This window comes from Bombina bombina, chromosome 12 (genome assembly GCF_027579735.1).
Source record: "Bombina bombina isolate aBomBom1 chromosome 12, aBomBom1.pri, whole genome shotgun sequence".
In the NCBI taxonomy this organism is placed as follows: Eukaryota; Metazoa; Chordata; class Amphibia; order Anura; family Bombinatoridae; genus Bombina; species Bombina bombina.
Window position 1 is genome coordinate 103,777,014 of NC_069510.1, and position 144,179 is coordinate 103,921,192.

The following is a 144,179-nucleotide window of genomic DNA, read 5'->3' on the forward strand; positions in this document are numbered from 1 at the left end:
GTGATGCAGTGTGACTGTGTGTGTCTCTATGCGAGGTTGTGTATATGTGTTGTGAGGCAGTGTGACTGTGTGTCTCTCTATGGGAGGCTATGTGTAGGTTTTGTGATGCAGTGTGACTGTGTGTGTTTCTATGGGAGGATGTGTATAGGTGTTGTGAGGCAGTGTGACTGTGTCACTATGGGAGGATGTGTGTAGGTGTTGTGATGCCGTGTAACTGTGTCTCTCTATGGGAGGCTATGTGTAGGTTTTGTGATGCAGTGTGACTGTGTGTGTTTCTATGGGAGGATGTGTATAGGTGTTGTGAGGCAGTGTGACTGTGTGTCTCTCTATGGGAGGCTATGTGTAGGTTTTGTGATGCAGTGTGACTGTGTGTTTCTATGGGAGGATGTGTATAGGTGTTGTGAGGCAGTGTGACTGTGTCACTATGGGAGGATGTGTATAGGTGTTGTGAGGCAGTGTCACTATGGGAGGATGTGTGTAGGTGTTGTGAGGCAGTGTGACTGTGTCTCTATGGGAGGCTGTGTGTGGGTGTTGTGAGGCAGTGTGACTGTGTCTCTATGGGAGGCTGTGTGTGGGTGTTTTGAGGCAGTGTGACTGTGTCACTATGGGAGGATGTGTGTAGGTGTTGTGATGCCGTGTAACTGTGTGTCACTATGTGTCAGGGTGCCAGGAATCAGACTGAGACGAGAAGTGCAAAAATAATCACACCTTTATTAATAACAAAAAATAATAAAAAGTCCACAAGTCAAATAACAAGCCAAGAGTCAAAACTAGAGCTGGTAGTCAGACGAGCCGAGCCAGGAGCCAAAGCAAATAGTCAGACGAGCCGGAATCAGGAACAAGGAGAACAGCAGAGTCAGGAACAAGCCAGGGATCAGGAACCAGGAGGGACGTCAGACAGCCAGGTAATACACAGGAGCTCTCACAAACAGGTCTGAGACAACGCAAGGGCAAAGCATACTGAACAAAGGCCCTTTAAATAATAAGTGATGACATCACAATTCTGAGACTGCATCCTGTCTCACATGGATGATGTAAAACAGTCTGGCCATAAAATGAAGTGCAGGAAGTGAGCAGCATCTCCCAGAATGCACCAAAGTCAGCAAGAGAGGTGAGTAAAATGGCTGCCAGCAGCACATGGCAAACAAGTCAGGAAAAAACCCTGACAGTACCCACCCCTCAACGACCCCTCCCCGCGGGAGGACAAAAAGCTTATTGGGGAAACGGGCATGGAAGGCACGGAGGAGGGCGGGAGCATGAACATCAGAGGAGGGAACCCATGAATGCTCCTCTGGACTGTAGCCCCTCCAATGAACCAAATACTGTACGCGGCCCCTGGACATACTTGAGTCAATAATGCTGCTGACCTCATACTCCTCATGGTTGTCAACAAAGATAGGACGGGGGGGGCCTTGCGTAATGTCAGGGTGCCAGGAATCAGACTGAGACGAGAAGTGCAAAAATAATCACACCTTTATTAATAGCAAAAAATAATAAAAAGTCCACAAGTCAAATAACAAGCCAGGAGTCAAAACTAGAGCTGGTAGTCAGACGAGCCGAGTCAGGAGCCAAAGCGAGTAGTCAGACGAGCCAGAATCAGGAACAAGGAGAACAGCAGAGTCAGGAACAAGCCAGGGATCAGGAACCAGGAGGGACGTCAGACAGCCAGGTAATACACAGGAGCTCTCACAAACAGGCCTGAGACAACGCAAGGGCAAAGCATACTGAACAAAGGCCCTTTAAATAATAAGTGATATCACAATTCTGAGACTGCATCCTGTCTCACATGGATGATGTAAACCAGTCTGGCCATAAAAGGAAGTGCAGGAAGTGAGCAGCATCTCCCAGAATGCACCAAAGTCAGCAAGAGAGGTGAGTAAAATGGCTGCCAGCAGCACATGGCAAACAAGTCAGGAAAAAAAAACCTGACACTATGGGACGATGTGTTCAGGTGTTGTGAGACAGTGTGACTGCGTGTCTTTATGGGAGGCTGTGTGTAAGTGTTGTGATGTAGTGTGACAGTGTGTTTCTATGGGAGGATGTGTGTAGGTGTTGTGATGCATTGTTACTGCATGTTTATGGGAGGCTGTGTGTAAGTGTTGTGATGCAGTGTAACTGTGTGTCACTATGGGAGGATGTGTGTAGATGTTGTTCCTACCTTGAAATCCTCTACTGACTCACCCCATCCTACCCAGCTGTCCTCTGTTGTCTCACCCCATCCTACCCAGCTGTCCTCTATTGTCTCACCCCATCCTACCCAGCTGTCCTCTATTGTTTCACCCCATCCTACCCAGCTGTCCTCTATTGTCTCACCCCATCCTACCCAGCTGTCCTCTATTGTCTCACCCCATCCTACCCTGAAACCCTCTATTGTCTAACCCCATCGTACCCCACTATCCTCTATTATCTTACTTCATCCTACCCTTCCATCTATACACTCCCAACCCTCACCCTCTCTTGTCTAACCCCACCCTATCCTCTGAACCCTCCCTCTCTTTTGCCTTACCTCATCTCCCCTCTCTTTGCTCCTCCAATTCTCACTCAGGTCAATAATACTTTATTAGCATGGCATTATTACACAAATTGTCACAGTAATCTGCTACAACAAAATCTAGATCATTAGCAATTAATCAAATAGGGATATAGAGGCTTGATGATAAGTTATTCTTATTGTGGTTTCTGGTATTGTGACAGACTGTTACATATTTATCACTATCCTGGCGGGTTTGTTTTTTACTAACTCAGGTCTTACCCCATCCTACCCTGCCATCCTCTGTTGTCTCACCCCATCCTACCCTGCCATCCTCTATTGTCTCACCCTATCCTACCCTGCCATCCTCTATTGTCTCACCCCATTCTACCCCGCCATCCTCTATTGTCTCACCCTATCCTACCCCACCATCCTCTATTGTCTCACCCTATCCTACCCCGTCATCCTCTATTGTCTCACCCCATCCTACCCCGTCATCCTCTATTGTCTCACCCTATCCTACCCCGCCATCCTCTATTGTCTCACCCTATCCTACCCTGCCATCCTCTATTGTCTTACCCCATCCTACCCTGCCATCCTCTATTGTCTTACCCCATCCTACCCTGCCATCCTCTATTGTCTCACCCTATTCTACCCCGCCATCCTCTATTGTCTCACCCTATCCTACCCCGCCATCCTCTATTGTCTCACCCTATCCTACCCCGTCATCCTCTATTGTCTCACCCCATCCTACCCCGTCATCCTCTATTGTCTCACCCTATCCTACCCCGCCATCCTCTATTGTCTCACCCTATCCTACCCCGCCATCCTCTATTGTCTCACCCTATCCTACCCCGCCATCCTCTGTCTCACCCCATCCTTCCCCGTCATCCTCTATTGTCTCACCCCATCCTACCCCGTCATCCTCTATTGTCTCACCCCATCCTACCCCGTCATCCTCTATTGTCTCACCCCATCCTCCCCCGCCATCCTCTATTGTCTCAGCCTATCCTACCCCGCCATCCTCTATTGTCTCAGCCCATCCTACCCCACCATCCTCTATTGTCTCACCCTATCCTACCCCGCAATCCTCTATTGTCTCACCCCATCATCCTCTATTGTCTCACCCCATCCTACCCCGCCGTCCTCTATTGTGTCACACTATCCTACCCCGTCATCCTCTATTGTCTCACCCCATCCTACCCCGCCATCCTCTATTGTCTCACCCTATCCTACCCTGCCATCCTCTATTGTCTTACCCCATCCTACCCTGCCATCCTCTATTGTCTTACCCCATCCTACCCCGCCATCCTCTATTGACTCACCCCATCCTACCCCTCCATCCTTTATTGTCTCCCCCTATCCTACCCCGCCATCCTCTATTGTCTCACCCTATCCTACCCCGTCATCCTCTATTGTCTCACCCTATCCTACCCCGTCATCCTCTATTGTCTCACCCTATCCTACCCCACCATCCTCTATTGTCTCACCCTATCCTACCCTGCCATCCTCTATTGTCTCACCCCATCCTACCCCACCATCCTCTATTGTCTCACCCTATCCTACCCCGCCATCCTCTATTGTCTCACCCCATCCTACCCCGCCATCCTCTATTGTCTCACCCTATCCTACCCCGTCATCCTCTATTGTCTCACCCCATCCTACCCCGCCATCCTTTGTTGTCTCCCCCCATTCTACCCCACCATCCTCTGTTGTTTCACCCCATCCTACCCCACCATAGTCTATTGTCTCACCCCATCCTGCCCCGCCATCCTCTTTAGCCTTACCCCATCCTACCCTGCCATCCTTTATTGTCTCACCCCATTCTACCCCACCATCCTCTATTGTCTCACCCCATTGTACCCCACCATCTTCTACTGTCTAATCCTATCCTACGCCGGCATCAACTACTGTCTCACCTCATCCAACCCCATTGTCCTTTATTGTCACCCCATCCTTTATTTCCCAACCCAGAAAAGTTCTCTTTTTGTCACTGCCCAAAGTCAAAGCATCACCTAGACTACCCAACTACTCTGTGCCTAAGCATCTCTTTATCCAGCCTGATTGCCACTATGACCATGTCTTTACATGTATCAGTAGTTAGATTTTTAGGTTTGCATGAGTTGCCTGCTTCATGTTGTTCTTCTTGGGATAATTTTGATTTGGCCTTGATCTCCCATGTAAGAGGGCCTTTCAAAACCAGATGGCTCTTGGGAAAGCAAGTGATATCTATCACATCTTCCTTGGCCAGTTGAATTTATTCTTTGATCCTTATGGCCTACAAACTGAGAAAGTTAGCTTCAACTAGTAAGGTTAGCGCTCAGTCTATTAAGGTTATATCTTTATCTTGGCAAATGTATAATGAAGCTAAAATTAAACTGTTTAAAAGGCAGCCACTTTGTATTCCACACAAATATTCACTGAGCTATACAAGATGAATGTGTCTGTTACCATGTTCCAAATATTACATTGTGATAGTATAAGGGAATTTAGATTTGTCACATACAGACACACACAGTCACACTGCCTCACAGCACCAACACACCCTGACACATACAGACACATACAGTCACACTGCCTCACAGCACCAACACACCTTGACACATACAGACAGACTGCCTCACAGCACCAACACACCCTGACACATACAGACACATACAGTCCCACTGCCTCACAGCACCAACACACCCTGACACATACAGACACATACAGTCCCACTGCCTCACAGCACCAACACACCCTGACACATACAGACACATACAGTCACACTGCCTCACAGCACCAACCCACCCTGACACATACAGACACATACAGTCACACTGCCTCACAGCACCAACACACCCTGCCACACAGTCACACTGCCTCACAGCACCAACACTCCCTGACACATACAGTCACACTGCCTCACAGCACCAACACACCCTTACACATACAGACACATACAGCCACACTGCCTCATAGCACCAACACACCCTAACACATACAGACACACACAGTCACACTGCTTCACAGTACAAAAACACTACCTCCAGTAGCCACACACACAGTCTCCTGTAACCAGTGGGATTCACAGTATGAGTTGTTTATGTATATTTGGCCGGTCTTTGTCAGCGCCCTGATTTGTGTACACTGACCATATAAGTGTTTGCGTGTATTTACTTAAATTAAAGGTACAGCGTCCCTCAGTGATTTCTAATTTGAGCATACCCCTTTAAATTAAGGGACTCGTTTTTTATGTCTGTCCTTATTTCACTACATTAGTTTGCTTTATTAGAAGAATCACTGGGCAGGGCCATCTGTCACTAACTGCTTTCACTTTGTTCTCTAGGACTATTTGGCATGAAGGAGAAGACTAGGGATGGCTGTCTGTCTGAAGGGGAATATATGGGGTAACTTCTTTGTTCCTCTTTCCTATGGCCAGTAATTGGCCAATTCTAAGTGTGGTTAAATGTCAAATACATTTGCTCATACCCAGTGGGGTCAAGTGTATGGGGTGTTTAAATTGCACTTAGAATTAACCAGTTACTGACTTGCGCTTAAGGGCTGTTTGCTAAAAACTTCAACTTTCCTGCAAGACAGTTTTCCTAAAAAAAAAAAAAAAAACCTGGAAAATAAAACAGTATGACCCATTGTGTTTTTCCTTCAGGGAGTGTGAGGTTGGGCTTAGATCAGATTTAAACTCTGCACCTCACATAAATCCACCCAGGACCCTTAACTGCAGAACCGCCAGCAGCTCATAGATTCTACAAAGTTTTGTTTGCTGCTTATAAGATATAGGTTATATCAGTATGCAAATTGCCATGTGGATATAATTTGCATATTTAATTAGTAACAAACATGCAAATGTAAGTAAATTATTTGTGGTCACTGAGCAATGTTACACTACACACAGACATGCTGACGGTTCTGTGTCTTCAGGCTGTTGACAATCCCATACATTCTCCATACATTCTACTTCAGACAGATGACCACACTATGGCCTCTATTTATCAAAGCGTCAACTATGGTGGATTCGCGGGCGTCAATACGATCGCCAAACTTCGTCATACATCGCAACCTTAATACGCTCGCCATAATTATCAAAAAAAAAACTTCAAAAACATGCACGTCAAGTACGGTACAAAGAGGATTGGACTGTTGTTAACTAACAGTCATCGATGTTGCAGCTATTCGGGTTTTTCACAACTTTATTTATATCATCGCAGTACAGTCCACGAACATAGCACATACCTTGTCAGCACATGATTGTATATAGATATTGTAATTTGGTTTGTTTAAATCAAATTTTAAAGATAGCAAGTAGCGACATATTCTTAGCAAAATGGAGAGGGAATTATTTTTTTTAAAATTTGTATATACTGTACATATTTTACTACGATTACGTTATATTTGCAACTTCTATGTGTGTGTATATACAGAGTATATGTATTTGAGATCTATCACTATTTGAAAGGGATAGGAAATAAAATATTTAATTTACAATAGTGGGAGCTAGCTGCTAATTAAGCCTATTATGTAGTTCTTTTGTCTTTGTATATTTATTATTGCGACAAGTTAGGTGCAAAACTGTGCACAAAATATGTAATCCCTGATTTTTAAAGAGAGACAAAGTTGGAGCATAATCCATTCAAAGCAATTTTTTTATCTCTATATCTAATAATGCATTAAATGTAGATCAATAATATATATATATATTTTTCAGGGTATACATATTTAATAATGCTTTCCATTGAGTTTTATTAGGTGATATGCTTCACTCTAGCAGCATCGAACATAAGATTTCTGTTTTCCGATTCCCATTGACTACTATAGCATCCGCAACCTCTAAGGCGGCGGATTGAAAACTAGGTACGCTGAGTCGGATAAGACGCGAGCGTAAGTGGTAATTTTTTGATAACTCTGAAAAAGCTTCAAATTGTGTCGAATAGCACAGCGAATGCACAGAATTCCGCAACATTTCCAGAGATTTTCTATTCGCAGCGATCGGCGTTGAATTGAGAGCGCCGGATCGTATATTACGTCGCAAAATTCAAATTCTTACAATCTTGAGACTTTGAGAACTATGGCGATGCAATTTCGCGACAACTACGACGCGGAATTCAGACGTATTTTTAGTTGACGGTTTGATAAATAGAGGCCTATGCCTTTTACTTCAGGCTGATGTCCACCCCATACCACTTTCTTCATGTCACCCCATGTTTCATCTTCATGTCATTAGGCTGATGGCCACCCCATACCACCTACTTCATGTCATCAGGCTAATGATTAGCCCAATGCTTGCTCTTTCATGTCTTTAGACTGATGGTCAACATAGAATCTAGATTCTGAGTGAAGAAGCCTCGCCACCGTAGATGTGTGAGAAATCTTTCTTTTATGCCGACTTTTGAAATCGGCTATGTAGGACGGCGGAATGGGCACTGCACTTCAGCATGCACGACCCTTCTGTAGCTGAACTCGGTGCCCCAGCTTTGGTTACAGGACCTGCCCCCTAATCAACCTGACATGGCGTCCAGCCAATAAAGCTACTTTGTAGAATGAGTCTCGAGCCGTCTTGATTGCGAGACTACTTATCATACGCAGGCGCGGTACACAGATAAGGTTGCTTGACGGTCCCAGTGTGACGTACAGAGAGCTCTCACAGTAAGTAAAGACAGAGCGCTGCTGTATTGGTTATTAAAGAGCGCGGACAATTTTTAAAGCTGTATTATTTGTGGCAAAATTCCAATTTTCAGCCAGCAGGTCCAATTTGTGACAAAAATAAAAAAAATTGCACCCGGTTACATAGTGTGTTCTGGACTATTCTTTGTGTTTGTTTTAATAAATTACATTATTGTAATTATTATTATCAAGACTGGTGTTTTTTTTTTAGTTAGGTGACCACGTCACGTGGAATAAAATTAGAGGTAACCCTTGCCTTACAAAAGTCTGCCCACACCTGCTGTAAATGATCATTACATATAATTGCTCTTGTACAGAATCCCACCTGTGCACAGGCCCTCTGACTCTCCCATGTGCACTTACTGATGTCTGGGTTTCTCAGTAACTCAGGCCTCGCTTCCATTGAGTCGTAATTCAGTTTGCGTGCACTCGCAAACCATTAAATATGCTGTCAAAAGCAATATCGTTTATCGACTGTTTCCAATGGCGCGTTAACCTCAATAGAAAAAATCTTTGCGTCCCATAGAAAGTAATAGAAGCCGTTAATCGATAAATTATACCAGGTTTCCAATGAAAGCGTAAACCGTTAATATACTGTCGGAGGCTGCCGATACATTGAGAAATATTACACCCAGCTCAACTAGGTGTAAAAGAGGAAAATTGTGCTTTTTGAGACCTATTTTCTATTGAAATTATAAAACTAATGATGCAGGTGTTTTAATGTAGAAATAAATTGTTATAAGTAATTTTTATTGTTGTCATGTCATGTATAGGAATAGTTAAACTTATATTCTAATAGAAATATCAGTATATATTTAAATATAATAATATATGTAAGAACATATCTACAGAATGCAAACTAGACCTATGCCTAGGGCAGCAATACATATTACTTATATTTATGAAGTGGAAAATATAATTATATTAAAAAATATTTGATTATTAAAAATATGGATAAGTGTATCTTTATTTTTCTTGAGAGGCGATCACAGGTAAGAAGCACGGACATTAAACGTAAATTCTATAGCGTAAGGTCGGGTTACCTTAGCAACTAATTGATTTTCAAGAAATCCGACGTCAGATGGAAGTGTTAACACAACGTTAACTTACAGCTAAACGAAAAGAGCGACTGCGCGCAACACGCTAATCTTTTCAATGGAAACCTGGTACTAAAATGGAGCCGTAAATTACTTTTAGCTGTCGGACGCTTCGGTAGCTTACGGCTCCATTTTTAACGACTCAATGGAAGCGAGGCCTCAGTGTGGGGCAGGTATAGTTTTTATATAAAAGCAAAGTACTATTATTTTTAAGTAAATGGTTGTATATTAAGTTATGTGGGTTCATAAGAAGACAGGATACAGAACCTTGCTCTTTGGGTTAGTTTCTGGTTGGCCTTCACTTGACCTCAAAGCTATGTCCTTTATTGTCCACACATTAGTCTCTGTAATTAAAATGTTGGAAATGTGCAACACCTATGAAAATATATATGGTTGATATGTCTGTTATATGGAATTGCAATTGTTTTTCATTCATCATTAGTGTTCTGTGCCTTTAATTAATGTAAAAATGAGACAACCAAACATACAAGGGTCAAATATAGTTATGCTTATATATTGTATTGTACCTCATGGATATGATTTGTTATGGATATCTGCGTATCATATTCTTTCATTCACCTTTATAAATCACTTGTTGATTGTGCATTGTTCCTATTAAAAAAATAGCAAAGTATTTTATAGCAACATCAAACAATGAATGTATATATTAATGTTTTTACTAATACAATGAAACATTTTATATTATCTTAAAGCAATTCATAATCCTTTAATAGATATAATTCCACTTTATAAACATTGTGTGCATTCCAGTGGTAACTGTAAGGTATTACAGAAAAGTCCACACTACTGCTTGTGCATGGGAAACTAGTCCCTCCTGTGGTGAAAGTCAAGCATTACATACAGCTTTAATAACTTGTTTTTTTGAGTGTAATGTCTGGGTGACAAGGTCTTTGAGATTGTAAATTAATAATCTTACATGTCAGCTTGTAGAGTGTGACTGTGTGTCTCTCTATGGGATGCTGTGTATAGGTGTTGTGAGGCAGTGTGACTGTGTGTCTCTCTATGGGAGGCTGTGCATAGGTGTTGTGATACAGTGTTAATGTGCGTGTCTTTATATCAGGCTGTGTGTCAGTGTTGTTGTGAGGCAGTGTGACTGTGTGTCTCTATGGGAGGCTGTGTGTATGTGTTGTGATACAGTGTGACTGTGTGTCTTTATATCAGGCTGTGTGTGTTGTGATACAGTGTGACTGTGTGTGTCTCTATGGGAGGCTGTGCATAGGTGTTGTGATACAGTGTGACTGTGTGTCTCTCTATGGGAGGCTGTGTATAGGTGTTGTGAGGCAGTGTGACTGTGTGTGTCTCTATGGGAGGCTGTGTATATGTGTTGTGATACAGTGTGACTGTGTGTGTCTCTATGGGAGGCTGTGCATAGGTGTTGTGAGACAGTGTGACTGTGTGTGTCTCTATGGGAGGCTGTGTATATGTGTTGCGATACTGTGTGTGTCTCTATGGGAGGCTGTGCATAGGTGTTGTGAGGCAGTGTGACTGTGTGTGTCTCTATGGGAGGCTGTGTATATGTGTTGTGATACAGTGTGACTGTGTGTGTCTCTATGGGAGGCTGTGTATATGTGTTGTGATACAGTGTGACTGTGTGTCTCTCTATGGGAGGCTGTGCATAGGTGTTGTGAGGCAGTGTGACTGTGTGTGTCTCTATGGGAGGCTGTGTATATGTGTTGTGATACAGTGTGACTGTGTGTGTCTCTATGGGAGGCTGTGTATATGTGTTGTGATACAGTGTGACTGTGTGTCTCTCTATGGGAGGCTGTGCATAGGTGTTGTGAGGCAGTGTGACTGTGTGTGTCTCTATGGGAGGTTGTGTATATGTGTTGTGATACAGTGTGACTGTGTGTCTCTCTATGGGAGGCTATGTGTAGGTTTTGTGATGCAGTGTGACTGTGTGTGTTTCTATGGGAGGATGTGTATAGGTGTTGTGAGGCAGTGTGACTGTGTCACTATGGGAGGATGTGTGTAGGTGTTGTGAGGCAGTGTGACTGTGTGTCACTATGGGAGGATGTGTATAGGTGTTGTGATGCCGTGTAACTGTGTCTCTCTATGGGAGGCTATGTGTAGGTTTTGTGATGCAGTGTGACTGTGTGTGTCTCTATGCGAGGTTGTGTATATGTGTTGTGAGGCAGTGTGACTGTGTGTCTCTCTATGGGAGGCTATGTGTAGGTTTTGTGATGCAGTGTGACTGTGTGTGTTTCTATGGGAGGATGTGTATAGGTGTTGTGAGGCAGTGTGACTGTGTCACTATGGGAGGATGTGTGTAGGTGTTGTGATGCCGTGTAACTGTGTCTCTCTATGGGAGGCTATGTGTAGGTTTTGTGATGCAGTGTGACTGTGTGTGTTTCTATGGGAGGATGTGTATAGGTGTTGTGAGGCAGTGTGACTGTGTGTCTCTCTATGGGAGGCTATGTGTAGGTTTTGTGATGCAGTGTGACTGTGTGTTTCTATGGGAGGATGTGTATAGGTGTTGTGAGGCAGTGTGACTGTGTCACTATGGGAGGATGTGTATAGGTGTTGTGAGGCAGTGTCACTATGGGAGGATGTGTGTAGGTGTTGTGAGGCAGTGTGACTGTGTCTCTATGGGAGGCTGTGTGTGGGTGTTGTGAGGCAGTGTGACTGTGTCTCTATGGGAGGCTGTGTGTGGGTGTTTTGAGGCAGTGTGACTGTGTCACTATGGGAGGATGTGTGTAGGTGTTGTGATGCCGTGTAACTGTGTGTCACTATGTGTCAGGGTGCCAGGAATCAGACTGAGACGAGAAGTGCAAAAATAATCACACCTTTATTAATAACAAAAAATAATAAAAAGTCCACAAGTCAAATAACAAGCCAAGAGTCAAAACTAGAGCTGGTAGTCAGACGAGCCGAGCCAGGAGCCAAAGCAAATAGTCAGACGAGCCGGAATCAGGAACAAGGAGAACAGCAGAGTCAGGAACAAGCCAGGGATCAGGAACCAGGAGGGACGTCAGACAGCCAGGTAATACACAGGAGCTCTCACAAACAGGTCTGAGACAACGCAAGGGCAAAGCATACTGAACAAAGGCCCTTTAAATAATAAGTGATGACATCACAATTCTGAGACTGCATCCTGTCTCACATGGATGATGTAAAACAGTCTGGCCATAAAATGAAGTGCAGGAAGTGAGCAGCATCTCCCAGAATGCACCAAAGTCAGCAAGAGAGGTGAGTAAAATGGCTGCCAGCAGCACATGGCAAACAAGTCAGGAAAAAACCCTGACAGTACCCACCCCTCAACGACCCCTCCCCGCGGGAGGACAAAAAGCTTATTGGGGAAACGGGCATGGAAGGCACGGAGGAGGGCGGGAGCATGAACATCAGAGGAGGGAACCCATGAATGCTCCTCTGGACCGTAGCCCCTCCAATGAACCAAATACTGTACGCGGCCCCTGGACATACTTGAGTCAATAATGCTGCTGACCTCATACTCCTCATGGTTGTCAACAAAGATAGGACGGGGGGGCCTTGCGTAATGTCAGGGTGCCAGGAATCAGACTGAGACGAGAAGTGCAAAAATAATCACACCTTTATTAATAGCAAAAAATAATAAAAAGTCCACAAGTCAAATAACAAGCCAGGAGTCAAAACTAGAGCTGGTAGTCAGACGAGCCGAGTCAGGAGCCAAAGCGAGTAGTCAGACGAGCCAGAATCAGGAACAAGGAGAACAGCAGAGTCAGGAACAAGCCAGGGATCAGGAACCAGGAGGGACGTCAGACAGCCAGGTAATACACAGGAGCTCTCACAAACAGGCCTGAGACAACGCAAGGGCAAAGCATACTGAACAAAGGCCCTTTAAATAATAAGTGATATCACAATTCTGAGACTGCATCCTGTCTCACATGGATGATGTAAACCAGTCTGGCCATAAAAGGAAGTGCAGGAAGTGAGCAGCATCTCCCAGAATGCACCAAAGTCAGCAAGAGAGGTGAGTAAAATGGCTGCCAGCAGCACATGGCAAACAAGTCAGGAAAAAAAAACCTGACACTATGGGACGATGTGTTCAGGTGTTGTGAGACAGTGTGACTGCGTGTCTTTATGGGAGGCTGTGTGTAAGTGTTGTGATGTAGTGTGACAGTGTGTTTCTATGGGAGGATGTGTGTAGGTGCTGTGATGCATTGTTACTGCATGTTTATGGGAGGCTGTGTGTAAGTGTTGTGATGCAGTGTAACTGTGTGTCACTATGGGAGGATGTGTGTAGATGTTGTTCCTACCTTGAAATCCTCTACTGACTCACCCCATCCTACCCAGCTGTCCTCTGTTGTCTCACCCCATCCTACCCAGCTGTCCTCTATTGTCTCACCCCATCCTACCCAGCTGTCCTCTATTGTTTCACCCCATCCTACCCAGCTGTCCTCTATTGTCTCACCCCATCCTACCCAGCTGTCCTCTATTGTCTCACCCCATCCTACCCTGAAACCCTCTATTGTCTAACCCCATCGTACCCCACTATCCTCTATTATCTTACTTCATCCTACCCTTCCATCTATACACTCCCAACCCTCACCCTCTCTTGTCTAACCCCACCCTATCCTCTGAACCCTCCCTCTCTTTTGCCTTACCTCATCTCCCCTCTCTTTGCTCCTCCAATTCTCACTCAGGTCAATAATACTTTATTAGCATCGCATTATTACACAAATTGTCACAGTAATCTGCTACAACAAAATCTAGATCATTAGCAATTAATCAAATAGGGATATAGAGGCTTGATGATAAGTTATTCTTATTGTGGTTTCTGGTATTGTGACAGACTGTTACATATTTATCACTATCCTGGCGGGTTTGTTTTTTACTAACTCAGGTCTTACCCCATCCTACCCTGCCATCCTCTGTTGTCTCACCCCATCCTACCCTGCCATCCTCTATTGTCTCACCCTATCCTACCCTGCCATCCTCTATTGTCTCACCCCATTCTACCCCGCCATCCTCTATTGTCTCACCCTATCCTACCCCGCCATCCTCTATTGTCTCACCCTATCCTACCCCGTCATCCTCTATTGTCTCACCCCATCCTACCCCGTCATCCTCTATTGTCTCACCCTATCCTACCCCGCCATCCTCTATTGTCTCACCCTATCCTACCCTGCCATCCTCTATTGTCTTACCCCATCCTACCCTGCCATCCTCTATTGTCTTACCCCATCCTACCCTGCCATCCTCTATTGTCTCACCCCATTCTACCCCGCCATCCTCTATTGTCTCACCCTATCCTACCCCGCCATCCTCTATTGTCTCACCCTATCCTACCCCGTCATCCTCTATTGTCTCACCCCATCCTACCCCGTCATCCTCTATTGTCTCACCCTATCCTACCCCGCCATCCTCTATTGTCTCACCCTATCCTACCCCGCCATCCTCTATTGTCTCACCCTATCCTACCCCGCCATCCTCTGTCTCACCCCATCCTTCCCCGTCATCCTCTATTGTCTCACCCCATCCTACCCCGTCATCCTCTATTGTCTCACCCCATCCTCCCCCGCCATCCTCTATTGTCTCAGCCTATCCTACCCCGCCATCCTCTATTGTCTCAGCCCATCCTACCCCACCATCCTCTATTGTCTCACCCTATCCTACCCCGCAATCCTCTATTGTCTCACCCCATCATCCTCTATTGTCTCACCCCATCCTACCCCGCCGTCCTCTATTGTCTCACACCATCCTACCCCGTCATCCTCTATTGTCTCACCCCATCCTACCCCGCCATCCTCTATTGTCTCACCCTATCCTACCCTGCCATCCTCTATTGTCTTACCCCATCCTACCCTGCCATCCTCTATTGTCTTACCCCATCCTACCCCGCCATCCTCTATTGACTCACCCCATCCTACCCCGCCATCCTTTATTGTCTCCCCCTATCCTACCCCGCCATCCTTTATTGTCTCCCCCTATCCTACCCCGCCATCCTCTATTGTCTCACCCTATCCTACCCCGTCATCCTCTATTGTCTCACCCTATCCTACCCCACCATCCTCTATTGTCTCACCCTATCCTACCCTGCCATCCTCTATTGTCTCACCCCATCCTACCCCACCATCCTCTATTGTCTCACCCTATCCTACCCCGCCATCCTCTATTGTCTCACCCCATCCTACCCCGCCATCCTCTATTGTCTCACCCTATCCTACCCCGTCATCCTCTATTGTCTCACCCCATCCTACCCCGCCATCCTTTGTTGTCTCCCCCCATTCTACCCCACCATCCTCTGTTGTTTCACCCCATCCTACCCCACTATAGTCTATTGTCTCACCACATCCTGCCCCGCCATCCTCTATTGTCTCACCCCATTCTACCCCACCATTCTCTGTTGTTTCACCCCATCCTACCCCACCATAGTCTATTGTCTCACCCCATCCTGCCCCGCCATCCTCTTTAGCCTTACCCCATCCTACCCTGCCATCCTTTATTGTCTCACCCCATTCTACCCCACCATCCTCTATTGTCTCACCCCATTGTACCCCACCATCTTCTACTGTCTAATCCTATCCTACGCCGGCATCAACTACTGTCTCACCTCATCCAACCCCATTGTCCTTTATTGTCACCCCATCCTTTATTTCCTAACCCAGAAAAGTTCTCTTTTTGTCACTGCCCAAAGTCAAAGCATCACCTAGACTACCCAACTACTCTGTGCCTAAGCATCTCTTTATCCAGCCTGATTGCCACTATGACCATGTCTTTACATGTATCAGTAGTTAGACTTTTAGGTTTGCATGAGTTGCCTGCTTCATGTTGTTCTTCTTGGGATAATTTTGATTTGGCCTTGATCTCCCATGTAAGAGGACCTTTCAAAACCAGATGGCTCTTGGGAAAGCAAGTGATATCTATCACATCTTCCTTGGCCAGTTGAATTTATTCTTTGATCCTTATGGCCTACAAACTGAGAAAGTTAGCTTCAACTAGTAAGGTTAGCGCTCAGTCTATTAAGGTTATATCTTTATCTTGGCAAATGTATAATGAAGCTAAAATTAAACTGTTTAAAAGGCAGCCACTTTGTATTCCACACAAATATTCACTGAGCTATACAAGATGAATGTGTCTGTTACCATGTTCCAAATATTACATTGTGATAGTATAAGGGAATTTAGATTTGTATTATTTCTTTATAGTAAAAGTAATATCATTTGAAAGCTGAACAGACACACTTTTGTTCTGTGTTTTATGCATTGTCTAATTCCAAGTGTTTTGTTTGGGTACAATCCTTGTTTACTTCTCTATCTCAATAAGTATAAGCTTGTCTATACACATGCTAAACCCAACAGAAATATACAGCGGAGACACAAAACAATATGATCCCCAGCCTCCTTTGAACATTATTGATTGTCTTATGAGTAATTTATTTAGAAGTTTGTAGTGTATTCAATGTACTTTGTGTGTTCTGGCCCAGTAGCACATAAAACCCCCCTGCTTTTTTGCCATGTGTAGAGACATATCGATTAAGAGAGGCTGTAATGAACATACTGTTCACAATATTTATGTCATCTTTACTAGTTTGTGCTTCGCCCACAAGAATGATTAGCGGCTGAAAGGGTGTTCCCTCCACTTCAAAATTTAGAAAAAAATTTGACAGCACACTACTTAATGCACTTACTCAGGATTTTGTTGTTCTCTTGCAATACTACTCATACTTTATAAGGAAACACTATTCTCTTTGACTCATGGTTTACTTACTTGTCAACGAGTTCCAAAAACTCTCATTGCAACAAAACAATCATGATACTGTTGGAGACCAAATCACAACTTGTGTGAAGGAACCTGACCCATCTTCAAGCTCAGATTGATCATCTTCAGGCATCTATGTCCAGTCCTGGAGATTTCTTTTAACTCAGCTAAGGCTAAACTCTTCTTTTTAATGACACCACATACTTACAATGTATATCTTAAAGTTATCGCTGTGATCACTATGTTATGGAGAACAGTGATACTCCCAAGTCATTGTAGTCTTTCTCTACTGCCATGGGCACTGTATATAATGGTTGCTTATTAATCTTTTTGAAATAATTTATTCCAAGAAGTCAATGTCAGGTGTGACAACCAGTAGAGGACTATACTCCAGAATTCCAGCTATGGATGGACATCATCACTCTCAAAAGTCAAATTAGATTTGAACTATCTGATGATAAAAATAGCGGGAAAGGAAGGGAACCAAGGGAGAAAGAGGGAATGATGGGAGTGAAAGAAAATGAGGGAACAAGAGGAAAGAAGGCAACAAGGGAAAAGAGATGGAATGAGGGAAGAAAGAAGGAATGAGGGAGAGAAAATTAATGAGTGGAAAGTGAGGGAACAAGTTGAGAAAAAGGTGGAAAGAGAGGGAATGAGGGGAAAGAAAGGGAACTAGTGGAGGAACAGGGAATGGTGGGAGAGAAAGATAGATAATTAGGGGAGAGGGGGGAACAAGGGGAAGAGGGGGAAAGAGAGGGAATGAGCGTTAAGAAGGGAAAAGTGAGGGATTGAGGGGAGGTACAATGGGAAAGATAGGGAACAAGTGTGGGGGGGGAAAGAATGAGGGAAGCAATGAGGGGATAACAAAGAGATTGGTTCCCTGTTGCCCCGGACTAACCCTGTGTGAGTCATCCAATGCTACCCCAACATCCTCTATTGTCTCACTCCATCCTACCACATCTTCCTCTATTGTCTCACTTCATCCTACCCCGCCACCCTCTATTGTCTCACACCATCCTACCCCGCTACCCTCTATTGTCTCAACCCATTCTACCCCGCCACCCTCTATTATTTCACCCCATCCCACTCTGACATCCTCTATTATTTTACCCCATCCTATTCTTAAATCCTCTATTATTTTACCCCATCCTATTCTTAAATCCTCTATTGTCTCACCCCATCCTACCCCGCCACCCTCTATTGTCTCATCCCATCCTACCCTGCTACCCTCTATTGTCTTACCCCATCCTACCCTGCCACCCTCTATTATTTCACACCATCCTACCCTGTAATCCTCTATTGTCTCACCCTATTCTACTATGAAATCCTCTGTCTCCCTTCTACCCCGCCATACTTTAATGTCTAACCCCATCCTACGCCAGCATTAACTACTGTCTCACCTCATCCAACCCCACTGTCCTTTATTGTCACCCCATCCTACCCTACCACCCTCTATTGTCTCACCCCATCCTACCCTACCATCCTTTGTTGTTTCACCCCATCCTACCCCGCCATAGTCTATTGTTTCACCCCGTCCTACCCCGCCATCCTCTGTTGTGTCACTTCATCCTACCATGAAATCCTCTATTGTCTCACCCCATCCTGCCCTGCCATCCTCTACTTTATCACTCCATATAACCCATTGATCCTCTATTGTCTCACCCCATCATCCGCTATTGTCTCATCCCATCCTACCCAGCCATCCTCTATTGTCTCACCTTATCCTACTCTGCCGTCCTCTATTGTTTCACCCCATCATCCTCTATTGTCTCACCCCATGCAACCCTGAAATCACCATCCTATCCTTCCTCTGTCCCCCCTCTCTGTACCTCCAATTCTCACTCTCTAGTGTCTGACCCCTTCCCATCCTTCTTATATAATCCTTTTCCAATGTCTGAACACGTCCCATTTATTTTGCACCCCAGAACATTTCTCTTCTCGTTACTGCACAAAGTCAAAGCATCGCCTAGACCAAGGGTCGACCAACCTTTCGGACCTCAGGGACCACTAAACTCACAATTTTGAATCCCGTGGACCATTAACATGATTTTTTTTTTTAACCCTTTAAGGACACAGCTTTCAGTTTGCTCAATTGTTTTATGACGGAAAAATTCCGTCATATGTCCTTAAGAGGTTAAAAGGTACAAACCTGTATAATGTATAAGTACCGTACTTCTATCCCTCTGAGGAAGAAGGAGACTTTGAAACGCGTCAGGGACGCTGTGCGGATACATTCTGGGTTACTGAGGCCAGTTTATATGATCCTTTGCCACTGTTGTTGTTTAAGTGCTTTTACTTACCTCATATCGATTGAGGTTTTTATGTGTGAGTGGGCTGTCTTTGGGGGTCCTGTTATATGGGGATAATAATAAATTGACATACTTCACTATCCTGGGACCCTTGTTTTTGTCTCCCTTCACATATTATGAGTCAACCACTGTTCCAGTGAGGATCGTTTATGCTGCCTCATTATACAGCACTTGGTGAATACAGTTTCAGGTTACCAGTCTAACGAATCAGGACAACGGAGCTGCAGATGCCTATAAGGATTCTTTTTTAAGGGTGATTACTTACCTCATATCGATTGAGGTATTTGAAAGTAAGTGTTTAGATATAGGGGAGTTCCAACCCCTGCAATTTTATTATTATTGTCCATAAGAAAATTGGCGCAGAACATAAGACCTTTTTCCTATATTCATCCAGTGAAGACACTGTGGGAGTCTTCACGCAACCATTCAGTTCAGCTGCCTTTCTTCTGAACTTAATTGTTCCATGGACTTGAAAACAATTGTTTTATTATAATATTCTTATTTGCAGCCTTTTTGTTTTTCTGTTATTTATTATTATAATTATAATAATAGTAATAGTATCCATACTATTTTTATTCATTCCTAATATAACACATCAGGGTAGCGCAGTAATCGTATCTTCCTGTTTATATATATATATACACACATACATACTGTACATAACTAGTATAACCATAGCTAAGTTTACATTATGTATATATTTACACATTTTTTAGAATTATTTTTTAGAATTAACTAACTAAATGACAGATGAAGGGTGAGTGCCAACTTGTGAGCTGGAAACATATTTTTAATTATTTCTTTTTTTATATACTTTAATTCCACTATTTCAAGCCAAGACTATACCAACCTCTGCTGGCTTTAGAATGGAATCATCTCCCTCTGAACAGCGAGCCGGGTGGAGATAAAAATACGAGATTGTAATTTAACTCCCTCTGTCGGTTTTCACTGATGTCCAGCCAGGCACTGTAGGGAGTTGCGGCACGACAGGGGTGACACAATCAGAGGAGATTAATTCCTGCTTGATGGTGTCAAGGACCACCAACATCTTCTCATGGACCACCAGTGGCCCGTGGACCACTGGTTGGCGACCGCTGGCTTAGACTACTCTGCCCCTAAGCATCTCTTAATCCACCCCGATCGCCACCATGACCATGTCTTTACATGTATTAGGATACATGTAATGTATGATTTGGCCTTGTTTTCCTTGTTAAAGAGGACCTTCCAACACAACTGATATCTTACTTTGTGTGTACTGGCCCAGTAGCACATAAAAAACCCTGCTTTTTTGCCATGTGTAGAGACATATCGATTAAGAGAGGCTGTAATGAACAATTGGTTCACAATATGTATGTCATGCTTACAAGTGTGTGCTTCGCCCACAAGAATGATTAGCGGCTGAAAGGGTGTTTCCTCCACTTGAAACTTAAGAATTTTTTTTTTTACAGCACACTACTCAATGCACTTGCTCAGGACTGTGTTGTTCTCTTGCAATACTACTCATACTTTATAAGGAAACACAAGTGTCACCTCAACTGTTGACTCATGTTTCGTTTACTTGTCAACGAGTTCCAGAAACTTTCATTGTGACAAAACAATCAAGACACTGTTGGAGACCAAAACACAACTTGTGTGAAGAAACCTGACCCATCTTCAAGCTCAGATTGATCATCTTCAGGCATCTATGTCCAGTCCTGGAGATTTATTTTAACACAGCTAAGGCTACTGGATCTTTAAACTCTTGTTTTTAATGAAACCACATACTTACAATGTATATTATCCTAAAGTCATCGCTGTACTCACTGTTACGCCGCTGCTCGCTATGGCCGTTGCCATAGACGCAGGCGGTGCTTTAGAGAGTGCAGCGATGACGTCATCGCCACACGCTGCCTCTCCATCCTGGATGCCTCTCCTCTGTACACCTGTGTGTCCTCCTTGGCGCGAATCGGCGCCTATGTAAGTACCTGCAATGCTTACATGCACTGCCCAAGTATAGCTGTTACTTAGTGTGCTCCCGGGTGTTATTGTTGCTGTATGCTGGACTGTTATATTGTTGCCTGTTAACCCCTAAACTGCTGAATTGATTTACTGCTGCTGACCCCTGTTTGACCACTCTCTCTTTACCCTAAACTGCTGGATTGATATTTTGCTGCTGAACTCTGCTTGTCTGACCATTCTGCCTGTTAACCCCTACACTGCTGGATTGATATACTGTTGCTGAACTCTGCTTGTCTGACCACTCTGCCTGCCTAACCCCTAAACTGCTGGATTGATATACTGTTGCTAAACTCTGCTTATCTGACCATTCTATTGGTTTACCCCTGAACTGTTATATTGTTGGATTTCCCTTTGTTGCTGACTCCTGCCTGTTCCTGGTCCTTCTATTGGTTTACCCCTGCCGGGATAGGAAGACTACTGGCCAAGTTTGGTTTGATAGAGGAATATTCCACAAGCATTACATTATACTTGGGCCATGAATCCAAATGAGGTTGCAAGAGCAGTCCATCTTCAGGGACAGATGCTGGGAACCCATACCATACACTTGCAGAATGTGGACTCTAAACTAGAGGCTATATCCACTATGCTCTCCTCATTGGTTGCAGAAAAGAACTCTACTCCTGTTGTTGTGCAGCCAGTTTCAGCTGCCAGTGCTGCATCCTCTTCCCCTGCTTCTGGAAACATACCCCTGATACCTTTGCCTGACAAGTACGATGGTACTACTGACTGTAGGGGTTTTCTTAACCAGTGCAAGCTGCACTTTCACAATGATCCTCACACCTTCCAGTCTCATCAGTCAAAGGTCACCTTTATCATTTCTTTATTGAAAGACAAGGCCCTGGCCTGGGTCTCTCCCCTTTTGGAACAGAGCGCTCAACTCCTGAACGATGCTGATGCTTTCATTACTGCATTATATTCTGTGTTTGGGACTTCTGGCCGTGCTTCTGCTGCAGAATACTCTCTCTTGGATCTCCGCCAGAGCAATAGGACTGTGGCACAATATGCTATCGAGTTTCGCACCTTGGCACTTAAGACCAGTTGGGACGGCAGTGCCCTCAAGGCGGCCGGCCTTTAGGAGAGGTTTGCATGAACGCATCAAGGACGAACTGTGATATTCTGCCGGGAAAAGCCAATGCTTAGAGGATAACATTGGGGTACCTCTAAGCGTGGTCTCTACTAAATCCCCTCACTTCTCTTGGATCCTGGTAGCTGTTACCCTGACCTTCCTTCAGAATTCTGTCCACGCTCAAGCCTTTATTGATTCAGGGGCAGCTGGAAATTTTCTTGATCACCGTTTTATGATTCAGGCAGGCTTACCTCTTCTGCAGAAAAAACAATGTCTCAAGATAACTACTCTGGATGGCACTCCCCTTGGATCAGGTTTAATCCATTTTGAATCAGCACCCCTAACCCTGACTGTGGGAGTCCTTCATACCGAACAGTTGCAGTTCAATGTCATTCATTCTCCAGCACAACCTGTCATCCTAGGTCTTCCTTGGCTTCGTATACACAAGCCACAGTTCGACTGCGCTGAGGGACAGTTGGCCTCCTGGGGTACATCCTGCTTCCACTCCTGCCTTGCTAAGGTTATTCCTCTGCTCCGCATTCCCATAGCCAGTCTACAGACCCCTTCAAGCCTTTCCTCAGTATATGCAGATTTCACAGACATCTTTGAAAAGAAAGCAGCTGATATGCTGCCACCCCACCGTCCTTACGGCTGCAAAATCGACCTCTTTCCTGGAGCCCCACTTCCTAAAGGGAGGACTTATCCACTCTCCAAAGCTGAAACCAAGTCCATGGAGGACTATATTCAAGAAAACCTAACTAAAGGCTTTATTCACCCCTTCCTCTTCTCCTGCCGGGGCTGGCTTCTTTTTTGTCAGTAAGGACGGTGGGCTCAGACCCTGTATTACGGAGCCCTAAACAACATCACTATCAAGAATCGCTATCCCATTCCTTTGATCACTTAACTGTACGATTCACTTCAGAATGCTCGCTATTCCACCAAGCTTGACCTACGTGGGGCGTACAATCTTATTCGCATCTTCCCAGGGCAAGAATGGAAGACTGCCTTCAACACGAGATCAGGGGATTACGATCAAGTCCAGATCCAGTTCCTTGGCTATGTCATCTCGAAGGAGGGTTTTGCCATGGATCCTTCTGAGCTCACAGCAGTTCTGAAATGGCCTCAACCAACTTCTTTAAAGGAACTACAGAGATTCTTGGGGTTCTCCAATTATTACCGCAAGTTTATAAAGAACTTTTCCCAGATAGTTGCCTCCACTTACTGAGTTGACTAAACGGAACAAAGACTGCAAAAATTGGCCTCCTGAAGCCATCAATGCCTTCTCTCTTCTGAAAAAAGCCTTTTGTTCTGCTCCTATGCTCTGCGATCCTGATCCTGACCTGCAGTTCACTTTAGAGGTTGACGCCTCCGAGATTGGAGCTGGGGCAGTCTTAACCCAAAGGGATCCTTTAACTTCCAAGTTGCACCCTGTAGCCTTTTTCTCTAAACGCTTTACTCCTGCAGAGAGGAATTACAATGTGGGTAATCGTGAACTCTTAGCCATTAAGATGGCCCTGACTGAATAGCGTCATTGGCTAGACTCTAGTGAACACAGGGGGAACAATATAATACAGAGATAAAAAAAATAGTCACTGTGGGTTTGTTTGTGAGAGCTTTATATTCCTCTCAAAGCTCAGACCTACATAAAGAGGAACATTTATAGGGAGCAGTGGGGTTTTGGTATCCACAAAACCATGGCTTCAATATTAGGTTATGGGTGGAGGAGGTCTTAAAGGGACATGAAATCCCAATTTTTTTCTTTCATGATTCGGATGGAGCATGCAATTTTAATCATCTTTCCAATTTACTTCTATTATCAAATTTGCTTTATTCCCTTGGCATCATTTGCGGAAGGAGCAGTAATGTACTACTGGCAGATAGCTGAACACATCTATTGAGCCAATCACAAGAGACAAATATGTGTAGGCACCAATCACCAGCTAGCACCCACTAGTGTAGGATATATACATATTTTTTTTATAACAAACGATACCAAGAAAACTAAGTACATTTGAAAATAGAAGTTAATTTAAAAGTGTGTTAAAATGACTAGCTTGATCAGATTTCTTCAAGTTTATTATTGACTTTTCTATCCCTTAAAGTATCTCAGACCAATTAATGTAGTTATGGTAGGGATTAGGGTTAACCCCTTTATGGGATGCAAGGTAATAAATGGATCCCACATTCATGGCTGCTACGTTTCTGCACAGGAGACATTCCTGCTACCATGTTTAGGGGTGATGGTGACACCATGGCTGGGATACATTACATTTGCAATATTGCTGTCACTTGAGGCACTATCCTGGCAAAAAAAAAACAGAGCAGTTGTGCTACACATGGTATTCGCTAATCCTTGCTCATTACTGTTCCAGTGCTAATTTAATACACAACAAATAAACAATACATGAGGACTGGACCAGAGTGTTGGCCCTTAAAGAAGTCACATTGCATTAGTACAAGGTGTAGTCTCAGGTAACTATTTAGACACACACCAAGATGACAGCAAATGGGCACCCTTGACATCACTGGACTCCATTTTGACACGTTCTAGATATGTTTCTTCAGTTTTGGGAGTACTCGGGCCAATCTATATAACTCTCACCGCAGACCTGCGGATCACCACTAATAGTTTATCTCTCGTTTTACTTGGGACCAGAGTGGACCTACCGCCCCAATGTAAGATGGCGATTTAACTCTAAGCCGGATGTGAGGCCTAATACGTCTTGTGGTTCTGCTACTAAGTATGAAATACAAATAATAAAAATGAATAAAACCTGTAAGTCAGTAGCCGCCTTAAAATGGCGACCACTGGTCGGATCACGTGACTGACAATTACTATGGTAATATGCGATAGAGGCCACGCCATCTTTACCGAGGGTATATGTCAGTCGCCGCGGCCATCTTTAGTGTGGGTATATGGAAGTCACGGTTTTATCAGGAACATTGAGACACAAAAGCTGCATTACTCCGATTATGAATTTTTTTTTTTGTGGAGTGGCCTTTGCTCCTTTAGGTTTTGCTTTAGCAGCTTGGCCACAGGTTTTAACACATATTAGACAGTCAACTCAACATGTTTTATTGCTATATAGAGAGATAATCCCTGTATTACCCATTCCCTTTTTGCATAGAAAACATGGTTATATTAAACTTTTTACGTTAGTAATTACCTTGCATCTAATCCTCTACTGACAGCCCCCTGATCACATGACTTTTTATTTATTTATTTATTTATTATCTGACTTGCATTTTTTCCAATTAGTGCCATGTCATCCAAAACCCACCGACGTGAGCACAATGTTATCTATATGGCTCACATGAAATAGCACTCTTCTGTTGTAGCTAATAAAAAAGCATGTAATAACAGGCTGTCTTTAGTGGCTTAGAAACAGGCAGAAATTTAGAGGTTTAAAGGTTATAAAGTATATTACTATAACAATGATGGTTGCGCAAAGATGGGGATTGGGTAGTAAAGGCGTTATCTATCTTTTTTAACCAATAACAATTTTTCTGTTGACTGTCCCTTTAATATTATCTAAGTCTTATCATATATCACTTTCAAGGGAGTTAATGTGTATTAAACCTCACTGTTACCTAAGCTAGAGGGTACCGCCAACCCCATTCAAATTCTCACTGACCTCAAGAATCTGACTTACCTAGAGAATGCTCATCATCTCAATCCTCGACAGGCCAGGTGGGCCTTGTTATTTTCCCGTTTTAACTTTGTGGTCTTATCTTCCTGGGACTAACAATAAAAAGGCTGACGCCCTTTCCCGTCAGTTCCCTCAGTCTAGTGGTTCTTCTGAAGCTCCTATTGAACACATCATCTGTGGTTGGTCAACTTAACACCTCTCTTCTTCAAAGACTGCAACGTGCCCACTCTAGAAAGCCTTCTGAAGCCCCCACGGCTCCAGATATCTTCTTTGTACCTCTAAACCTACGCACCCCTGTGCTATCCTGGGCCCATGATAGTAAACTGTCAGGACATCCTGGTTTGACAAGAACTTTCAAGCTTCTTTACCGACATGTATGGTGGCCTACCATGAAGTCTGACGCTCAGGATTATGTGAAAGCCTGCACGACTTGTGCTGACAATAAGACTCCCCGATCCTTGCCTCCTGGCTTACTCCAACCGTTGTCCATTCCAAAACAACCTTGGACACACATAACAATGGATTTCATTGTGGATCTCCCTCCTTCTGACCATCATACAGTTATCTGGGTTGTGGTGGATCGATTTTCCAGATTGGCTCATTTTGTACCCTTAAAGAAACTGCCATCTGCCCAAGAATTATCCTCTCTTTTTCTGTTACATGTGGTACGATTACATGGCATTCCTTTGAATATTGTTTCCGACAGAGGTCCATAATTCATCTCTACTTTTTGGAAAGCCTTTTGAAAGTTGATTGGAACCACTTTTCCTTGTCTTCTGGCTACCATCCTCAGACTAATGGGCTGACTGAGAGAGTGAATCAAGATCTCGAAGCCTATCTCAGAACATTCGTTAATTCTCTCCATACCAACTGGTCTGAATTGTTACCCCTAGCTGAACTGGCAAAGAATACTTATTGGCACTCTTCTCTACGATGTTCTCCATTCCAAGCCGTAGCAGGTTACCAACCTTGTGTCTTTCCTCTTTTTGCTCAGTTCACAGTGGTCCCCGCTGCAGACCGACACGTCACTAACCTCACTACTCATTGGCAACGTATTCGCTCTCAGTTACGTTCAGCTGTCTCCAAATACAAGAGGTTTGCTGACCATCACAGAGCTTCTGTTCGTGCCTTTTCGGTAGGTGAAAGTATTTGGGTCTCTGCTCGACATATTTGTCTACGTCAACCCAGTTACAAATTAGGGCCTAGGTTTATCGGCCCTTACAAGGTCCTTAAAAGACTGTCTCCTGTTGCCTACAAAGTGGCCTTGCCCAGAACCTTGTGTATACACCCAATCTTCCACATCTCACTACTCAAGCCCCATATCAAGAACAGATATACTCGACTCAGACCTCCTCCTCCTCCACTCTTAATTCGTGGAGTACGAGGTTTCTAAGATCCTGGATTTCAGATACAGACGCAGGCAACTGCAGTACCTCGTGCATTGGAAGGGTTACTCTGTGGTAGATCGTTCATGTATTCCTGCCCGTGATGTGCATGCTCCTTCTTTGGTCTCCAGGTTTTATGTTGCTCATCCCTCCAAGCCAAATTTGGTTCTCGGAGGTAACTACCTAGGAAGGGGTCTTTGCCATAGACGCGGCGGTGGTGACTCGTTGCTATGGCCGTTGCCATCGCCGCAGGCGGTGCTTTAGAGTAAGCGGTGATGACGTCATCGACACACGCTGCCTCTCCATCCTGGATGCTGCTCCTCTATACACCTGTGTGTCCTCCTTGCCGCGAATCAGCGCCTATGTAAGTACCTGCAATGCTTACATGCACTGCCCAAGTATAGGTGTTACTTAGTGTGCTCCTGGGTGTTATTGTTGCTGTATGCTGGACTGTTATATTGTTGCTGACCTCTGCTTGTTTGACCACTCTGCCTCTTTACCCCTAAAGTGCTGGATTGATTTAGTGTTGCTGATCTCTGCTTGTCTGACCATTCTATTAGTTTACCCCTGAACTGTTATACTGTTGGATTTCCCTTTGTTGCCGACTCCTGCCTGTTCCTTCTATTGATTTACCCCTGAACTGCTATTCTGCCAGATTTCCTTCCTATTGCCGCTAAGGACTGCTCTGCCTACTGTGAGTACTGCTTACCTCATTTTACAAACTTTCTCTATTCCCTATCACTCCACTTGACGCCTGGATAAGAAGACTACTGGCCAAGTTTGGTTTGATAGAGGAATATCCCACAAGCATGGAGAACAGCAATACTTCCAAGTCATTGTAGTCTTTCTCTACTGCCATGGGCATTGTATATGATGGTTGCTTCTTAATCTTTTTGAAATAATTTATTCCAAGAAATCGTTGTCAGGGGAGAAAACCAGTAGAGGACTATACCCCAGCTACAGCAACACTCTCAAAAGTCAAATTAGATTTGAACTATCTGATGATAGAGATAGCGGGAAAGGAAGGGAACCAAGGGAGAAAGAGGGAATAAGGGGAGAGAAAATTAATGAGTGGAAAGTGAGGGAACAAGTTGAGAAAATGGTGGCGAGGCAATGACGGGAAAGAAAGGGAACTAGTGGAGGAACAGGGAATGGTTGAGAGAAAGATAGATAATGAGAGGAGAGAGGGGGAACAAGGGGAAGAGGGGGAAAGAGAGGGAATGAGCAGTAAGAAGGGGAAAGTGAGGGATTGAGGGGAGGTACAATGGAAAAGATAGGGAAAAAGTGTGTGGGGGGGGGAAGAATGAGGGGAAGGAAAGATGAGATAACAACGAGATTAGTTCCCTGTAGCCCCTGACTGATCCTGTGGGATTTAGTAATGACACACACACCACCTGTTCCAGTCTGTCTTTATTTCCGGTTAGGGTTACAGCACATCAGTGTCACAAACACGATACACAGCACAAGGGGTACCAGGCATGGGTGATTTGGGGGTTGAAGCAGTTGTCAGTAATGGGACAAGTGGGGTATTTAATGCACAGGGAGGGGCATCTTTAGTGTTCCCATCCTTGTATTCTGTTGCTTTCCTAATCGGCACAATGTATCATAACTACACAGAGCACACTGGCATTCAGCTACATATATAATCTGCATTGTTTCCTTTGTTGCGTGAGGGGCCTAAAATGCGTTGCAAGGTGCAGACACCACTGATTGCTACAGAAGAAATAGAACTAACCAGGAAAGCTTAAAAACAGTGTATAAACAATCATTTCCCCAAAAACCCCTTCAATGTCAGAGACACTAGTAGCTAGTCCTATAAAATACTCTCTTAATTTACCATACTGTGCTTACTAATGACAGGGACGCATTTTAATGCACTTTCTGGCAAAGAAGGGGTTACACACGGCTACACCCTGGCAGGTAAGGGGTTACACAGAAATACTCTGCAGAGCTCTGGCAGGGAAGGGGTTACACAATAATTGTTCTGCAGGGCTTTGGAAGGGGTTACAGCGATGCTCTGTAAAGCTCTGGCAGGTAAGGGGTAACACAGCAATGCTCTGCAGAGCTTTGGCAGGGAAGGGGTTACACAGCTATGTTCTTCAGGGCTCTGGCATGGAAGGGATTACAGCAATTCTCTGCAGGAAGACAGTCTCTGGTAGAATGAGATGGGGTTTCCTGTGTTTTGGTACATATATATATCATTAAATATATATTATATTATATATTATATAAACATCACGGACACAACATTCTCCCATTTATATTCACTCGGGCAGCTGGGCTGCAGCACTGCACATCAGAACGGAACAACCTGAAGCAGGAGCTCACGGAACGGCTGTGTCACATCAGCCTAAGGGGAGAGATACGGAAGAGAGAAAGGCGTGAGAGAAAAAAAAGGAACAGCAATGAGACAAAGAGAAAAAGAGAGAGGAAAAAAGAGACAGAGAGTGAGAGAGAGGGAGAGAGCAACAATATGAGAGGGAGAAAGAAAAAGAAAGACAGAGGATGAGAGAGAGACTGAGTGGATGAGCGACATAGTAAAAGAAAGAAAGTGAGAGAGAGAAACCAGGTAGAGACAGAGGGGCCTATTTATTAATGTGCGAGTGGACATGATACGATGTAGCGTATCATGTCCGCCGCACACCGATAAATAGCCGTATCATGTCCGCCGCACACCGATAAATGCCTACAGCATACGCTGTCGGCATTTATCATTACACAGGAAGTTTTTGTGAACTGCTTGTGCAATACCGCCCCCTGCAGATTCGGGTGTCAATCAGCCCGATCGTATAGGATTGGGCGGATCGATATCCGCTGCCGCAGAGCAGGCGGACAAGTTATGAAGCAGCGGTCTTTAGAAGGCTTGCGCGGAAATAGGGGCATCAAGCTCCATTCGGCGCTTGATAATTCGGCCCCAGAGAGTTAGCGAGAGGAAGAGAGAAACATTGAGAAAGTCAGAGGGTGAGCGAGATCAAGAGACAGAGAAAGTGAGAGAGATGAAAAGAGAGGGAAAGGAAGAAAGAGACAGCGTGAGAGAGGAAGACAGAGTGAAAAAAAAGACAGACAGAGAGAGAAAGAAAGAAAGAAAGAAAGGAACAAAAAAGGTAACAATAGACAGAAAGGAACAAAGTGTGAGGGAGAAGGCTGAAAAAAAAAGAGATTGAATGAGAGGGAAGAAAAACAGGGAGTAGACAGAGGGGAAAGGAAGAGTAATGTGAGTGAGGGGCGACAGAAATAGGTAAAAAAGAAAAGAAAGGATAGGATAAAGGTATGAACAAGAGAAATTATGTATTGAGAAGTATAACACATTATATACATTGTCAGTCCCCCAAGTAATTTGCCTACTTAATCCCTTGTCCACTAAACATGACTGCAACAAGCTAGGGTACCTGCACACATGTCCAGATCCCTAAACACATCCGTAACCACACATAACTTGCACCCAGAGGTTGTAACAATACATGAACATGTCCAGGAGTAAAAAAAAGCCCACACATCCAGAGGTCAGACCAAACCATACACATGTCCAGAAGTTTAACAACATTCACACATCTAGATGTCAGACCAAACCATACACATGTCTAGAAGCCAAACACCACACTCACACATCCAGAGGCCAGCCCAAACCATACACATGTCCAGAAGTCAACACAACATTCACACATTCAGAGATCACCACAAACATGTCCAGAAGTGAAACACAACACTCACACATTCCGAGGTCAGCACAAACCACAAACATGTCCAGAGGTCAACACAACATTCACACATTCAGAGATCAGCACAAACCACAAACATGTCCAGAAGTGAAACACAACACTCACACATCCAGAGGTCAGCACAAATCCCACACACATGTTCAGAAGTGAACCTAACACTCAGAAATCCAGAGGTTAGCACACACCACACACATCCAGATGTCAAACCCAACACTTACACATCTAGAGGTCAGCCCAATCCACACACATGTCCAGAAGTCAAAAAAACACTTACACATCCAGAGGCTAGCACAAACCACACACACATATGTCCAGATGTCAACACAACACTCATACATCCCGAGGCCAGGCCACACCCCTCACATGTCCAGAAGTCAACACAACACTGACACATCCAGAGGTCAGCTCAAACACACACATGTCCAGAAGACAAAACAACACTTACACATCCAAGGATCAGCACAAACCGACACATGTCCACAGGTGGGACAAAACACACATATCCAGAGGACACCACAACTCACACACACTTCCACACACACATCTAAAGGTGAGACAAAGAACAAGAGGTTGGCATGGCACACATGCCAAGACGATGGCACAACACATACATGTCCAGAGGTCAACACACACATACACATGGGCATAAGTGAACACAACACTCACACATCCAGGCACAACCACTGACATGTCCAGAAGTCAACACAATACTCACACATCCAGAGATCAGCCCAAACCACACACATGTCCAGAAGTCAACACAATACTCACACATCCAGAGGCCAGGGCGAACCCTACACATACCAAGAAGAGAACACAACACTCACACATCTAGTGTAGGGTTGCTACCTCAGCCATGTTTTCCCGGAAATACTTATGAGTTACACATGCTACAAAATGTGCAGGGAGGAACATGAATAGTGCTGTCTAGGATCACTAATTTGTGTGCTGTCCATGGGTACAATTCATGTCCCCCCTCTGCACACCCTGTAGCATGTGTAACTCATAAGTGTCCAGGAAAACATGGCCGAAGTGGCAACCCTAATCCAGTGGTCAGTGCTAACCATACACATGTCCAGAAGACAACACAATACTTACACATCCAGAGGTCAGCTCAAACCATACACATGTCTAGAAGACAATACTCAGACATACAGAGGTCAGCTCAAACCATGCACAATACTAGAAAACAATACAATACTTACACATCCAGAGGTTAGCCCAAACCATACACATGTCTAGAAGACAATACTAAGACATCCAGAGGTCAACCCAAACCATACACATGTCCAAAAGACAATACTCAGACAAACAGAGGTCAGCCCAAACCATACACAATACTAGAAAACAACACAATACTTACACATCCAGAGGTCAGCCCAAACCATAAACATGTCCAGAAGACAACACAATGCTTACACATCCAGAGGTCAACCAAAACCACACACATGTCTAGAAGACAACACAATACTTACACATCCAGAGGTCAGCCCAAACCATACACAAATCAAGAAGACAACAGCACTCACACATCCAGAGATCAACACAAACCGACACATGTCCAGAGGTGGGACAAAGCACACATGTTCAGAGCGCAGCACAACTCAAACACACATCCAGGGTTGGCACAACATACCAACACATATAAAAGGTGAGACAAAGAACAAGAGGTTGGCACGGCACGCATGCCAAGATGATGGCACAACACACACATACAGATGTTACCACAGTGGACACATGTCAAGAGCTAGGCACAAAATATGTCAAAGTTGAGAGAAGACATACACATGTCCAGAAATCAACATAAAACACACATGCACCGAACACACATACAGATAAGTCCAGAGGTTGGCACAACACACACACACACACATTCAAAAGTGGGACAAAAAACACATTACACAGGGTGAAAAAGCACACGTATGTCCAGAGGTTGGCACAGCACACAAACATTCAGAGGTTGGCATATCATACACATCCATATGATGGCACAACACATGCACATCCAGAGGATGGTACAAAACATCAATCAGAAGTTGGCAAAACACACATGTCCAGGGGACAACACTATTTACATACAGTTGGAGGTCAACACGATAAACACGCACTTCCAGAGGTCAGCACAATTCACATAATCAGAGGTCAGCATAATGCGCAAATCGAGAATTCAGCACAATGCACACATCCAGAAGACAGCACAAAGCGCACATCCAGAAATCAGCACAATGCGCACATCCAGAGGTCAGCACAATGCACACATCCAGAGGTCAGCACAATGAGCACATCTACAGGTCAGTAAAATGTGCACATCAGAAGGTCAGCACAACCACAATACGCACATTCACAGGTCAGCACAATATGCACATCCACAGGTCAGCACAATGCGCACATCCAGAGGTCAGCACAATATGCACATATTAAGAGCTTGGCAAAAGGCACACACATGTCCTGAGACACAGACACAACCAGTAGTTGATAAACTGCACAATGCAATAACGTCCGGAAGGTGATACAAAGCACTTACATATACAAAGGTCAACTCATTTCCAAAAGTGGCTGTGTAATGAGGAAACTCACCATCTCACATCTGGTTGGAGAAGGAGGTGGGCACACCTGGCTGATTGTAGGTGCCCTGGCTGTACGGCTGCTGAGTGTAGTCTGGCTGCTGCCCATAATAGTCAGGCTGGTAGCCTCCTTGCTGTGCATAGCTATCCTGCTGAACATATCCTTGGGGCTGGTTGTAGGTTTCAGGAGCTGGCTGTTTCTCCTGGGCTGGTGGTGGGTACTTCACGAAGGGAGTGCTCCACCCAGTCTCTTTAAACACAAACCAGACGTTTCCCAACCAGATGATGAGATTCAGGAAACCAAAGGCCTAAAACAAAGAAGTATTTTATCAAGAGCTGCCATTTTTTTGTATTACAGATTACACTGAATCTGCAGACACTTAGAAGTGACTACTTTTATTAAACTCACCTTAACCTAATGGTAACAAAAATGACATGCTCTTTTTCTGGTAGAGAATGTAATTTTAAGACTATTGACCCTATTAAACCCCAGCAAAGGTGTTAAACGACTAAGAAGTGGAACTTGCGCTACTGATTCAATCAGCACTATTTTTCATTTGGGACCAGCAGTGCATAACGTTCACGGAGAGGGGAACCTACAAACTACAGAAAAACATTTAGGGCGAGATTACAAGTGGCGTGGCAAATCTAAATTTTTCGCTAGCGAAATGCTTTTTGCGCTTCTTGGGATCCGCTCGTATTACAAGTTGAGCTAGCGGAGTTTTCGCATGCTCGTTGATGTGTTCTCCATTGAAATCAATGGAGAAAAAAAAGTGGAAAAAATTCTTCAAATTCAAATGAGCCAATAGGATGAAAGGAAAAAAACTTTAATCCTATTGGGCTGATTTGAATTTGAAAGTTCAAATCAACCAACAGGAATGCAAGGGTACCCCTAGATAAAAGGGGGTACCTTGCATTCAATGTTCAGTGTGCGGCTGGAGACCGCATGAAGAGGACCTCCGTGTCTATGGTCTGAAGAGGAGGACCGACGTTGCCGCAAACGTCCCCACCGGGATGAAGATAGAAGATGCACCGCTGATTGAAGAAGATGAAGATGGAGCGCCGCCCATCATCATTGGTGAGTACCAATTTTGGGGATAGACATAGTTTTTTTTTTTTATTTGTTGTTTGTTTTTTTAAGATTAGGGATTTTTTTAATTTTATTTGCGCAGAAAAATAGCTGTTAGTTAGGATTTTTTTTTATTTTGAGGGGTTTGGGGAGTAGGGGGTTTTAATGTTAGGGGGTAATTTTTTTTTTATGCAAAAGAGCTGTTTGCTTTAGGGCAATGTCCTTATAAAAGGCCCTTTTAAGGGCTATTGGTAGTTTATTTGTAGAATCGGGTTTTTCATTTAATTTTTTATTTTTTTAGGGGTAGGTATTTTGTTTATTTTTTGTAAATGTTAGTTGTGGTTTTTTGTAATGTAGGTTTTTTATTTTTGGTACTGTAAGTTGGGTTTTTTTTTTTAAGTAATGTTAGGTTTTTTTTTAGGTTAAGCTTAGGTTTTAATTTAAAGGACCAGTAAACACAGTAGATTTGCATAATCAACAAATGCAAGATAACAAGACAATGCAATAGCATTTACTCTGAATTTCAAATAAGCAGTAGATTTTTTTTAACACATTTCAAAGTTATGTATATTTCCACTCCCCCTGTACCATGTGATAGTAATCAGCCAATCACAAATGCATATATGTATAGTCAGTGAGTTCTTGCACATGCTCAGTAGGAGCTGGTGACTCAAAAAGTGTAAATATAAAAGACTGCACATTTTTGTTTAATGGAAGTAAATTGGAAAGTTGTTTAAAATTACATTCTGTATCTGAATCATGAAAATTTAATATAACCTGAGTGTCCCTTTAATTTTACAGGTAAGTTTTTATTTAATTTAAGGTAGTTAGTATAGTTTTTCATTTAATGTATGGGTATTTTAATTGGAGTTACGCTAGGGGTGTTAGGTTAGGGGGTTTAGTTGTTAGTTTATAACTGTGCATTGTGGGGGATGGCGGTTTAGGGGTTAACAGTTTATTTAGGTAGTTCGCGTTGTGGGGGATGGTGGTTTAGGGGTTAGTTTTATTTGTGGTTGCCGATGTGGGAGATGGCGGTTTAGGGGTTAACCCCTTAACGACCAAGGAAGTGCCAGGCACGTCCCACAAAAAACGGTTATTAACGACCAAGGACGTGCCTGGCACGTCGACTGGGGTTTCAAGCGCTGGAAGCCATCGTGATCGCTTCCAGCCGCTTTCAAGGTATTGCAGTGATGCCTCGATATTGAGACATCACTGCAATACCCTTTTTTACACACCGATGCAGAGAGTCAAATTTATGAGTAGGGAGAGGGGAATAAATGTTGGGAAAGGGATCTGGGAGGCGGAGGGGGAATTGAGAGGGGGCAGCTACACTACAGAAAAAATTATTTTTTATTTATAAAAATAATAAAAAAACGTTTTTTTCATCAAACTGGGTACTGGCAGCTGTAGATATTTTGAATTGTGGGGGATGGCAGTTTATGGGTTAATAGTTTATTTAGGTAGTTTACGTTGTGGGGGATGGCGGTTTAGGGGTTAATACTTTTATATAGTGTTTGCGGTGGGGGATAGCGGTTTAGTGGTTAATAGTTTTATGTAGGGTTGGCAATGTAGGAGGATGGTGGATTAGGGGTTAATAGTTTTATTTATGGTTGGAGATGTGGGAGATGGCGGTTTGAGGGGTAAAGGGCGGTTTATTGAGGCATCACTTTAATACCCTTTTTTACATAACGATGCAGAGAGAGCCACTCTGTGGCCCTCTCTGCATCAGTCAGCGATGGTGCTCAGGGAGGTTAGGAGCTAAGGGGGATCCAACACTGCATAATAAATATAACTTAAAAATTAAAAAAAAAAAAAAGCCTTTTATTTTAGGACTGGCAGACTTTCTGCCAGTACTTAAGATGGCAGTGACAATTGTGAGGTGGGGGAGGGAAGCTGTTTGAGAGGGGTCAGGGAGGAATCAGGGGGTTGGAGGTGTCAAGTGGGAGGCTGATCTCTACACTAAAGCTAAAATGAATCCTGCAAGATACCTAATTAACCTCTTCACTGCTGGGCATAATACAAGTGTGGTGCGCAGCACCATTTAGCGGCCTTCTAATTACCAAAAAGTAATGCCAAAGCTATATATGTCTGCTATTTCTGAACAAAGGGGATCCCAGAGAAGCATTTACAACCATTTGTATTATAATTGCACAAGCCGTTTGTAAATAATTTCAGTGAGAAACCTAAAATTTGTTAAAAAGTTAGATCAATACTTTGGGTTGTCTACTAAAAAAAATAAATCTGCTCTGATGAAATGCCTGTTGGCATGAAACGCGTCAGCTGTTTGTGCCTGTGAGCTGTGCCTGAATGTTTTTACATTGAAATCCTAATAAAATAGACATTTTAACTTTTATGCTTTCCCTCTTGCATCTATTTATCTCAGTGGACTGAGCTGTCCCTTGTAAAAAAAATATATACATGTGAAGGGTTATTCAGAGATTCCTGATAGATATCAGTGTTACAATATAACTATTGCTAATTTTGAAGAAAAAAAATGGTTTGGAAATAGCAAAGTGCTACTTGTACTTATTGCCCTATAACTTGCAAAGAACAAGTAAACATTGGGTATTTCTAAACTCAGGACAACATTTAGAAACTATTTAGCATGGGAGCTTTTTGGTGCTTGTAGATGCGCAAGAGATTTTGGTGGTCAAAGTTAGAAAAAGTGTGTTTTTTTTAATCTTTGTATCATATTTTATAATTTGTTTTATATTAAATTATATGATATGATGAAAATAATTGTATCTTTAGAAAGTCCATTTAATGGTGAGAAAAACGGTATAATATGTATGGGTACAGTAAATGAGTAAGAGGAAAATTACAGCTAAACACAAACACCACAGAAATGTAAAAATAGCCTTGGTCCCTAACGGTAAGAAAATTGAAAAATTGTCTGGTCACTAAGGGGTTAATAGTGTAGTTTATGGGTGTAACTGTACATTGTAAGGTATTTTTGTTGCGTTTTGTGCATCTTTTTAGTTTAGGAAAACAGTTTACCTGAGCTCTTAGATCGCGGTAAGGATTGAGGTGGAAAAGGCTATTGCGCTAGCGCAATCACTATTTCTCCTGACTTGTAATATCAGCGGAAGAAAAATGGATCACGAAAATCGTGATTGTGCTAACGTCATATCCATTGCGCATCACTTGTAACCTCACACTTAATTAATAAATAAAAACAAGATTTATGCTTACCTGATAAATCTATTTCTTTCAGGATATGGAGAGTCCACAACATCATCAATTACTAGTGGGAATATCACTCCTGGCCAGCAGGAGGAGGCAAAGCGCACCACAGCAAAGCTGTTAGGTGTCACTCCCCTAACCATAAACCCCAGTCATTCGACCGAAGGGAAATGGAAAAAAGGAATAACACAAAGGTGTAGAGGTGCCTGATGTTTAGTAAAAAAATAACTGTCTTAAAATTTTAGGGTGGGGTCGTGGACTCTCCATATCCGGAAAGAAACAGATTTATCAGGTAAGCATTAATCTTGTTTTCTTTCCTAAGATATGGAGAGTCCACGACATCATCAATTACTAGTAGGAACCAATACCAAAGCTAGAGGACACAGATCACTAGGGAGGAATAGCAAGACAGGCAGACCTAAACAGAAGGCACCACAGCTTGAAGAACCTTTCTCCCAAAAAAAGCCTCGGCTGAGGCAAAAGTATCAAATTTGTAGAATTTGGAAAAAGTATGAAATGAGGACCAAGTGGCTGCTTTGCAAATCTGTTCCACAGAAGCTTCAATTTTGAAAGCCCAAGAAGAGAAGACAGCCCTCGTGGAATGAGCCGTAATTCTCTCAGGAGGCTGCTGGCCAGCAGTCTCATAAGCAAAACCAATAATACTTCTCAACCAGAGAGAAAGAGAAGTAGCAGTAGCTTTCTGACCCTTACGCTTTCCAGAGAAACAAACAAACAGGGCAGAAGACTGTTGAAAATCCTTAGTCGGCTGTAGATAAAATTTTAAAGCACGCACGACATCCAAGTTGTGTAACAAACGTTCCTTACTAGAAGAAGGATTAGGACATAGAGAAGGAACAACAATTTCCTGATTAATATTTCTATCCGAAACCACTTTTGAAAGAAAACCTAACTTAGTACGAAGAACTGCCTTATCAGTATCAAAGATAAGGCGAATTACACTGCAAAGCCGAGAGTTCCGAGACTCTCCGAGCAGAAGAGATAGCAATAAGAAACAAAACCTTCCACGATAACAACTTATCTTGGACTTTGCCTGCTGCAAAACTTTAGGAGCAAGGTTAAGGCTCCAAGGAGGAGCAACAGACTTATACACAGGTTCTGACCAGGGCCTGACAAAAAGATTGAACATCTGGCACACCTGCCAGACGCAGATAATAAAGATAATGCAGAAATCTGACCCTTCAGAGAACTGACTGACAATCCCTTCTCCAGAACTTCCTAGAGAAAAGACAAAATCTTAGGAATCCTGAGCCCCACTCCAAGAATAGCCCTTTGATTCACACCAATAAAGGTATTTACGCCATACCTAATGGTAAATCTTTCTACTAACAGGCTTGCAAGCCTGAATCATGGTCTCAATGACCGACTCAAAAAAAATCCTGCTTAGACAGAACTAAGCGTTCAATCTCCAAGCAGTCAGTTTCAGAGAAACGCTATTTGGATGAAGGAATGGACCATGAGTTAGAAAGTTCATCCTCAGAGGAAACCTCCAAGGTGGAAGAGATGACATCTTCACTAGGTCTGCATACTAGATCCTTCGAGGCCACGCAGGGGCTATTGGAATTACCGATGCTCTCTCCTGAGAGATACAAGCAAAGACTTGTGAAAGGAGAGCAAACGAAGGAAAAAGATATGCCAGACTGAAATCTAAAGAAACCGCCAGAGCATCTATCAGGGCAGTCTGTCGATCTCTCGACCTTGAACCGTACCTTGGAAGCTTGGCGTTCTGTCGAGACGCCATCATATCCAACTCCGGCATCCCCCATTTGAGGGTTAACCTGGAGAACACCTCCGGATGGAATGCCCACTCCCTGGGATGAAATGTCTGTCAGGAAGTCCGCTTCCCAGTAGTCCACCCTGGAATGGGGATGGCAGATAGACAGCAATTGTAAGCTTCTGCCCACTGAACAATCCGAGCCATCATGGCTAGGAAACTCTGAGTTCCTCCCTGGTGGTAGATGTAAGCCACTGAGGAGATATTGTCCGACTAGAACCTGATAAACCGGGCTAAGGACAACTGAGGTCAAGACATCAGAGCATTGAGAATCGTTCCCACCTCAAAGATGTTTATGGGGAGAACAGACTCCTAATGAGTCCATAGTCCCTGTGTCTTAACAAGTCCCAAACTGCTCCCCATACCCGCAGGTTGGCGTCATTGGTCACAATCATCCAGGAAGGTCTCCGGAAGAATGTGCCTGAGACAGATGCTCCTGAGAAATCCACCACGGAAGAGAGTCTCTTGAAGACTGATCTAGATCTATCTTCAAAGACAGATCCGCATGTCCGCTTCTCCTTGGAAGAAATCCTTGATTTTCTGACCTCTGTCAGAAATATTCTCAAGATAGGGAAACTATCATGGTCCCTAAGAAAAATTACCCTTGTAGATGGAACAAGAGAACTCTATTCCAGGTTTGTTTCCATCCATGAGAACATAGAAAAGACAACAAGATCTCTGAATGTAAGTTTGCTAGAAAAAAGGATGGCACCTGAACCAAATTTCGTCCAGGAAGAGTGCCCCTGCAATACCCAAAGACCTGAAAGAGTCTTTCTAGAAAGGCAAATCTCAGGAACTTGAGAAAATTCCTAGGATGGAAACATGAAGATACACATCCTTCAGGTCTATGTTCGTCATGAACAGACCCTCTAACCAAAAGGAAGAATGGAACAAATGGATTCAATTTTGAAGGACGGTACTCAGAAAACTAGTCTAATAGAATTCTAGGCCCTATTCCCTTACTGGAACTGGGACTATCACTCCCAGGGAGGAAGGTCCTGAACACAGTTCAAGAATGCCTCTCTTTTTACCTGGACTGCAGATAATCTGGAAAGGAGAAATTTGCCACTGGTGGGGGGGGGGGGAATCTATAATTCTATTTAAAACCTTAAAATACTACCCCAAGGATCTGGGACATCTCGTATCCATATCCAACCCCTGATCGGGGTAAACCCAACATGCTAATTTAGACTCAGCTGCAGGTTTCTTAAATGTTTTCCCTCTGTTCCAAGACTGATTGGGTTACCAAGAAGACTTGGACTGTTCCTGTTTGAAAGAGAAAGACTTTCCTTTGAAAAGGAACAAAAATTACTTTGACAACCTTTAAGCCTATTCTACTTATTGTGTGGTAGAAAAGACCCTTTTCCACCAGAAATATCAGAAATCGCTTCTGCAAGACCAGGTCCAAACAAGATGATAAAACAAAATACCCTTTGGAAGTAGTTATGGCAACTCTTAAATGAGAATTATCCCTAAATCTCACAATAAATAAAAATCTATACAAAGAAAGAGTGCGCTACAAAGCCAACTACAAATTATAAAATTATATAAAGCCACTATGGTGTGTACTATGAATATTTTTTTTACTTTTTTACTGCCACATAATTAATATTCCTCTTAGGTATAGAAATGGCAATATTCTTGCTAAATATTTGTCATAATTTTTTTTTTTTTTTTTTTTTAAACAATGTAAAAACAATCGTTCATAAATTAAAAACTATATATTGAGGTGCACCTCTTAATCGTACTATCAAGCAGATATATCATAAGTTCATAATGGTATCAAAATTCATTGGATATTTGTAAGCTTATCAACTTCATAAATATTGCAAATTCATATGTATTATAAATTTATAGCATCATATATCAAATACACAATCAAAATATATTAATAAGATTTGCAAGTAAAATAGAACATCAACTTGATTGTACTCTAACGATATGATGGTTACTCTTTGGTGTATGTATTGAACGGTCCGTTCTATTTATACAGGCATCCATTGGTTTTTATAGAAACCATATATGTCAGTATAGTATAGTAAAGACGGCCCCTTTATTTTAATAGTAGTGTCTCCGTTATTTTACACGGCTTTACTATGGTGTTGAAAAAGAGTTCTGTTCATATAGTTCTATTTAGTTGTGTAAGTTATTATGTCCTCCGTTTTCCACTTTATGTTCTGTACTGGTCTCCAAAGAAGGGAATCTACTCACCGGAATTCAAAAGCTTGTTGGTAATCCTTAGCTTTCTCTGACATTACCCTCTCCGTGTGACTGACGTGTCTGGTGTAATTTGGCGTTCTCTCTGCCGATTCAGATCTTTGACGTGTCTTGTTCACGTGTTTGGTACTCTACCAATGGGGACGTCAGATTACCGGCAACTTGTAGTAGAATCATTGGAATGAAAGGATTTCGATTATTTGAATTTTCACAAATTTAAAATGGAAAGTTATTTTGCTCAGAGTGCTCATGAGACTTCAAATAGTAATGTATAGAAGACGTCTTGATGTAAGAACCTTTGAAATTCTTAATATCGTTCCGTAGTTTACACCAACAATCTCTTGTTGGATAAGAAATTTCTTGCTTGCACAACACAGGACTGGCTGTATGCAAGCAAGAAAGGAATTGGCTAGCCTGAGAGCCTAAATTCTGTCTTGGAACTCCTCCAAAGGAGTCTCTATAAAAATTGAATCAGACAAGGCGTGCAAAATAAGATGCCACACTTGAAACAGTGGCAATACAAACTGAAGGTGGTCATTGAAGATCTTGAATTTAACATACGTCTTCGTCAAATAAGCCTCCAGCTTCTAGTCCATGGGATCCGTAAAAGAGCAGCTATCCTCTATAGGGATCATAGTTTTCTTAGCTAGAGTAGAAAAGGCTCCTTCTACTTAAGGCACGTGCACCCTATCTTTAAGAGAGTCAGCGACAGGAAACATCTTTTTAAATACTGGAGATGTGGAGATAAAATACCCCTGGCTTCTCCCATTCCTGAGAAATAATCTCTGTAGCACAGACGGGAACAGGAAACACCTCCACAGAGGAAGGAACATCACAGTATATAATAATTTTACTATATTTCCTATGGTTGACAGCAACAAGTGTATCAAAGTCGTCCAAAGAAGCCAATACCTCCTTAACAGTACATGAAGGTGTTCAAGCTTAAAAGTGAAGTGTACGTCTTCAGTATCAGACAAAGGATTTATACTGTCCAAATTTGAGATGTCACCCTCAGAGGCAACCAGCGTATTCTCCTCATTGGACTTATGAGGGAGAGCAAACTGGGTAGCAGGAGATGAAACAGAAACCTTACTATCTGAATCTCTAAATTTCCAGCATTACTCAGTCATCCCTCTATGACAGGGAGCATTAATAAACATCAATTAAATCACTAAACCAAGTCTCCTCATCTCACAGAGACCTCAGAAAAAGTGCCGCTCAGTTCTCAGACGGAGAAGGAGGCGATCACGTGATTTGATTAAAGAACAAGGTGAGAATGGCTTTGCTCCGTTCTCATGCCGGAGGAGGCAGAGTCACATGGCAACAAAGAAGAGAAGTGCATAGTTAATATTTAACATTGCGCTCATTCACACCACCATCAAATAAAAACTTCAGACAGTCCAAACTCTGGAAGAACAATCTTGATTACAAGTAGAAACTCACCCAGTGAGTTCCGGTTCTAGAAACTCCAACCTTATCACTGTGCTTCAGTGGGATACACATAACTGCAGATTAGTGAAAAATGAAGTGCAATCAAACTTAACCAAAGTCACAGCCTCAGGGGATAGTTCCCGCCATATAGAGGGAATAAAATCCCCACATGTTTCACACATAAAATAAGTGCCTGCCACTGCCAATTAAAATCCTTCCCAAAGGATTCATCTGTTCCAATAACTATTACAGGCAAACTCTTCCTAGTGCAACTCTCCCAACCTAGAAGACAAAGGCACTTACCTGCAGTCTAGCCGTCCGGCAGGAGGACAGCTTACAAGGTGTGAGAGGACACATACTCATCACAGAGACCTGTAGAAAGAGAAAGAACAGAGTAAACCTACTCTGGCTTTCTGTACCATGGGCAGCAAATATGTTAGGAAAACGCAGCAAGGCCCACCTCAAAAGTTCCTAACTATTTTTTTTTTTTTTTTTTTTAAATCAAAGTTTTTTATTGAGGTAATTAGTAAAACAATAAACAAACATAAGCAGAGACATATGTTAATTCTAGACAAACACATCTGATACCAGAAATAAATCATAACGATCATACATGTAGTAAACATGGCAGACTAAAAAGCTAAACTGCCTCAAACATATATATGGTATAGGTTGCATTGATACCACATATTAGTAAAATGAGAGACAAACATAAGCTGGGACATGTGTTACTTTTAGACAAACACAACTGATATCATAAGTAAATCATGACAATTAATCCTATAGTAAACATAGGAAACTACACAGCTAAACTGCATCATTCATGTAAATGGTATAAATTACATTGATACCTCATATTTTTAATATTTTTGTGAGATATTGCGATAGTACCTCTTTATCAAAATCTGCAGCCTATTAGTAAGAAACTTGAAACTGGGATATGCAGATATTTCTTTAATTGAAAAAAAAACTATTTTCCCTGAAAGGTACTATATAGGATATCAATTGGGACCTTAGCTCTTATGAAATAGATATGGAATACAACCAATATCAGGAGCGGATTAATACCGCTAAATATTCACCACATATCCTTAAAAAAAAAGGAAAGGTAGGTGAGGTGAGGGGAGGAAAGGTTCTCATCTGATATCTAGGATTAGGAGAAAAACAATAGAAGCTGAAAAGGTGTAGGGACAGTACTATGTGACCGGGAACTACCCTGCCATTATAATTGGGAATTATATATAGAAAAACTCTAGGCTAGGCCATGTAGCTTACAGTGTAAGGGTATCTATGGCTGCTCTAGTAGAAAATGTTTCCATGAGATGAATTAGTGCAAATTTGTGATCTAAATTTTAGCACAATAAAGTTGTAAGCATCTATATAGGTTGTATATGAAGCATATAAAATAAAATAAAACATTTGAACCTGCTTAAGATAAATTAAAAAAGCTCCACCGAAGGCTCTAATATATAGTGGGATACCTATTTACCAAGTTGTCTCTATATACTCTCCCCAACTAGTTTGCTACCTCGGCCGCCGGCAGCATACGTACTTAGAAGTGCTATACAAATGCAAGAGGAAAGTTTGACAACTTATCCTGTCTCGTATAGATTAAATGATGTTTTAAATTTAATAACACTTGTGTAGGGAATAGGTTTCAGCCTTTTAGCAGGGTGAAGAAATGAGCTCTTTAGATCAAACAGCGACATCTATGTGCTATCCTTTGATATATATGAGGGATAAACATACAAAGCTATGGTACAATATCACTCCTTAAAATCAAACCGTACACCATAATGAGCAAAAAAAAACAAACAAACAAAAAAACAAGAGGATTCCCCCTGAGATCCATATTGAGAGTAAAGAGGAGAACAAATAATACACCAAAAACTGGGGGAGAAGGGGGGGTATATGAGTATACATAATGTTCAGCCAACTCCAGATTTCCCAACTTTGGGACAGGATGGGATGAGGGTATACAAATGTCTCTCCAATTTACTAAAGTCCCGTTTGTTTGATAATGTGGAAGTCATTATGTTCCAATCTGTGCAGTGATGTAAGACCAAGTCCCACAGTGGCGTTTTCTCCCCCTCGTGGCTAGGAGCTGCCCATATGAGTAGATAGGGAGTGTGAAAAACTGGAGCGACTGTACCGTTGGGTAAATGGTGATGCCGGCTATGTGAAGGGGTCCCAGAGAGCAGAGTGTTGCGTATCACTACTGTGGTATTGTAATCTAGATGTGTTGTGCCGCTTCTCTCCTTGCGGACTCCATCTGTTATAGATGGGACCTCCTCCAAGTTGCAGTGCGTTGTAGCTTGTGCCTCCTCTGATAGCTGCGCGGCTAGTTCCCAAACTGCCCACAGGCTGCGCTTCAAATCTACAAAATTCTCCTCCATGCGTTGAAACATTAAATCCTCCTCTCTAACATCAGGCTCCATGGTCATGGGTGTTAGTGATAATGAAAGTATATACACAGCCAATAGAGTGTATTGTAGGGCCCAGTCTCTGGTATTATTAAGCAGGCAAACTTAACCTAGACATCAGCGGGAAGGGGGGAGGGGGTTCCGTTGCCCTGGTCAGGAATAAAGAGATACGACTCTGAGTTCTGAATGAATTCTCCCCTACTTGCCTGTGGCCAGCTATTAGGCGTTGCGCCGGGCAGGAGTATCACAGTTCACCAGGCAGAGAGAGTAGATGGATAATGGCGGCTCAGAGTTTCAGGATATCAAGGCAGCTTCATACAGGAGCTTTGTGGCAAAACATCTACCGTACAGTCTCAATCAAAGACACTGAGGCTAGTTCCATAAGATGAGACCAAAAAGTGTGATTATCCTCTATAGGATCATAAACAATTAAGTAGATATAAAAATTTTAAGCAGGAGTTTCCATGAAACGTGTCTGCTCTTTCCAACAGTTGGCTCCGCCCCCGTTCCTAACTATTTTAAAGCCGCCACCACCACCCTATTGAAGAGATTAACGTGGACTATGGCTAGATCCAAAAATCTTGTTTGTAGCGAAAGAAATCCAATTTTCATCAGACACCAAAACTTCACCTCCTCTATTGACAGAGGCAAAGAGAATGACTGAGGTTTATGGGTAGGGGAGTGACACTTAACAGCTTTGCTGTGGTGCTCTTTGCCTCCTCCTGCTGGCCAGGAGTGATATTCCCACTAGTAATTGATGATGTTGTGGACTCTCCATATTTTAGGAAAGAAATAATAAATGAAAACTGGGTACCTGAGATGGACACCGCTAGAGGGAGGGGGGGGGGTGGAAGGGTTGAGGAAGGATCCCTACATTACAAAACAAAAGAATTAGAAAGAAAGTACCTAAGATGATGGTAAGGAGTGTAGGTGGGGGGAGGGATCAGAGAGGTTGGAGGGTAATGCCTACATTACAAAACTATTACCCTTATCAGATAACTAATTAACCCCTTCATTTTCCAGAAATTTTAGAAGTGTGGTGCGCAGCAGCAATTAGCGTCATTCTAACTAAAAAAAAAACAATGGCAAAGTTGTGCTTGTCTGCTATTTCTGAATGAAGAGAATCACAGAGAATCTTTTAAACCATCTGTGTTATGACTGCACAACAGTATTTAAATAATTTCAGTTAGAAACCAAGTTTGCGAAAAATTTTTTTTTTTTTTTTTAAATATGATCGCATTTGGCAGTGAAACAGTGGCATGAAAGCATAATTTATTCTTACCTGATAAATTATTATTTTTTTCATGGTGGTGAGAGTCTATGATCTATTACTCTTGGGATTTACTCTTCTCTACCACTAGGAGGATATGCGCTGGAATCAAGTTATTACACTTTTGGATTAAAGAAAAATGTAATTGGGCTAATAACTGAAGGATACTTGACTGAAGAACAATTAATAGAACAATCCTTTGTGTTTATGCCAGAGGGACTATTTACAATTCAGTCTATTTATCCCTTCAGCTCAGAGGAAGGCATCTGTAAAATTGAAGAAGCCTCCCTGGTGTTTGATCAGCCGATCAAACAGCAAGAATACCCCAATACCCAGAGTAGTGGGGGCAATATAAGTTATAATCAAGGGGACCTCGCCTCTAGATTAGAAGAAGCCTATGAAATAGGACAGTCTGAAATCTTTCCAGGATTTCAGCTAATAGTTGAAGAGCAAATATCTTTAGCTAATGGCTGTTCCACTGATGATGAACGCCAACAGCTACGGGGACTCCTGATGGAGTACAAGGATATTTTTGCTAGGGATTCTTATGACTGTGGTACTACAGACTTGCACATTGCCAGAATCCAAACAGATTCCAATGCACCGCCCGTCTTTGTTAAACAATACAGACATAGATAGAAACATAGAAACATAGATATTGACGGCAGATAAGAGCCATAGGCCCAGCAAGTCTGCCCGACCTTACCTAACTTACCTCATATCTCGGTGAGTACCTTGTATCTAAGCCTCTGCAAACTGCCCCCTTATCGTAGCGCAGACTTCCTTCAGCCTCATATGATTCTCTCGCAGAAATCATAAGAAATTTGGAAGAAAGAGGTATTATTAGACAGGTGCACAACTCTTATAATAATCCTATTCTAGGTGTTCTTAAGCGCAATGGACAATGGTGTTTGTGTGCTGACTTAAGGCAGCTAAACAAATGAGTGTACATTTCTGGCTGGCCTGTGCCATATATTGACCAGTGCCTAGCGCAGATGCAGGGATCCAAAATATTCACTGCTATTGATTGTGCACAGGGATATTCGACCATAAAGGTACATGAGGAGGACCAGTATAAGCTGGCATTCTCATTCCAAAAGGTCCAGTATGCATTTCAGAGACTTCCTTTTAGATACATAAATTCTGGACATGAATTTGCTGTATTCATGCATAAGGCTATGCCTGATGCACTGGAAAGGGGGACCTTATCTTATGTTGATGATGTTTTAATCAAAAGCACAGACTTTGAAAAACACATCACAGAACTTAAACACGTCCTCAGCCAACTTATAAGGGCAGGCGTCAAATTATCCCTACAAAAAGCTCAATGGTGCCGCATTCGTGTAAACTTCTTAGGACATGAAGTTACTTCTGAAGGGCTAAATCCTCAGAAGAAAAAGGTGGAAGCTATAGTAAATTCTAAAAACCCAACTAACTTAAAGGAATTGAGATCATTCCTGGGTATGACAAATTATTCTCGCAAATTCATTGATAATTATGCAGAATTAGCTAAACCACTACTACTTCTTCTAAAGAAGGATGTGAAATGGCACTGGAGTGAGACTCAAGAGACAGCCATCAAGGAGCTGAAGAGGAAACTCACTCAAGCACCTTGCTTAGCGTACCCTGAAGGTAGTAAACCTTTCTACTTAGAGACAGGTTACACAAATATAAGCATGAGTGCTGTTTTATACCAAAAGCATGATAATTTAAGTAAAGTATTGCTTATGCGAGCAAAACTCTATCCCCAGTAGAAATAAAATTTAGCGATTGCGAAAAGCCCTCTTATCTACTGTATGGTCTCTACAAAATTTCCGCAGCTATATACAGGGCGAGAAAATTATTGTAGAAATGGCCCACCAGCCTTTGCTATATCTGCAAAGTGAGAGAATAAGAGATGGGAATTTGTCTAATAGCCGCATAACAGCTTGGACTCTTTCCTTACAAGGCTGGCCTTTAGAAATTCGCTACAAGCAGAATAAAAAGAATCCAGTCGCACAAGGGCTTGCTGAGCTCCACGACTGTACTGCTAAAGATCCTGGGGAAGAATAATCAGAAGATGATTTCCTGGAGGAACAATTGCTTTCCCCGTATAAGAAATACAATAAGGACCATTGTCAGACATTACCTTGGGTATTTGTTGATGGTTGTTCTTACTATGTCACTATTGATAATGAGCGCAGATTAGTCGCTGGCATTTGTATAACTTGGGCAAGTGGATTCCCAAATATTTCTGTAGGTTTCAACATTTGACCAAGATCCAGTCAAGTTGCAGAACTAACTGCTGTTCTAAAAACCATTGAGATGGCTATTGAACATGGTATTCATGAATTTCTAATCATCACTGACTCAAATTACGTGCGCGACAGTTTTGTTGAATACCTGCCAACTTGGAAAAGAAATGGCATGCAGAAAAGTAACAACAAACCAGTCAAGCATGGCAAGTTGTTCTGTGAGATTGATAATCTGGTGCTGTCCAATGATTTAACCATACACTGGAAAAAGACCAAGGGTCATTCCAGGGTTCTAGGTCCTGATAAGGAAGGCAATGATTTTGCAGATTCATTAGCCAAACAAGGAGCCATAACTGGAGAACTCCTTAATATTGACCACTTAATGGGTGCAATTCAGGTAGAAGCCATTACCAAAAACCAGGCTAAACAACAGAGTGAGCCTAACTTGGTACAATGGAATCAAGATTCTCCTAGTGAGGACCTGATCACTAGTCAAAAAGAAGACCCCATTGTAGGCACCTTCTATAAACACATAGAAGATCCTGAAAACAACCCCATATCAAAAGATGATTGTATTGGCAAGGAAGATCTTAGAATCTTAATGAAATCCAGGTCACAATTCAAGTTGCAGGATGGTTTGTTAATTAGAACCTCTAAAACTGGCATCCAGCAATGGGTGGTACCCACCAAGTTCAGAGGTCTAATGCTTCAACATGCCCATGATGCTTCCACATCTGGCCATTGTGGAGCCAAATTAACATTATGAAATATTGCGTGATTACTCCTTCTGGCCACACATGTTGAAAGATGTTCAAACCTACTGTCAAGGGTGTCTAATCTGTCGACAGTTCCAACTCACTGCATCAACACATAGAGCGCCATTGCAGAAAAGGGGGATGGTAATGCCATGGTCAGATATACAAATTGATTTTATTGGTCCAGTAACAAGGTCATCAAGAGGTAACAAATACATGTTAATAGTGACATGCCTGTTCACTAAATGGGTAGAGTGCATCAGTGCACCTAACAATAATGCTGAAACATGTGCAGCATTGCTCATCAACCACGTATTTTCCAGATTTGGTTTGCCCCATAGAATTGAATCCGATCGAGGAACCCACTTCACTAGCGAAGTGATGACCAAAATGTGGAAAATACTAGGGGTTAAAAGAAAGCTCCATATTGCATATAGAGCTGCCTCAAGTGGTGGTGTAGCACGTTACAACCAATCCATTGTAAAAATCCTCAAAAAGTTTGACTGAAACGGGTAAAGACTGGGATGTAAAACTACCTCTAGTCCTAATGGCATTAAGAGCAACTCCAAGCAGTGCTACTAAGATGTCAACTTTTGAGTTGATGACTGGTAGAAGAATGGTTCTACCTCAGCATCTTCTGTACCATACATCAGACCAGAACTTGATAAACGCTGCCAATACGCATCAATATGTGGAGAACCTAAGAAAGCACCTGCAATATGCCTTTGCATTTGCTCAAAGGATCTTGGAAAAGGCCGCAACTGCCATTAAAACCTATTATGATCTCAAAACGTCAAAAAAGAAATATGAAATAAATGATAAAGTTTATCTTTATAACTTTGGAAGAGATCAGGTTAAGGAGAAGAAATTTCTTCCATCATGGAAGGGTCCTTTTATAGTTACTGACAAAATATCTCCAGTCGCCTATAAAATTAGGATCCCTAAAAACGATACTATTATGGATAAATGGGTCCATATTAATCAGTTGCGAGCATGCCATCCTAGATCCCAACTACAAGTCATAGAGGGAGAATGAAATACCATATCCCAAATGCACTAAAGAAATGCTGTAGTTTAAAAGAGGCCTACCTAATAAGAAAAGGGGTTCAAAAATCATGAACTCTCTTCATAGAAGACTGTCTATGATGCGTACGGTCAATACACTCACCAAGTACCGCTAACTTTAAGCCAATTCAAATACATGTGTCCTACATCTATTTAAATTGGAAGGGGGAATTATGTCAGGGCATCTGTAAATGTCAGTGGAAAATACATATATATATATACATATGTATATATATAATATAAGATGAAATAAGTATGAAATCTCTCAAATAGTAAGTTTGAGCATGCTCATTCATCGTATTTTGATAATATATTGAGGAGGTCCAAACCCTCATGTGACATTCAGGAGGGTAATTGAACATTAGGCATTTGATTGATACACTATACCTGGGTATCTTTCTTTTAAGAATATACAATGTATAAAAACTCCATACAATATAATACCTGTATTCCATGAATGATATGTTATATTCATAATTTATGTATGCCTTATTAATCCTCAAATAAAAATCTATAAAAAACAAAACAAAAACAGCACATCAAACAGAAAGAAAAAAAAATGGAAAGTCTGCCCCCCACCTGATCCGATCCTGGACCGGGGGCAGATCCTTCATGCTGACTTAGTCTCAGTTGAGTTTTGTTTTTTGATTGCTTCCCCTTGTTCCAAGACTGAAGGGTCTCCAAGAAGACTTGGGCTGCTCCTGCTTAGAGGAGAGAGAGGAAGGCTTTAGACCTTTGAAGTTATGAAAGGAACGAAAATTACTTTGACGTACTTTAGGTCTATTCTTGTCTTGTGGTAGAAAGGACCCCTTTCCACCCGTAATTTCAAAAATGATTTCTGCCAGACCAGGACCAAACAAGGTTTTACCTTTATAAGGTAGTGACAGAAGCTTTAACTTGGAGGTAACATCAGCTGACCAAGATTTTAGCCACAGAGCCCTACGGGCTAGAACAGTGAAGCCAGACATCTTGGCTCCCAGTCTAATAACTTGCATGTTAGCATCAGAGATAAAGGAGTTGGCTAGTTTGAGAGCCTTAATCCTATCTTGTATCTCTCTTTTCTAAAATCAATTCAGACAAAGCATCGCACCAATAAGATGCTGCACTTGCTACTGGGGCAATACAAACTGCAGGTTGCCATTGAAGACCTTGATGAACATACATCTTCTTCAAATAAGCCTCCAGCTTTTTGTCCATGGGATCCTTAAAGGAACAGCTATCCTCAATAGGGATCATAGTTCTATTAGCCAGGGTAGAAATAGCTTCTTCTACCTTAGGCATCGTGCCCCATGAATCTCTAATGGAGTCAGCAACAGGAAACATCTTTTTAAAGACGGTAGACAGGAAGAAAGGTATCCCTGGCTTCTCCCATTCCTGTGTAATAATCTCCATCACACGGTCTGGAACAGGAAACACTTCTACAGAAGAAGGAACATCATAGTATTTGTTATGCTTACTAGATTTCTTAGGGTTGTCAGCAACAGGAGAGTCGGAGTCATCCAAAGTAGCCAGTACCTCCTTTAATAGTAAATGGTGTTCAAGCTTAAATCTGAAGTCTACTTCTTCAGCATCAGACAAAGGAATTATACTGTCCGAATCTTCAGATTTCACCCTCAGAGGCTACTGAGGTATCCTCCTCACCAGACTTATGAGAGAGGGCAACCTGCGTAGTAGCAGGCGGGACAGACACCTTACACTCTGATTTTTTTTTAGATTTCCTCTTGAGCTTCCCCGTTATGGGAAAAGCAGATAAAGCCACTGACACCGCAGACGATATCTGTGCAGCAAAATCAGATGGCAAATAAACTCCTCCAGGAGGCTGAGAGGAACTGCAGGGCACTGTATGTGAAGCCGTGGAGGCTTGGGACGTTAGAGGAGAAAGCTGTGACATTGCCTGAACACCATCATCCTGAGAGACATAGGTTTAGAAACAAAAAGTTTATCTTTATATTTCAAAGTCTTTTCTAAACATAAAGAACAAAATTGTATAGGTAACACAATTTGGGCCTCAAAACACAATAAACATTTATCCATAGGAGCAGACTCCTGTGCCATGTCCATAGGTAAAAGAATTCCCAATAATTAAAGGAATGACTGATATATGAACATGACACTGTCACTTTAAGAGAAAAAAAACCTTTTAATCTCCTCAGAGCAATAAAAAGGCACCTCTACACCTCAGGCAGACTGAGGAGCCCTACCTTAACCTTACCAAATTGTTAGGCAAGCACCTGTACATCGATCGAAAAAACTATCCAACGCCAAGAAGCTGTCCAAAATGACGCCGCTCCGCTAAGGAACTCAGTCGGGTGAGGGAGGGGTCACATAACCAGCAGAAAAAGAAACTGTGCAGCAATAACTAAAAGCACACATTTCTAGCAGCAACTGCCTAGTAAAACCTTGATACAACAAAGTAGAGCCCAACAATCACATTTCCTATTAAATAAAAGTCCCAATAAACTGAAACTTATTTATAGAAAGCCTCAGAGAAAACATCCCATAACTGCATGGAAAGTTAACCCCTTAGTCTCCACACATACATAAAGTGCCTGCATCCTGCCCAAATAAATCATTCCTAAAGGATTAATTATGTCCCAATAATTACTGCAGGAAAATCTTCTCAAGTGCAAGTCTCCAATACCTAGAAGACAAAAGCACTTACCTGCAAATACAGCTGTCCGGCAGGAAGACAGCTCATAAGGTGTGACAGGACACATACTCCTATCAGAGACCTGCAGAAAAAGAAAGAACAGAGTAACCAACTCTGGCTTTCTATACCAAGGGCAGCAGACATGTTAGAAAACCAAGCAAGGACTACCTCACAACTTTCTAACTGCTTAAAAGCCACCACTACTCTTACTCAAGAGATTGACGTGGACACAGCTGAACCCAAATCCTTGCTTGCAAGGAAAAGTACCCGAAAAAGGAATCCATTCTTCAGACACCGAACTTCCCCTCCTCCATTGACAGAGGCAAAGAGAATGACTGGGGGTTATGGGTAAGGGAAGTGACACTTAACAATTTGCTGTGGTGCTCTTTGCCTCCTCCTGCTGGCCAGGAGTGAATATCCCACTAGTAATTGGAATGACGTTGTGGAATCTCCATGTCTTAGGGGGAAAAAAATAATATATATATATATATATATATATATATATATATATATATATATATATATATATATATATATATATAAAACAAGTGGTTATTTGATTTACTGTTGCCTTTCTATCATATCAAACGAGTCTGCCCATTCTCCTTTGACCTCTGACATCAACAAGGCATTTTCGTCCACACAACTGCCGCTCACTAGATATTTTCTCTTTTTCAGATCAGTCTCTGTAAACCCTAGATATGGTTGTGCGTGAAAATCCCAGCAGATCAGCAGTTTTTGAAATACTCAAACCAGCCCGTCTGGCACCAACAACCATACCACGTTCAAATTCACTTAAATCCCCTTTCTTCGGCATTCTGATGCTCAGTTTGAACTTCAGCAAGTTATCTTCACCACGTCTAGATGCCTAAATGCATTGAGTTGCTGCCATGTGATTGGCTGATTAGCAATTTGTGTTACCAAGCAATTGAACAGGTGTACCTAATAAAGTGTCCGGTGAGTGTTTTGATAGGTAAATAAAAAAACAAGGCTCTATTACTGCTTAAATTTTGTACAAAAGAGCCTTAAAAAATTTGGACAAACTGGCCTTTAGCCTTAGCTAAAAACAATTCCAATACACATTGAAAATAAGCAACGCCATATTGGATGAAATAATAGCCTGGATTCATTAAGCCTTTCATCATCTCTCTTTTATAGTCCATCACTAGAGGACATTCCAGAAACTTACATATATCTATATATTTAATAGCTATATACGTGATATTTTGCTCAGCAAGCCCAATGTGTTGGATACTCAAGAAAAGAAAAATCTTAACTGCAACATCTAAAAAACTGTTCGGCAATTAAGTTTTTAAAACATTTGATTTACGTTAGTACTCAAATTTTTGTAATATTAAAAGGGATATGAAACCCAAAACATGTATTTTGTGATTCAGACAGAGCATACAATTTTAAAAAAGGTTTCCAAATTACTTCTATTCTCAAATTTGCTTAGTTTCCGTGATATTCTGCGTTAAAGAGATACCTAGGTAGCCATCTGGCACAAAACATGGCAGGAAACAGTGCTGCCATCTAATGCTCGTGCACATGGATAATATTCTTACAGAAATGCTGCCTATAGTGCTCGAAGAATGGGCCGTCTCCTAAGCACACGTTCCTGCTTTTCAACAAAAGATACCAAGAGAACATAGAAAAAAATTATAATAGAAGTATATAGTCAGTTGTTTAAAAATCGTATGCTCATGAAAGAAAAATGTTGGGTTTCATATCCCTTTAAGTTACAGTACTTTTGTTTTTGAGAACGGGATTTGTACTGGCAATTTTGTCAATGTGAACAAGATATTTTTGTTTGGGGGGGGGGGGGGCTTTCCGTATAGTTTGTTGGAGTTTGAGATGTTTTGCACAGGTTTCTTAAAAACTAAAGTTCAAAATCGTGTTTTTAAAAAAACACTATTTTCCTTATAAAGTATCTTGTGCTGCAATCTGATTACAGTAAAAGAAATCTTACAGGGTTCTGAAATGTATGACATTCATTAAAAAAATATCCACGTTACAGTAGAGTGTTGAGTTATTTTTTATTTTTTTAAATTTCAATGTAATTTTTATGCAAATAAAAATCCCACTATACATCATGCTCTGAGCAAGATTTTAAAATAAATTTGTGTTTTCACGATTCACAGTGTATGAATTCTGAAAACTGTATAAACTGCGGCCAATCTCTTGTGCAAGATAGTAATTTTCCACACCTTTTTTCTAGTTTTTAGATCACTGCTAATGTAATATCTAGAGCTGCCAAAGGGCTACTGATTTTTTTATTTTTGTTTGAATGATAATGTTCGATCCCAATAAGAACTGAAACAAAAACACATTTTCATGAGGATTTCAGTAGAAAAACATGTTCCTAGCTGAGGCTTTTTATTAGCAGATGCAATTTGGAATTGTTGTGATCACACAAAACTTTCTGAAAATATAGGTCAAATGTGAAAATTGTGATAAAATTCCCAAGATAGGGTCTTATATAGGGACGGGCGAATGTTTCGTAACATTCGAAAAATGAAACAAATTTTAACACATTCGTTCGTTCAAATCGAATTTAGAATGTTTACATAACATTCGATTTTCTAATGTTCGGTTTTGAATTTTACGATTACATTCGAAAATATTTGTTTACAAAAATTCGAATTGATATATTTGTAATAGTATTTCTAATGCTTTCTTTAAATGTAATATTCGAATTATGCAATATTCGAATTTGAAACATTCAAATTGATATATTTGTATCTATTAAGTATGAATTTACTAGATTCCCTATCACACGAACTATTGAACTTCTAAATATTATTATTATAAGTATTTGTTAAATAGAATGTTAAATTCGAAATTTCGAATGTGGACATTCCATCTAATTATAAACATTCGAATTCGAAAGTGACATTCGAAAACTGTAAATAGCATTTGATTATAGAATTTTTAAGAACATTCGTTCGTATCAACATTCGGATTTGTAATTCGAATTCCGGTAATAACATTAGTTCTAACATTTGAATTCGGAAATTTACACATTCGCCCATCCCTAGTCTTATATCATCTACCAACCAAGGAAGATGCTTAAATCACACAGGAAATGAGAGCCAGTGCCAGAAGAACTTCACAAACCTGAACCTCATTATTAAACGACTGAGAAACAACAAGCCTCTCTGATCAGGAACATGCGGAGAAGGTATTAAACTGGTAAAATGAATTTTCTATATGGCATATGTCTGTTATACAAAGTGTCATTTTCACTGGCAGTACACAATATGCACACAAGATGGCACTATTGCTTTTTTGTAACATGATAATACTGCAATACCACAGCTACATTACTCACAACAGACGTATTAAGCCCAGACACCACAGGATCCCTCAGTTCCTTGCACTTCATGTACTCATCCTTTTCACATTGTGTGAGTTGATCCTTGATCACTAACTCTGGATCAGTGGCGAGTTTAATGTCAGACAGGCCTTTGGCCCATGCACTGGAACTGACCAACCACAGGAAGGCGAACACTGCGGTCACTATGCAGTCCTGAAATTAATAAAAAAAAGGAACATCAGGGACAAAAGGATTGAACAGTGGAGATGGAGAAAAAGGAGGCAAAGAGACAGAATAAGAAAGAGAAATAGAAATAGAGAAAAGCAGACATTAGCCTAGATCCACTGCCACTAGTTTAGTAGCCTTGTAAAATCGAGATAATTTATTACATTTATTGAGTTTCACTTAAAGTGAATGTAAATTTGAATGAATAAGTGCCCGTTTTTTAAAAATACTATTAAAAACATGGGCACTTTCATTCATTAATGACGAAACTGGCTTCCTCCAATCGTTGCGAACACCCTAAGGCGTCCAACTCGTGAGGCCACGCAAAGATTGGAGGAAGCTGGTTTCATCATCAACATGCTAAGTACAACATGAGACGCAGGATCGCCGGTCTGGTTTTCCTAGTATTTTTTTAAAAAAAACGCTTCAATGTAAATTTTAATAAATTAAAGTGCCCCTGTTTTTAATAGTATTTTTAAAAACTGGACACTTATTCATTAAACTTTACATTCACTTTCGCTAACCGCAAGCAACGTGCAAAAAACCCAATAATTACAACCACAAAACACGCTTGCAAAATGGTTTATTATAAATGTTTGTGATTGTAAAATATTTTGCATATTTGTTTTGTTATGGTAAAAGAGACTTGCTGGATAGATCAAAAAATGTGTCCAGGGATTGCCGTGGGCATTACGGGGTGCTCTAGAGAAATAATCAAGGTTTTTCACCCACACTGCAATAAAGCTTGTCTTGTGGTTCCGCCTCACTATATAAAAGCTGACAAAGTGTTCTTGTTTTTATTTCTTTCATACAGGTGGTCCACAATCCATAACTCCTGGGAATTACTCTTCATAACCACGAGGAGGCAAACATTCCCAAACCCCAAGAGCTCTATAAAACCCCTTCCACCTCACATGTACCTCAATCTTTACTTTGCCTCCGCTGAAGGTGGTTGAAGAATGAACATGTGCATTTGATTCTTCAGTGAGAAGGGTTCTCAGTCTGTTTTCCCAGTTTCCCCTCAGAGTAGAGAGCATGTCAGAGGGATGTATATGGGCTATAGTTTGCGGCTCCTTTTTCACCTCATGGGAAATCTGTCACAGGGACTTGTCTTTTGCCTCCTGTAACCGAGCTATGGTACTGAGTATCTCCCTTAACAAAGGCTTCCTTGGTTACTGCAAGCTCCCAAAAAGTGTTTAAAGCTTCCCAAAGTAATTAAAGCTTCCCCCAAGAGTCATTCAAGACTTGATGTCAGGTAAAAGAGGACTGCTTTATTGAGAACAAAGCACAGTATTTATACACACACACAGTGACCCTTCCCAGGTACCAGGAAGTCTGGCCCCAATAGCAATCTCCCGTCTTGGTTTTCCTGCCTCTAGTGTCCTTGAGTCCCAATGTCCCCATACAAACAAATGTTCCCCTTCCTCCCCTCCGGATAGGGACCCCCAAACCCATGGTATGCCCAGGTGTCTCACCAAATTGCCGACAACATTAAAAGAGCGACTTGATCCCTAAACCCTGTTCGATCTGCACCACGTCATAGAAGGGCCTTTTTACAAGCAGGGTATTTGCTTAGGCCAGCAATTTTCATTGCTGATGTGGCTGCTGCTTCATCTTACTGGTGCTCTGATGACTCTGCTTCTGAGAATCTTTTGGGTTTACTCAAATGCCAATTCCTTTATTTGTGATGGTGTGTTTGATATTATGAAGATCAATATCAAAAATATGTCTTTTGCTAGGAGAGCCTTGTGGCTTAAATCCTGGTATTCTGACATGGTGTCAAAATCCAGACTATTGTCCCATTCTTTTCAGGTAAAGAAACTGTTTGGTTCTGATTTAGAATCTATAATATCTACTGTTGCTTGAGGTAAAGGGGCTTTTCTTCCTCAAGACAAGAAGTCTTCCAATAGTTTTTGTTCCTTTCATCAGAATAAAGAACAAATGGTTGTCTCCTCTGCTCAGAAGCAAGGCACCTATGGCCCAGTCTGGAGGCCTAGTGCTAACTTGAACAAGTCAAAGCAGGCTAAGATATCTATCCCTACTGCAAAATCTGCATGAAGGTGTGGCCCCCGATCCAGAGGTTCTGGTAGTGGGCAGGTTTAGATCTGGAAACTATGGAAGTGATTGTACCAGTTCCTTTGAAGGGACAGGGGATGGGTTTTTATTCAAAACTCTTTATTGTACCAAAAAGGAAAGGTACTTTCAGACAAGTCAAGGTCAGTTTATGTCTACATGTTCCAATACACAGGGAACATTGTCAGTTTCTGAGGTTTCTAGACAACCATTCTCAGTTTGTTGCTCTACCATTTGGTCCAGCTGCAGGTCCAAGAATATTCACAAAGGTTCTGAGTGCCCTTTTGTCTGTGGTATTGCATTGTTTCCCTACCTGAATAATATCTTGGTTCAATCTCCATTTTTTCCTTTAGCAGAATCTCACACCAACAGACTCTTGTTGTTTCTTCAACAACATGGTTGGAGGATCAATTTTCCAAAGAGTTCTATGGTTCCTCAAACAAAGGTGACTTTTGGGGGATTTCAAATAGATTCAGTATCTATGAGTCTTTCTCTAACAGAGCAGAGAAGATTAAAATTGGTGTCAGCTTATCTGAAACTTATCTCTCTCTTTTTCCTAATTTGCTTTGTATGGAAGCTCTGGGTCTCATGAATGCAGCTTCAGATGCAATCCCATTTGTTCATTTCCACATGAGACCTCTTTAGATTTGTATGCTTCATCAGTGTTACAGAGATCATACTTCGCTATCTCAAAAGATTTTTCTGGATCCCAGTTCAAGTAAGTCCCTGAATTGGTGGCTGGATCAGTTCATTATTAAGGGGGCTTCTTTTGCTCATCAAACCTGGACTGTGATCACTACAGCTATCTCAAATGCAAGATGCAAGTCTTTCAGGTTGGGGAGCTGTTTGGGGGTCTTTGAGCACATAGGTTGTTTGGGATCCTCGGGAGGTAAGGTTGCCAAATTATTTTCTAAAATTCAGTGATATTTTCAGGGATAAACAATAAGCATCGCTCCAGATCTGAGCCCAAACCTCTAACTTTTTAGCAGACTCAGGGTGAGTACTAGAAAGAGGCAGCTATGGATAGCTAAACAAGTCAAAATGCAGGCCAAATAGCTGAGCAAGCCATGAACACAGAAAAAAGAAAAACGTCTGCACTCCGGTGACTTAAAAATATATATATAAAAACAGCTTTTATCGGTAAATGTTAAAAAAAAAAGTATAAATGGCAAGAGGAAAGGAGACACACTCCTTACGCATTTTGTGCCCTGCAGCATTTAATCATAGGATCCTATGATTAAGTGCCGCAGGGCACAAAACGCGTACGGAGTGTGTCTCCTTTCCTCTTGCCGTTTATACTTATTAAAATATTTACCAGTAAAAGCTGTTTTTATATTTTTCTGAAGTGAGGTAGGAGGGGTTTTATAGAGCTCTTGGGGTCTAGGAATCTTTGCCTCCTTCTAGTGGCAAGGAAGAATAATTCCTAGAGTAATGGATGGTGGACTCTTACCACCATGAAAGAAATTAATTTATCAGGAAAGCATAAAATATGTTTTTTATTTCTCTTTATTGGTTTTCAAGTTTTCTTTTTTTTGCATTTGTTAGACCGTTTTATACAGGGAGTTTTTTCCCGTTTGATTTGTTCTGTAAAGTTTTGATGGTGTTTGCATGCTGCCGGTATCCTTCTAAATTGAACTATTCTACGTTCTATGAAACGAGAAGTGAACTGTTACAGCACAGATGTGGTTCTATAGGTTATATAAGGGGCTGGCACAATTCTCTTTGAATTGCTGCAAGTTTTGAGTTTCAATGTTGCGGCATATTTTTTTCCACAAGTTGTTTTACAAATTGGTCTTTACTGAATCTAGGCCAGGGAGAGAGAAGAAGAGAAAAACAGAGAAGTAAAGTATTATCAGGCAACTTACAATCATGGGGCCTTTGTTGTTCTCACGGTATTTGTTCTGCATGAAAATGTACACGATGAGAGCGCCTAGCGAGTACAGAAAGGCAAAAACAGCCACCGTGACAAAGAACTCTGCAGAGGAGGAATAATCCCCTACCAAGAAAACCTTGTTTGGGGAGCCACCTTTGCATGTTGGGGCATCAAAATACGCCTGGTGCAGCCTGTGGGACACAGAACACAAATCAATGGGCAAGGTTTTTATAGAAAGGTCACACAGAATGCAGTGAAGGACACATAGAATGCAGTGAAGGACACATAGAATGCTAGGGTTTAAAAGATGTTTGATGGAGTGGTGTTGATGAATGATAAAATATAAAAATGGGTTATAATGGGACAGACAATGAGGTGAACAAAATAAAGCTGTGGTGAAACGCGTTGGAGAGGGCAGTTTATAGCGTGCAATATGAGATAAGAGGTCACAGGAAGTGGGAGAAGCTAAATGGGCAAATCTCTGAATCACACTTACTTAAAAGGGTATTCAAACTTGACTTCTATATTCGGCTTGCTTTCACTTTTGTTGGCGATACATTCAATGCTCAGCGTGAACTGCCCAGTGTAACTTCCACATGTTGCAAAGGCAAAGATAGAGAAGAGCTGCAAAAGAGAGAAAGAGGAAGGTGGAGAAAAAGATAGGGTGATATAGGAACAGTCATAAATAGTCCAGCAGAGATGTGCCGAGTGGCCATAAATAGACACAAAAGGATAAGAAACACGCATGGCAATCTGAAATAGGCATGAAATTATAAGAAATAAAACACCCTGTGATTTAGAGTAGCCACAAAATGATAAATACACAGAGTAATCCAGAATAAGCATGAAATTCATGAAATGACAAATACATAGGATGATCTGGTAAAGACATGAAATGATAAAAATAGACACAAGGGTGATCTCGTATAGGCACAAAAATGATTAAAAAAATAAATTCAAAAAAAAAATTTTTTTATTTAATTTCCGATTTTTTTATTTTACATCAGATTTTTTGTATTAAAATAGGATTTTCTTTAAATATATATTTAAAATACATAATATAGATTAGTTTTTAATTATATAGCAAAAACAGAATTTATGTTTACCTGATAAATTACTTTCTCCAACGGTGTGTCCGGTCCACGGCGTCATCCTTACTTGTGGGATATTCTCTTCCCCAACAGGAAATGGCAAAGAGCCCAGCAAAGCTGGTCACATGATCCCTCCTAGGCTCCGCCTTCCCCAGTCATTCGACCGACGTAAAGGAGGAATATTTGCATAGGAGAAATCATATGATACCGTGGTGACTGTAGTTAAAGAAAATAAATCATCAGACCTGATTAAAAAACCAGGGCGGGCCGTGGACCGGACACACCGTTGGAGAAAGTAATTTATCAGGTAAACATAAATTCTGTTTTCTCCAACATAGGTGTGTCCGGTCCACGGCGTCATCCTTACTTGTGGGAACCAATACCAAAGCTTTAGGACACGGATGATGGGAGGGAGCAAATCAGGTCACCTAGATGGAAGGCACCACGGTTTGCAAAACCTTTCTCCCAAAAATAGCCTCAGAAGAAGCAAAAGTATCAAATTTGTAAAATTTGGTAAAAGTGTGCAGTGAAGACCAAGTCGCTGCCTTACATATCTGATCAACAGAAGCCTCGTTCTTAAAGGCCCATGTGGAAGCCACGGCCCTAGTGGAATGAGCTGTGATTCTTTCAGGAGGCTGCCGTCCGGCAGTCTCATAAGCCAATCTGATGATGCTTTTAAGCCAAAAAGATAGAGAGGTAGAAGTTGCTTTTTGACCTCTCCTTTTACCAGAATAAACAACAAACAAGGAAGATGTTTGTCTGAAATCCTTTGTAGCATCTAAATAGAATTTTAGAGCACGCACTACATCCAAATTGTGCAACAAACGTTCCTTCTTTGAAACTGGATTCGGACACAAAGAAGGCACAACTATCTCCTGGTTAATGTTTTTGTTAGAAACAACTTTCGGAAGAAAACCAGGTTTAGTACGCAAAACCACCTTATCTGCATGGAACACCAGATAAGGAGGAGAACACTGCAGAGCAGATAACTCTGAAACTCTTCTAGCAGAAGAAATTGCAACCAAAAACAAAACTTTCCAAGATAATAACTTGATATCAACGGAATGTAGGGGCTCAAACGGAACCCCCTGAAGAACTGAAAGAACTAAATTGAGACTCCAAGGAGGAGTCAAAGGTTTGTAAACAGGCTTGATTCTAACCAGAGCCTGAACAAAAGCCTGAACATCTGGCACAGCCGCCAGCTTTTTGTGAAGTAAAACAGATAAAGCAGAAATCTGTCCCTTCAAAGAACTTGCAGATGATCCTTTCTCCAAACCTTCTTGAAGAAAGGATAGAATCTTAGGAATTTTTATCTTGTTCCATGGTAATCCTTTAGATTCACACCAACAGATATATTTTTTCCATATCTTATGGTAGATTTTTCTAGTTACAGGCTTTCTGGCCTGAACAAGAGTATCAATGACAGAATCTGAGAACCCTCGCTTTGATAAAGTCAAGCGTTCAATCTCCAAGCAGTCAGTTGGAGTGAAACCAGATTCGGATGTTCGAACGGACCTTGAACAAGAAGGTCCTGTCTCAAAGGTAGCTTCCATGGTGGAGCCGATGACATATTCACCAGGTCTGCATACCAAGTCCTGCGTGGCCACGCAGGAGCTATCAAGATCACCGATGCCCTCTCCTGATTGATCCTGGCTACCAGCCTGGGGATGAGAGGAAACGGTGGGAATACATAAGCTAGGTTGAAGGTCCAAGGTGCTACTAGTGCATCTACTAGAGTCGCCTTGGGATCCCTGGATCTGGACCCGTAGCGAGGAACCTTGAAGTTCTGACGAGAGGCCATCAGATCCATGTCTGGAATGCCCCACAATTGAGTTATTTGGGCAAAGATTTCCGGATGGAGTTCCCACTCCCCCGGATGAAATGTCTGACGACTCAGAAAATCCGCTTCCCAATTTTCCACGCCTGGGATGTGGATTGCAGACAAGTGGCAGGAGTGAGTCTCCGCCCATTGAATGATTTTGGTCACTTCTTCCATCGCCAGGGAACTCCTTGTTCCCCCCTGATGGTTGATATACGCAACAGTCGTCATGTTGTCTGATTAAAACCGTACGAATTTGGCCTTTGCTAGCTGAGGCCAAGCCTTGAGAGCATTGAATATCGCTCTCAGTTCCAGAATGTTTATCGGGAGAAGAGATTCTTCCCGAGACCAAAGACCCTGAGCTTTCAGGGGTTCCCAGACCGCGCCCCAGCCTACCAGACTGGCGTCGGTCGTGACAATGACCCACTCTGGTCTGCGGAAGCTCATCCCCTGTGACAGGTTGTCCAGGGTTAGCCACCAACGGAGTGAATCTCTGGTCCTCTGATCTACTTGTATCGTCGGAGACAAGTCTGTATAATCCCCATTCCACTGACTGAGCATGCACAGTTGTAATGGTCTCAGATGAATTCGCGCAAAAGGAACTATGTCCATTGCCGCGACCATCAAACCTATTACTTCCATGCACTGTGCTATGGAAGGAAGAAGAACAGAATGAAGTACTTGACAAGAGCTTAGAAGTTTTGATTTTCTGGCCTCTGTCAGAAAAATCCTCATTTCTAAGGAGTCTATTATTGTTCCCAAGAAGGGAACTCTTGTTGACGGAGATAGAGAACTTTTTTCTACGTTCACTTTCCACCCGTGAGATCTGAGAAAGGCCAGGACAATGTCCGTATGAGCCTTTGCTTGTGGTAGGGACGACGCTTGAATCAGTATGTCGTCCAAGTAAGGTACTACTGCAATGCCCCTTGGTCGTAGCACCGCTAGAAGAGACCCTAGTACCTTTGTGAAAATCCTTGGAGCAGTGGCTAATCCGAATGGAAGTGCCACAAACTGGTAATGCTTGTCCAGAAAGGCGAACCTTAGGAACCGATGATGTTCCTTGTGGATAGGAATATGTAGATACGCATCCTTTAAATCCACCGTGGTCATGAATTGACCTTCCTGGATGGAAGGAAGAATTGTCCGAATGGTTTCCATTTTGAACGATGGAACCTTGAGAAACTTGTTTAGGATCTTGAGATCTAAGATTGGTCTGAATGTTCCCTCTTTTTTGGGAACTATGAACAGATTGGAGTAGAATCCCATCCCTTGTTCTCCTAATGGAACAGGATGAATCACTCCCATTTTTAACAGGTCTTCTACACAATGTAAGAATGCCTGTCTTTTTATGTGGTCTGAAGACAATTGAGACCTGTGGAACCTCCCCCTTGGGGGAAGCTCCTTGAATTCCAGAAGATAACCTTGGGAGACTATTTCTAGCACCCAAGGATCCAGAACATCTCTTGCCCAAGCCTGAGCGAAGAGAGAAAGTCTGCCCCCCACCAGATCCGGTCCAGGATCGGGGGCCAACATCTCATGCTGTCTTGGTAGCAGTGGCAGGTTTCTTGGCCTGCTTACCTTTGTTCCAGCCTTGCATTGGCCTCCAGGCTGGCTTGGTTTGAGAAGTATTACCCTCTTGCTTAGAGGATGTAGCACTTGGGGCTGGTCCGTTTCTGCGAAAGGGTCGAAAATTTGGTTTATTTTTAGCCTTGAAAGACCTATCCTGAGGAAGGGCGTGGCCCTTACCCCCAGTGATATCAGAAATAATCTCTTTCAAGTCAGGGCCAAACAGCGTTTTCCCCTTGAAAGGTATGTTAAGCAATTTGTTCTTGGAAGACGCATCCGCTAACCAAGATTTTAGCCAAAGCGCTCTGCGCGCCACAATAGCAAACCCTGAATTTTTCGCCGCTAATCTAGCCAATTGCAAAGTGGCGTCTAGAGTAAAAGAGTTAGCCAATTTGAGAGCATGAATTCTGTCCATAATCTCCTCATAAGAAGAATCTTTATTGAGCGACTTTTCTAGTTCATCGAACCAGAAACACGCTGCTGTAGTGACAGGAACAATGCATGAAATTGGTTGTAGAAGGTAACCTTGCTGAACAAACATCTTTTTAAGCAAACCCTCTAATTTTTTATCCATAGGATCTTTGAAAGCACAACTATCTTCTATAGGGATAGTAGTGCGTTTGTTTAGAGTAGAAACCGCCCCCTCGACCTTGGGGACTGTCTGCCATAAGTCCTTTCTGGGGTCGACCATAGGAAACAATTTCTTAAATATAGGGGGAGGGACAAAAGGTATGCCGGGCCTTTCCCATTCTTTGTTTACAATGTCCGCCACCCGCTTGGGTATAGGAAAAGCTTCGGGGGGCCCCGGGACCTCTAGGAACTTGTCCATCTTACATAATTTCTCTGGAATGACCAAATTCTCACAATCATCCAGAGTAGATAACACCTCCTTAAGCAGAGCGCGGAGATGTTCCAATTTAAATTTGAATGTAATCACATCAGGTTCAGCTTGTTGAGAAATTTTCCCTGAATCTGAAATTTCTCCCTCAGACAAAACCTCCCTGGCCCCCTCAGACTGGTGTAGGGGCATTTCAGAACCATTATCATCAGCGTCCTCATGCTCTTCAGTATTTTCTAAAACAGAGCAGTCGCGCTTTCGCTGATAAGTGGGCATTTTGGCTAAAATGTTTTTGATAGAATTATCCATTACAGCCGTTAATTGTTGCATAGTAAGGAGTATTGGCGCACTAGATGTACTAGGGGCCTCCTGTGTGGGCAAGACTGGCGTAGACGAAGGAGGGGATGATGCAGTACCATGCTTACTCCCCTCACTTGAGGAATCATCTTGGGCATCATTTTCTCTAAATTTTGTGTCACATAAATCACATCTATTTAAATGAGAAGGAACCTTGGCTTCCTCACATACAGAACATAGTCTATCTGATAGTTCAGACATGTTAAACAGGCATAAACTTGATAACAAAGTACAAAAAACGTTTTAAAATAAAACCGTTACTGTCACTTTAAATTTTAAACTGAACACACTTTATTACTGAAAATGTGAAAAAGTATGAAGGAATTGTTCAAAATTCACCAAAATTTCACCACAGTGTCTTAAAGCCTTAAAAGTATTGCACACCAAATTTGAAAGCTTTAACTCTTAAAATAACGGAACCGGAGCCGTTTTTATATTTAACCCCTATACAGTCCCTGGTATCTGCTTTGCTGAGACCCAACCAAGCCCAAAGGGGAATACGATACCAAATGACGCCTTCAGTAAGCTTTTTCTATGTATCTGAGCTCCTCACACATGCATCAGCATGGCTTGCTTCCCAAAAACAACTGCGCAATAGAGGCGCGAAAATGAGGCTCTGCCTATGATTAGAGAAGGCCCCCAGAGAAAAAGGTGTCCAATACAGTGCCTGCCGGTTATTTTACATAATTCCCAAGAATAAAATAACTCCTCAAAGCTATGAAGTATTAAAAATGCTTATAAATCAATCGTTTTAGCCCAGAAAAAAGTCTACCAGTCTTTAAAGCCCTTGTGAAGCCCTTTATTCTCATTTAATAAAAATGGCTTACCGGATCCCATAGGGAAAATGACAGCTTCCAGCATTACCACGTCTTGTTAGAAATGTGTCATACCTCAAGCAGCAAAAGTCTGCTCACTGTTTCCCCCAACTGAAGTTAATTCCTCTCAACAGTCCTGTGTGGAAACAGCCATCGATTTTAGTAACGGTTGCTAAAATCATTTTCCTCTTACAAACAGAAATCTTCATCTCTTTTCTGTTTCAGAGTAAATAGTACATACCAGCACTATTTTAAAATAACAAACTCTTGATTGAAGAATAAAAACTACATTTAAACACCAAAAAACTCTAAGCCATCTCCGTGGAGATGTTGCCTGTACAACGGCAAAAAGAATGACTGGGGAAGGCGGAGCCTAGGAGGGATCATGTGACCAGCTTTGCTGGGCTCTTTGCCATTTCCTGTTGGGGAAGAGAATATCCCACAAGTAAGGATGACGCCGTGGACCGGACACACCTATGTTGGAGAAATGCTGTATATTCATGGCTGCAAAGTTTAATTTTTGTTGGTAAATTAATTCCACTAATCCAGTCACAATGTCACGCTCTCCCAGAGGTTTCTGTCAGATTAATTTGGGAAATTTTTCTATCTTGAAGATATTATCACATATTATTGGTTTTGTAGTTCTCAAAACTGTGAATTTGCATCTGCAGAAATAACTTGCCCCTTCTTCACAGCCAAATATTACAAAATTAACATACAAAGTTGAGAAATAGACCTTAAAGGGATAATATAATGAAAGAAAACTTTTGGGTTTCAGATACAGCATACAATTTTCAGATATCAAATTTACTTTTATTATCAATTTTGCTTTATTCTCTTGGTATCCTTTGTTAAAAGAGAGCAATGTTCTACTGGGGCCTAGCTGAACAGATGTGGTGAGACAGTGACAAACAGCTAGCTCGCAGTAGTGCATTGCTTCTGAGCCTACCTATGCTGGCTTTTCAACAATGGCTACCTTGGGGTCAATTTATCAAAGTGTCAATCTCAGTGCATTTGCTGGCGTCAATACGCTCGCCAGACATCGCTGCCGTGGATCTGAATATGATACCCTTATTTATAAAAAAAAACATAAAAAAACACTTGCGTCAAGTACGGTGCGAAGAGCATCGGTCTGTTGTTAACTAACAGTCATCGATGACGCGGTTATTCCCAACTTTATTTATACCATTTCATTACCGTCCATGAACAAGCACATTTCTCTAAAGATAATCTTTTATTTTTAAACTGTTAATGTCCAAGAAATAGCTACATTTATACCTCAACAAACAATATCTCATAGAAAGTTATCTTTATATTTATTTGTTATACAAAAAAAAAATCTGTTATATGATACTTTCACATAAATTAATGTGTATTTGTATTTCTAGAAGTCATGATATGCTTTTATCTCATATTTTTTTTTTATAAATGATTATTAATGCTAGCATTTGTGCATATATCTTTTCACATACTTGTATATGTATATATATATATATATATATATATATATATGTGTGTGTGTGTATGTGTGTGTTATGTCAGAAATCTTTTGCAAACATATTTACATGTCCCTAATTTCCCTTTCTTGTTCTAAACAATGTTGTCTTTCATATCTCTGTGTTTATTTATACCACTATATGTATATATTGTAAATGTATTATTATTTTGAGCAGGAATAATTGCGAATATAACATGTAATCAGGGTATCGTATTTATTTGCAATCAATGGATATTTTAAGAGCTGGGCCAGTTTTCTCTCTGTACCTGTGTAACCCCTCCTGATTGCAATCTAGTTTTAAAAACCACCCCTTCACAGGTGTTATAAAATGGGCTGGCATATAAAATGACATTTCTTACTGAAAAAGAAAGTCAAGAGAAGGAAGAAATACACTGAAAATAGTATGACAGTAAAGGGGTGATTTTAATTTCTGCTGTATCTGAATCATGACAGTTTAATGTTAGGTGAGCTATCCCTTTGAGCTATCATCTTAAGATTATATTGAATCAAACATCAATTCAAATTTTAAAATCCTTGTCTAAAATATTACACTGTGTCCTAATGTCAGCATCAATGTTTATCTTTAAAGGGATAGGAAAGTCAAAATTAAACTTGCATGATTCAGATAGAGCAGGTCATTTTAAGACCCTTTTAAATTCACTTCTATTTTCAAATGTGCTTTGTTCTCTTGATAACTCTTGTTGAAAAAGAATGCACACATATTATACACTAGTGGGAGCTGCTGCTAATTGGTGCCTGCACACATTTGTCTCTTGTGATTGGCTAAGTAGATATTTTCAGCTTCCTGTCAGTAGTGCAATGTTGTCCCTTCAGCAATGGATAACAAGAGAATGAAGAAAATTTGATAAAAGAATTAAATTGGAAAGTTGTTTAAAACTGTATGTTCTATCTGAATCATAAAAGAAAATGTTGGGGTTTACTATCCCTTTAATTCTAAATTCACATATGCATACTTTCAAAGTATAATACACAATGTAACAAATGGCACTTACAAGTTCTGATGAGTGATCAATGACACAAGTATCAAGCATTTTGATTAGTTAGTGATAGTTTAAAATGTATATTTGAATCCGATTGGCTGATGTCATAAATAATGTGATTATGCATATTCCAATCAAAAGTGGTTGAAAAAAAATCACTAGTGTGTGGGTTGTTTAGGAGTTTGCGTCATAATTGGTGCAAAAAGTGTTGAGTCAAAATTGGTGTGAAGTGAAGAGTGTGACTTGTATTACATGGCTTAAACATGGTGCACATAGATTTTTCACAAAAAAATAAAAAGGAAGTTAGCTATATTATGTTGTGTATTTATTTCATTTTTATCTCTATATCTAATAGTGCGACAAGTTTGGGGCAAAACTTTTCAACAAATTTGTAGAAATAATATTGTCCCCTTGCTTTGTAATGAGAGACAAATTTGTAGCATAATCCATAAGTAATAATGTATTTTTCATTTTTATCCCTATATCTACTAGTGCATCAAATGTGTAGCAATAATATTCTTTGATTTAGAAAGCGTATACAATTTTAATAGAGTTTCTAATTTACTTTTATTATGTAATATACTTCATTCTCGTGCAGCATCGAACATAAGCTTTCTCTGTTTTCAGACTCCCATTGAGTTCTATGGCATCTGCGACCTCAAGGGTGGCGGATTAAAAACTAGGTACGCTGCGTCGGAATAGACACGAGCGTACCTGTTAAATGTTTGATACATTTGGAAAAGGCTCAAATAGAGTAGACTCTGAATTCAAAACATCTGTAATGACGCAAGCATTGATCTGAGTCGGATTGAGATCACAGGATCGTATATTACGTCACAAATTTCAACATTTGCCAATCTTGACACTTTAATAACTATGGCGGATCAATTTCGCGACAAATATGACGTGGAATTCAAGCGTATTTTCAGTTGAAACTTTGATAAATATACCCCCAAGAGAACAAAGTAAATTAAATAAGAGAAGTCAATTGGAAAATTGTTTAAAAATTGCATGTTCTTTCATGAAAGTTTCATTTGGACTTTACTGTCCTTTTTAATGCCATTGCGCCCCTGCAAATCTATGTACAGGATCAACCCACATTAAGTTTCAAGAAGCTCACTGAATAAAGCTTTTTTGGACATGATAAATACACAGGGTGATTTGGTATAGGCATGACATGATAAATACACAGGATGATTTGGTATAGGCATGACATGATAAATACACAGGATGATTTGGTATAGGCATGACATGATAAATACACAGGGTGATTTGGTATGGGCATGACATGATAAATACACAGGATGATTTGGTATAGGCATGACATGATAAATACACAGGATGATTTGGTATGGGCATGACATGATAAATACACAGGGTGATTTGGTATAGGCATGACATGATAAATACACAGGGTGATTTGGTATAGGCATGACATGATAAATACACAGGATGATTTGGTATAGGCATGACATGATAAATACACAGGGTGATTTGGTATGGGCATGACATGATAAATACACAGGGTGATTTGGTATAGGCATGACATGATAAATACACAGGGTGATTTGGTATAGGCATGACATGATAAATACACAGGATGATTTGGTATAGGCATGACATGATAAATACACAGGGTGATTTGGTATAGGCATGACATGATAAATACACAGGGTGATTTGGTATGGGCATGACATGATAAATACACAGGATGATTTGGTATGGGCATGACATGATAAATACACAGGATGATTTGGTATGGGCATGACATGATAAATACACAGGATGATTTGGTATAGGCATGACATGATAAATACACAGGATGATTTGGTATGGGCATGACATGATAAATACACAGGATGATTTGGTATAGGCATGACATGATAAATACACAGGATGATTTGGTATAGGCATGACATGATAAATACACAGGATGATTTGGTATGGGCATAACATGATAAATACACAGGATGATTTGGTATATGCATGACATGATAAATACACAGGATGATTTGGTATGGGCATGACATGATAAATACACAGGATGATTTGGTATAGGCATGACATGATAAATACACAGGGTGATTTGGTATAGGCATGACATGATAAATACACAGGATGATTTGGTATGGGCATAACATGATAAATACACAGGATGATTTGGTATGGGCATGACATGATAAATACACAGGATGATTTGGTATGGGCATGACATGATAAATACACAGGATGATTTGGTATAGGCATGACATGATAAATACACAGGGTGATTTGGTATAGGCATGACATGATAAATACACAGGATGATTTGGTATAGGCATGACATGATAAATACACAGGATGATTTGGTATAGGCACAACATGATAAATACACAGGGTGATTTGGTATAGGCACGACATGATAAATACACAGGATGATTTGGTATAGGCATGACATGATAAATACACAGGGTGATTTGGTATAGGCATGACATGATAAATACACAGGATGATTTGGTATGGGCATGACATGATAAATACACAGGATGATTTGGTATAGGCATGACATGATAAATACACAGGATGATTTGGTATAGGCATGACATGATAAATACACAGGGTGATTTGGTATAGGCATGACATGATAAATACACAGGGTGATTTGGTATAGGCATGACATGATAAATACACAGGGTGATTTGGTATAGGCATGACATGATAAATACACAGGATGATTTGGTATAGGCATGACATGATAAATACACAGGGTGATTTGGTATAGGCATGACATGATAAATACACAGGATGATTTGGTATAGGCATGACATGATAAATACACAGGATGATTTGGTATAGGCATGACATGATAAATACACAGGATGATTTGGTATGGGCATGACATGATAAATACACAGGGTGATTTGGTATAGGCACGACATGATAAATACACAGGATGATTTGGTATAGGCACGACATGATAAATACACAGGATGATTTGGTATAGGCACGACATGATAAATACACAGGGTGATTTGGTATAGGCACGACATGATAAATACACAGGATGATTTGGTATAGGCATGACATGATAAATACACAGGATGATTTGGTATAGGCATGACATGATAAATACACAGGATGATTTGGTATAGGCATGACATGATAAATACACAGGATGATTTGGTATAGGCATGACATGATAAATACACAGGATGATTTGGTATAGGCATGACATGATAAATACACAGGATGATTTGGTATAGGCATGACATGATAAATACACAGGATGATTTGGTATAGGCATGACATGATAAATACACAGGATGATTTGGTATAGGCATGACATGATAAATACACAGGATGATTTGGTATAGGCATGACATGATAAATACACAGGGTGATTTGGTATAGGCATGACATGATAAATACACAGGATGATTTGGTATAGGCATGACATGATAAATACACAGGGTGATTTGGTATAGGCATGACATGATAAATACACAGGGTGATTTGGTATAGGCATGACATGATAAATACACAGGATGATTTGGTATAGGCATGACATGATAAATACACAGGGTGATTTGGTATAGGCATGACATGATAAATACACAGGGTGATTTGGTATAGGCATGACATGATAAATACACAGGGTGATTTGGTATAGGCATGACATGATAAATACACAGGGTGATTTGGTATAGGCATGACATGATAAATACACAGGATGATTTGGTATGGGCATGACATGATAAATACACAGGGTGATTTGGTATGGGCATGACATGATAAATACACAGGATGATTTGGTATGGGCATGACATGATAAATACACAGGATGATTTGGTATAGGCACGACATGATAAATACACAGGGTGATTTGGTATGGGCACGACATGATAAATACACAGGGTGATTTGGTATGGGCATGACATGATAAATACACAGGATGATTTGGTATGGGCATGACATGATAAATACACAGGATGATTTGGTATGGGCATGACATGATAAATACACAGGATGATTTGGTATAGGCATGACATGATAAATACACAGGATGATTTGGTATGGGCATGACATGATAAGTACACAGGATGATTTGGTATAGGCATGACATGATAAATACACAGGGTGAATTGGTATAGGCATGACATGATAAATACACAGGATTATTTGGTATAGGCATGACATGATAAATACACAGGATGATTTGGTATAGGCATGACATGATAAATACATAGGATGATTTGGTATAGGCATGACATGATAAATACACAGGATGATTTGGTATAGGCATGACATGATAAATACACAGGGTGATATGGTATAGGCATGACGATAAATACACAGGGTGATTTAGTATAGGCATGACATGATAAATACACAGGATGATTCGGTATGGGCATGACATGATAAATACACAGGATGATTTTGTATAGGCATGACATGATAAATACACAGGGTGATTTGGTATAGGCATGACATGATAAATACACAGGATGATTTGGTATGGGCATGACATGATAAGTACACAGGATGATTTGGTATGGGCATGACATGATAAATACACAGGATGATTTGGTATGGGCATGACATGATGAATACACAGAGTGATTTGGTATAGGCATGACATGATAAATACACAGGATGATTTGGTATGGGCAGCATGACATGATAAATACACAGGGTGATTTGGTATAGGCATGACATGATAAATACACAGGGTGATTTGGTATAGGCATGACATGATAAATACACAGGATGATTTGGTATAGGCATGACATGATAAATACACAGGGTGATTTGGTATAGGCATGACATGATAAATACACAGGATGATTTGGTATGGGCATGACATGATAAATACACAGGATGATTTGGTATAGGCATGACATGATAAATACACAGGGTGATTTGGTATAGGCATGACATGATAAATACACAGGATGATTTGGTATAGGCATGACATGATAAATACACAGGGTGATTTGGTATAGGCATGACATGATAAATACACAGGATGATTTGGTATAGGCATGACATGATAAATACACAGGGTGATTTGGTATAGGCATGACATGATAAATACACAGGATGATTTGGTATAGGCATGACATGATAAATACACAGGGTGATTTGGTATAGGCATGACATGATAAATACACAGGATGATTTGGTATGGGCATGACATGATAAATACACAGGATGATTTGGTATAGGCATGACATGATAAATACACAGGATGATTTGGTATAGGCATGACATGATAAATACACAGGATGATTTGGTATAGGCATGACATGATAAATACACAGGGTGATTTGGTATAGGCATGACATGATAAATACACAGGGTGATTTGGTATAGGCATGACATGATAAATACACAGGATGATTTGGTATAGGCATGACATGATAAATACACAGGGTGATTTGGTATAGGCATGACATGATAAATACACAGGGTGATTTGGTATGGGCATGACATGATAAATACACAGGGTGATTTGGTATGGGCATGACATGATAAATACACAGGGTGATTTGGTATGGGCATGACATGATAAATACACAGGATGATTTGGTATGGGCATGACATGATAAATACACAGGGTGATTTGGTATGGGCATGACATGATAAATACACAGGGTGATTTGGTATGGGCATGACATGATAAATACACAGGGTGATTTGGTATGGGCATGACATGATAAATACACAGGATGATTTGGTATAGGCATGACATGATAAATACACAGGGTGATTTGGTATAGGCATGACATGATAAATACACAGGATGATTTGGTATGGGCATGACATGATAAATACACAGGATGATTTGGTATAGGCATGACATGATAAATACACAGGGTGATTTGGTATAGGCATGACATGATAAATACACAGGATGATTTGGTATAGGCATGACATGATAAATACACAGGGTGATTTGGTATAGGCATGACATGATAAATACACAGGGTGATTTGGTATAGGCATGACATGATAAATACACAGGATGATTTGGTATAGGCATGACATGATAAATACACAGGGTGATTTGGTATAGGCATGACATGATAAATACACAGGATGATTTGGTATGGGCATGACATGATAAATACACAGGATGATTTGGTATAGGCATGACATGATAAATACACAGGGTGATTTGGTATAGGCATGACATGATAAATACACAGGGTGATTTGGTATAGGCATGACATGATAAATACACAGGATGATTTGGTATGGGCATGACATGATAAATACACAGGATGATTTGGTATAGGCATGACAAGATAAATACACAGGATGATTTGGTATAGGCATGACATGATAAATACACAGGGTGATTTGGTATGGGCATGACATGATAAATGCACAGGATGGTTTGGTATAGGCATGACATGATAAATACACAGGGTGATTTGGTATAGGCATGACATGATAAATACACAGGATGATTTGGTATAGGCATGACATGATAAATACACAGGGTGATTTGGTATAGGCATGACATGATAAATACACAGGATGATTTGGTATAGGCATGACATGATAAATACACAGGATGATTTGGTATAGGCATGACATGATAAATACACAGGATGATTTGGTATGGGCATGACATGATAAATACACAGGGTGATTTGGTATAGGCACGACATGATAAATACACAGGATGATTTGGTATAGGCACAACATGATAAATACACAGGATGATTTGGTATAGGCACGACATGATAAATACACAGGGTGATTTGGTATAGGCACGACATGATAAATACACAGGATGATTTGGTATAGGCATGACATGATAAATACACAGGATGATTTGGTATAGGCATGACATGATAAATACACAGGGTGATTTGGTATAGACATGACATGATAAATACACAGGATGATTTGGTATGGGCATGACATGATAAATACACAGGGTGATTTGGTATAGGCATGACATGATAAATACACAGGATGATTTGGTATGGGCATGACATGATAAATACACAGGGTGATTTGGTATAGGCATGACATGATAAATACACAGGGTGATTTGGTATAGGCATGACATGATAAATACACAGGGTGATTTGGTATAGGCATGACATGATAAATACACAGGGCAGGGACAAAACTACAGGGGGTGCAGAGGTCGCAAATGTGACTGGGCCCCTGAGGGTGGGGGCCCACCTTAAAAAAATATATATATATATATATATTTTTCAATAAAAAACGTTGACCTACCACTGCCTGCACTGATATCATGTGAGTGTGACATGATGCTTCACTAGTGTCTCTGACTACAGGGGTTAGTGTTTCTGTTTTACCCATTGGTGTTTATGTGTGTGTGTGTGTGTGTGTGTGTGTGTGTGTATGTATGTGTGTGTGTATGTATGTGACTGTGTGCGTGTGTGTATGTTTGTATGTGTGTATGTATGTATGTGTGTATGTATGTATGTGACTGTGTGCGTGTGTGTATGTTTGTGTGTATGTTTGTGGAACCAGCAAATTACAGACCTTGTTACTACAGCATGGGGGGCAGGGGGTAAACAGTATCACTATACAGTACCACTATATACAGTTAGGGTTGCCACCTCAGCTATGTTTTCCTGGACACTTATGAGTTACACATGCTGCAGGGTGTGCAGGGAGGAACATGTATTGTGTTTCTGGACAGCACTATTCATATTCCTCCCTGCACACCCTGCAGCATGTGTAACTCATAAGTGTTCTGTATTTTAAGGGATGGGTGGCAACCCTAATATACAGTAAGGGGGGTTCTGGACCATGTCACAGACTACTGTGGTCACTTTATAAAGTACTGGGGCGGGTAGGGTCAGGCCAGCTATCTCACCGGCAGATTACAGACTGTGTCACTGACTCACTACATACAGTACTGGTGGGTTAAACAGTGTCACTATATACAGTAATAGGGGGTCAGACCATATCACAGACTGTGGTCACAGGGTACCTCCTTTTGCAGACGTAATCTGATTCACATTTTTCTTTCTGTGTTAAATGTAAAAAAAAAAAGTGATTTGGAACAGGCATTACATGATAAATAATCCAAGAACAAAGTATATTCCAGCCTCCAAAATTCTTTAAAAGAACCTTTATTTCTACATAGGGTCCTCAGCAACAAACATACAACGTTTGAAGCCTAAACAGCCTCTTAGTCTTAGTCTAAGAGCCTGTTTAGGCTTGAAACGTTGTATGTTTGTTGCTAAGGATCCTATGTAGAAATAAAGGTTCTTTTAAAGAATTTTGGAGGCTGGAATATACTTTGTTCTTGGATTGTTTTTGGGACCTGGCAAGTCCTTTATTCCGTGCCCCATTGAAAAAGAAAGACAAAGGTGTGCTGTTTTCCTAACTCCCTATGTGAATTACATGATAAATACACAGGGTTATTTGGAATAGGGATGAAACTATAAAAAAAAATACACTGAGTGATTCAGAATAAGCATTAAATTATAGAAAATAATACACAGGTGATTTGGAATATGCATAACATGATACATACACAGGGTGATCCAGAATAAGCATTATAGGTATAGGCATGACATTATAAAGAATACACCGAGTGGTCTGAGAATAGACATAACATGATAGGATATACATTTGGTGGTCATGAATAGACATTAAATCATAGGAAATACATGGGTGATCTGGGAATAGGCATGACATTTTGCATAGGATAACAAAAGAGACAGTCTGGAAGCTATAGAGCTAGGAGACAAACAAAACCACAAATGATGTAGTTCTAAAGAAGATACATGATTGCCAGAAACAGAAAAGAAGAATAGATAGCACAACAAGAAGGTATCTGGGAAAAAAAGAGTTGTCCTCCAGCAAAGACATGTGGAACCTGTAAACCTAAATAATGCAGAAAACAAATAATCAGGGAGGATGAGTCACTCAAAGAAAGCAACTGCTATATAAAGGAACAGAAGAAAAGGTCCAAAGTAGGGAGAATCAGGAAAATGCAGAGAGGAAGGTTAATGGGATATGGAACCCAAAATCGTCCTTTTTATGATTCAGATAGATAATGCAAATTTAAACAACTTTCTAATTTACTTCTATTATCATTTGTTCTTTGTTCTTTTGTATCTTTTGTTCAAAAGCAGAGACGTAAGCTCAGGAGCCGGCCCATTTCTGGAGCACTATATCTGGCAGCAGTTTTGAAGGAATGTTATACATTTGCAAGAGCACTAGAATGCAGCAGTATTTCCTGCGATCTAGTGCTCCAGATGCCTACCTAGGTATCTCTTCAACAAAGAATATCATGGGAACAAAGCAAATTTGATAATAGAAGTAAATTGGAAGCTTTTTCTAAATGGTATGCTCTGTCTGAATCACAACAGATTTTCGTTGTGTTTTTCATATCCCTTTAAGAGCAAGGATAAATGACAGCTTACTAGTAGAAACAAATGGTAAAATATTAAAAGATTTATAAACAAGTGAGAGCAATAAGGCAAAATAAAAATCAGATACGATCACAGGAAAAATTCAAGACAGTGAACACAAATCAAATCTAAAATGTACAATATTCAGTTGCAACCAACACTTTGTACATTTAAAAAAAATACAGGTGGCCCTCGTTTTACAACGGTTCAATTTACACCGTTTCAGAATAACAAACTTTTTTCAAGTCATGTGACTGCTATTGAAAAGCATTAAGAAGCAGTGCATTTATTAAAATAGCCAGTAGGTGGAGCTGTCCGCTTGTGTTGCAGCAAAGCCAAGCAAGCTGAAATGAATCAGTTTAACCAGACCTGAGCTATCGAGCAGATTTCAAAGGAACAAGATCTTCCTGTCTATAAATCAGTCCAGATTGGAATGCATAGAAAGAACTGTTTGCAGAAAAATGAAAGTGAAGTCTGTGTTGTGTGATTATTTTATTAGGTTTATAATGCTGTTTAGCAAATGTTTTTGTTCATTTAACTTAGTTTAATTATATAATCTGTGTTGTGTGATTATTTTATTAGGTTTATAATGCTGTTTAGCATTTAAAGTCTTTATTTCAAAGCTTTAAAGATAATGTATTAGGTGTTACTTATGACAATTTTGAGAGGGGCCTGGAACCTATCTCCCTCACTTCCCATTGACTTACATTATAAACTGGGTTTCAATTTACACCGGTTCCGATTTACAACCATTCCTTCTGGAACCCAACCCCGGCGTAAACTAAGGGCTACCTGTATAGGGTCTAACAAAATTAATAATATCATATTATGATTTCCACTTCTTACTTTGCAATTTCTCCACCTGTCTTTCAAGTAGTTTATTGTGGCTTCTTTTTGGTTCTTATAAGTATTTATAAAACAGAATTTATACTTACCGATAAATTTATTTCGGGATGATGAGAGTCCACAACATGTGGGATATATTTCCTACCACTAAGAGGAGGTCAAGAACCCTCACAAGAGCTTTAATCCCTCCCACCTCCTCTCCCCACTCAGTTTACGTATAGCCGAGCAGAGGAGAGACACAGAAAAGTTAGGAAAGACAAAAAGCAGAGTTAAAGGGACACTGAACCTAATTTTTTTTTCGTGATTCAGAAAGAGCATGCAATTTTAAACAACTTTCTAATTTACTCCTATTATCAATTTTTCTTCGTTCTCTTGCTTTCTTTATTTGAAAAAGAAGGCATTTAAGCTATTTTTTTGGTTCAGACCATGGCAAGCACTTGTTTATTGGTGGGTGAATTTACCCACCAATCAGCAAGAACAACACAGTGTGTTCACCAAAAATGGGCCGGCATCTAAACTTACATTCTTGCATTTCAAATAAAGATACCAAGAGAATGAAAAGAATTTGATAATAGGAGTAAATTAGAAAGTTGCTTAAAATTGCATGCTCTATCTGAATCACGATAGAAAAATTTTGGGTTCAGTGTCCCTTTAAGAGGTGTAAATAAGAACCGTCGGCCATATAGCAAAAATACGGGTGGGTCCTATGGACTCTCATCATCCGGAAATAATTAAATTTAATTGGCAAGTATAAATTCTGTTTTCTTTCGTAAGATGATGAGAGTCCATAGATGTCCATAACATGTGGGATACAATGCCCAAGCTAAGAGTCGATGTTAAGGACAGGTGGGACAAAATTATGGCAGTTCGTATTTGCTGGACACTATGGCCTTGAGGAGTTTCCTGACAAAATAGCTTCGGAAGAAGCATAAATATCAAAATGATACAATTTAGAAAAGGTATGGAGAGAAAACCAAGTTGCCGCCTTTCAAATCTGTTCTAAGGAGGCAGCATTTTTTTAATTTTTTTTTAATTGAGACACAACATTCAGGGGTGACAAGTACATGTAGACATGTTAGAATATACAAATATCTGTTACCGACACTGACAAGAATAAAATACAACCGTCAACATAAAAAGATACTCAAATTACTAAAATACTTGCTCCCTATTATCCAACAGTATCTGCAAAAATATATAAATTCAAGGGAAACACCGGATATCTATGTGTTGTACAATTATAATTTGCACTGTGTTTGTACAACAATAGCAGAAGAAGAACAAGAACTCTCATTTTGTACCTCCTGAACTTAATAAGGCCTCTCTTAGACCTTTAATACCAACTATATAAGACATAGGAGGTTTATGGAAATGTTAGGTCCACTCTTGGACTCTTGACTTTTATACATAAACAACAGCATAGGTAGGTACTTAGATTTTGGGCCTCTGTAAATATTACAGAACAATATGTGAATAAGAGAAAATAACTTACTATCAGGAGGCGATCTTGTCTAGAAACAATGTTGTAGTTTTGCAAATCAGCATGGACATACGTATGTGGCTGCTCACCCATAATGATAAACCGAGCTAAATTAGCATCTAGGAGCCTAACAAGGAATTAAACTTGCATGCCAGCCGTGGAAAACAAATTCTACAAGTTATATTAGAATTCTATAGGTAAGTATGGTAAACTAGCTATAGTTTACCTCATTTCAAGTAAAACATGTCAGCTTGTACTATGTTAAAATATGATTAGGGAATGTAAGCATATCATAATAAGCAAGATCCATAGGCATGGGCACAGAAAGGTCTTAACAGGACATACGGTTAAATAACACACCAATCTCACCTAACACTAGTTCTAAAAACATAGAGAAAGTCACTTAGACCCCCAGCCACATTCTGTTCTGGCAAACACCGGGATTCAAAAACTGTCACCCAGTGTTCGCATTCTGCAGTCTCTGTCAGCTCAATCTGAAGTTGTGTCCTTTGAGCCACCGCACCCACCTTCACCTGGTTCAACAATAAGTCTGGATGCCACGCAGGGGAGCCGGCCGCACTCCCCCGCCCCCGCATTAGAATGCTGAAAATCTGAGGCCCATCACTATGTTCCCCATAGCACTCTGTGGTCAGGTCCCCTCCCAGGACCGTCAAGGACATCTCCAGCAATTCAGAAATGGGGAAGTCAAAATATCACTCCTCTCTTCTGTGCGATCCACAGGGGTCTGCCAGCGCCCCACTACCAGCAACCTCTGCTCAGATAGCCTCTCTGTTATTTGTGATTTGTTAAGAGATATTAAAGGCCTCACTCCATCTGGCCTCAGGTGGTCTCTCTCTTCCTTCACCATTAGAATGAGGGTATCAAGCCATTGGCACATGTTACGCTCAAGAGTAGATGGATTTGTATAGCTGACATATTTGGTGGATAACCCTAACATCTCCCAGAGATTCTGTTATTGCAGCCATATTCGGTCGCTGCCCAGACACCGGCATTTTTTTAAAGGTCTAAGACGTTTTCCACAACCAAGTAAACCTTACAAATAGACTGCTTCATGATGCCAAAGCCATGTTGTAGCCTTTTGACTATTTCTGAGAACTGAAAAGTAGACAAATAAGCTATAAATCTGTCTAAAATCTTTAGTAGCCTGAAAATAAAATGTTAAGGCTCTGACTACATCCAAATTGTGTAGTAGGTGTTCCTTAGAGTTAGAAGGATTATGGTACAACAAAGGAACAACAATTTCTTGATTAATATTCTCTGAAGACACTACCTTAGGAAGATAATGATATTTAGTTCCGGAGGTCCGCTTTATCCTGATAAAACAAAGAAGGGGTGATCATTAGATAGAGCTGATAATTCAGAAACTCTTTGAGTAGAAGAAATGGCTAGAAGACTGAGAACCTTCCATGACAAAAAACTTTAGCTCTAGCGTATGCATAGGTTTAAAGGGAGGACTTTGCAGAACAGAAAGAATAAGATTACAATTCCAAGAAGGAAAAAATAGCCTAACAACAGGACGAATTCTCACCAAGGCTTGCACAAAAGTTTGAACATCAGGCACTTAGCCAGCTTCTTATGAAACAAAACAGATAGTGCCAAAATCTGTCCATTTAAAGAACCAGCTGATTAACCATTATCCAGACCATCCTGGAGTAACTGAAGAATTCTGGGAATTCTAAAAGATTTCCAAGAGAAAACCAAAGAAAGTAAGCTTTCCAAATCTTATGACAAATTATCTGCCTGACAGTCTTTCTGGCTTACAATAGAGAAGAGCTAACAGAATCTGAGAACCTCTGTCATTGAGAACTAGGCATTCCACCTCCACAAAGTCAAATGCAGAGATTTGAGATCCAGATGATACAAGGATCCTTGAAACAGCAGATCTTTCCTTATGACATCTGAATTAGGTCCGCATGCCTGCAAGTTCTGCGGGCCACCCAGGAGCTATGAGAATTACTGAAGCCAATTCCTGTTTGATTCTGGCAATGACTCTTGGAAGAAGAAAAAACAGAGGAAATAGGCCAGTTGAAAGTTCCAAGGAGAGATTAGAGCATCTATCATGTGAGTTCTTGGATCTCTTGACCTAGCGGAATAAACTGGAAGTTTGCGGTTCAATTTGGATGCCATTAGATCTATTTCTGGAAGACCCCACCTCAGGACTAATTGATTGATGAAGAGACCATTCTCCCGAATGGAAGGACTGACAGTTTAGGTAATCTGCTTCCCAATTATTCACTCCAGGAATGTGAATGGCTGATAGGGTGCTGAGGTTTTCCTCTGCCCAAAATAGAATGTGAGATACCTCTTGCATAACTAAGGGACTTCAAATCCCTCCCTGATGATTCATGTACGCCACGGCAGTGACGTTGATTGGCTGGAACCAAATACATTGTTCCTGTTTGAGAAGGGGCCAAAATTGAAGGGCTTGAAGAATCGCACAAAGTTCTAGGATGTTGATAGGTAACCTCACCTCCTGAGGTAACCAAACTCCCTGCACCCTCTGGGCTCCCAAACAGCTCCCCAACCTATTTGACTTGCGTCCGTAGAGACTACAGTACAGATAGGCCAAAAGAAATAAAGCTCCAAGGGTCAAATAGGGACTTTCCCTCCACCATGAAAAAGATAGTTTGACCACTGTTGAAGCATGGAATATTGAAGAGGCTGAAGATGAAAGCAAGCAAAATGTACTGCGTGTGACACAGCCACCATAAGACCCACTACTTCCACACATTGTGCTACAGATGGAGAATGAGCCATCTGTAGGGAACGACAGGCAATCTGAAGTTTGGTTCTGTGAGTATGTGATAAACAAGCGCATTTGAAAAGAGTCTATTATCACTCCCAGAAAACCACTGTGTGGCTGAGGATAAAGAACTCTTGGGGACATTGATAATATTTTATGGATAAGAGCAAGAGCCAGAGAAAGAGATGAAGCAAAATATAGTCCAAATATGGGTCAATGGAGGTTCCCTGTGCTCTGATCACGGATAAGAGAGCCCCTAATACCTTTGTGAAGATCCGTGGGGATGTGACTAAAACGAAAGGGGAGGGCCAGAAACAGGGAATGTTTGCTGAGAAACAAAAATCTTAGAAACTGGAAATAGTCCTTGAGAATTGGGATGTATAGATAAGCATCCTTTAAATCTATGGTTGTCATAAATTGACCTTCCTGAACTAGAGGCAAAATGGTACGGACCGTTTCCATTTTGAAAGAAGGTATATGAACGAATTTGTTCAGTCTTTAGGCCCAGAATAGGATGGTAGGTGTTCACCTTCTTTGGAACAATGAAGAGGTTGGAATAGAAACCTTGTCCCTGTTGAGAGATTGGAACAGGTTGGATCACTCAATGTCCAAGTTTTGAAGACATTGAACAAAGGCAGCCGACCTTTACAGTATCCTTTGGAATGTGAGACATATAAAAAAACGTTAGAATGCATACAAAAAGATTGTAAGGAGAGCTCCGCTTTCTTGCTTCTTTAAAAGTCCTTTATTTGATCAATTTAAAAACACATACAGCATATCAATACTTCGTCTCTAGGTCGGCTGTCACAAAAGCTGACATGTTTCGGCTACTTCTGCCGTAATCATAGCTTAATTTGTGACATTCAGACTTCTGTTTAAAAAGGTGAAATATTCACCCTATTGGTTAAAGGAATCTGAAATCCAGCCTATCACCTGTCTCTGACAATTTAGAGAATTGAGTCAGAAACCTTTGCAAATATCTGTGTGTTATTCATGTATAACTATTACCTGGAGTTAGCTACAATAATTATAGTAATTGATATTCTCTTTTCTCATTTCATATTTTCTATACAATATCCATATTAATAACAATAATGGTAATAATTTTAACTGTTATGAACTCATATAGTTTTAACTTATCATTATTATTAATTACTATTTTCTAAAACCTATTGTAATTGCGGCTAAGATAACCTCTTATGCCTACTCCTATACTTTGTTAAGGGATGACCTATTACTCATTATTTCTCAACTAAATTCATAAAATTATTATTAGATGTTTTGTGGATTTCTTTAACATTATAGCTCTCAATAAAAATAACAATATACACTATTATGTGATGTATTGTTGATTTATTTAACATTATAACGCTCCATAAAAATAACACTATGCAGTATTAATTATTTCTAAGGCATATACTGCATCATTCTACAGGTAGTTTTACTTGCCTATTTCCAGTAATTTATCAAATCATATTCACTGTTTAAGCCTGTCGGTTTTCTAGTCTTTAACCTCAGAATCCAATATACTTCCTGCCTGGCTAGTACTCAATCCCTCTCCTCATTTTGGTCGGGGAATTTGTTCAACTATAGTCCACTTCAGACTATTTGGACTTTTGTTGTGTTGATACTTAAAATGCATAATCAAAGGTGTAGTTAGTATACCTAATTTGATATTTCCCACATGCTCACGTATTCGTGACCTGACCTCCCATACCTACATACTGAAGGTTGCAGTGGGAGCATGTTAGCAAATAGATTACATAGGTTTGTCTACAGTTGAAACATTTTTTTCTGTAAAAACTTCTCTCTAGTTACCTCACTTTGAAAGCCATTGCCCTGTTGTACATATGAACAGGCTATGCAGTTGGTATTATGACATTTGAAGACCCCTTTTGTTGTTAACCACGAACTTTGAGTATCTTGGTCATCATTCTTTAGACTAGTGGGAGCTACTCTGTTTCCTATAGTTAGGCCTCTTTTGAAGGCAAATCTACAGCCCTTTCTAGCTATCTCTGCTAGGTCATCATCTGCTGTTAACACAGAGAAATGTTTAGAGACTATCTCGCAGATTTGCCCATATTGTTCACTATAGGTGGTCAGGAATGTTATTCCCTGTCTCCCATGTTCTGCTCCTGAATATGTGTGCTTGTTCATTACTAACAATTTTTTTCTTTCACGTTTTTCAACCTCTTACCTGATACCTACTACCTTTTTCCTTGGATAGTCTCTTGAAACTAGTCTTTCTGTCAGTTCACTTGCTTGTCTATTAAAAATGTATTTTTCAGAACAGTTTCTTAGTGTCCTCACAAACTGTCCTTTTGTTATAGCCTTGAACACCCTATTAGGGTGGCTACTCTTAGCATGTAAAATTGTATTTTTCGCTGTTACTTTCCTATAAACTTGAGTTTCTATGTGGCCCCCATTATCTTCTAGTACTCCTTTCAGTGTAATGTCCAAGTAATTTATACTTGACTTATTCAGCTCGTGTGTGAAGCTCAAACCCATCGCATTACTGTTTAATTCCTTTACGAAATTTGTCACCTCATTTTCATTTCCCCTCCAGATCAGTATCAGATCATCAAGAAACCTTTTGTAAAATGTTATTCTATTTCTGAACGAGTTACTTTCTCCATAGATGTGGGACTGCTCCCACCACCCCATATAGAGGTTGGCGTATGATGGGGCAAACTTAGCCCCCATCGCAGTCCAACATCTCTGGAGAAAGAACTCACCCTCAAAACAAAAATAATTATGTGTGAGCAAAAATGTTGTCACTTTGAGTATAAACTCAATAGTCCCTCAACAAACAGTTGAAGGATAGCATCCAACCATTGGGAAAGTCTTTCACTTAATGAGCCTATCCCACTAATTATAGGTCGACCTTGTATATTTGGACCTAGCTTATGTATTTTTGGTAAATTATTAAATATCGGTCTTACTGGGTTGGCTACTTGCAAATACTATGTAGTATTGTCATCAAACATACCTATATCCCTTCCTTCATCTAACAAAAGCCTTAGTTCTCTATCAAACCTCAATGTGGGGGTCACCTTTCACTAAAGTGTATTGTTCACTATCTTCTAATTGTCTTCTAGCCTCATTTACAAATTGCTCCCTACTCATCATTACTATTGAGCCCCCTTTATCTGCAGCCCTAATGACCAAATTCATATTTCCTTGCATATGTTTCAATGCTATTCTTTCATTTCTAGATAAATTATATTTATTTATAGCTGCTTTTTAGGTTTGGTACGAAAGCCTATGTGATAACCCTGGGATATAATATTGAGAACCCAGGGATCTTGAATTGATCAAGACCAGGCCTTCTGAAACTGAATCAATCTGCCCCCTAGCAAAAGAACTTCTGGACAGGGGGCGTCCCTTTATGCAGATTTCTGATTGGATTGGGCTTTTTGGTCTGTTTGTTCTTAGACCAAGAAAATCATGGCTTCAAGAAAGGCTTGGAAGATTCAGACATTTGATCTCTAGGGGAGTGAAAGTAACAAAAACAATTGTTTGTTTGTACTACCCCTTAGACTTCTTGTCCTGAGGTAGAAGAAACCCTTTTTACAATTCGATTCTGATCCAAAAAGCATCTTTCCTTCAAAATGGACTGATAATAGTCTATTCTTAGAGACCATATCACTTGACCAAGATTTAAGCCATGAAGCTCTCCTTAAAAAACAGCAATGGACATATTCTTGACATCAATTTTAACCCCTTAACGACCGAGGACGTGCAGGGTATGTCCTCAAAAAAAAGGCAGTTAACGCCTGAGGACGTACCCTGCACGTCCTCGGTGTGGAAAGCAGCTGGAAGCGATCCCGCTCGCTTCCAGCTGCTTTCCGGTTATTGCAGTGATGCCTCGATATGGAGGCATCCTGCAATAACCTTCTTAAGCCATCCGGTGTAGAGAGAGCCACTCTGTGGCCCTCTCTGCACCGGAGATCGGTGGCTCCCTGCGTTGGTGGGTGGGAGCCGGACCGGGAGGCGGGTGGCGGCCATCGATGGCCCTGGTTATGTGCAGGGGGGGCGGGATCGTGGGCGGGGATGACCGGGGGCGCGCACGGACGCGCGCGCGTGCACGGGAGGGCGGGGGCGGGCGCGTGCACGGGGAGGGAGCGGGTGGGAACCGCTACGCTACAGAAAATGCATTAATTAAAAATGTTAAAATGTCTAAGTAGTTTAAAAAACAACAACTGATCAGCAAGGTGGTGGGGTGGTGGGGGTTTGTCTGTGTACAGAAAAAAGCCAAAAAATTTTAAAAAAAGCACCTTTTTTTTTGCAAACTGGGTACTGGCAGATAGCTGCCAGTACCCAAGATGGCCCCCAATGAGGCAGAGGGGAGGGTTAGAGTGCGGTTTTGGGGGGGATCAGGGAGGTTGGGGGCTAAGGGGGGGATCCTACACCCTAGCATATTTTATGCCAGTACTTAAGATGGCGGGTACAATTGTGGGGTGGGGGAGGGAAGGGAGCTGTTTGGGAGGGATCAGGGGGTGGGATGTGTCAGGTGGGAGGCTGATCTCTACACTAAAGCTAAAATTAACCCTGCAAGCTCCCTACAAACTCCCTAATTAACCCCTTCACTGCTAGCCATAATACACGTGTGAGGCGCAGCAGGATTTAGCGGCCTTCTAATTACCAGAAAGCAACGCCAAAGTCATATATGTCTGCTATTTCTGAACAAAGGGGATCCCAGACAAGTATTTACAACCATTTGTGCCATAATTGCACAAGCTGTTTGTAAATTATATCAGTGAGAAACCTAAAATTGTGAAAAATTTAACTTTTTTTTCAATTTGATCGCATTTGGCGGTGAAATGGTGGCATGAAATATACCAAAATGCGCCTAGATCAATACTTGGGGTTGTCTACTATACTACACTAAAGCTAAAATTAACCCTACAAGCTCCCTAAAAGCTCCCTAATTAACCCCTTAACTGCTGGGCATAATACACTTGTGGTGCGCAGTGGCATTTAGCGGCCTTCTAATTACCAAAAAGCAACGCCAAAGCCATATATATCTGCTATTTCTGAACAAAGGGGATCCCAGAGAAGAATTTACAACCATTTATGCCATAATTGCACAAGTTGTTTGTAAATAATTTCAGTGAGAAACCGAAAGTTTGTGAAAAAATTTGTGAAAAAGTGAACGATTTTTTGTATTTGATCGCATTTGGCGGTGAAATGGTGGTATGAAATATACCAAAATTGGCCTAGATCAATACTTTGGGATGTCTACTAAAAAAAAATATATACATGTCAAGGGATATTCAGGGATTCCTGAAAGATATTAGTGTTCTAATGTAACTAGCGCTAATTTTGGAAAAAAGTGGTTTGGAAATAGCAAAGTGCTACTTGTATTTATGGCCCTATAACTTGCAAAAAAAGCAAAGAACATGTAAACATTGGGTATTTCTAAACTCAGGACAAAATTTAGAAACTATTTAGCATGGGTGTTTTTTGGTGGTTGTAGATATGTAACAGATTTTGGGGGTCAAAGTTAGAAAAAGTGTGTTTTTTTCCATTTTTCCTCATATTTTATATATTTTTTTTATAGTAAATTATAAGATATGATCAAAATAATGGTATCTTTAGAAAGTCCATTTAGTGGCGAGAAAAACGGTATATAATATGTGTGGGTACAGTAAATGAGTAAGAAGAAAATTACAGCTAAACACAAACACCGCAAAAATGTAAAAATAGCCTTGGTCCCAAACGGACAGAAAATGGAAAAGTGCTGTGGTCATTAAGGGGTTAATGATGTAAAAAAACGCATCACAAATGAAATCATTAGCCATCTTAAGGACTTTAATGCATTTATGAATATCCTCAGAAGATTGATCAGAAACCAACTGAGAAAGAGAATCACACTAGAAGGACCCCGCAGCGGCCACACAGATGACTGCTACTGCAAGTCTTAGTTGAAGAACTGATTGGAAAAATAATTTCCTAAGCAAGGACAAGATTTTCAGTAAACGAAGAGCTATCCTTCATAGGAATAGTATTGCATCTAGCTAAGGTAAAAATAGTTCCATCAAACTTACAGACTGCTTCCCAGACTGTTAAATTATTTTCTGAAAGTGGATGCATTCTTTTGAACCTGTTATAAGGTGCATAAGGAATGCCTGGTTTCTTCCATTCTTTGGCTATATATTCTGTAACCAAGTTTAGTGCATTTAAAGGCCTATGCACTTTGGGCTGAGCTTTAAAGACCTAATTCAACTTACAGGCTTGGAATCTTCGGGTTTCGGTTCTGATAATTTGAAGGTATTCAAAACCTCCTGAAGCAGGAAGCAGATATGGTCCACTTTTAAATATAAATGCTGCAGTTTGTCCCTTAAAGGTCTCTTCCAAAGAGTCAGACATATTAGATGGGGGTACAGCCATGACTCCAAAAAGATAAGGAAAACTGAGGGTATATGGAAAAAACTGAGGGTATATGGAAATAAGGATATATTCCAGAAATGTAAATAGCAAGTGTTTCAAACAAACAGCCTATATGTACATCACAGAACCTCAGCAATTTTGTGGGGAAAAAAAAAATTCCCTCAGAAAACAATGTCAACACCCACCTCCTCAGCAGCTCCTATGAGGGTACTCACCCACCTCCTGGGCAAAAAAAATGTGGAAACTGAGCCTAGGTAACTTGTAATACCTGTAGACTGTCACTGTTAAAATGTTAGCCAGCCACTGCTCTGGTGAAGGCGAAGAGAAAGGGCAGCAAGGGAGGGGGGCAGAGCTTACCTCCGGAACGATATGCAGGCCAAGGCCTGTGAGTAAAACACAAGAAACACTATATACAGCAATAAAATATGTTAATAATACCCTTTGATTCCCCCTTTGCGTCCCACCCCAAACGCATCCATAGTGAGCTGAACCGCTAACTGCACAAGTTACAGGTCACAGGTTTTCTTAAAGAGAAAGTAATGCATTTAACTTTTGAGAGGAAACAAAAGGATCCCAAACCAAAAATGTAGTGTGAGCTGCCAAGGAGAATGAAATAAGAAGAATTATGAGTCTCAAATCAGTAAATGATGATGTTAAACACATAGGTAAAACAATGTATGTAAAGGCTGTGAAACCACAACTATGTAGTACCTATGAAAGGAGAGTACTAGGGATAGTTTCTGGGCTGTGTAGTGTATGAGTAACGTACCTGGACTGCAGCACGCCTCTAATGTTTCTTACCAGCTTGCTGAGGCCTTTCTCCCTCACAGAATGCTGATCCAGTAGAGAGCTCATCCAGTGCAAGTAAATATACTGTAAAGGATACTTCCGGATATACCTGCAACCAACCCCTCAGGTGGAGGCTAAGAGACAGGGCAGTTATGGCAGAGAGATTTACCTGTGAGGGTACTGACATAGCATAACTGAGGTATTCCTTTACCCCTGCTTCACTTGAGTCTTGGAGAAATTGTCCTGAAGTCTTCTCTAAATGAAGATGGAAGAGGGGTACTGGGTCTCAAGTCAGGTTTGAGTTCCCAATAAATAAATGGATCTAAAATAATAAAATCTTGCTTGCTGAGGACCTCTCTCAACCTCTTTCCTTGGGGGCCAAAAACAAACTGAGTGGGGAGAGGAGGTTGGAGGGATTAAAAGCTCTTGAGAGGGTTCATGACCTCCTCCTAGTGCTAAGAAATAGATCCCACATATTATGGACACCTATGGACTCTCATCGTCTTACAAAAGAACTTGCCTCTCCTTAGACATATGCTACTTTTTTTTAAAGAGAGACACAGTAACACAGGAATTGAAATGTGGAAGATATTTGAACAAGCAAAGGTAAAAATAAAAGAAAGGTGGTAGAGAGGAAAGAGAAATTGAAAATTGAAAGAACAAAAATAAGCCACAAATTATTTTGTAACGATAACCGTGCTGTATTGGAAGTTATGCCACAATGACACTGTTAGGCATCTCTCCTGCTATGTTACCTTCACCTTAGATCATCTAGCATTATAAAACTGACTTCTCCTAAAGGGGTCAACTTGGGTTTGTGTCTGTTTATCTTAGAATCACTGAATAAATTATTCAAATTGGCTTGTCAGCCCCTATAAAATATGCCCATTACATTCCTCAAATCCAATGACTTGGCCAATGGTGTGTCAGTAATTGGCCAATGACAGAGCCAATAAGCAAGTCAGTAATTGAGCCAATTACTAGCAAATAAGGGGTCTAATGACCAAGCCAAGAACTGGACCAATGACAAAATGAAAGAAAGGACAGAGCAAATTACTAAAAGTAATAAGCCAATGAACAAGCAAAAGATTACACCAACAACTAAGCCAATAACTTAACCAAAGTTTGATCTTATAGTCAAGCCAATGACCAAGAAAATGACCAAGCCTATAACCTATAAATGAGTTAAAAAAACAAGCCAATGTCCACCTTTTCTATGGTAAGTGTATAATACAGAACAGAGTGCATAACATCCTTACCATGTCTCCTGTTACCTTGTCCTATCTACTAAGATCAAGAAACATTTCCTCTGTATTAGGCCATACACCAAACCTTAAAGGGACAGTGTACTGTAAAAATGATTTCCTCTTAAAGAGACAATAAACACAAGATTGTCTTGAAGAAATGAAAATTGTTTGTATTTCCTTAAAACTCAGCAATGTTTACATTAGAATTACCCCCATTGGATGGCTCCCAAGTTTTCATGCAAATACAAAAGAAATCCATAAAAATGTACATTTACTATTTAGGTATACATGAAGTAATGTGTTTCCAATGGCTTGTTATGCCGGCTGGAGAGTATGAAATGTATGGGTAATTATTCCTTTTGGTTTATTTTTATATATGAAATAGCCGGTTTGTTCATTAACAGGACATTAAACAGAAATTGTAAGCTGCATATCTTCATATCTGTGAAGAATTTTGCAATGAATAACACAGCCTTATTTTGACAAAAGATTTTGTTTTTTTCTTTTCACCTATTTCCCTGTCCCCCAGAACAATAGAACCCTTATTAACCAATCACAAACTAATATGCAAATATTGCATGAACTCTGTTAAAGTGAAGGTCAATTTTTGCATATTGCAATACACCATAGTAAACCTTAATATACAAATAATACAGTCGCTAAGTTTATATTTTTATAAAACTCTTCTTTTTCAAACAAAATATATATATAAAATACCTCCGTTATTCTATTCGCTCCGCCCCTACCACACTTCCTTATTTATCTGTTGTTGTGACGTTGCTGTAGTTCCTACAAGCGGACTACGCTCGTGCACAACAGTATCTTCTAAATGCGCATGCGTATCGTACACTCAGTAGCGCAGAACAGTAGCTCAGTAGCGCATTTTTTTTAACGCATGCGCAGAACGTTGTAGTGACGCGAGAGAAAAGGGGCTGGACGCCACGGGGTTAGACGATATATTGGATACCAGAAATGTCAATCAATAACGGGAGTATGGCGGGCGGTTAATACGACGAAAACGGAGATGAATTAAAAGGTGAAAATTAATAATGATAACAATATTTATAAATAAATTGATGAATGAACATAATACTTAATTTTAGTCAGCTATTGAAAAATGTTAAGCAATGCGCCAGACTTGACCTTCACTTTAAGGAAAGAGATTAGGATAGCTTGCCTCTTCTTTTCCTTTAAGGTAGTTTAGCACAGATTCATCTTAGTTAGTAAAACAATTATTTAACAGGTATTTAAATCAATATATATATTTATTTTTAATATTTATTTTATAGCTAAATATATATATATATTTATTTATACACAATAATATTAACACCTAAACTACCTTGTATGCTTAGCTTACCGTTATTGCAAAGAATACTTTTCCTATCATGAATGTTGCTGCAAAACTGATAATCCACCATAAAAGGACAAATAACTACAGATAAGGTGAGTTAGGAGTAGGGTCAACAAAAACTCACAGGTAAATTAGCTAAAACTATTAACCCAAGCCTTCCAGGAAGAAAGTGGACAAGTACAATTTTCAGATGTATTTTACAGCAAAAAGAAGCAAAATAATTAATGAATGTATATTGCAATAATGGTTTACTTTTAATAATGAATCATTTTATGTGTTGTTGAAATGTTGAATTTAATGGTCCTTTAAAACACAACCCATTCAAATGGTCTGAGTATTCAGGGAAAGCAGACCTCCTTCTTTTATCTCTTTATACACAAAAGTCTAATTATTGTATCTCTGTCTCTATACAGTAAAGGTCAATACTTAGAGAGAGAGCGCCATTGCAATTGAACATTTTAGTACATATCTCTCCCAACCTCCCCACTGGGATTCTGATTTCTGCTGCTGTTTCCTGTTTACGTAACTTCTTTATAGCCAATATTGCAGTTATGAAATGTTCAGTATAGATGGTGGTTATAACAGGCAAAAAAAAAGCTATTTCAAATGACAAAATAAAAGGTAAATGAGATTTTTATAAACAGATTAATGCACTAAAATAGATCATTGAAAACACAATGAAAGGGAGAAAATGTTACAGTACACAGTTCCTTTTTAGAAGAGGTCCCATTTTTTATTTCAGTATTGTTATGTAAAAATCTTCATCTCCCAATATATTGTACTCCCTTCCTCAGAACTATGGAATAAGCCCACCCTTTAGACAAATAATAATAATAATATTACTGAATATTACATTTTTCCAATTATTACATGAATATCTTCTGTGTAGTGTTTATAAAAAAAATGGGCATTTAAAGGGAGACCAACGTCAAAATTAAATGTTCATGTTTCAGATGGAGCATGCAATGTTAAGCATTTTTCTTCCTTCTCTTGGTATCCTTATTTGAAAAGTAGGAATGTAAGCTTACGAGATGGCCCATTTTTGGTTCAGAACCTGGGTTGCATTTGGTTATTGGTGGCTAAATCTAGCCACCAATCATCAAGTTCTAGCCAGCGTTCTGAACCAAAAATAGGCTAGCTCGTTAGCTTTACATTCCTACTTTTTCAAACAAAGATACCAATGAGAATGTAGAAAAATTGATAATAGGAGTAAATTAGAAAGTTGCTGGAATCTGCTGCTCTATTTGAATCATGAAAGAATTTTTTTAGGGTTAATATCCGTTTAATGATAGAGAATATAACACGTTTTGATAGCAATTCACTTGAGCCAAAAGCATCAAACAACCATGGGTAGAAAACCTCTGAGTATAAAGCAGTAGTGAAACTGTATCTAATAACTTTGTGCAATGTCTTGATTATAGCCTATTTAGTACGTGCGTATAAGCAGATTAATAATATATTTGTCATTTATCTGTGGCTAGTGTTGATTTATTTAGTAATGGGCAGTAGTGTCAGATTATCACATGGGTGCCCTTGAACCTATTTCTGTATTCTGTGGCACTCAGGTGGTTAAGAAACCCAGTGCATTAGAAGAGCAGGGGCAGGTGGGCTGTGTCTGTGTCTCCCTGTGTGGGCTCACAGTGGGCAGACTCGACTGGCTTTATCCTGGTCATAATCCCAAGCAGATTCTGACCTCCTGCATATCCACAGAGACTCATGGGTATTTTTAGAGCTTCAGCAAAGGCACAAAGGAAAGAGGATTACAGCGTAACAACCAAGGGTGTGAAAACGCACAAGTCAAAAAAGGCTCACAGAGTCACTGTATTTGCTCCATATAGAAAGGGGAAGAAAATGTTCAAAAGCAGCAAAGACGGATTCAATATAGATTTCTGATAGATAGATAGATAGATAGATAGATAGATAGATAGATAGATAGATAGATAGATAGAGTGAAAGAAATAGATAGACAGACAGATAAATAGATATGGATAGACCGGCAGACAGATAAAATAGATAGACAGACATATTGATAGACAGACAGACAGACAGATAGATAGATAGATAGATAGATAGATAGATAAGATAGACAGACAGACACACAGAGAGAAATAGACAGATAGACAGATAAATAGATATGGATAGATAGATAGATAGATTGACAGATAAGATAGACAGACAGATCGATAGACAGACAGATTGACATAAGAGAAACAGACAGGCAGATAGATAGATAGATAGATAGATAGATAGATAGATAGATAGATAGATAGATAGATAGACTGACAGATAAGAGAGACAGACGGCAGATAAATAGATATCTTATAAGAAAAATGGTTTAGTGGATTTATAAAAGTTAACATCTAAACACATTTCCTTATAATAATGGTTCTCTAAAATTCAGAGCTAACCTCTCACCTCTTTGTTGGAGCTAGTGTGAAGTGCTGATTGCCTGTTACTGGTGTTTGGGAATTATCTATCACCTGACACCCCTACCCCAGAGGAAATGGTTTACTACAGTGGGCATAAACTTCTTAGTTAATGCATTCTGGAATGAACCTACTCTATACTTATTTGTATACATTATTTGGTATTGCCCACCAAGATAACACCAACAAAAATAAATAAAATACCCAAAGTGATAGTCATGCAATAAATTATAAACACTCACCCATTCTAGGATTTTGATAAATCCCAAGGGTTCCTTCACTATACGAAAATGCCCCCCTGCCACCAACTGTAAAACAAAAAAAAAATAGAATTAATATTCACCTTGCTCAACACCAATGCATGCCCTGTGTCCTCTGTCCAAGGTGCTGAAATCAGTTTTCTGCAAACACATGTGATTTTTATTTATCATTTAATTTAAAGGGATACAAAACCCACATTTTTTCTTTAATGATTCAGATAGAGCATGCAATTTTAACCAACTCTCTAATGTATTCCTATTAACAATTTTTCTTTGTTCTCTTGCTATCTTTATTTAAAGCATAGGAGCCAGCCCATTTTTGGTTCAGAACCTGGGTTATGCTTGCTCATTGGTGGCTAAATGTCAGCCACCAATAAGCAAGTGCTATCCATAGTGCTAAACAGTTGTTTCTTGAAATGTAGCTAGCAGGTAGATTAGGGCCGCCTCTGTGGTTCTGTTCAAACCCAAAATGTATTTCTGGATATATTTAGCTTTAAGATGGCAAAATAACTATTTTACATGCAGGCATCCAAAAAATATATAGATAGATAATCTTGCACCCCAAACTGGAAATCTGATACATAAGAAGGGGGACTAAACAACCCTGATATGAAAAAGAAGAGGTCTTTCCCAGAAACGTTATCGAATAAAATATATATATTTTCACTAAAGGTCTAGTGAGTACTGGCCCTTCTTATGGCTATTATTATTACTTGTTTTTGATGCACTGGCAGGTATTTCCTACATGGTGTGAATGTGAATCCTCAGGAGTATATATACATACACAGTTACACACACACATACAGGGAGTGCAGAATTATTAGGCAAGTTGTATTTTTGAGGATTAATTTTATTATTGAACAACAACCATGTTCTCAATGAACCCAAAAAACTCATTAATATCAAAGCTAATAGTTTTGGAAGTAGTTTTTAGTTTGTTTTTAGTTATAGCTATTTTAGGGGATATCTGTGTGTGCAGGTGACTATTACTGTGCATAATTATTAGGCAACTTAACAAAAAACAAATATATACCCATTTCAATTATTTATTTTTACCAGTGAAACCAATATAACATCTCAACATTCACAAATATACATTTCTGACATTCAAAAACAAAACAAAAACAAATCAGTGACCAATATAGCCACCTTTCTTTGCAAGGACACTCAAAAGCCTGCCATCCATGTATTCTGTCAGTGTTTTGATCTGTTCACCATCAACATTGCGTGCAGCAGCAACCACAGCCTCCCAGACACTGTTCAGAGAGGTGTACTGTTTTCCCTCCTTGTAAATCTCACATTTGATGATGGACCACAGGTTCTCAATGGGGTTCAGATCAGGTGAACAAGGAGGCCATGTCATTAGATTTTCTTCTTTTATACCCTTTCTTGCCAGCCACGCTGTGGAGTACTTGGACGCGTGTGATGGAGCATTGTCCTGCATGAAAATCATGTTTTTCTTGAAGGATGCAGACTTCTTCCTGTACCACTGCTTGAAGAAGGTGTCTTCCAGAAACTGGCAGTAGGACTGGGAGTTGAGCTTGACTCCATCCTCAACCCGAAAAGGCCCCACAAGCTCATCTTTGATGATACCAGCCCAAACCAGTACTCCACCTCCACCTTGCTGGCGTCTGAGTCGGACTGGAGCTCTCTGCCCTTTACCAATCCAGCCACGGGCCCATCCATCTGGCCCATCAAGACTCACTCTCATTTCATCAGTCCATAAAACCTTAGAAAAATCAGTCTTGAGATATTTCTTGGCCCAGTCTTGACATTTCAGCTTGTGTGTCTTGTTCAGTGGTGGTCGTCTTTCAGCCTTTCTTACCTTGGCCATGTCTCTGAGTATTGCACACCTTGTGCTTTTGGGCACTCCAGTGATGTTACAGCTCTGAAATATGGCCAAACTGGTGGCAAGTGGCATCTTGGCAGCTGCACGCTTGACTTTTCTCAGTTCATGGGCAGTTATTTTGCGCCTTGGTTTTTCCACACGCTTTTGCGACCCTGTGGACTATTTTTAATGAAACGCTTGATTGTTCGATGATCACGCTTCAGAAGCTTTGCAATTTTAAGAGTGCTGCATCCCTCTGCAAGATATCTCACTATTTTTTACTTTTCTGAGCCTGTCAAGTCCTTCTTTTGACCCATTTTGCCAAAGGAAAGGAAGTTGCCTAATAATTATGCACACCTGATATAGGGTGTTGATGTTATTAGACCACACCCCTTCTCATTACAGAGGTGCACATCACCTAATATGCTTAATTGGTAGTAGGCTTTCGAGCCTATACAGCTTGGAGTAAGACAACATGCATAAAGAGGATGATGTGGTCAAAATACTCATTTGCCTCATGGGGAACACCACATAGCTGGTGTGACCACTTTGGATTTACCTTTTGGGACATTTGAAAAAGATGCCAGTTAGGCATCGAAACGTCATGTTTTTCCCAATATTTTAACTTTTTGTATTATTATAAGCTATATTTTACTTATAAATGACCAGTGAGTGCTGCCTTTTTTGTATAGTATATATATATATAGTGCAATTAGCCAGGGATCTTCACTCTCATCAAAGTTAACACAACTGCTAAAATGTGTTAGAATTAAAGTCTATAAATAATCTAGAATATAGGAAAACAGCAACATCTTCATTTGGTCAGAGGAAAGGGTTGCGCCCAAAACCTTATTACTTTTTTGATGCATTACACTTTTAGTTTTGTTGATAAATTCAGTTTAATTAATATATATATGTATATACACACACACACACACACATATACACATGTATATATATATATACGTCATGGAATTACATTCACCATAAAAACTCAGGGGCAGAGGTTGACAAATTTAGAACACCCAAAAAGCTGCTGCTGCGTTTTAAGAAGGTTGACTGCAGGGAAAGCATTGGCTATGTTTTTGTTCCTTTGTGGGGGGGTTTTGCACTAACAGCTGGTGTCAAATTAGCAAAGTAGAATCAAGGTAATTAACAGACCTAAATAAGACATATGCATTTGTTCATGAATCCCCATTTGCATATGTATGTTATTTATACAGGCTTTTTCAGTTGATCCTAAAACACATTTACTGATACAGGGTCTACCTAACTGATAATGTATTAAAAGACGACATGAACTGCTAGCAAGGTGCATAGCTTCCTGATGAGTCCAAGGTTTGTGTCATGGAACGGTTGTGTAGGTGTGGTAAAGCAGAAGGAACCCCACATACTGTGAATTGTAAATTTAAAGGGCCACTAAACCCAAAATCTTTCTTTCATGATTCAGATAGAGAATATAAATGTAAACAACATTACAATTTACTTCTATTATTTATTTTGCTTCATTTTTTAGATATCCTTCTTTGAAGAAAAAGCAATGCACATGGGTGAGCCAATCACATGAGGCTTCTATGTGCAGCAACCAATCAGCAGCTACTGAGCATATCTAGATATGCTTTTCAGCAAAGAATATCAAAAGAATAAAACAAATTAGATAATAGAAGTAAATTAGAAAGATGTTTAAAATTGCATTCTCTTTCAAAATCATGAAAGGAAAAATGTGGGTTTCATGTCCCTTTAAGTAGGAAGAAATAGGAATTATAAAAGTAAGATTATCCCTGGGTCAAATCTGAAAATAATACAGAAAAGGTCAAGTCCCAAAACGCCAAAGAAACACCTGAACAAAAAAAGCACTTGAAGGAATTGTGATAATTGCTTATTAAACACTTGACCCTAGACTGTGTCTTGACACTATATAAGCAGGCATAGTTGAGGCTGATTAGACTGGGACTTGGGGTAAAATCTAGGCATAGATTTGATATATAGTAGCCATAGATTTGATATATAGTAGCCACAGATTTGATATATAGTAGCCATAGATTTGATATATAGTAGCCACAGATTTGATACATAGTAGCCATAGATTTGATATATAGTAGCCATAGATTTGATATATAGTAGCCACAGATTTGATATATAGTAGCCATAGATTTGATATATAGTAGCCATAGATTTGATATATAGTAGCCACAGATTTGATATATAGTAGCCACAGATTTGATATATAGTAATATAGTAGCCATAGATTTGATATATAGTAGCCATAGATTTGATATATAACAATGATGCACATTGTTATAAAATTATGTGTCATTTCAGCCACAACTATAGCTCCTTTGTCAAGTCTACAGGTCATTTCAAACAATCCCTTTATACCCTATTACCAAAGGGACAATAACATATTGGACAATTACATCATGAACTGTTTTATATATATATATATATATATATATATATATATATATATATATATATATATATATATATTTTATATATGATGCCTAGAAACAAGTTTGTTTTTTAAATTATTATCTCTCTAACTTGCCATTTGGTGAAGACCCTCTCTCTGTTGCATCAACAGGCCACTTCCTTACTTTTATTGTAGCCAGCAAAGGATACAGTTATAGGCGTCTGATGACAACACAACACATGAGAAATAATGCTCCATAAAATATTAACTGTTGTTTCCCTGTTAATAGCAGAGCATAAGTAATAAACTATAGTAGGGAGAGTCTGGACAGCTGGAACTTACATCTTTGGACACAGCAAATTTATATACCCACCACATAAGGCAAAGTGTTGCTATGGTGTAAGGAGACATTTCTTACATGCATATATGTTGATTTTTTTTTCCCCCTGAAACTTTTGTGTAGCAAACGTTGATAACTTGTTTGTATTAGAAAAAGAACTTTAAGAATGAAAGCTAGTATCTAGTATTTATTGTGAATGTATAAAAAAAACATATGGTGACAAACAATTCTTATGTGTTTCATTTACTTAATCATATAATCTATAGAATATTCTGATCAAATGCTAATTTGGTGCATGAAAATAAAGGTTTTAATAAATTTGGGGTTTATACAGGGCTCGACAAACACAGGTGCCAGGGAAATTAGGCTCTGGCACTCTGAACTAGAGTCCATGGGTGAACTCCACTTCCCTCAACATCAGCCCCCAGCTGCACCTAAAATTCAGCTTGGTGAGGCTGGATCCTTTTCTAGGTCTTGCTGCTGGGAAATACAAACCCAACTTTTGATTGTGTTAATAATGTATGCTAATATGTATATATGTGTATATTTTTTATTATATATAATGATTTTAATTTCATAGGGGCCCTGCCAATGTGCCATAAGTTTGCCTTCTGCTGTTGGCACTAGAATCATCACCCTGTCCCCTGGTTGAAACAGCATAATGGTAGTACTTCAGTTTCTGAGAGCCCTGTGCTTTTTCCATGTGCTGTCAATACCTAGGTATAACATGAGCCATACACTCCTTCATCTGTTCTATGTGCTATATCCCAATAGACCATGGGACACCATTTTCCTCCCACTCTTCCTTTAGCACATTCAACATGCCCATTGGGTGGCTTCCATATAATAACTCAAATGGGGAAAAAACAGTTGAACTTTGGGACCCTCCCGAACTGCAAATAATAAGCATGGAAGTAGCATGTCCCAATCCTTTCCCTCCCTGCTAAAACGTTTCTCAAAATTCCAATGAGGGTACGGATAAACCTTTCTACAAGTCCATCTGTCTGAGGGTGATACACATGAACCAATTCTTTTGCTATATTTTTAGTAGTTTAACGTAAGGAAATAGCTTCAGGATACCATGTAGTGTAATCAAGTAAGACCAATATGAATTGGTGGCCTCGGGCAGACTTTTTAATAAACCCACAAAATCCATACCAATCCTTTCAAAAGGGACATCCATTACTGGGAGTGGTACAAGCTAACCCGATGCGTGCATAAAGCTGAACTTTGAATATCGCGGTCATGTTAACGTATTCCCCTATAGAAGTTAATGGAGCAAAAAAGTTGCTGTCAGAATGTGTCTTAAGCATTGAATGGATAAAGGGCAACTCATGCTATGGGGAAAGTGTCTTTTTATATATGTGAATACATAATGCCAAATCTGTAAATATGCATAAATATAATCCCTTCTGAAGGACATAACGCCCATGATTTATGTGGGAGAAGGTGGTGGGCGTACACACACAGATATCAGGTTTCTATCTTGCCAGGAAGTTTAGATTCCTGCTAAATGATAAAGGTCAATGATAAATGTAATAGTGAAAGGAATTTATGTAAATGACGGATAAAAGGGACGTAAACCCATTTTTTTCCTTCCATGATTCTGATATACAATTTTTAAACAACTTTCCAATTTACTTCTATTAGCAAATGTGCTTCATTCTCTGGTTATCCTGTGTTAAAGGAGCAGCAATGCACTACTGGATGAACATATGAGCCTACCTAGGTATGCTTTTCAACAAAAGATACCAAGAGAACAAAACCAAATTTTAAACTAAAAGCCAACTGGAAAATTGATTAAAATTGCATAAAAATATTGTGTTTCATAACCCTTTAAATACTATGTCCGTATTTCAAAATAAATTATTTTCTGTGTATCCGTAATCTCTGTGGACACAGGCTGCATCTTCTTAAAGGGACATGAAATTTAAAATTCTTCTTTCATAATTCAGATAAAGCAAATAAATGTGTACCACTTTCCAATTTACTTCTATTATCAAATTTGCTTAATTATCTTGGTATCCTTTGTAGAAGGAGAATCAATGCACGACTGAGAACTATCTGAATACTACGGATGAGCAAATGACATGAGCCAAATATGTGCAGCAAGCTCATGGTAGTGCATTGCTGCCCTGCAGCCTACCTAGGTATGCTTTTAAACAAAAGATACCCAGAAAATGAAGCAAATTTGATAATTAAAGTAAATTGGAAAGTTACTTAGAATTGAATGCTGAATCATGAAGTTTAATTTTGACTTTACTGACCTTTTGGCCTCTAGTTATGAAGCCGTCAACCTCAAATACGCTGGAATTCCGCAGCGTATTTGTGGCGAGGCTGATTCGCCTAAGTTATCAAGCCCTACACACCGGCAAAAGTAGAATATAGTGACATAAGCTTCGATCCGCCGGACTTAGTCCGACACAGATCGATTCTTACGTCACTCCAGATGTTCCGAACGCAAGTTCGGCACACTCTGACTACTTTTGGGAGTTATCAAAAAACTAGCAGGTACGCTTGGCACTTTTCCGGCCCAGCGTACCTGGTTTTCAATCCGCCGCCCTGGAGGTGGCGGATCCCATAGGAATCAATGGGAGTCTGACCATAGCGAAAGTTCATGTTCGCTGCTGCCCGACATCCCATTGATTCCTATGGGAGCTGTCTACACCTAACACCCTAACATGTACCCCAAGTCTAAACACCCCAAATCTGCCCCCCTACACCGCCGCCACCTATATTAAACATGCTAACCCCTAACCACCACTCCCGGACCCCGCCGCAACTATAATAAATATGTTAACCCTTAAACCGCCGCTCCCGGACCCCGCCGCCACCTACATAATACCTGTCCCCCCATATACCGCCGCCACCTATAATAAATTTATTAACCCCTATCCTGCGGATCCCGGACCCCGCCGCAACTAAATAAATTGTTTAACTCCTAAACCGCCGCTCCCGGACCCCGCCGCCACCTATATTAAACTTATTAACCCCTAATCTGCCCCCCCTATACCGTCGCCACCTATAATAAATTTATCAACCCCTATCCTGCCGCCCCTACACCGCCGCAACCTATAATAAAATTATTAACCCCTAAACCTAACTCTAACACTAACCCTAACACCCCCCTAACTTAAATATTAATTAAATAAATCTAAATAAATATTACTCTTATTAAATTAATTATTCCTATTTAAAACTAAATACTTACCTATAAAATAAACCCTAATATAGCTACAATATTACTAATAATTATATTGTAGCTATATTAGGATTTATTTTTATTTTACAGGCAAATTTAAATTTATTTTAACTAGGTACAATAGCTATTAAATAGTTATTAACTATTTAATAGCTACCTAGATAAAATAAAGTCAAATTTACCTGTAAAATAAAAACTAACCTAAGTTTCAATTACACCTAACACTACACTATCATTAAATAAATTATTCATATTTAAAGCTAAATACTTACCTGTAAAATAAACCCTAAGATAGCTACAATGTAATTAATAATTACATTTTAGCTATTTTAGGATTTATATTTATTTTACAGGCAACTTTGTATTTATTTTAACTAGGTACAATAGTTATTAAATAGTTATTAACTATTTAATAACAACCTAGCTAAAAGAAATACAAAATTAGCTGTCAAATAAATCCTAACCTAAGTTACAATTAAACCTAACACTACACTATCATTAAATAAATTAAATTAATTAACTACAATTACCTACAATTAAATAAACTAACTAAAGTACAAAAAATAAAAAAAACTAAGTTACAAAAAGTAAAAAAAAATTACAAGATTTTTAAGCTAATTACACCTAATCTAAGCCCCCTAATAAAATAACAAAGCCCCCCCAAAATAAAAAAATGCCCTACCCTATTCTAAATTACAAAAGTTAACAGCTCTTTTACCAGCCCTTAAAAGGGCCTTTTACGGGGCATGCCCCTAAGTAATCAGCTCTTTTGCATGATAAAAAAAATACACCCCCCCCCAACATTAAAACCCACCACCCACATACCCCTACTCTAACCCACCAAAACCCCCTTAAAAAAACCTAACACTAACCCCCTGTAGATCTCCCTACCTTGTGTCGTCTTCAGCCAGCTGACCACCGATGGAACAGAAGAGGACATCCACAGCGGCCGAGGTCATCATCCAAGGGGCGCTGAAGAGGTCTTCCATCCGATAGAAGTCTTCATCCATGCGGCGTCTTCAATCTTCATCCATCCGGAGCGGAGCCTTCTTCAAACGAGCCGACGCGGAGCCATCCTCTTCCAACGACGCCTACCCGATGAATGGATATTTCTTTAAGTGACGTCATCCAAGATGGCGTCCCTCGAATTCTGATTGGCTGATAGGATTCTATCAGCCAATCGGAATTAAAGTAGGAAAAATCTGATTGGCTGATGCAATCAGCCAATCAGATTCAAGTTCAATCCGATTGGCTGATCCAATCAGCCAATCAGATTGAGCTTGCATTCTATTGGCTGTTCCAATCAGCCAATAGAATGCGAGCTCAATCTGATTGGCTGATTGCATCAGCCAATCAGATTTTTCCTACCTTAATTCCGATAGAATCCTATCAGCCAATCAGAATTCGAGGGACGCCATCTTGGATGACGTCACTTAAAGGAATATCCATTCGTTGGGTAGGCGTCGTTGGAAGAGGATGGCTCTGCGTCGGTTCGTTTGAAGAAGGCTCTGCTCCGGATGGATGAAGATTGAAGATGCCGCATGGATGAAGACTTCTATCAGATGGAAGACCTCTTCAGCGCCCCTTGGATGATGACTTCGGCCGCTGCGAATGTCCTCTTCTGTTCCATCGGTGGTCGGCTGGCTGAAGATGACTCAAGGTAGGGAGATCTTCAGGGGGTTAGTGTTAGGTTTTTTAAGGGGGGTTTGGGTGGGTTAGAGTAGGTGTATGTGGGTGGTGGGTTTTAATGTTGGGGGGTTGTATTATTTTTAACATGCAAAAGAGCTGATTACTTAGGGGCATGCCCCGCAAAAGGCCCTTTTAAGGGCTGGTAAAAGAGCTGTTAACTTTTGTAATTTTGAATAGGGTAGGGCATTTTTTTATTTTGGGGAGCTTTGTTATTTTATTAGGGGGCTTAGATTAGGTGTAATTAGCTTAAAAATCTTGTAATATTTTTTTTATTTTTTGTAACTTAGTTTTTTTAATTTTTTGTACTTTAGTTAGTTTATTTAATTGTATTTAATTGTAGGTTATTGTAGTTAATTAATTAAATTTATTTAATGATAGTGTAGTGTTAGGTTTAATTGTAACTTAGGTTAGGATTTATTTGACGGCTAATTTTGTATTTCTTTTAGCTAGGTCGTTATTAAATAGTTAATAACTATTTAATAACTATTGTACCTAGTTAAAATAAATACAAAGTTGCCTGTAAAATAAATATAAATCCTAAAATAGCTTCAATGTAATTATTAATTACATTGTAGCTATCTTAGGGTTTATTTTACAGGTAAGTATTTAGTTTTAAATAGGAATAATTTATTTAATGATAGTGTAGTGTTAGGTGTAATTGAAACTTAGGTTAGTTTTTATTTTACAGGTAAATTTGACTTTATTTTATCTAGGTAGCTATTAAATAGTTAATAACTATTTAATAGCTATTGTACCTAGTTAAAATAAATTTAAATTTGCCTGTAAAATAAAAATAAATCCTAATATAGCTACAATATAATTATTAGTAATATTGTAGCTATATTAGGGTTTATTTTATAGGTAAGTATTTAGTTTTAAATAGGAATAATTAATTTAATAAGAGTAATATTTATTTAGATTTATTTAATAAATATTTAAGTTAGGGGGGTGTTAGGGTTAGTGTTAGACTTAGGTTTAAGGGTTAATAATTTTATTATAGGTTGCGGTGGTGTAGGGGGGGGCAGGATAGGGGTTGATAAATTTATTATAGGTGGCGACGGTGTAGGGGGGGCAGATTAGCGGTTAATAAGTTTAATATAGGTGGCGGCGGGGTCCGGGAGCGGCGGTTTAGGGGTTAAACAATTTATTTAGTTGAGGCGGGGTCCGGGATCCGCAGGACAGGGGTTAATAAATTTATTATAGGTGGCGGCGGTATAGGGGGGGCAGGATCGGGGTTAATAGGTATTATGTAGGTGGCGGCGGGGTCCGGGAGCGGCGGTTTAGGGGTTAATACATGTATTATAGTTGTGGCGGGGTCTAGGAGCAGCGGTTTAGGGGTTAATAACTTTATTTAGTTGCGGGGGGCTCCGGTATAGGGGGTAGAACAGTGTAGTTTAGTGTGGGTGCTTAGTGACAGCTTATCAATAAAGCTGGGAAAAAGTCGAAGAGCAGCGAGATCGGATGAGTGATAACTATCACAGTCCGCTGCTCATCGCCCCGTACTTGGTGCGCGGCTTTTTGACAGCTTTTTTGATAACTTTGGCGAACATATTCAGGTCCGCGGCGGCGATGTGAGGCAAGCTTAGGCGGGCGTATTGGAGCCGGCGAAGGCAGGTAAGTAGACGGCTTGATAACTAGAGGCCTTTATGTTCAACTAAGATAGTCACAGCCCTTAAAGGGATACTGAACTCAATGTTGTTTTCTTTCATGATTCAGACAGAGCATACAATTTTAAGCAACTTTTGAATTTACTCCTATTATCAATTTTTCTTAGTTCTCTTGTTATCTTTATTTGAAAAAAGAATGTAAGCATAGAAGCCGGACCATTTTTGGTTCAGAACCCTGGGCAGTGCTTGCTGATTGGTAGCTACATTTCTAGATTGTAAGTTCCAATGGCAATAGAGCCCTTAATTCCTCCTGTATGTGTTTGTAAAGTTTTGTCTTGTCTCTTACAAGTTTTATATCATTGTTTTATTTAAATAAATTGTACCCATGGTCAGCGCTGCGGAATATGTTGGCGCTTTATAAATAAATTATAATAATAATAAAATACATTTAGACAAAAGAATCAAAGATGGGCCAGCTTGTTAGATTACATTCCTGCTTTTTTAAATAAAGATACCAAGAGAATGAAGAAAAAATTATCATTTAGGTTCAGTATCCCTTTAAATAATTTAGCTTAATGGTATACAACGTTTTAAAGGGGCAGTCTAGTCAAAATTAAACTTTTATGATTCAGATAGGTCATGCAAGTTCAAACAACTTTCCAATTTACTTTCATCATCAAATTTGCTTTGTTCTCTTAATATTCTGTGTTGAAAGCTAAAGCTTGGTAGGCTCATAGGCTGATTTCTAAGCCCTTGAAATCCGCCTCTTATCTCAGTGAATTTACAGTTTTTCACAGCTAGAAGGTGCTAATCCATGTGTGCCATATACATAACATTGTGATCACTCCCGTGGAATTATTTATCTGTCAGCATTGATTGGCTAAAATGAAAGTCTGTCAAAAGAACTGAGATAAGGGGCAGTATGTAGAGGCTTAGATACAAGGTAATCACTGAGGTAAAAAGTATATTAATATAACTGTGTTGGTTAAGCAAAACTGGGGAATGGGTAATAGAGAGATTATGTGTCTTTTAAAACAATATGGATTTTCGAGTAGACTGTCCCTTTAAATTCTGAAATGTTATTCTCTACTATGACGTTTTGGGAGTATTGTAGTTTTAGGTTATCATAAACATGCAATAGACTGAACTTGGACTTTACTAATGGGACACCAGACAAATACTGTCATAGGTGAATGGTTATTGGCAATATGGTGATAGGGAATAGTGGACAACTCTGTCTAGTGCCTCTGTACAAAGTGAAAGATAGGAGCATGGTAACAACAAATGCTTTATGGGTTTATGTATAAAATTTTGATTAGTTAAATAAAAACACCCAACATTTTAAAAGAGAAAAAAGTACATCCTATTAAAGGAACATGGGACTGCTAAGCAACAAACTTCTATTATCAAAGTTGTTTCATTCTCTTGATGTCCTTTGTTAAAAGAGCAGCAATGCACTACTGGTGGCTAGCTGAACACATTTGGTGAGCTAATGACAAGAGGTACATATGTTCAGCCCTCAATCAGCAGCTAGCTCCTGAGCCTACCTAGGTATGTTTTTCAACACAGGATACCAAGTGAACAAAGCAAATTTGATAATAGAAGTAAATGGAAAGTTGTTTAAAATTGCATGTTCTATCTGAACCATGAAATTTGCATTTTAGCTTTACCATCCCTTTAATATTACACTCAATCTTAAACTTGAAAAAGTAAGGAAATTAGTTGAGGACTTGAACTTTCATGTTCCTTCCACCAAATTAGAAATTATCATCAACTATCTATTCTACCTTATCTTCTGCTAGGTCAGCTTTTCAAATATGTATATTCTGTAACAAATAGGTTGATATATTAGAACCACTAAAGAATGTAAAAAGTATTGATTTTTTTTTTTAATGAAAATATTATTTTTAAAAACATATTAGTTGCCTATTGTTTGTTTTGGAAATTTGCAAAGTCTAAGTACATTATAAAAATGTGGAATGATCCAATGCAGGATTCTTACATCTAGGTAAACCAAAATATCTTTGGATTTCCAAAAACTATGACTATGATATCCCTCACCCCTGATATAATTAAATCTGGTTTATGGCTTACAGAACATGGCTATATGGGGAGGTGTATTCTATGGAATTCAGGGCAATGGTTAAAAAAACAAGATACTGTCAGTAAGGGGACTAGGTACTATTTTAGTACCTCCTTTAATCTGTGTATTTTAGAAAATAGAACTAAATTGTGTGTATGTATTGTTTATTAGTATACACATTTTGCAAGAGTTTATATCCATATTTCATTCTGGGTTAACTATAAGCTTCCATGTTAGAATCAAAAAGGGACATTGTACACTAGATTTTTCTTTGCATGAATGATTTGTAGATAATCCATTTATGTAGCCCATCTGGGAGTGTTTTTGTAAAAATGTATAGTTTTGCTTATTTTTAATAACACTGTGCTGATTTTCAGACTCCTAACCAAGCCCCAAAGTGTCAGATATATACTGATGTCTACAGATTCCTGTGGCTCCTGTTCGTATAATCTGTCTTTCCATATGCAAGGAAGGGGGAGTGTCTGCTGTTCCTGTTTCCCCAACCCCTTTCACTGGGTATCCCAGCCTAACCTCATCAACAGTGCTAAACTGGGAGCCTTTAAATATATTTTTAAAAGGTTTTATACTGGATTTTTAGATCAGTATCTGTGTATATTCTTCTTTATAGTAGTGTCTATTACAGGCAGTTATATAAAAATTGGTGTATACTGTCATTTTAATTTGTCTTTATTCTGGTCAATTGAGGTTTTGTGTAGCAGAAGAATCCGTCTCAGAAAAAAAAACAAATGTCACTGGCGTCCGCCATGTTCAGCATTTCTTTGATAACTAACAGTCTGAATGCATATCCCTAATAAAGAGTGCTGCCCCTAAGCATTATGGTTAATTACATTTTTTTACAGGTTTTTATTTAATTTCTTTTCCTTGTTTATTAGTTACAGTTAACACAATTACATTTTTGTTAAAGGGACACTGAACCCAAATTTTTTCATTCGTGATTCAGATAGAGCATGCAATTTTAAGCAACTTTCTAATTTACTCCTATTATCAAAATTTTTTCATTCTCTTGGTATCTTTATTTGAAATGCAAGAATGTAAGTTTAGATGCCAGACCATTTTTTGTGAACAACCTGGGTTGTTCTTGCTGATTGGTGGATAAATTCATCCACCAATAAAAAAGTGCTGTTCACAGTTCTGAACCAAAAAAAAACTTAGCTGTCTTCTTTTTCAAATAAAGATAGCAAGAGAATGAAGAAAAATTGATAATAGGAGTAAATTAGAAAGTTGCTTAAAATTACATGTGCTATCTGAATCACGAAAGAAAAAATTTGGGTTCAGTGTCCCTTTAAGCATTGATTTTCAATTTATTGATATTTCATGCAAAAATAATTTGTATTATTTGAATTATTATGACAATGACAATGCAATGCAGTTAGTTTTAATTTCACATGAGTAGTAGATTTCCTGCTATATCCTGTGACAGCCATCAGCCAATCACAATATATATATACATATATTGTGTGGATCTTGCACATGCTCAATAGGAGCTGGTTGCTCAGAAAGTGTGCATCTAAAAAAACTGTGCACATTTAGATAATGGATGTAAATTTGAAAGTTTGTAAAAATGGTGTGCTCTATCTAAATCATAAAAGTTTCATTTTGAGTTTAGTGGTCCATTAACTCTTAACATTTAGATAAAATTGAAGAAGCAGGATGAAATGTGTTGGGATTGCAGGGGAGTTTAAATAAATACTCTATAGCAACAAACCCCACCAACTGGGTAGTCTATCTAAAATTAATTCTAAAGTATTTAGACAACTGCTGTTTATAATCTACATGGCTTTTTGTGAGAGTGCTGTGTAGCGCTAACACAAACTTTCAGTACATCTATTTAACAATCACAAAAACCAAAGGTAAAACACATAGAGCCCTTAAAGGGGTAGTAAAGTAAAAAATTAAATTTTCATGATTCAGATAGTGCATGTAATTTTGAACAACTTTCTAATTTACTTTTGTCATCAAATTTGCTTTGTTCTCTTGGTATTCTTATTTAAAATCTAAAACTAGGTAGGCTCATATGCAAATTTCTAAGGCCTTGAAGGCCGCCTCTTATCTGAATGCATGTGACAATTTTTCACAGCTAGAGGGCGTAAGTTCATGTGTTTCATATAAATAAGATTGTGCTTGTGCACGTGGAGTTATTTAAGAGTCAGCACTAATTGCCTGAAATGCAAGTCTGTCAAAAGATCTGAGATAAGGAGGCTGTCTGCAGAAGCTTTGATACAAGGTAATTACAGAGGTAAAAAATATATTTCTATAACAGTGTTAGTTATGCAAAACTGGGGTATGGTAAATAAAAGGATTATCTATCTTTTTAAACAATAACATTTTTGGTGTTTACTATCCCTTTAAATTATATAGCAATTAGAGACACACAAGTAAAATTTGCCATTTTACATAAACATACAAACTAGCAATTATTTTCACATCTATAAATATCATACACACAACAAACAAAATACTTCTACAAACAAAAAATACACACAAGAATTAAACACAGACATTGGATATCAAACAAACACAATACACATACACACAAATTTAAAGTCTATTGAACAGAAACACAGACAACCCAAACAATCACAAATTCTAATATAACAATACCACACACAACTATAAACACATATTATACATATATATGAAACATTAACATGTAACTAATACAAAGATATCAAACAAAGATGACAGTTTCAAGCACACATACCCTGTATTCCATAAAAAAGTACAAAAGTAGATATTTACACACAGCCAATTAGTAAACACATACAGTGACCACCTATATATTAAGGCCACAAATAAAACAAAAAAAAGCACAAGGCTACAGAAGACACTTGCAAAAAAAAAAAAGACAACATATACATTCAATTATCACACAAAGCCACACATATTGTTTTTAAGGGGCCTTGACAATATTCACACGTATTCTAAAACACATAGCTAAGAATATCATATACAGCCAACACATACACAAATAGTATCATCACACATACATATACAGTGAATATGTTTCCTAAAGGGCCACTGTACTAATAAAGAGACAACACACAAAATCAGGCTATCCCACAATTGTGTACAGTATATCATTAGGGAGTGCAGTCCTCTGTCCATGGTTCTGAAATATATATCTGCATTCTGTTTCTCACTGTGAAAACCTATGCTGATCATTTTCACTGTAATAGATAGGTTAAGGCACACACACATTTAATACATGTTATATGTATTTATATTAATTATATATAAATTATGAACACATAGCAGGATGTGTTTATAATTTAAACACATCCTGCTATGATAAGATACGAACAGCAGTGAGGTTTTGCTGTCAATGCTCTGTCCAAGGTGCTGCAATCTTTAGCAGCTATTGCTTGCTGTGATTTGCACTCCTGGAGTGCCCTGTAGTCTGCAAGCATTGCAAACATCTACAAAGACACGTAGCCAAACAGATAATTTAAGCACATATGCATTTAGCCACTGCATATAATAAAGGAACTTCATAACACACACCAATAAAATGCACACACACAGCCATTAAAGACATATACAGGTAATATATGCATAGACACAGCAAATGGACACTCATAATCCCCAAATACAAAGATACAGACATAACAATAAAATGGTTTATCATAATATTCTATCATTTATAAACCAATAAACAGCCAACATTACACATAAGAGCCTGCTATTGCACACAAATCCACAAGGTCATTGTAAAAGCACATTACAATCATCAAGCACAGTCATTAGAGACAGATATACACCTACAGTACTCTGTCACACACACATACACAGATCTAACATATGTAACCATGAAACATCTATTTACAGCAAACTCACAAGAGCTACCACGCATTATATGAACATCCAACCATCCCCCATTGTAGAGACAAAACCCCAAAAGCCATACAAAGAAAAATCAATCGTATTAAGGAATCAGATTACAGTAAATGATGTAAATCTATATAATGAATGGCAGAATATAGGGGCTTTGGTAATCATTTATAAACCAGGGCAAATATAACATTTTATATATATATATATATATATATATATATATATATATATATATATATATATATATATATATATATATATATAATCTGTGTGTGTGTGTATATATATATATATATATTCAAATATATATATGTATATTTATTAATTATCAATTTGACAATAATTACATGACAATTGATATATCAGAGAAAAGATATATAGATTAATAAATATGCAATATTTTTGCCTTTTCTTTCCTAAGCTCCCCCATCCCTACCCCCTCCCTGTGCATTTCTCACCCTGTACCCTCCCATTCCTCCATCTGTTTGCCTATCTTCTTCAGGTCTTTAATTTCTACCAGTGCCCAGCCTCACCCTCCACCCCGATACCCCTCTTTCACCCATTCTAACCCATTCTCCCCCTCCCTTTTACCACATCCCCCTTTTCCTTACCTGATTGACCACGTCCATGTCTGCAAGATGCTGGTGAATCTCGGCAGCGCGGAGGGGGAGTGCGCTTTATTGGTAGCAGCCGGGAGGAGGCGATAAAAAGCAGCGGGTGGGGTGAAGAGTGTGCAGAACAGCTGGCACGCAAACATCCAATGGCATGGCAGAGCATGGGTAATCTGGTCACATGAACTGTCAGTGACGCAACCATTCGCCATCTTTATGCCTGGCATAGCCACCATAAATAGGGCTTGGGACTTCATGCAGAGCAATGACGTGTTTGTTGACCCATTTAGACCCCCAAATAGACGGCCCCCTCACACCTCTGTGTGGGTTCACGTCTCAACCAACTCACTTGTCTGTTGCGTTCAACAAACCTCCCTCTAGCCTAAGCACTAAACACTGAGAATTATAAACAATCTACAGATCCTTTCTGTGCCAGAGGGCAGCTAAATACATGGCAGCCAGAGTTAATACGTGCCCAAGACCCATTAGGTCATTAATAATGTTGTATTTAGCACCCAAAGGCAATAAAAAGTGGTACATTAGCACCATAGGAAATAAATAATGGTATATTACCCCCCAAGTCATCCACTTTGATGTATTTACACCCCTAGGTAATAATAGTATATTAGCCCCCAGGTCATTCACTTTGCTGTATTTGCACCCTTAGGTAATAAATAGTGGTATATTAGAACCCCAGGCCATTGATAGTGATATATTAGTACCACTATAAGCAATAAATAGTCATATATTAGCACCCCAGGTCATTGACAGTGATTAATTAGCACCCCTAGACAATAGTGGTATCTTAGCACCCCAGGACACTGAAAGTGGTTTATTAGCGCCCCTAAGAAATATTACTATTATTTACAGATGAGCACCCTAGGTCAGCGGTTCCCAAACATTTTTGCATTAAGGGTCAGTGACTAATGTTGGGATTGGCCAAGGTCAACTTTACATTAAACCCTTAACACCTCAAAATAAAGGAAATGAGTTACTATTAATTAAATTTATGGTTATATCCTGCTCAAATTTATACATTTTGGTATAAAAACACTTGCTTAGTTACCAAATGATAAGCATGGAACTGATTTTTGTTGTAATAAATTACTGGTGCCTTTTTTTCCTTATCATTGGATGGGCTGTAGTTTGACAGCCCTGCCCTGGGTCATTAAAAGTGACATATCAGCATCCTGATGCAACTATTAGTGAATTATTAGTGCCCATATTTACTAATGGTGCATTAAAACCTCTATATCATACAAGTGGCATATATGCATCCCTACCTCACTAAAAGTAACATAGCTTCTCTGACACTTAGCCTTTTTTAAAGCTGGGTCTCTGGACAGCGAGGATGAGACTAATAAAATGCCTGGACCCACACAAGGAAGTACTTAAAGGGACACTGAACCCAAGTTTTTTCTTTCGTGATTCAGATTGAGCATGCAATTTTAAGCAACATTCTAATTTACTCCTATTATCTAATGTTCTTCATTCTCTTGGTATCTTTATTTGAAAAGCAAAAATGTAAGTTTAGATGCCAGCCCATTTTTGGTGAACAACCTAGGTTGTTCTTGCTGATTGGTGGATAAATTCACCCACCAATAAACAAGTGTTGTCCATCGTACTGAACCAAAAACTGGATAACTTAGATGCCTTCTTTTTCAAATAGAGATAGCAAGAGAACAAAGAAAAATTGATAATAGGAGTAAATTAGAAAGTTGCTTAAAATTGCATGCTCTATCTGAATCACGAAAGAAAAAATAAATTGGGTTCAGTGTCCCTTTAACAAAAATACTTAACAAAATACATAAGACATACTGCATATCTAAAAGATAGGAGCTGGAGTGAGTAAGGACAATAGAGGATTAGACACATAAGGTTTCAAACGTTAAACGTGGATAAAGAAGGCAGATGATGTAGGGTGTAGTAGACATAAACACTTTGCCACCCTAACTGGACTTTAGCACAGAGCAATAGACTTTTTCATAAGGTGTTAGACTAGAGAGACTTCAAAATTGCAGGCGTTGAAACTGGTACACCCAAATGGAGCTGAGAGTGGTTAAAAAAAAAAACTTTGTTGAGTGGAGGAGACAAACATTGATATAAATAGGTTATATGAAAGGCAAGTAATCTGGCCAAACACCTTGAAGAAATACAAATAAATAAAGATTTGTTAGGTTAGAGGTTGATTAGTTTGGTCTGTCAATTGGGTGATAAGCAGAGAAAATAAGATACTGTGATTTGATGTGAACAGCAAAATAGTACTCCACAATTAGAAATGACTTCATTGGATACTACATAAAGATGGACAATTGTGTGAGTAAACAGGAACCCAGCTTTGTCAACAAAAGGAAGATGATTGGGTGAATTCTTTGGAAAGAGGAGGCTCAATGATAAAAATCTATTGAGACTCTGCCCCCAACATTTGAGAACTGGAGACCCAACCACGCTTGGCCACATGTAAACAAGATGTTCCCCAAGCACAAAACATGCCTAGGTTTACTACTTGGGACCTCCATACCGCCCTCCTCTTTTTATTTTCTTCCTTTATTTTGGTAAAAGATGGCATAATCTCATGCACATGCACTACATATTTGCACATTTCCTTCATAACTTCTATGACAATAACTATTGTCATGTGCACAGAGTGCATCTACCCATTTCTCTTGATCTTCTTAACTTCCTTTTTTTTGTTACATATTTCCATAAATGTTTTTTCAATGTTCTACATATACACAGATAGTAATTAATGGCCTGCGCATTCTGCTCTGAGGAGATAAGAATAAAAATGGCTGAGAGATTGTGTGCCAATAAGAAATCTAGTATCATCTGTAAAAGTGGACACTCTTTTGCTTTGTGCGGGACTTGTTAAAAGTGGGCTGGAGGAACTATTACATATCTCTGTCCCTATTGGACTGACTTTAGTCTGATGATACATATACAGTTCTTTCCTTTATTTTTCTCCTCACTCATTACCATTGCAGTGCAATCATACATTGTGTTCTTTTGACACATTATTACTCATATGTGTACCAAGTTTTTCAGTAAAAGTTCTCATAAAAAAAAAGATTAAGACTAAAGACCATACTACATAGAAACATAGATTTTGAAGGCAGATAAGAACCATAGGCCCAAAAAGTCTGCCCAATATTTCCTAAAAGTATAAACATATCTAGTTCATAGGATAGCCTTGTGTTTATCTCAGGCATTCTTGAAGTGCCCCACATGGAAGTTTATTTCATTAATCAATCACCCCGTCTGTAGAAAAGCGCTTCTGGAAATTACTCCTGAATCTATTACTCTTCAATTTGAGATTACGACCCATTGTTCTTGAATTTTTCTTTTTATGAAGAAAAATTCAAGAACAAGGGGTCATGATCTCTAGGTATGGTATTCAGAGTCAAAGGTTCTGATGGAAACTTAGGAGCATATTAAGCTTGAGCACAAACTATGAAGGAGGAGAAATAGGCAGCAACAGAATTAGAATGTTTAGGTCACCAAGAATCCCTTTCAAGAACTTGAACAGATCTTTCAAGTAGAAGGATGTGCAACAAAAGAGCATATCTTCTAAATACTTCTTACTGAAGAGCAGGAGGAACTATCCCATTTGTGCAGTAAATATCAGTCCCATTATGGAACCAGAGGCTAAACAGTGAAGTTGACAGTAAACTATTCTAACACTCTGGATAGGACTATATGAAGAATAGCTATCACTTTTTGAAGTAAACACAAAGAGACATAGGAAGGCAGAGGTCATAACTGGATCAAGCAGATCAGAAGCCAAATTGGAGATCCAGAAAATAGTTCAAAACTAGCCAGAGGTCAGTATCAACAAAGAACAGACAAAGACAATATCAATGAGCAGAAAAGTTGTCAGAAACAAGGCAAAAAGTCAGGAACCCATAAATCCAAAACAGAAACAGCATCTACAGATTACAAGGGATCAAAAAATATGCACTAAAAAAATGTAATAAATAGATCCTGCGGAGCAAACTGTAGTCTGTCAAGACTAAAGCAAAAAACTTACAATGATGAGGAGAAACATGCAACCAGCAGACTGGCACAAAAAAATTAGTTAAAGGAATACTAAACTCAAATTTTTTCTTTTATGATTCAGATAGAGCTGGCAATTTTAAGCAACTTTCTAATTTACTCTGATTGTCATTTTTTCTTTGTTCTCCTGGTATCTTTATTTGAAAAAGCAGTAATGAAAGTTTAGGAGCCGGCCCATTTTTGGTTCAGACCCTGGATAGCGCTTGCTGATTGGTGGATACATTTGTATGTTCTATCTGAATAGTGAAAGTTTAATTTTGACTTTAATGTCCTTTTAAAGGTATAGAAAGGTCAAAATTTAAATGTGCATGTTGCATTTCAATGTGAAATAGAATCATTTTTGAAATATACAGTACGTCCATTAGTAAAAATGCTTTTAGTAAAAGTTATTACTGTTTTTCTGTGGCATACACACATATCCTGTGAGGGCCTGTGCACCATTATTCAAACACCACACTTTCTCAGAGAGTCAGTGGCGACATGTATGACACAAATTACATCTTAACAAGAAAATAGAGAGACGCACTCAACTGAGACAAAACAAAAGCTAGAAAAACTTCCGTGCTTGTCCACAAGGCCAGTGTCACTCGGGGTGCAGTCTCTTTTAGCACATTATGCCTTTCACAGAGAAAAATATCCTGTAGCATATCAGTCTGAACCTGCCCAATGACAGTGCAGCGCCGAAATACCAGGCCATTCTTCTCTGAACAAGAGAAAACAACAAACCCCAGACGTACGTTTTGGCCTCCCTTGGGCCTCGTCAGTGAGGTGCAGTTGCATCTCTCTAGGACATATCTGCAAGGAGTCCACGTCTGGTTTCCCCTTTTTACTCATAGGGAGAACCAAGAGTAATATGCATACAAACAAGAAAATAGAGACGCACTCAACTGAGACAAAACAAAAGCTCGAAAAACTTACGTGCTTGTCCACAAGGCCAATGCCCCTCAGAGTGGCTTTCACAGAGAAAAAATATCCTGTAGCATATCAGTCTGATCCTGCCCAATGACAGTCCAGCACCGAAATACCAGGCAATTCTTCTCTGAACAAGAGAAAACAACAATCCCCAGACATACGTTTTTGCCTCCCTTGGGCCTCGTCAGTGAGGTGCAGTTGCATCTCTCTAGGACATATCTGCAAGGAGTCCACGTCTGGTTTCCCCTTTTTACTCATAGGGAGACCCAAGAGTAATTTGCATACAAAGAAGAAAATAGAGAGACGCACTCAACTAAGACAGAACAAAAGCTAGAAAAACTTCTGTGACATCCTCACAGAAGCAATATACTCCATCTTCAATTCTCTTAAGGTTGAAAACTGATGCACATGCCCTCACGGGATATGTGCATATGCCACAGAGAAAAAAACAAACAAACTTTTACTAGAATAATTTTTGCTAATGGCAGTATATTGCAAAAATGCTTCTATTTCAAGTTGAAATGTATTTATGCACATTTCAATTTTAAGTTTTCTATCCCTTTATATTTTAAAATAAGAAGTTGTACTCCTGAGTCCACAGAAGTCAAGAGTGCTAAGATTCATATAAGATTCATACAGAGTAGTAGAACCTTGGAGTAATCTCAAATTAATCTTCAAGAGAAGTTGCCAAACCAAAGAACAGCTTTCTCTTTGGTGGAAATTGAGGGTAGCTAAAAGTTTACTGTGTTCCATCTAAATGCCTTCAACTGAGATTTAAAATCCATTGAAATTCACCAAGTCAGTTTTTTCTTTTTAAATCATGATAGTCAATGCAAAGCAGAAAAAGAGAGAGTTCCTTCTTGTTAGTCAAGGCAATCACAAGACACATAGTTATGGAGTAAACACATGTTCTTCCAAGGTTTGCATGCAGGTTTGTTAGAGCAACTCAACTTTACGTGAATGATGAGCAGACAGGAATAAAGAAGATGGCTAGATGCTCTGCAGTAAAGGCAGAGCAAAGAGAGGTGGCAAATTAATCAGAAAACAAAGGGTCCTCTGGGATCATCATAGTCAGCTATTTCAGAAATAAACTCTGCTGAGCAGTGAGCACTGAGACAGATGTTCCAGTTGAAAAGGCTGCAGCCACTTCATTTGCCCCCCCCCCACCTTTTAAACAGCTGTCAGCCTACTGCCAAGAAAGCCATGCTGTCAAAAGTCGTCCTTTAAAACCCCTTAAGGATCAGCAACGTACCCTGTACGTCGCTGGTCTTTCTATGGGGTTTGCGCTATTTCTGGTGACCAGAAGAGAGAAGGGAGGGTATAATACATGGTACTGTCAGGGGTTTTTCCCTGTTGTGTTTGCCATGTGCTGCTGGCAGCCATTTTACTCACCTCTCTTCCTGACTACGGTGCATTGAGGGGGATGCTGCTCATTTCCTGCACTTCCTTTTATGGCCAGACTGGTGTGCATCATCCATGTGAGACAGGATGCAGTCTCAGAATTGTGATCACTTATTATTTAAAGGGCCTCTGTTCAGTATGCTTTGCCTTTGCCTTGTCTCAGACCTGTTTGTGAGAGTTCCTGTGTATTACCTGGCTGCCTGACGTCCTTCCTGGTTCCTGATCCCTGGCTTGTTCCTGACTCTGCTGTTTTCCTTGTTCCTGATTCCGGCTCGTCTGACTATTCGCTTTGGCTCCTGACTCGGCTCGTCTGACTACTAGCTCTGGTTTTGACTCCAGGCTTGTTATTTGACTTGTGGACTTTTTATTATTTTTTGCTATTAATAAAGTTGTGATTTTTTTTGCACTTCTCGTCTCAGTCTCATTCCTGGCACCCTGACAGGTACTTCACGGCAGTTAAGGGGTTAAACACATACTGATCAAACTATGGCCCCTGGGCCACATCTGGCCCACCAAGTGTAGCCCTCAGAACTACTGAAGGTAAAAAACCCAAAACAATAAGTTATTTATTATTGAAAAAGCAGTTCAACAATTCTCATTAGACAATTAAGCACGTGAATTTTTGCCAAATCTTGTAAATGTTAGCAGTATATACAATTAAAATTAAACTGAGCAATAATAATGAATCTGCTGGGTAATTTTTTATTGAAAATATGATGGACATCCATAGGGGAAAAAAGTATGGTCTACACTACTTTAAAGCTTCTGACAAACCAAGATTAAACTGGAACCATATGGCAGCATTTTTCCAGTTAGTCTGGAATAGCCTACTTCTGAAATCTGAGAAATAGTCTTTCAAATCGTGTTTCCCTTTAAAAAATATTCAGCGGAAGAAGTGTAATGAAGACCCAGAGGTTCTAACAATGAAACCTGTATCCAGCAGATGCTGTGCACAAGGAAGAGGTTCACCCTTTAGAAGCACAATTTCTTTATTAAAATGGGAGCTGTAGGTGAGTGGCTTTAGGGCAGTGGACTCAAAGAACAGGCCCTAGGGCCATATTCGGCCCTCAAGATAGTTCCATCTGGCCCTCCTGTGTTTAATAGGTAAACCATTAATTTGGGCTGTCAATTTGTGTTCTATGGTTCTAAGAGTTGTAACAATTTATGTTCTATAAAGGTACTCAGAAGATAAATATAAAGACAAGTGTTCAGTGTACACTCCCACCATACACTACTTGGATAAATGTCACTTTTTATATTGTAATGCAGTGCCAGTATGATCACCTCACTTAGCACTCACAAGATAAATATAGACAACTGTGTATGTCTGCTGTGGGCTACAACTCCCACCATGCACTACTACTTGGGTAAATGTCACTTCCAGTTCTGGAGCACTTACTCAGTTCAAGCAGCCCCCATTGGTGAAGAATGCTTGACCAGTGGCCCCCGGTTAAAATGAGCTTGATACCCCTGCTTTAGGGTAATCATCCGCTTGTAACAAGAAATAAAATCAGGACATTGTTAAACGTTCACAGATATATCAGTGCTTGACAAACAAGTCTCCTATAAATGTTGAATGTCAGAAACAGCACCTTCCTCTATAACCAATGGTACCAGCTTGCAGTTGTTATATGTGGGTCTGGGGTTGGGATTGATGATTCCTTACAAGATAGCCCAATAGTTTAGGGACATAATATGAGGTTTTGTGGGATTAAATCAGTTTTCCTCTTCAGAAGTACAACAACTATGCAGCTATGAAGGATTAGAACCCCTAGGCAGTAGTAACATATTAGTACCCACTACTATTAATAGTGACATATCACCCCTAGGCAATAAATTGTGATATATCAGTACTCACTATAGCATTAATAGTGACATATTAACACGCGTATGTAACAGTGGCAATTAGTACCCACTTTACCTTTAACAGTGACACATTAGCACCCGTAATGGCTATAATAATGACATATTAGCACCCCTAGGCAATAGGGTTACAATCCAGCCAGTGGCAACCCTAGGCAATAAAAAGTGATATATTAGTACCATTATACAATTAGGTAACATATTAGCACCCATAGGCAATAGTGAAATTTAGTACCCAGGATACCAAGCACCCTTAGGTAACAGTGAGGTTTAGTACACATTAACTCCATTGAAAGTGATATATGATAAGACTTAGATAATATTAAAGGGACAGTCAACACAAAAATTGTTATTGGTTAATGAGATAACGCCTTTACTACCCATTCCCCATCTTTGCGCAACCATCATTGTTATATAATATACTTTATAACCTTTAAACCTCTAAATTTCTGCCTGTTTCTAAGTTACTAAAGACAGCCTGTTATTACATGCTTTTTTATTAGCTACAACAGAAGAGTGCTAGTTCATGTGAGCGGCTAGATAACATTGTGCTCATGCCGGTGTTTTTTTTGGATGACATGGCACTAATTGGAAAAAAATATGATAATAAATAAAAAGTCATGTGATTAGGGGGCTGTCAGAAGAGGATTAGATGCAAGGTAATTACTGACGTAAAAAGTTTAATATAATCATGTTTTCTGTGCAAAACAGGGAATGGGTAATAAAGGGAGTATATATCTATATAACAATAAGACATGTTGAGTTGACTGTCTAATATTAAAACCTGTGGACAAGCTGCTAAAGCAAACCCTAAAGGAGCAAACCCCCCTCCACAAAAAAAAATAATCCAAAAATTCGTAATCGGAGTAATGCAGCTTTTGTGTCTCAATATTCCTGATAAAACCGTGACTTCCATATACCCACACTAAAGATGGCCGCGGCGACTGACATATACCCTCTGTAAAGATGGCGTGGCCTCTATCGCATATTACCATAGTAATTGTCAGTCACGTGAACCGACCAGTGGTCGCCATTTTAAGGCGGCTACTGACTTACAGGTTTTATTCATTTTTATTATTTGTATTTCATACTTAGTAGCAGAACCACAAGACGTATTAGGCCTCACTTCCGGCTTAGAGTTAAATCGCCATCTTACATTGGGGCGGTAGGTCCACTCTGGTCCCGAGTAAAACGAGAGATAAACTATTTGTGGTGATCCGCAGGTCTGCGGTGAGAGTCATACGGATTGGCCCGAGTACTCCCAAAACTGAAGAAACATATCTAGAACGTGTCAAAATGGAGTCCAGTGACGTCAAGGGTGCCCATTTGCTGTCATCTTGGTGTGTGTCTAAATAGTTACCTGAGACTACACCTTGTACTAATGTAATGTGACTTCTTTAAGGGCCAACACTCTGGTCCAGTCCTCTTGTATTGTTTATTTATTGTGTATTAAATTAGCACTGGAACAGTAATGAGCAAGGATTAGCGAATACCATGTGTAGCACAACTGCTCTGTTTTCAAGTGAGAGCAATATTGCAAATGTAATATATCCCAGCCATGGTGTCACCATCACCCCTAAACATGGTAGCAGGGATGTCTCCTGTGCAGAAACGTAGCACCCGTAAATGTGGGCTTCATTTATTACCTTGCATCCCATAAAGGGGTTAACCCTAATCCCTACCATAACTGCATTAAATTAGTCACCTACACAACATTCCTGCACCATGATGTGGTCTGAGATACTTTAAAGGGACACTGAACCCAAATTTTTTCTTTTTTAATTCAGAAAGAGCATGCAATTTTAAGCAACTTTCTAATTTACTCCTATTATCAGTTTTTCTTCGTTCTCATGCTATCATTATTTGAAAAAGACATCTAAGCTTTTTTTTGTTTCAGTACTCTGGACAGCACTTTTTTATTGGTGGATGAATTTATCCACCAATCAGCAAGGACAACCCAGGTTGTTCACCAAAAATGGGCCAGCATCTAAACTTACATTCTTGCATTTCAAATAAAGATACCAAGAGAATGAAGAAAATTTGATAATAGGAGTAAATTAGAAAGTTGCTTAAAATTTCATGCTCAATCTGAATCACAAAAGAAAATTTTTGGGTACAGTGTCCCTTTAACCCCTTAATGACAAGTGACGTACCAGGTACGTCCTGCAAAAACTTGCAGTTAGTGACAATGGACGTACCTGGTACCAGTGTTAATTTCGTCGACTAAAACTAGACTAAAATGACTATAAAACTAAAGAAATTCTGATGACTAAAATACGACTAAAACTAAAATGACATTTTAGTCAAAAGACTATGACTAAAACTAAATCAAAATGACATTTTAGTCAAAAGACTATGACTAAAACTAAATCAAAATGACATTTTAGTCAAAAGACTATGACTAAAACTAAATCAAAATGACATTTTAGTCAAAAGACTATGACTAAAACTAAATCAAAATTTGCTGACAAAAACATTTTATGCAAGGTGTTAATCAATCCCTATCCAATTACTGCTCTTTTGTAAAATTTACTAAACTTAATTTTATTAAATTTTAAGATAAATAAAGACATGTTATATACCACAACAGTTAAATCTGTTAAATCTGTATTGCATGTTCAAACCTTAATACCATAAATCAAATCAGGTTAATAAACCTTTACTCCAGGACTATATAATTTGTTTCAAAGTTCTAGAGCAGTGATAATTTTGTTGCCGAAAATGTTTCGAATCTGTGAACAATAAATTGATTCTTCCTATAGAAATAAGCATAACCCATGAGTATGGATTTAAGTTATGCTGTGCCTGTGCTAGCTGCAGAAACTTTTTGTTATGTTGAGTTACTTGATACTTGTTTTAATTATTAACAGAGAACTGTTAAAGATTTTATATTGGGTAATATGTGCAATACAGCCAATACAGTTTACAGTTTTGTTTTTTTTATATTTTAAAGTTGCACTTCTGTATCTCCAGTAGATTTTAGTCGACTAAATCTCCAGTAGATACTAGAGATTTAGTCGACTAAAATCTACTGGAGATTCAGTCGACTAAAACTAGACTAAAACTAAAACAATTCAGATGACTAAAATACGACTAAAACTAAAATGGCATTTTAGTCAAAAGACTAAAACTAAGACTAAATTGAAATTTGTCGTCAAAATTAACACTGCCTGGTACGTCACTTGTCTAAGAGAGTGCTGGAAGCGATTGCAATCGCTTCCAGCAGCTCTCAGGGTATTGCAGTGATGCCTCGATATTGAGGCATCCTGCAATACCCTTAGAAAGCATCCGATGCAGAGAGAGCCACTCTGTGGCCCTCTCTGCACCGGTAGCGATGCGGCCGGTTCGTTGGTGGGTGGGAGCGCAACAGGGAGGCGGGTGGGCGGCCCATCGCTACCCGGCATCCGGCTCCTGTAAGTGCAATGTGCACGCCGGGAGCGTGCGGGGGCGCGCGGGTGCGCGCGCACGCGCGCGATCACCTACCCACACTGACACCAATGAGTGGGAAGAGGGGGGAAAATATATATATATGAGGATCTGGGAGGGGGAGGGGGTTGGGGTATTGTGGGGGGCTGCTACACTACAGAAAAAATTAAATTAGTAATAAAAAATAATAATAAAAACACTTTTTTGGGGGGCAAATTGGGTACTGGCAGACAGCTGCCAGTACCCAAGATGGCGGCAATTAGGTAGGGGAGAGGGTTAGATTGCTGGGGGGGGGGATCATGGAGGTTGGGGCTAAGGCAGGAGTCCATCACAGCTAAAACATTTTATTTTTTTTTATTAAAAAAAATAAAAACTCCTTTTATTTAGTACTGGCAGACTTTCTGCCAGTACTTAAGATGGCGGGGACAATTGTGGGGTGGGGGAGGGAAGAGAACTGTTTGGGAGGGATCAGGGGGTGGGATGTGTCAGGTGGGAGGCTGATCTCTACCCTAAAGCTAAAATTAACCCTGCAAGCTCCCTACAAGCTACCTAATTTAACCCCTTAACTGCTGGGCATAATTTACGTGTGGTGCGCAGCAGCATTTAGCGGCCTTCTACTTACCAAAAAGCAACCCCAAAGCCATATAAGTCTGCTATTTCTGAACAAAGGGGATCCCAAAGAAGCATTTACAACCATTTGTGCCTTAATTGCAGAAGCTGTTTGTAAATAATTTCAGTGGGAAACCTAAAGTTTGTGACAAAATTTGTGAAAAAGTGAACTTTTTTTTTTATTTGATGACATTTGGCGGTGAAATGGTGGCATGAAATATACCAAAATGGGCCTAGATCAATACTTTGGGTTGTCTTCTAAAAAAAATATATACATGTCAAGGGATATTCAGGTATTCCTGACAGATATCAGGGTTCCAATGTAACTAGCGCTAATTTTGAAAAAAAGTTGTTTGGAAATAGCAAAGTGCTACTTGTATTTATGGCCCTATAACTTGCAAAAAAAGTAAAGAACATGTAAACATTGGGTATTTCTAAACTCAGGACAAAATTTAGAAACTATTTAGCATAGGTGTTTTTTGGTGATTGTAGATGTGTAACAGATTTTGGGGGTCAAAGTTAGAAAAAGTGTGTTTTTTTCAATTTTTTCCTCATATTTTATATTTTTTTTATAGGAAATTATAAGATATGATGAAAATAATGGTATCCTTAGAAAGTCCATTTAATGGCGAGAAAAACGGTATATAATATGTATGGGTACAGTAAATGAGTAAGAGGAAAATTACAGCTAAACACAAACACTGCAGAAATGTAAAAATAGCCATTGTCATTAAGGGTAAGAAAATTGAAAAATGGTCCGGTCATTAAGGGGTTAAGGGATAGAAAAGTCAATAATAAACTTGAAGAAATCTGATCGAGCTAGTAATTTTAACACACTTTTAAATTAACTTCTATTTTCAAAGGTACTTAGTTTTCTTGGTATCCATTGTTATAAAATAATATGCATATATCCTACACTAGTGGGTGCTAGCTGGTGATTGGTGCCTACACATATTTGTCTCTTGTGATTGGCTCAATAGATGTGTTCAGTTAGCTGCCAGTAGTACATTACTGCTCCTTCCGCAAATGATGCCAAGGGAATGAAGCAAATTTGATAATAAGTAAAGTGGAAAGATGTTTAAAATTGCATCCTCCATCTGAATCATGAAAGAAAAAATTGGGATTTCATGTCCCTTTAAGACATCCACCCATAACCTAATATTTTGAAGCCATGGTTTTGTGGATACCAAAACCCCACTGCTCCTTATAAATGTTCATCTTTATGTAGGTCTGAGCTTTGAGAGGAATATAAACCTCTCACTAACAAACCCACAGTGACTGTCTTCTTTATCTTTGTATTACTTACTAACTATACACCAATGCTTTCCATGTCTTTTCTGATATTTCTGTCTGCCCTTTTCCTAAAAATCACTGCACTTCCCTGTTGCAAAAATAACCCCCACACTATCCTTATCTCACCCTCACTCCTCTCATCCCCTATGCTGTCCTCTCATGAACTACTTTGTCTCCTTAGAAATACTTCCCCATCTAACTCTTCTGTGTCTAATCATACCCGTTCCTACAAGTCCCCCTATCCTTTTGTCACTCACACTCCTACTACTGCTTGCTGCTGGTGACATCTCTCCTAACCCTGGCCCTGCAGCAATCACCACACTTTTACACTCTCACTCAGTCCCCCACTGCAAAAACTCTAGGTCACGCAATCCTAACAATCTCATCTCTATTAACCCACAGTGCTTATCCCCTCTCTTTTCTTGTGCTCTTTGGAATGCTCGCTCTGTCTGTAACAAACTTACAACTGTTCATGACCTGTTTGTTTCTAACACCTTCAATCTTCTAGCAATTACTGAAACCTGGCTATCTTCCTCTGACACTGCTTCCATTGCTGCTCTCACGCACGGTGGTCTACACTTTAGTCACACACCTAGGCCAGGTGAGAGGTACGGTGGCGGTGTTGGAATCGTACTCTCCCCCTCCTGCTCCTTTCAGCACCTGCAGCCTCATCCATCTCTCTCCTTTTCCTCCTTTGAAGTTCACTGCATCCGACTATTCTCCCCCCTCTCCCTCAGGGTGGCAGTTATCTATAGCCCCCTGGACCAACCTCCCAATTCCTTGATAACTTTGCTGCCTGGCTTTCTCACTTTCTCTCTACAAATACACCTGCTTTAATCCTGGGGGACTTCAACATCCCCATTGATAACCCATCTGCCCCTGCTGCCTCTAAGCTTCTCTCACTCACAAACTCCTTTGGTCTTTCTCAATCCACCCTATTCCTTACTCACCGCGACGGACACTCTATTGATCTAGTATTCTCCTACCTCTGCTCTCTCTCCGACGCCACCTGTCGCCCATTTCCCATCTCAGACCACCATCTGCTCACCTTTAAGCTTAACATACAGGCTAAACCTACTTCTCCCCCTCACCCCCGCACCTGTAGAAATCTGCACACTGTGGATCCTCTACAACTCTCCAACCTTATTCAAAAACACCTCCCCCACACTTCCACAATATCCTGCCCTGACCTTGCTACAACCCACTATAACAATACTCTCTCCTCTGCTCTGGACACTTTTTCCCCAAGTACGCAAAACCCCACGTCGTCAGCTCCAACCCTGGCACTCTAAGCAAACACGCTACCTGCAAAAATTCTCCCGTGCTGCTGAACGTGCCTGGAGGAAATCACGCTCAATCAGATTTCCTCCACTATAAGTTCACTCTTTATTCTTACTCCTCTGCCCTTCACTTAGCCAAGCAAACCTACTTCTCTTCTCTTATATCTACTCATGCCTCAAACCCTAAACGTCTCTTCTCCATTTTTAACTCTCCTTTATCCACCTGCTCCACCCCCTTCATCTGCCTTTAGTGCTCAAGACCTGGCAGACTACTTTTTCAACAAAACAATTACCATCCGAAGTAATATCCCAACACAAGACTGCAACCTTCCATCTCCACCCCCGGCAACCCCCTCCACCACTCTCAGCACCTTCCACCCTGCCACTGAGAATGAAGTGAGTTCCCTATTATCTTCCTCACACCTCACTACCTGCCCACTTGACCCTATCCCTTCACATCTAATACCTTCTCTGTCTTCTACCCTCACTCCAGCTCTTACTCACATATTCAACCTATCCCTTACTACAGATTCATTTCCATCTTCCTTCAAACATGCAAAGGTCACCCCCATCCTCAAAAAACCCTCCCTCGACCCCAATTCTCCTGCAAACTACCGCCCCATATCACTGCTTCCGCTAGCTTCAAAAGTCCTTGAAAAACTATTCTTCGCCTAACCCACTTCTTGTCCTCCAACTCACTGCTTGACCACTTGCAATCTGGCTTCCGTTCCCAACACTCAACTGAGACTGCCCTCACCAAGGTTACCAATGATCTTCTTTCGGCTAACAAAACCGGCCACTACTCAATACTTATCTTACTTGATCTGTCTGCTGCCTTTGACACCGTTGACCATCCCCTTCTCCTACGGACTCTCAGCTCCCTTGGGCTCTCTGACACTACCCTTTCCTGAATCCACTCCTATCTCTCTTATGGGTCCTTTTCTGTCTCCTTTGCTGGCGACGACTCCTCTCCATTGCCTCTGTCTGTTGGAGTACCTCAAGGCTCTGTTCTGGGTCCTCTACTCTTCTCTATTTATACTTCCTCACTGGGTAAACTTATCAGTAGCTATGGCTTCAACTACCACCTCTATGCTGATGATACTCAGATCTACCTATCCACCCCTTCACTCTCTCCTTCTGTCCTTTCTCACATCAGTGTCTGCTTATCTGGCATTTCTTCTTGGATGGCCTCTCACCACCTAAAAATCAATATGTCCAAGACTGAACTCCTTCTAATCCCCCCTCTAATTCTACCCCGGTTCCTAACTTTTCAATCACTGTTGGTGACACCACTATCTCCCCATCACCCCAAGTCCGCTGCCTAGGAGTTACACTTGACTTCAATCTGTCCTTCATACCCCACATCCAATTGCTCTCTTCCTCCTGTCGCAACCACCTACGCAATATCTCCAAAATCCGCCCGTTTCTTAATGCTGAAACTACTAAACAGCTAATTCACTCCCTGGTAATCTCCTGACTTGACTACTGTAATAACCTACTAACTGGCCTCCCTCTCTCCCGCCTCTCCCCTCTTCAATCCATCCTAAATGCCTCTGCTAGGCTAATCCACCTCTCCCAACTCTCTGTATCTGCTGCGCCTCTCTGCGAGTCCCTTCACTGGCTACCCATCCACAGTAGAATTAAATTCAAAATTCTCATCCTGACCTACAAAGCCCTTACCAACGCAGCCCCCCCCCACCTGTCCTCACTCATCAACAAATACACTCCAGCCCGCCCCCTAAGATCTAACAATGACCTGCTCCTTGCATCTCCTACCATCACCTCCTCCCATGCTAGGCTACAGGACTTCTCTCGTGCGGCACCAACCATCTGGAATGCACTTCCTAGAGCTGTCAGATTCTCCCCTAACCTTTCCTCCTTTAAACGCTCCCTAAAGACCTTTCTTTTCAGGGAAGCTTATTACCCAAATCAGTAACAATTTAATTTCACTTGCCTAATTGCTGCCCCCATCTTACTCCACACTAACATCATTCTCACCTTTGCAGTCCCCACCTCCTGTTGCTCACCCTCCTACCCATCTAGATTGTAAGTTCCCACGGGAACAGGGCCCTCAATTCTCCCTGTATTCGTTTGTTAAATTTTGTCTGGTGTCTTTTATATTGTATTGTACTGTACTTTTATTTTTGTACCCATGGACAGCGCTGCGGAATCTGTTGGCGCTTTATAAATAAATAATAATATGATATTGTTCCCCCTGTGTTCATTAGATCAATTTATCAGGATACTGCATGTCCAGTGTTTATGGAGAATTGAACAAGTAGTGTACGCAAATGACAGAAATTTGTATGATTTGCAGACTTTGATTAGGGAAAGCAGCAAAATTATATACAGGTGCACCCCTTCATATATTGGAAGGTATGAAAATCCTTAAGTGCACTCTAAATTACGCTGTTTTGGGGCATCTTTTCCTCCAAATTCCCAATTCCTCGCAGTGTTAAACCAACCTTAAAGTGAATGTAAATTTTGATGCTAAAGTGCCCGGTTTTTAAAATTTCGATTAAAAACAGGGGAACTTTAAGTCATCAAAATTTACATTTCACTCGTGTTGTGAAAATGCTTACCTTTACAGCCTATCCAGCTTCCTCCGCCCGTCGCAAAGCCTCTTCCTGGGTCTAAAATGAGGAATCCAGCTTCTTCCAATCACGGCGTTGAATCAGACACTGATTTCCCCGGGGGGGGGGGGGCCGTAATTGGAGGATGACCTATCCATCATTTCTGACGTCAGAAATGGCTTGCGACGACCGGAGGAAGCTGGAGCTGCTGTCAAGATTAAAAGGTAAGTTTTTTTTTCACAACAGGAGTGAAATGTAAATTTTGATGAATTAAAGTGCCCCTGTTTTTAATCGAATTTTTAAAAACCGGGCACTTTAGCATCAAAATTGACATTCACTTTAATTGGCCCTACTCTGTTTTGAAGGCAGTTAGCCCTTTATCTTTTATATCTCCCATCATGGTATACTCCTTGTCCTTTACCGTGTACAGAAGACTCTCTCATGTACCATTTCAGGTCATTGCCCTGCATATCTATCAGGAGCACATCACCTTCAAATATCTGCCTCTAGAGCTAGCTATCCTACAACTGCCATCTTTATGGGCAACTTCCACAGAGCCCAATTATCAAACATTTGCTAGCAATCATATACAGAAATCACAATTAAACTTTTTTTCTTAAATGGAGAATTATAGTGTAATGCATGTGTCTTGATTAGTAAGATAAACTCTAAATCTAAAATTTGCCTTTCAAAAATTATTTAAGGCACCTTATAGCCCTGACGATTTCTTAGATAATCTTGTAAAACCAGAGAGCTTTAGAGAATCAGACCCTTAGGTACAATAAATGCAATTAAGAGGCACTTACCACATAATCCTTGTCTGTACACTACAATTAGATTGTAAGCTCTTCAGGCAGGCAATACATATCAACTGTTTTTATGGTTCCATCCATGTTAAAATGTGCATGTACCCTTTATATCTAAATTGTGTGCTTGGATAAGGCTATACAAATAAATATGCATACATACTGTGTTCCTCAACAGCAGATGCTAGCTAGAATGCTCTAGCACATGTTTGTTAGGAGATAAAATATGTAATGGAAGGGGATTAATTAGTGTAGGCTACCAGTTCATTATTTTGTTTGTGACTGTTGATCATGCTGGACAAGTTCCTTGGCGTATGAAGGTGCTTCAATAGTGGAAAGAGTTAAGTTATATCTAATTCCATGAAAAGTTAAAGGGGTACTAAACCCAAATATTAGTTTGATGTCCCTTTAAGTATTAAGTAAAGGCAAAGTTTAAGGATAAAATCTTAAAGGGACATGAATATTTTTTTTCATGATTTAGATAGAACATACCATTTTAAACAACGTTCCATGTTACTTATATTATTACATTTGCTTAATTCTCTTGGTATAATTTGTTGAAGGAGCAGCAATGCACTACAGGGCGAGCCAATGACAAGAGGCTTATATGTGCAGCCACAAATCATCAGCTAGCTCCCAGTAGTGCGGTGCTGTTTCTGATTCTACCTATGTATGCTTTCAACAAAGGATACCAAGATAAAAAGCAAATGAGAGGTATCCTATGTTGAAAAACAACCCTTGGTAGGCCGAAGAGCAGCAATGCACTACTGGGAGGTAGCTGTTAATTGGTGACTGTACATTTATGCATCTTGTCATTGGCTCACCTGATATGTTCAGCTAGCTCCCAGTGGTGCATTGCTGCTGCTTCAATAAAAGATACTAAGATAATTAAGCAAATTTGATAATTGAAGTAAATTGAAAAAGTGTTTAACCCCTACAAAAACTGGTTGTTAACGACCCCTCTGGGTTTTCAAGTGATGGAAGCGATCGTTTTCAGGGTATTGCAGCGATGCCTCGATATTGAGGCATTGTGCAATACCCTTTTTTAAGCAACCAATGCACTCTGTGGCCCTCTCTGCATCGACCAGCGATGGTGCCGATCGTTGGTGGCGTGGGAGGGATAGCAGGGAGGCGGGTGGGCTGCCCATCACTGGAGGGAGTTCCGGTTTCTGTTAAATAGAGGTCCTGGGAGTGCGCGCATGAGGGGGCAGGAACGGGTGGGACTGCTACGCTATGGAAACATTTTAGTGAAAAGGAGGGAGAGGGGTGATCAGTTTTGGGAAAGGGATCTAGGAGGGGGTATTGAGGGGGGGGCAGCTACACTACAGAAAATATGGGTTTATCAAAAAAAAAATAAAAAAAATTGAGCCTAATTTTATTACAAACTGGGTACTGGCAGACAGCTGCCAGTACCTAAGATGGCCACAAATAGGAAGAGGGGGGAGGTTAAGAGAGCTGTTTGGGGGGATAGTGGAGGTTGCGGTCAGGGGGGAACCAACACTGCACAAACTATATATATATATATATATATATATATATATATATATATATATATATATATATATATATATATATATATATAGCCTTTTATTTTAGTACTGGCAGACTTTCTGCCAGTACTTAAGATGGGGGTGACCATTATGGGATGGGGATAGGGAGAGAGCTGTTAGAGGGGGGTCAAGGAGGGATCAGGGGGTGGGATAGGTCGTGTGGGAAGCTGATCTCTACACTAAAGCTAAACTTAACCTTACAAGCTACCTAATTAACCCTTTCACTGCTGGGCATAATACAAGTGTGGTGCGCAGCAGCATTTAGCGGCCTTCTAATTACCAAAAAGCAATGCGAAAGCCATATATGTCTGCTATTTCTGAACAAAGGGGATCCCAGAGAAGCATTTACAACCATGTGTGCCATAATTGCACAAGCTGTTTGTAAATAATTTCAGTGAGAACCTAAAGTTAACGTTTTTTTTATTTGATCGCATTTGGCGGTGAAATGGTGGCATGAAAGATGCCAAAATGGGCCTAGATCAATACTTTGGGTTGTCTACTAAAAAAAAATATATATACATGTGAAGGGTTATTCAGGGATTCCTGACAGATATCAGTGTTACAATGTAACTATCGCTAATTTTGAGAGAGAAAAAATGGTTTGGAAATAGCAAAGTGCTACTTGTACGTATTGCCCTATAACTTGCAAAAAAACGAAGAACATGTAAACATTTGGGTATTTCTAAACTCAGGACAAAATTTAGAAACTATTTAGCATGGGTGTTTTTTGGTGGTTGTAGATGTGTAAGATTTTGGGGGTCAAAGTTAGAAAAAGTGTAAATTGTAAAGATGTTTAAAAACAAAATTTATGCTTACCTGATAAATTTATTTCCGGATATGGTGAGTCCACGACATCATCAATTACTGTTGGGAATATCACTCCTGGCCAGCAGGAGGAGGCAAAGAGCACCACAGTTAAACTGATAATTATCACTTCCCTTCCCCCAAACCCCAGTCATTCGAACGAAGGTAATGGAGAAAAAGGAGTAACACAAAGGTGAAGAGGTGCCTAAGGTTAAGTAAAAAAACAACTGTCTAAAAATAAAGGTCGGGGTCGTGGACTCACCATATCCAGAAATAAATACATTTATCATATAAGCATAAATTTTGTTTTCTTTCTTAAGATATGGTGAGTCCACGATGTCATCAATTACTGTTGGGAACCAATACCCAAGCTAGAGGACACAGATGACTTGGGAGGGACAAGACAGGCAGACCTAAACAGAAGGCACCACCGCTTGAAGAACTTTTCCACCAAAAGAAACTTTGTCTGAGGCAAAAAAATCAAATTGATAAAATTTGGAAAAAGTATGCAAAGAAGACCAAGTTGCAGCCTTGCAAAACCGATCCACAGAAGCTTCATCTGTGAAAGCCCAAGAAGAAGAGACAGCCCTCCTGTAATGAGCCGTAACTCTCTCAGGAGACTGCAGCCCCGCAGTCTGAAAACCAAACAAATTAAACTTCTCAACCAGAGAAAAGAGAAGTAGGAGTAGCTTTCTGTTACAGAGAAAACAGCAAATTCCCAAACAATATTTCCACTTAGGATAAATAACCGCCTTATTCGAAATAAGATAAAGCGAATCACACTGCAAAGCCGAGAGCACCTGTACTCTCCGAGCAGAAGATATAGCAAAAAATTTTTTCCAAGATAAAAATTTAAAATCTATGGAATGCTATGGCTCAAACTGAGCCTGCTGCAAAACCTTAAAACCAAGGTTAAAGCTCCAGGAGGAGCAACAGGCTTAAACACAGGCCTGATACTAACCAGGGTCTGACAAAAAGAATACACGTCTGGCACATCCACCAGACACTTGTGTAAAAAAGGATAACTCAGAAATCTGACCCATCACAGAACTGACTGACAAATCGTTCTCCAGACCTTCCCAGAAAAAGGGCAAAACCCCCTAGGAATCCTGACCCTACTTCCAAGAGTAGTCCTGGAATTCACACCAATCAGGGAATTTACGCCATACCTTATGGTAAAAGTTACCAGTAACAGACTTGCGAGCCTGAATCATGGTCTCAATGACCGATTCAGAAAAACCAAGCTTAGACAGAACTAAGCATTCAATCTCCAAGCAGAAAGCTTCAGAGAAAACGAAAGTTGGATGAAAGAATGGACCTTGAATTAGAAGGTCCTTCCTCAGAAACAACCACCTAAGTGGAAGAAATACATCTTTGCTAGGTCTGTATACCAGATCCTGCGAGACTATACAGTAACTATTAAAATACTGATGCTCAATCCCATTTGATACGAGCAATGACTCGTGGAAGGAGAGCAAACTGAGGAACAGGGATGTCAGACTGAAATACCAAGGAATCAACAGGGTATTTAACAGAGCAGCCTGCTGATCTCTTGACCTTTAACATAGCCTGGAAGCTTGGCGTACTGCCATTAACCTGGAGAACACCTCCGGGAGAAATGCCCATTCCCCGGGATGAAAAATCTGACTGCTCAAGAAGTCCACTCCTGAAATGTGAATAGTGGATAAACAGCGAATGTGAGCATCAGCCCACCAAACAATCCACGCCAATCATGGCAAAAGAACTCCTGGTTCCTCCCAGGTGGTTAATGTAAACCACTGAGATGAAATTGTTCAACTAGAACCTGAAAAAAACGGTTAAGACAACAGAGGCCAAACCATCAGAGCATTGTAGATCGCTCTCAACTCCAAGATAGGTATGGGGAGAGCAGACTCCTCCCAAATCCATAGTCACCAACCCAACAGGCTAGGGACCGCGGTCACTATTACTCAGGAAGGTCTCAGGAAGCATGTGCCCCGAGACAGATACTCCTGAGAAAACCAAAAGATTCTGGAGACTGCAGAGCTAAGCGAGCGCTCTACCACTAATTCCCCTCTCTAATCCACACGGAAGAATCTCTTGTCGACAGATCTAGATCTATCCTCCGAGACAGAGTCACAAGATCCCCGGTCTACTATCTGAACATGCATAACAGCAGACTTTATGGGCAACTTCCACAGAGCCCAATTATCAAACATTTGCTAGCAATCATATACAGAAATCACAATTAAACTTTTTTTCTTAAATGGAGAATTATAGTGTAATGCATGTGTCTTGATTAGTAAGATAAACTCTAAATCTAAAATTTGCCTTTCAAAAATTATTTAAGGCACCTTATAGCCCTGACGATTTCTTAGATAATCTTGTAAAACCAGAGAGCTTTAGAGAATCAGACCCTTAGGTACAATAAATGCAATTAAGAGGCACTTACCACATAATCCTTGTCTGTACACTACAATTAGATTGTAAGCTCTTCAGGCAGGCAATACATATCAACTGTTTTTATGGTTCCATCCATGTTAAAATGTGCATGTACCCTTTATATCTAAATTGTGTGCTTGGATAAGGCTATACAAATAAATGGGCCTAGATCAATACTTTGGGTTGTCTACTAAAAAAAAATATATATACATGTGAAGGGTTATTCAGGGATTCCTGACAGATATCAGTGTTACAATGTAACTATCGCTAATTTTGAGAGAGAAAAAATGGTTTGGAAATAGCAAAGTGCTACTTGTACGTATTGCCCTATAACTTGCAAAAAAACGAAGAACATGTAAACATTTGGGTATTTCTAAACTCAGGACAAAATTTAGAAACTATTTAGCATGGGTGTTTTTTGGTGGTTGTAGATGTGTAAGATTTTGGGGGTCAAAGTTAGAAAAAGTGTAAATTGTAAAGATGTTTAAAAACAAAATTTATGCTTACCTGATAAATTTATTTCCGGATATGGTGAGTCCACGACATCATCAATTACTGTTGGGAATATCACTCCTGGCCAGCAGGAGGAGGCAAAGAGCACCACAGTTAAACTGATAATTATCACTTCCCTTCCCCCAAACCCCAGTCATTCGAACGAAGGTAATGGAGAAAAAGGAGTAACACAAAGGTGAAGAGGTGCCTAAGGTTAAGTAAAAAAACAACTGTCTAAAAATAAAGGTCGGGGTCGTGGACTCACCATATCCAGAAATAAATACATTTATCATATAAGCATAAATTTTGTTTTCTTTCTTAAGATATGGTGAGTCCACGATGTCATCAATTACTGTTGGGAACCAATACCCAAGCTAGAGGACACAGATGACTTGGGAGGGACAAGACAGGCAGACCTAAACAGAAGGCACCACCGCTTGAAGAACTTTTCCACCAAAAGAAACTTTGTCTGAGGCAAAAAAATCAAATTGATAAAATTTGGAAAAAGTATGCAAAGAAGACCAAGTTGCAGCCTTGCAAAACCGATCCACAGAAGCTTCATCTGTGAAAGCCCAAGAAGAAGAGACAGCCCTCCTGTAATGAGCCGTAACTCTCTCAGGAGACTGCAGCCCCGCAGTCTGAAAACCAAACAAATTAAACTTCTCAACCAGAGAAAAGAGAAGTAGGAGTAGCTTTCTGTTACAGAGAAAACAGCAAATTCCCAAACAATATTTCCACTTAGGATAAATAACCGCCTTATTCGAAATAAGATAAAGCGAATCACACTGCAAAGCCGAGAGCACCTGTACTCTCCGAGCAGAAGATATAGCAAAAAAATTTTTCCAAGATAAAAATTTAAAATCTATGGAATGCTATGGCTCAAACTGAGCCTGCTGCAAAACCTTAAAACCAAGGTTAAAGCTCCAGGAGGAGCAACAGGCTTAAACACAGGCCTGATACTAACCAGGGTCTGACAAAAAGAATACACGTCTGGCACATCCACCAGACACTTGTGTAAAAAAGGATAACTCAGAAATCTGACCCATCACAGAACTGACTGACAAATCGTTCTCCAGACCTTCCCAGAAAAAGGGCAAAACCCCCTAGGAATCCTGACCCTACTTCCAAGAGTAGTCCTGGAATTCACACCAATCAGGGAATTTACGCCATACCTTATGGTAAAAGTTACCAGTAACAGACTTGCGAGCCTGAATCATGGTCTCAATGACCGATTCAGAAAAACCAAGCTTAGACAGAACTAAGCATTCAATCTCCAAGCAGAAAGCTTCAGAGAAAACGAAAGTTGGATGAAAGAATGGACCTTGAATTAGAAGGTCCTTCCTCAGAAACAACCACCTAAGTGGAAGAAATACATCTTTGCTAGGTCTGTATACCAGATCCTGCGAGACTATACAGTAACTATTAAAATACTGATGCTCAATCCCATTTGATACGAGCAATGACTCGTGGAAGGAGAGCAAACTGAGGAACAGGGATGTCAGACTGAAATACCAAGGAATCAACAGGGTATTTAACAGAGCAGCCTGCTGATCTCTTGACCTTTAACATAGCCTGGAAGCTTGGCGTACTGCCATTAACCTGGAGAACACCTCCGGGAGAAATGCCCATTCCCCGGGATGAAAAATCTGACTGCTCAAGAAGTCCACTCCTGAAATGTGAATAGTGGATAAACAGCGAATGTGAGCATCAGCCCACCAAACAATCCACGCCAATCATGGCAAAAGAACTCCTGGTTCCTCCCAGGTGGTTAATGTAAACCACTGAGATGAAATTGTTCAACTAGAACCTGAAAAAAACGGTTAAGACAACAGAGGCCAAACCATCAGAGCATTGTAGATCGCTCTCAACTCCAAGATAGGTATGGGGAGAGCAGACTCCTCCCAAATCCATAGTCACCAACCCAACAGGCTAGGGACCGCGGTCACTATTACTCAGGAAGGTCTCAGGAAGCATGTGCCCCGAGACAGATACTCCTGAGAAAACCAAAAGATTCTGGAGACTGCAGAGCTAAGCGAGCGCTCTACCACTAATTCCCCTCTCTAATCCACACGGAAGAATCTCTTGTCGACAGATCTAGATCTATCCTCCGAGACAGAGTCACAAGATCCCCGGTCTACTATCTGAACATGCATAACAGCAGACTCTCAGATGGAATTGAGCAAAGGGATGATGTCCAATGAAGCAACCATCAGACCAATTACCTCCATACATTGAGCCACTGAAGGCCCAAACAGTAGAGTGCCGAAAGAGGCAAGAGGAAAGAATCCTCTATTTTCTGACCGCTGTCAAAAATATTTTCAGAGATAGGGAAACTATGGTCCCTAAGAAACTACCCCTGTAGCTGGAACAAGGGAACTCATTTTCAGATTCACTTCCATCTGTGGGAATGAAGAAAGACAACAAGATCTCTGTATGAGAGTTTGCTTGTTGAAAAGATGACGTCTGAACCATTATGACGTCCAGGAAGGGCACCACAGCAATTCCCTGAAACCTGATCACTGCCAATATATCCCCCTCTGAGAGCCATGGCAAGGCCAAAGGGAAGAGCCACAAAATGAAAGTGTTTGACAGAAAGGCAAAACGCAGGAACTTGGAAATACGCATCCTCCAGGTCTATGGTCACCATGAACTTACCCTCCTAGACCAAAGGAAGAATGGAACCACTGGTTTCCATTTGAAGAATGGTACCCCGAGACAACTTGTTGAAACACTTTAGGTCTACCATAGGATGAAAAATTCCCTCTTTTTCGGGAACCACAAACAGGAATGAATAAAATCCTAGACCCTGTTCCCTAACAGGAACTGGAAACTCACAGGGAAGAGAAGTTCCAAATGCACTACAAAAATGCCTTACTTTTATCTGGCCTGCAGATAAAATTGAGAGGTGGAACCTGCCTCAGGGAGGGAAGGAATGACTTCTATGTAGTAACCCTGAGATACTATGTCCACAGCCTATCTGGGACATCTCGTATCCATGTTTGAAGACAGAGAGATTCAACCCCCCACTTAGACCGATCCTGGATTGGGGGCAAACTCCTTTAGGTTTATTCATCTTGTCTTGTGGTAGAAAAGACCCTTTTCCACCCGTAATATAAGAACTTTTCCTGTCAGATCAAGACCAAACAAGGTCTTACCCTTGTATGGAAGCACCAGAAACTTGGACTCAGAGGAAAAATCCACTGTCCACAATGCCCTGCGGGCTAGCACAGCGAGGCCAGATATCTTGGCTCCTGGCTGAAAAACTTGCATGGTAGCATCAGAAAAGAATTGGCTAGCTTAAGAGCTTTAATTCTGTACTGGATCTCCTCCAAAGGAGTCTCTACCAAATTGGAATCAGACAAGACATTGCTCCATTGATCCTGAAAAGTAGAAAGGCTCCCACTACATTAGGCACCGTGCGCATGATATTTAATAGAGACAGCGACAGGAAACATCTTTTTAAAGACAGGAGACGGGGGAAAAGCAACCCCTGACTTCTCCCATTCCTGTGAAAAATCTCCTAGCACGGTTTGGAACAGGAAAAACATCCACAGATGAATCCTAGTATTTATAAAGTTAACTAGATTCTGCAATGTATATGAAGTGGCAGGAGTTAAACAGTTTTTTTTCTTTTTTCATGAAAAAGGTTAAAGGGACACTAAACCCAAACTTTTTCTTTAATGATAAAGCATGCACTTATAAGAAACTTTCTAATTTTCTCCTATTATAATTTTTTCTTTGTTCTCTAGCTATCTTTATTTAAAAAGCAGGAATGTAAAGCATAGGATCCGGCCCATTTTTAGTTCAGAACCTAGGTTATGCTTGCCTATTGGTGGATAAATGTCAGCCACCAATAAGCAAGCTCTATCCAGGGTGCTGAACCTAAAATGGCTGCTAAGTTTTACATTCCTGCTTTTTAAATAAAGATAGCAAGAGAATAAAGAAAAATTGATAGTGGGAGTAAATTAGAAAGTTGCTTAAAACTGATTGCTCTTTCTGAATCATTACATAAAAGATTTGGGTTTAGTATCCCTTTAATTGAAAGCAATTTAATTTTAAAGTGAGATTAACAGGAAGTGTATGTGTACCACTGCATGCTGGGACTTTATTGTTCACTTTTGCACCAGGCCAAGCACCACATAAATTGTTGTTTTAGCACAAGTACATCCATCTTCCAAAAATCAGATCATGTTTTATATGGAACAGTTACAGAGAAAATATTTTGAATTCCATGTTCCTTATATATTGGGTGGTTATATGCTGAAGCCCTGTGTATTTGTTTAAAGTGGTACAGAGTAGATGATGGGTAGAGTGACCATATTGCCGCTTTAAAAAGGGACACATGAAAAATACATATGTCTGGGCAGTTTAAATGTTTTGTATTAGAACCTGGACATATGTATTTTTCATGAAAGGATGAACCTGTTGCCAGATAAGAATCAATCCACAGGGCATAAGTGCAGGTAAAAGTAGACTTTATTGTAAGCCGTGGTAGGAATACAGGGTACAAAACATGCACAGGAGTGAGCTGGAGACAACACTAACGTCCGACGCGTTACCTGCCCGTAGGCACTTCGTCAAGGACCCTGACGAAGTGCCTACGGGCAGGTAACGCGTCGGACGTTAGTGTTGTCTCCAGCTCACTCCTGAGCATGTTTTGTACCCTGTATCCCTACCACGGCTTACAATAAAGTCTACTTTTACCTGCACTTATGCCCTGTGGATTGATTCTTATCTGGCAACAGGTTCATCCTTTCATTTATTATTTGTTCTATTTGTGAAATTCGAGGAGCGTCTCCCTACCTGTTTGCAGGAAGTCTAGAGGTGGAGCCACGGAGCAGTGAGAGCGGTGTGAATACTAAGGTAACTTTGTATCTTTGTTACTCAGCTGCATTACTTATTGCTAGATACACTTCGTCTTCAGCAGTGTCTATCACCACTATTGACACACCACTCACGCACCTCTTAGAAATTAAGACGTTACGATACTCACCGTGTATACACTGACCGGCTATTTGGAAAGCTAACGTCACTGAATGGCATAGTATACAGGATTACGCCCACAGTGTACGTATATGTTATCCACTCATATGTGCTTTAACTGCATTGTGTGTCTATGTATTTTTCATATGTGTCCCTTTTTAAAGTGGCAATATGGTCACCCTAATGATGGGGCCCTGCTTTGAAGAGACTGCAGTCTTAGAGATTTACAGGTGAATAGGACAGAAGGAGTTGAAGTATGGTCTGTAGTTGCTGCACTAATGATACAAGACAGCTGGAATTTAATTATGTCCCAGTGATGAGGGACATTTAGGCAGTATATATGGTTAGCATCTCTGACTAGTTGAGTTTTCAGAAAGCTCGTGTAATAAAAGCAAGTTTACAGTTTGATAGACCTAGGTAGAGAAGCCGATAGCGTATAAGAGGCAGATGGTACAGATCAGAACAGACATAGGTAAATCCTAGTTGGCTATTTGAAGATCATGTGACACCCCATGGTCTTGTTTTGGAAGCAAAACCTTTGTAGTTGAAAAAAAAAAGTCTTTGGTCTGAGCCAGGTCGTTAGCCACTACGTGGCCCAGAACAAGCTTTGTATATAATAAGACTGAACTGAGAACCTGCTGTGTGTATCGTCTGTGGCATGGTCTTAAACAAGTGATCCCATATCAATACTGAGCATATTCACAGCTAAGCACTTTGGCTCTGTGTCTCCCAGCTGTGCTTCCTTCTGCCACAGAGGTCATTGCAGTATGCTCTCAAGAAAATCTATTTACACAGGAAATCTAACACCTTGATTGGGAGATTAGAAGTTGCTGAAGTAAAGACAATACATCTATTGGTTAATGGTGCCTGGAAATGCTGTGCAAGCAAATACACACAAACATCTATCCATACCACCATTGGTTAAACATTACAAATATGCTTCAGTACAATCATCCTAA

General features: G+C 40.0%; 1 protein-coding gene across 1 annotated transcript; it reads right to left on the minus strand.

Annotated features, from left to right (window-relative positions):
- Nucleotides 1–28,728: 28,728 nt before the first annotated feature.
- Nucleotides 28,729–114,885, minus strand: SYP (synaptophysin). The gene is made up of 7 exons (XM_053695987.1): nucleotides 114,755–114,885; nucleotides 97,112–97,177; nucleotides 61,687–61,814; nucleotides 61,183–61,381; nucleotides 57,035–57,232; nucleotides 33,628–33,922; nucleotides 28,729–29,681 (listed from the first exon to the last, which is right to left on the minus strand). The coding sequence occupies exons 1-6, from the start codon at nucleotides 114,770–114,772 to the stop codon at nucleotides 33,632–33,634; spliced, it is 900 nt and encodes a 299-aa protein (XP_053551962.1). The 5' UTR covers nucleotides 114,773–114,885; the 3' UTR covers nucleotides 28,729–29,681; nucleotides 33,628–33,631.
- Nucleotides 114,886–144,179: the final 29,294 nt, after the last annotated feature.

Bases quoted from the DNA above. Each gene is read 5' to 3' on its own strand.
- SYP (XM_053695987.1), bottom strand. The intron at 61,815-97,111 runs GTGAGTGTTTAT...TCTCTTTTGCAG, and splicing joins TTATCAAAATCCTAGAATGG to CTCTTCTCTATCTTTGCCTT. The intron at 61,382-61,686 runs GTAAGTGTGATT...TGTGTCCCACAG, and splicing joins AAGTTTGAATACCCTTTTAA to GCTGCACCAGGCGTATTTTG.